General features: G+C 43.5%; 2 protein-coding genes across 3 annotated transcripts; one reads left to right on the top strand and one right to left on the bottom strand.

Annotated features, from left to right (window-relative positions):
• The first annotated feature begins 31,488 nt into the window (after nt 1-31,488).
• On the top strand, nt 31,489-111,785 carry NECAB3 (N-terminal EF-hand calcium binding protein 3). Its single transcript, XM_053393933.1, has 13 exons — nt 31,489-31,804; nt 60,384-60,408; nt 63,825-63,933; nt 76,343-76,368; nt 77,306-77,403; nt 98,822-98,958; nt 102,811-102,932; nt 104,887-104,966; nt 107,418-107,474; nt 108,508-108,620; nt 110,205-110,282; nt 110,674-110,765; nt 111,424-111,785. Exons 1-13 carry the CDS (start codon nt 31,688-31,690, stop codon nt 111,450-111,452), a joined length of 1,083 nt encoding a protein of 360 aa, XP_053249908.1. The 5' UTR covers nt 31,489-31,687; the 3' UTR covers nt 111,453-111,785.
• Nucleotides 83,557-86,671, bottom strand: ACTL10 (actin like 10). Of its 2 annotated transcripts, none has more exons than XM_053393931.1 (2): nt 86,529-86,671; nt 83,557-84,974 (listed from the first exon to the last, which is right to left on the bottom strand). In XM_053393931.1, exon 2 carries the CDS (start codon nt 84,882-84,884, stop codon nt 83,766-83,768), a length of 1,119 nt encoding a protein of 372 aa, XP_053249906.1. In that variant the 5' UTR covers nt 84,885-84,974; nt 86,529-86,671; the 3' UTR covers nt 83,557-83,765. The 2 variants fall into 2 exon arrangements, with proteins under 2 accessions (XP_053249906.1, XP_053249907.1); XM_053393932.1 differs by having other exon boundaries at nt 86,555-86,660.
• Nucleotides 111,786-112,336: the final 551 nt, after the last annotated feature.

Genomic DNA, 112,336 nt, shown 5'->3' with positions numbered 1-112,336 from the left:
AAAGCTCCTCTAGTTGTACCAGAGGTGAGAAACAGGAGTCAGGTATCTTTGGTCAAATATGAAATAGAGTAAGCAGCTGAATGAAAGAATGTCGTAGCTGTTATATTTACTGTATATAAATGCTTGCATGGTTCCCGTTATGCACGCATCTCAAGGTGATGTGCAAAAGATCATAACATACAGGTCAAATAATCAAATACAGTAAATAAAATGAAGTGGTTAAAAACAAAACACTTAAAATTCTACTGTGGCAGAGTATCCATAGCCAGCAAAAGCATTCATTCAAGTACAGTAGACTTGGAACTTGCGCCAGATTTCACTTACAGTGTAGAGTCAGAATTGCCTCCATGTGACCATCCCTACCTTTCCAAAGATAATTTCAGCTGGCCAGCCATTAAGCTACGATCCCACAAGTTTCAGGTCGGCTGTTCTTACTCGTTCTGTTCTCCTAATGTAATTAATGCACTTCTCAGGGTGGCTTGCATCTTACTCAATATAACTTCATGCAAACAACAAAAACAGTTACAAAAATACAAGAGAGTGAGATGCAGGCACATTTTCAGGCTGACCATGGATGACTAGGCAACACAAGTTTCCCCCAGGGATCAATCAGGTTCTTAAATTTAACAGTTGCCTACTCTACAAACGCAAGATACCATTCTTTGTAATGAAACGAGGGTGTGATATGTGTGCGGCTCCAGCAGATGTCAGCATTTGGAAGCAAGGGAAATCAGCAAAGGGGAGAAATGGGTTTAAAGTACTGCGGCGAGCCTAAACCACAGCATTCATTGAATGTCTTCTAATGCTTTGTGGACTCAAGGCTGTGCTTTTTGTGGGCTCTGTGCTTTTAATTTGATTCCTGAGTGCCAACTTCTGGTGGGAGTTTTCTGAACCACAGGTCAAAATACAGACTTGTAAATCGAAGCTGTAAGATTCCTAAAAGACCTGCCCTAAGCATTTTTGAAATTTAAGAAGTGCCCTTTGTCAGACCGTTTGCCCATCTAGCTCAGTATTGTCTCTTTTGACTGGCAACAACTGCTGAGGAGGTCTGGGACACTCAGAGGTCTTTCCCATTGGAAGGGCCATAGCTCAGTGGCTGAGCAGCTGTTTTAAATGCAGAAGGTTCCATGTTCAATTCCTGGCGTCTCTCCATGTAAGGCTGGGAGAGACCAAGGAGAGCAGCTGCCAATCAGTGTAGATAATACTGAGCTATATGTAGGGCTGGGCAATATCTGGTTTTCAACATTGCAATATATCACCAGCTAAACATCGCAATATATTGATATATCACAAAAGGATGGAGCTATGTAGAGACATTGGCTGGCTTCAGGGTTTTTCCCACATTGTGATTTTTGCATAGTGCACTCACACACACACACATCATGACTGACAATATATTGCTGGGTCAAAAATTATGAAACCGATATTACGATATGGACTTCAAACCGGTTTTGGATTATATATTGATACATCGCCTAGCCCTAGCTCTACGCACTACTTGTCTGAGTCAAGCTGTGTACATGCCAGAATGTTAATGTGCACATGGGTCACATTAAACAGATTGTTCCATGTTTTCTTTTGTGCACACGTGTATCTCAATGTTTCCAATCCACACTAGTGGTGGTGCTTTATGAGATGAATTTGCACTTTGTGGTGCTGTCCCCTCCTCTCAGGTACAGTTATACCTTGGAAGTCAAACGGAGTCCATTCTGGAAGTTCATTCGACGTCCAAAATGTTCAGAAACCAAAGCGCGGCTTCTGATTGGCTGCACCATGGACTGCACCAAAGCCACTTTAAACTGCCATGTGTACACAACCACTATAAGGCAGTTCCCTCTGTTCAGCACCTGCTAGTTGAGCCTTTTAACTAGAGATGCCAAAGATTAAACCTGGAACCTTCTGCAAGCAAAGTGCATGCTCTACCAGCAACCCTTCCTTTTCTACATTTGCATTCATGAATTTTCAGCTATGCACCTTTAGGTAGGAAAAAAAAGACAGAAATTCACTGGTGCATCTTTTTAGTTTAGGGGTACTGGGATGGGGAAAGCTTCATTCTACATTTTTTGGCACGGCTAGCAAGCCTTACTCTATCTGAATACAATTCAACAGGTGTTCTAACATTTTTTATTATTATTATAATTTATTGCCCACCCTTTACCTCAAGTTCTCAGGGTGGGTTACAAGAATTAAAACAGCTTAATGCAAGCATTCTCAATTGTATAGTTGACCTGCAGGATCTCCAAACCAGACCTGTGCTTAGATTTGACAGCAACGTTTGCAATAACAGTTGAATTTTTGGATTGAATATTTGCGATTCCAGAACTTCTGAATCTTGCCCTGATGCCTGTCAATCAATCTGAAAGACACTGTACTTTTAATTAATCTGCTACGCATTCATTGTGAGCCAGGATGTGTTTATTGCTGTCAAGGCTTGCGCTAATGAGCACAATTCATCTGTATTCAAGTGTTTTCATGCCAAATCATCTTCTTTAATCAGTGAGGCTTAAAGTAAAATATACATGTGCAAGATTGAGGCTGAACTTCAAAGCACGCTTCGAAGGAAGCCCTGAGCTGAGCTTGCTGCTTAGTAAATATGGTCAGTTAGGGGTCACAGTGTAAACTAGGTTAGGACTGGAACCTTAAAACTACAAATGCAAAGGTGTATGATGTCTGCAAACAAAAAAAAAAGCATGCATATGCATGAAGATGGTTGGGGCATTCAGCTGGTGTGGACAACTGATATATTGATGGCCTGGCAATGCAAACAGAACCAGCAGAAGTTGATATTAGAAGGTTAATTGCTGTGGTGGAGGAGCCCTCATATTGCTTCTGTTGAAAATATGGCAACTGCATCAATGTGCAGCAACTGAAGATAATAGAGGGGAAATCCAGTTTTATTTTCTGCCTGGAGAAAGTGGGTCACTCCAATATAGGGGGATGTGGATAATAAAACCATGGCTTTTGCAGTAAGAAGACCCCTACTGGATGAGACCAAAGGCCAATCCAATTAAGTATTCTGTTCTCACAGTGGCCAGCCAGATGCCCATGGGAAGCCAGCAAACATGACACAAGCACGGCAGCGTTTGTGCTCCCCAGCTCCAGGGTAGATCAGGCAATTCTCTCACCTGGCTGAATTTGAATATATTTTGAATTGTCCTGGCCTTTGGAAGGGAATGGGTACATTTAGGCACATTGTCATCATTGGATACGGTTTTGTTAGGTTTTATGTTGTTGGCCTCGCTGCGCACTCTTCGGGGAGAAAGGGCAGGATAGAAAATAAATAAACACTAGTCTCTGGTTTGAATCACCAGCAAAGCCAGATACTTGTGATCTCTCAAGATAGCCACACAGCACCATAGAAAGAAAAGGCCAAGCAGTAAACCCTACAGAAATCTGGAGTGGAGTCCCTAAGACGGTTGGATGGCACCCTGTATGCCTCCCAGCTGGTGCCAAATGTATTGCTCTGCTTCCCTTTGGACCACATCAGCAAGGCCAAGAGGGGTTGCGCTTGTCATCTGGGCAGCCCAGGACCTCCCTACGCACTGTTCAGGCTTGCAACACAGGGAGGTCACTTTGGTGCTGCTAATGCAGCAAAAACTAGGGAGGCAGTGGTTATGAGTGACTGGTCTCTGCAGCCACAGCAGGTGCTGTGATTCTCCAGCAGTTTGACTTCACCCATAGAGGCGCACTCCGTTGTCTCTTGAGAAGGATAGATGCCAACAATAAAAAGAACAAGCAACTGGTGTTCAGAGCCTGCAACACTGGAACCACCTAGGAAGCTGCCATTGGTCCATCTAGCTCAGTATTGTCTACAATGCAGTAGCTCTCCAAAGTTTCAAACAGAACAGCTGGAGATGTCCTGGAGAAGTTGAGGATTGATGCTCTACCACTGAACTACAGCCCCTCCCTAAAGGTAGTACATAGCCATCTTGACTCATAGTCACTGATGGCTTTATCAACCATGAATTTCAGACATGGAAGAATTCAGCACCATCCTTATCTTCAGAGATCTTTATTGTCCATGAAACTCTGTGACATGGCATGGACTTAGATTTCATAAAGAAAGTAAACAAGCTACAACGGACGCTCGGGTTGTGAACATGATCCATGCAGGAGGCACGTTCTCAACCCGCAGTGTTTGCAACCCACAGCACTGCATCTGCGCATGCGTGGGTCATGATTCAGCGCTTCTGCGCATGCACAAAGCGCCGAAACCCGGAAGTAACCTGTTCTGGTACTTCAGGGTTTGGCGCAGTGCACAACCCGAAAACGCGCAACCTGAAACGTCTGTAACCCAAAGTATGACTTATTTGATTTTCTGAAATTCATCTTCAAGACGTTGCAAGACTTTTGGTAGTCTTCTCTAACTCTTCTACTTCAGAGTTACCATTCTGGTCACTGGCAGACCATTGCAATTGGGGAGGTAGTTTTCTGTGTTCTCCGTATCCCGTGACTTTCACAGAAGGATCCTGTGGTATGTTCAAAAGGCACACTATGAAATGTGGTCATCAATAATGAAAGCTAAAAGACAGCTGAGATAATGAATAAACCACGAGTGCTTTGTGATGTACACTCCTCGCTGCACTGCTCTGTCTGATAGCCTTCCACAATTTTGCCTATGCTCCTGTGGAAAAAAAAGGATACTGCTGAAGTATCTGAGAGCATTTAGCCTTACATGAGAATAAGTGCATCTTTTGTTCTCTGTGTTATGTCAGGAAGGAATTTGTTCTATCCATAAAAGAACTGAAGGGTGAAAAGTGATTTCCTCGGGCATGTATGCAAGGTGTGTGGCAGAATAACATTTAAAGAGCTTCTACAATGGTTGGGAAACATTTTTTTAGGTCAAGGACCACAGTCCCTTCTGGGCAGTTTTCTGAGGGCCACATGCCAGTGAGCAGCAGGGCCGGAGGTAGAAGTGGGTGGAGCGACCTTTGTACAATAGGCTAATTTCTACATACACTCTCATGCATTGCTCTGTCCTCCAGACAAGCAAAAGTCATTGTCAAGGACACATTCCAGCCAGGCAAAGGCACTCAAGGATGATGAGAGGCAATGCTGGTGAGGAGTGGCCCCTTTAGGAGGATTCCATGGGTGCCTAGATCCAAGTTTGGGACAAGTACTCTTTGGTGAGACAGCCCCAGCAGAGATTTAAAATCACAAAACATGCAGCAAAGTAAAATGTGGGAAAGTAGGCTGCTAGACCTTTAAAATATCCTCTTCTAAGTTTCTTCCAAACATAGAAAGTTCGGTAAGTTTTAAAAAATGGTTTACTTACAAACTCTTCACAAGGTCAGATCCATGTGCTTTCCCATACAGCAGCAAGCAAAGGCAGGCAGTTCAACTTAGTTTCAAAAATGTTTCTAAATTATTTGTATAGGAAACCAAAGATGGCTTGCTAAGGCCACATGATCTGGGCTTGGAGCAACTAGCCCAGGCATCCTTACTGGCTGGTTCACACAGTAAAAAGGGGGGTGGGGTGGAAAGAACAAAGAGGTTGGTAATCCTACCTCCCAATGTGAGGGTATGTGGCCTAGTTAAGCCTGGCAGGACTGCTTACTCTATGGTCTTAACCTCTTCATGCCTTAGTTGTTAGTCATGTTAGTTATATGAGGCTGATTTATATCACATAGGTAGCCCCACTTGCCCCCCCAAACCTGAGGTTCCCCATCCTGGTTCTACATTGTCAAAACTTTCCACATTCTAAGAGACAAAGCTCATCCTCAGCCATGCACATGAAATCACAGAACGACTTTCATCATATGGAAATTCACCTGACATGGAGGGATGGAGATGCAATGCAGGGAATGAGCAGGTGGACTTATATTCTCTGGACTTTTGTCAGTCCCATTCACTTGTTTCTCTGTATCTGATTGCTCTATTTACCTATGTTGTCCCATGCTTCCTTAATTCATATATTCCAATGCTGGCCCTAGAAAAACTAGGTCAGATTTAGACCAGCTTTACTATGTGTGACAATATTTGTTCCCGAGTGCAATCAACCAGTCACACTAAATCAAATTATTATTCTGTTTTTCCCTAATAGAAAAAAAGGAAGGGGAGAGAAAACTACCCATAAATGTTTAGTAACTCAGCTGACTGTATCTGCAGATGGTACAATGACGCTCACAGAATTCTAATGAATTTTATATACGGTAAATGATGGAGTTTCCTCTCTCTGGTCGTTTTAAAAGCCACAATATTTAAGGTTGTGGAGGAGGAAAAGCTCTCAGCATTTGCACCCTTAGTTATGGGGGAAACTACTGGTGAGAACGCATCACCCAAAACATTCAGTGGCCAGGTAAGTTATTACATTCAGGGTAATCATATATATTTTTTAATTAATTAATAGGCATTTCACGTTTGGACTTTCATTTCTAGCGAACTAACTGCAGGTTTATAAACACATTGTCACCTGATCACCTATAGCAAGAGAAAACTGCTTCCAGGAGACCAAATAGAGGCACTTGACAAAGGTCGATCTCTTTCTTTTACTCACACAAATGAGTGTCAGGGGTATGAGCAGGCAGACAGGCTACTGCTACACTTTTGTGGTCATATTTTCAAAGCTGAACTGACCAAACAGCAGTTGCACAGAACACACGGCGAGCTCATTGGCAGTCTGGCCATTCCTCTTCTCTCATGCTGAAGAGTCGAAGGAATACCTGAGAGCTTTTAGAGTTCTGTCATCCCTTACTCAGGAGGACTTCAGTCTCTGTGGCTGAGTGCTTTCTATGCTTCTGTTAGTGCTGGGGCAGCTATCTGCTTGTTTGCATACGACTTTCCGCTTGTTATTATTTAATCAATCTGATGAATATTTCACTCCCGGCTCACTTATGTAAGATTCCTAGTGGTGCTTCAGGTTTCACATCTAACTGGGAGTCCTATTTTTTTTTATTGCAAGCTGTTATTGGGTGGCCTATAACTGTCACAAACAAACAATTTTCTCTGTGCGTGGAAAAGAGCTTAAGTGTGTCCAGTGCAGTCTCAGGAAGGAAGCTAGAGGACACTCAGCAGAGGATTTTTCTCAAGTGCCATTGTGGCAGAAATAGAAGGAAGCGTCCTCTGCATTAGCTAGAGCTAGTCTAGATGGAGCTTGTTATGTACTGAGTTGAATAGGATCCAAACTGCAGCAGTCTGATTGGTCCTTGAACAATAGGATCCAAATTGCAGTAGTCTGATTGGTCCTAGAACAATAGGATTCAGAATGCAGCAGTCTGATTGGTCCTAGAACAATGCAGCAGTATGATTGGTTGGCAGGAACCACCCAATCATGCTCCAGATATAAGTGAATCCACAACCTGATTGGCTTACAGTAGAATTCCAGAATTAGCCAATCATGTGCAGCCCATTGTGTAAATAATGTATATAAAGCAGATACTTTGAGGGGACTTTCATTCATTCCTCCTCACCACTATGAGCTGAATAAAGAGCATGAAATCACTTTGCGACTCTGAGTATATTTCAGAGCTTTTCGTGGGGGAAGGTGCTGGCTGTATGCCTGAGACCTAATTCCTGGACCCAGCATGGATCCAACTCTTGGACTAGCCAGACTAGTTTCCTGGTGAGGTAGCAGCCTAAGTATGGGTCATTAAGGTAAGAAAGGAAGTGACTCTGTGCAAGAAAAGCAATAGGTGGGAGCCCCTCCCTCAACTGTCTGGTAGTTAGAAAGACAAAGGTGAGAGTTGTGTGGAAGCAGGCAGGCTGGGCAGCTTGGAGCCAGAGCTATGTCTGATTGCTGTTGGAATTTAAGGCTGTGGCTATGGGACAAGCAAGATTAGTTGTTCATTATGGTTGCTAGTTTAACAATCTAAGGCCTTTTAAACAAAGAGGGGTATTATTTTGTTTGTTATTATGTTATGTATTTTTGAGTTTTTATATTGCAAGCTGCCCTGCGATCCTCCAATGAAGGGTAGTATAGAAATTTAATAAATAAAATCAATACATTTTTTCCATCATACCCACTGATCTGAAATAATCTCTGTGTGCATTTCCCATACCCTCAGTCTTCACACTTCTGGAAGCAGATATTCAGACTTATAAATTTTATTATTTAAAACACTGAATTTGTACAGTTCCACCCATGCATGGCCGCTAGCCTTTCCAATACATTTTATTCCAGTGTACTGAAAAACCAGGGAAACCGATTGCCGGGGATCGAGAAGTAGCCAAGGAAACAAGAGAAATATGCTACTGCCACAAATTTTGTAGGGCAGCGAAGTGTTTGAGAGATTTGATCTCTACCATCAGTTTTCCCATATTGTCCTTGACAGCTTGCGACCATGTCTAAAGAAACAGGCTACTTGCACGTGTGAATGTCTGTGAACCAGCCTGAACATTGCCCCCTTTTTTTGGTGTACACCCAATACATGTATAAATGCAGCAACCGGGTATTTGACGATGCATGCATTGTGCAAGTATGCTTGTCAGAGATTTGGGGCTGGATGTGGCTCCACGCTGAGCGTACAGTTACTGGCAAAGCTGCAATTGCTGCCTTGCATTGTGCACAGGAGTCGACAAATTTTGGCTGGCCTTGGTAGCCAACCCAAAATGTGTGGTTACCTGAATCCTGCAGAAGATCAAGGGCAATTTCCTCTCCCCAGCTCCCCGGGGGTTGGAGGCTATAAGTCAGGCTTCTTCAACCTTGGCCCTCCAGATGTTTTTGAGACTACAATTCCCATCATCCCTGACCACTGGTCCTGCTAGCTAGGGATCATGGGAGTTGTAGGCCAAAAACAGAGGGCTTCAGTAGCACAGTGCAACTGCAGGGGTGATGCCATCTCCCCGACCCCCCCCCCAGCTTCACAGTCAGGGAATAAGTCTGAGACTTGTAACAGGGACACGTGGCAAATGGAATTGCAGACCCTTGTTGATATGTAAAAGAGCCCTGAGGACCAAGTGTCTTAGACCAGCACAGTGGTAAATTACCTCTTTCTCCACCCCACCCAGAGTATCCTGCATCCTTAATGTGCTTATCCTCCTCTGTTGCAGAGGTCTGCCTGACATCTGCGATTGACTGCTGATTGTCAGTCTCCAGAGCCTACGGTCTGACACTTTTCATCAGCGGTCAATCCGCTTAATTTCAGTTTCCAAAATGTGTCTCAATTTTCTCCAGCGTGTTGGACACAGTTGACAGAAACTGCTCTGTTTGCTTGAGGCTTGGCAAGTAATTAAAACAGGGAATGTGATAAAAAGGGATTTGAGGATTCGCTCAGAATTATGAGGAAGTACTAGAGGGGGCAGCCCTGCCAGCCACAGGAAGCAGAGGAGATAGGCTCTGGGCTTTTGGTATTTGTTATGCAATAGAAGCTGGCCCAGTGCAAAATGCAGACTGAGGGTTTTATTTCCACTTCTCCTGAACTGCGTGAGCACAATTACTTTAGCCACATAAACTTTAGTCTTAAAAAGGAGTTTATCCTGCAGATAATGCAGAAACAAGACAGACTTATGAACAAACATAGGCATGGGCTGAAAATAAACTGATCCATCCAGCCCTGTCTATCACTAATATTATTAACAGTGTTTGTTTTTGCTGTTTGAACGCTATCCTTGTTTCGATTTAACAATATTTATAATGCTTTGTTCCTTAAGAGCCCTTGTAAGTGTAGTGAGCAGGAGATGCATTTCTAAATGAATAAAACAAGTTCTGCAAGTACAATTCTGCCTTGGAGGCTGATGGGTTGGTAGGTTTTGCTTACCAGCTATCTATTCTGTGCATTGCAGAGCAGTCTCTACACACCCACTTCCTCATTGTACTGAATTTGGGGGTCTAGTGCTGGTCAGAGACTGGTATAATAGCAAGGAATTAGCCATGAAGCAGCTGAAATGGGCAAACAAATAACAAGCTTTGAGCAGACTCTGAGCAATAATATTGTTCCCCTCCAGCACTCTCTATAAATCAAATATTTAAACTGTCAAGACAAATTTGGTTCGATGCTGATCTCCTAAGCCGCTAATAGAGGGATTTACAATTGAATTCCATGCTCCTGTGAGAGATGCTATAGCACAATGGATGTTGGCGATATAAAGAATCAAGGCTTCTCTTTTTGGCGAATATTTCTTTCTCTAATAATCTGCTTTTTAAAAAAATATGTAACCAGATTTGCAGATCTTTTGAACAAGACTAATGCCATTCTGCTTCCATCATGCAGGGACCACAAACTACACATAATACAGGTGCATCTGTTTTATGCATACTCATATGTTTTCTTTTGTACATGTGAAATCCTTTCCTACTATTCTCTGGCTATGCCAGCAGTGGTGATTACCGCTGTGTCTTTTGTGTAGTACAGTGTTGGTCCACTTTGCTTGTACAGTGCTTTTGTATCCAATGATCTGCTTTTTCCAGGATTCTCATGTTAGAAGCACATATTTTTCTGCATATACTTTCTTATTCTGGGGTCACGGAGGAGCCCTTAGAGAAATCTATGAAGCAGTCTTGTTGCCATTCCTCTGTCTGTGGCCTGCTCTACACATACAGCAGATTGAAGAGGTAAAATCCTGAAATGGTAGAATGCTCTCTATCACCTCAGATCATGGCTGGAGGAATGTCATTGTTTAATGTTCCCTACAAGTAAAAGGTTAGTACATCAGGGAGAGAGTTGGTCTAGACCCTTCTTTCTGGAAGTGCTAAATTTCTACTTGCAGAACTTTCGAAATGGATCCAAAAATCAACAGTTAACAATGTCCATTTTACCTGCTCAGGAAGTCACCACTGCTTGATGCGTAAATCAGACATAAGTTCTTCTCACTTCTGGTGGACAGAGCTGTACAAATGATTGGGCCAGCTGCAAAATCAACATCAATTGTATTTCCCATTATAGACATGGTCAAACTTCATCTCAAAAAACATTCAATGTTATGCAACTTACACAATGTATCGAACAGAAAAGACTGCCATATTCCTCTCTGTTTAAACCACAAGAAAATGAACAGCATGATTCAGGAGGTATTTGTCCACAATGTTCAGAAGTCCTGCTAAACCATAGTTTAGTGTGGCATTGATAGGCCACAGTGAGTCTTGGACTTGCACACACACCCTCCCCTCCTCTGGAACAGCTGTGAAGTGGTGGACAAGGGGGGAAGGGAAGGAGCTCAAGAACCCAAGGTTCACTGCAGCTTGTTCATGACGTGCTAACCCGGGGGCAGAGAACCTCGGACCCAGGGGCCAAATGTGGCTCTCTTTCTGGCTCTCAAAACTTTCCTTATGTTAAAGTTACCAGACGTCCCCATTTCCTGGGGGCAGTCCCCAGATTTACAAATCAGTCCCCTGACAAAATCCATCTATTTAGTAGGAAGTTGAAAAGTGTCCCCAGATTCAGTGGGAAAAAATATGGTAACCTTACCTTATCTCGTATCCCCTCCTCAGGCCACACTTCTCACTGGCCCAACTCCATCCCCTCCTCAAACGCTTTTGCCTGGCTGAAACATGTCCTTGAACTGTGGTAATGTGTCTTGCTTGCCTATCTGGAGGTGTGTGTGCACGTTTGAACCTCTCATTTTTGGGTGGCTGTAGCCTACTGTAATAAAGGTAAGTATGGTAGCCTTGTTGCTGAGCAACAGCATGCAAAGCTCAGTGAAGTGGAAGGCCAGCCAACTGGAAGAGTCTCTGAGGTGTACTTTGCCTGGAGGCTGAGTCAGCATCTAAAGTCAGGTCCAGTCCTAAGGTTGGGCAAACAGCAATTCCTGGGGTCAGGGAATCCAATGATCATGGGTTCAAAGGTCAAGATGAGCAGGAAGCAGCAAGGTCAGACCAGGAACTACAAATGTTGTTGCCAGCATCTGACTGCTGCTGGAAGCTTTGCTTAAGAAGGTTGCAGTCAGCTGGTTCTCATCAGTGCCTTCACCTCTGTATCCTTGAAGGCTGATCAACTGCAGGCGGAGTCAGTCTAGCTTCTCCCCCTTCAGGCTGCTGTTCAGCAGGTGAACACCCCATCACTGGCCACACCCATTGCTGTCATGTGTCCACTGGAAGGTTCCTCATGTGAGGGAGTGTGGCCCTTGGGCAGAAAAGGACTCCCCACTCCTGTGCCACCCTATCCAAAAGTGGCCAGTTTCTAAATCAACAGCAATAATTTACTACAGAAGTGAATGTGAAAACTAAACACTTTCTATCCATCTATCAGGCCCTGTTCCTACTGTACCCAAATGGAAAGTAGAGGCTGCCTATATTCTCCCACAATGAGTAAGTATTGGCATGCAGGAGATGCTGTTTTTGCAAAGAGCACTCTATCCAACCATTTCTTCTTAGGAGGACGGAGGAAGAACCAGCCCTACCATTAGGCAGAGTGTAGTGGCTGCCTCAGGCAGCTTTTTTATTATTAATTTATTTTCAATGCAGAATCATAACAAAATTTACAGACATTGAATCCAAAAAAATACTATACAAACAAGAAAGGAAAACAGAAGATACAAAAAAGGCAGCTTTCGTTGGGTGTCATGAAATGAGAGATGCTTCTGGGATTTCTGACCTCAGGTTACAAAATAATTTGGCCAGCCTTTGGCACAATGTAGCTTGACAGAAGATTTGTTTCACTGAATGCTGCAATGATTTCCAAACTGCTTACATTATACCTGTGGCCCACAAAGGAGTACTTATAATCTAGTGTTGCAAGGGACTTCACAGATGGAGTGTGCAGTTGAAAAAGTGCAGTGATGAGAGGCTCTATGAGAGCATGCCATGGTGGAAAACACAATTTAAAAATAGCTTTTGCATGGAATTGATTTGCATAGTGTGATAAGAATTTTAAGGTCTCAGATATATATTAAATGTTTATAAATGTACCAACCAAGCACGTACATAGATCAGCACAGGAAGACCAACCTGAAACCATTTTTTATTCCCAAACTGACCAAATGTTTTCTCTGCAAGGTCAAAGGAAAATGGAAAAGCCTCCCCATTGTCTTTTCCTTCACAAATCCTGTCTTAAAGGGTATGTCTGTGTTTGAATAGGGTGAGCCTGTGACCTGGCTCAGGAACTAAGTATTTATCATTACTAAGTATTTATCATTACAAAAGACTGGCCAGGCTCCCCAGGGTATCCAATCAAGTAACCTGCCAGACAGGAGATAAAGAACGCACTCAGATTTCTGCTGTAGACCGCCCTTTCTGTGATGTAGGTATGATGTGTCTGGTGGGTGGTCTTGAACTACACCCTTTCTGTGATGTACGTATGATGTTTCTGGGGGTGCTCTTGAGCTCAAAGGCAGGGAATTTAAAATGTCTATATAAGGGCTTGTGCGCATGGCTTGGGGTCCCTCCCCCCCCCGTGTGTGTGAGGGGAGCACCCTGTTGCAACAGATCAATAAAGATCAGGCTTACTAGCTGCTTTGCTTCTCAATATTCTCTGGTTGGCTTCTGTTATTTTCTCCTACCAATAGGGAACCTACGTAAGGACTCTATATGGGCTCTTGGATACCCCATAAGGGAAAAAGGGATGATTTTGTTTACAACAGTAGATGCATATGGCAAGACAGGTGTTCCATCCATGAGTAATTGCATTACAGGTATCACATTTCATGCAACAGGACATTGTATCCTTGTGAACATGCTGTGGTCTGATAAAAGTGGAATCCAAACAGAAGGTGAATTAGTTTCAGGTTCTGAATTGCATTGTTGTGGATGATGCGCAGACACCCTACATTATGGCTGGGTATAATCCATCACCTCTTTGCCATGCCACTTAATCCGCCTGCTTCTTAATCTATGAAAACTGAGTGCAGCAAATAATCTGATCAACTCCTGTAAAAGACAGTGAATTTAATGTTGCTGAAGCACAAGGAGTGCTTCCAGATGGATGTTTATTATGGCATGCATATTGCTCGTGCATGCAAACTTTTCCACAGTATGCCAGCTCATTCCCCGCTTCAAATCTGGATTTACCCTTTTTAGGGGGGGGGGGAATCTGATAATTATTTTTTGCCAATGACACATTTGTGATATCAGAATGGCCCATTTACAATATTAAGTTCCGATCTTAATATTAAGCAGCCTTCATATTAAGGCTTCTGGGTTTTTTCCCATAGCAAGATTGCCCGTCCTTTCTGTATTCATTTTGCTAATGTGGGCGCCCCCTCAAGCTTCTGGTAGGCACTGCATTTTAAAGGGCATTTTCAGCACACCCACACACCCACACACCCACACACCTAAATATGCTTTTTGCTTTAAAAAGGTAAAGGGACCCCTGACCATTAGGTCTAGTCGTGGACGACTCTGGGGTTGCGGCTCTCATCTCACTTTATTGGCCGAGGGAGCCGGCGTACAGCTTCTGGGTCATGTGGCCAGCATGACTAAGCCGCTTCTGGTGAACCAGAGCAGCGCACGGAAACACCATTTACCTTCCCGCCGGAGCGGTACCTATTGATCTACTTTCACTTTGATGTGCTTTCGAACTGTTAGGTTGGCAGGAGCAGGGACCAAGCAACAGGAGCTCACCCCGTTGCAGGGATTCGAACTGCTGACCTTTTGATCGGCAAGTCCTAGGCTCAGTAGTTTAACCCACAGCACCACCCACGTCCCACTTTTTGCTTTAGGTTGGTGCTTAATACAAATGTAAAGCCTGCATTTATTAACATGAACAGTCTCTTTTGTACACTCTCTCCTGATGCGTACAAGACACATGTGCACGAAGCACCGAAGTGTCTTCTGAATGTACTTGGCTAGGGATCAATTCCCTTTCAACTCATTTGAACTCAGTCCTGAGTAAATGTGCACACTGAACCTAGATATATCACTGAGCCCTATTTGCTGTCATGGACTGGCTGGATGCAGAGGAGGGCTGGGAGGCACCAGTTGGGGAATTCCCAAGGGAAGAAGGCTCAGAGCCAGGGGATTGGTGATGGGATGATGATGAGTGGTCAGAGGGAGAAGACGGAGCAGACTGGGAGGTTGTGGTGTCGGAAGCTGAAGAGGTAACAGGCTTTAGTGAGCAGGAAGAGGCTGTGGCAGAGAGCAGTTCAGAATCAGAGGCTGGAGAGGAGGGATGCCAAGAGGCAGCAATGAATCAGGCTGGTGAGGCAGCCATTTTTTGCCAATGACACATTTGTGATATCAGAATGGCCCATTTACAATATTAAGTTCCGATCTTAATATTAAGTAGCTTCATATTAAGGCTTCTGGGTTTTTTCCCATAGCAAGATTGCCCGTCCTTTCTGTATTCATTTTGCTAATGTGGGCTTCTGGTAGGCTCAAGCTTCTGGTTCCTCCTGCTGCTGTGACTAGCTCCCCTTCCCGCTGTTCTCCCAGAACCCAAAGAAGCATGAAGAGGGTGGAGCAAAGACAAACAAGGTGGTGGAGTCTCAGACTGCTTGGGAAGGAACCGGGGGAGGAGACTTGGGGAGTTGTGGGAAGGCAGGGACTTTCAGTCCTCACAACTTCCTCATAGGAGCAGGTACTACTAGGAAGAGTTGCTGTGCTCACCAGGCATGGCCTCTTGAGCTGTCTTGTTTCTTTGAACAGAATTAACTTCACTGAAGCTGTGTGAGTTATCACTGACCTGTCCCTGTCATTTGGTCTGGCTACACTGCAGCATATCCCTCTGAAATCTGGAAACGCAGATTAAATTTGAGCTAGTGTGGTGTAGTCAACAAATTCCTTTGGAGAAGCCGAGGTGACATCCACATTCACCCATAAAGTTCACTGGGGTGACTGTGGGCCAGTTGTTCTTTCTCCCTTAGCCAAACCTCCCACACCTGACCGTTTAGTTTATTCCTAAAACGGGGTGGGGTGGGGATTAAACCTCTCTGATTATTAAGGTAACAGTTCAGGGCATGTGTTTGCTGCATCACAGGGGAATATCAGCTAGGGAAAGAAGTTGTAGGATAACAGCAAAAAGTGGGAGAAAAATCAAAGATATTGCACGACTTCTCTGCTACAAACTGCATACCAACCCAGCTGTTTAGCTGGTGTTGAACCAGGTTCTCAGGTCCAATGCTGCTGTCGGTTCAAATGCGTAGTTATGTAGATCCTAGCTGCATGAATGAACCTTCTCTCAAATAACAGTTCAGTTCCTCTTTATTAAGGCATGAACTGCTACATCACACCTTCATCTATGGCAAAGAATTTCAGTTGAGCTCATTAGCTTTCATTCACAAAGCTCTCCACTGTGTTGGGTATCACTGTATGTCTTGCCATGCTCTGGAATCATTTCTGTGCTTTTTACTGCTAAAAACTCATCTCCCACGCTTTTGAAACTGCTGAGAATGTTAATTAATCAGCCAGGCAATGGAACACATCCCTTTCTATTTGTAGATAGAAAGGATTTATCATTCACGTGCAAAGAACCTTGAATGTAAGTCATATATAGCAACACTTCTGCTGCTAGATCACAGGTGGATGCTCATCACTTAGCGAGTGATCATCCTTATTAATCTTTTTTTTATTTATAAATTTTTTATTTTTAAACATTTCAACATGACAATTTATCATAAACATATCAACCTCATTTCCCCCCAATAAATTTCCCTCCCACCCCCTCCCGGACTTCCCTCAGCTCCGTTCTCTGGTTTTTAAACACATTTTACTCTCTGCATGTTCCCAAGTTGTAATGATCCTTAATTTATCTGTCTATATGTTGCCAATAATAAATTTGCATCTGTTTATTCAAAACCTGCCAAGGAGATCAGTTCATATTGTTGTTTCTTTAAGTACTTTGTAAAAGGTTCCCATTCTTCTTTAAAGTCACAGTTGTCCTTGTCACGTAATTTATGCGTCAGTTTCGCCAGTTCCACATAGTCCGTCAGTTTCCCTTGCCACTACTCTTTTGTTGGGATTTCTTCATTCTTCCATCCTTGTGCTATTAAGACTCTTGCCGCCGTTGTCGCATACATGAATATGTCCTTCAATTTCCTTGGCAGGTCTTTTCCCACAATCGCTAAAAGATCAGCCTTATTAATCTAACACTCTTGCCTAATCTCTTGACTTCATCCTGTGCTGAATCACTGGACATTAACTGGGGAATTCAGCCCCCTTTTTTATCGCATGGAAATGCATTAGCTGGTGTTAAGAGGCATATATTTGATTTTTTTCTTGTTCGCTTCCCTCTGTGGTCCCCTAGCCTTGTGCTATGCCCCCCCATTTACACATTTTTCACCTGTGGCCCCCTTGGAATATTCTGGGCCCCCACAAGAGGCCACATGGCCCTTGATTGGGAAACTCTGGTCAACACTGACTGGCAGACACCTCTCCCAGCCTTGCCTGGGACAGCCAGAGATTAAACCTGAGACTTCCTGTGTGCCAATCAGGTGGCCCATCCCCAAACGTAATTATTTTCGCACTGACAGCCAGGTGGACAGATAAATAGGCCACATCCACACTATACATTCAAAGCACATTTGTATCACTTTAGCAGTCATGGCTTCCCCCAAAGAATCGCAGGATCCGTAGTTCACCCATCACCGAGCTATAGCTTCCAGCATCCTTAACAAACAACAGCTCCCAGGATTCTTTTGAGGAAGCCATGCACTTCGAGTGTATAGTCATACCCAACAGAAGTTTGACTTCCATTGAAAGCCTCCAAGGAAGGAGATTCCACATTCTCCGTGTGGTTTGGAAGCTTCTTCCAACATGCAACCTGAATCTGCTTTCTAGCAGAGGAAAGGGCCTCCCTGTTTAAGAGCAAAAACAGCTGCATTAGCATCTGTTCTGGAAACAACCGTGGCTATGCTGTGTTAGCCTTCCCCAACCTAGTGCTCTCCAGAGTTTTGGGACTACAACTCCCATCATTCCCAGCCAGCACTGCTATGCCACCTTAGACAAAGCTAAGCATAACTTGATGTCTGAACATTCCATCTCCCCCACTTTCCCCCCTCCTTTTTAAAAACTTTCACTAGAAGAGGGAACACATATAAGAATTGCTCCTATGGGTACCTCTTACACCCTTCCCCCCTGAAACTGTTATATCTTCCTATGATGTTCACATTTGATGCTAGCTAGTATGCCTTTGGCAAGATGAATGCAGGCTGAATTTCAGAAGTGGTAATCTGAGTTGGGAGCTTCTTTCAGAATGTCTTGTGTCTCTGCTGTTTCACACAAGCAGCTTCCAAGCGGCAGCACTGGAGGCATCTAGCATTCTTATCATTTCCACTTATTTGCAGGTATGCATAACAGTCAAGCTGGCAAGCACAGAGATACACACTATTAGTCTTTAAAGCAAACTTAGTTCTTCCTAAAGCAAATGACCTGGATCTGCAACCCTCCCTGCACTTTCTGGTAGCTGCAAACCTCAGGGTCCGAAAGAAACACCTATATTTTGGTTTGAAATGTTGACTTAGAACAGGGTAGCTAACAGGTGACTCTCCATCTGTTGCTGGACTCCAGTTCTCACCAGCCTCAGCTAGCAAGGCCAAGAGATGATGAAGGTTGTGGTTCAGGCATGGGGGACCCTTTGCAGCCTAAGGGCCACATTCACTTCTGGGTAATGTCCAAGAAGCTGCATACTAGTGGCAGGTGGGGCCAGAGCAAAAGTACACTTCACTTTCATAAAGTATGCTAGTTTCTACACATCTCTCTCAATTCTCCATCCAGTCAAGCAATAAACATTGATCAGAGTTCCAGTGACCCGTTCCAGCCTGGTGAAAACGCTCAAGGAAAGTGCAAAGCTGCAGAGGGTGTGTAGCCTGGAGAGAGTCCCAGGGCCTGATAGAGAGATCATGAAGGCCATATATGGTCTCCTGGCATGAGGCTCCCCATCCCTCTGGTAGCCTAACAACATCTAGAAGGCCACCACAGGCTACCCACTCCTTAGAAAGTAGAGTCCTAATCCAACCCACTTGTAAATTAATGCTATTCTATTCAGCGACTTTTAATTACGGATTGTACGGCTCAAGAACACCCCATACTGAAGCTGCCTGGCCTAGCCAGTGTAAACCAATGTCCTGCTTATAATGAGAACAATTTTGGAACTCTCTGGGGGCTATTCTGAGAGTGTCTCCAGCATGCAACTCTTTGTGAAACAAGGAGAAATGGTCACTCACTTGCATTTCAAACACATCACACCTGAAGCCCTTGAGATTGATTCTGTTCAGATGAATTTGGGTAACTGTCACAGCAAGTGCTAGCATTCAGAGCAGCTTAAGCCTGTGATTGGATTTCAATGGGGAAAGAGAGCAATGTCACGCAGCACTCTTTGTCCTCTTCTGGCTAAAGAATATATACACACCACCTTTCCTAAAATAGCATTATGGTTCTATTGCTCTCTCTTTCATCACTTTGATGTTCTGGGAAGGTGGCATGAAGAAGACAGTTGAAAACTGTCAGTGCTGTGTTCCAATTCCAGCCCTCTTTCCTGAACTTGCTGTCTTTAAATGGTGGGAGTTCCTAAATGCAGATCTCCAGGGTCTTGCATGATGGGCTGCTTAGCCCTGGGACTGGGTTTCAGAGCAGCCACTGGAAGCAAATACTCCAGAGATAGCTTTCCAACTCCTTCTGCCCTAAAACTTAAATGTGTTAATGAAATGCATTGTAGGAGAAGTAGAAGGGGATTGGGCAACACTTGACTAGCACAGAGCAATTGGCTTTGAAGCTGGCAGGCTCAAGGTAAACGATTTGGATTCTGAGACTTCTAATCACCCTCCCAAAGGGAATTCTTGTCAGTGATGAGCTTTGCTTTTTCTGACATTCATCACTTAACTGTTGAAAATGAGGACATTTCATTAAAAAATGATGGCACTAAGCATATCTCCTCAGGCCTGCCCTTTCCTCCCAGGTAAGTGGTCCTGTGGGAAAACGGGCCAGCAGAGCCACGGGCAAGCCTTCAACTAAAGGTGAGAAGGATCCTGCCATTCCTTTTATTCTCAACTTTTATAGCATCAGAAATATCATGAAGCGTGACTTCTTCAGCTTTGTGTGAGAATTGTTTCCAGGACTGCTGGGGCAAACCAGTTGCCTCAGGGAGGAGATGAGACAGATTAAGACCAGCTGGACCCACAGGGGCTCGGCTAAAGTGTGTTTTGTGACAAACTGCATAGCTAGCAATGTTTCACAGATAAGAAAATGGGAATATTGGGTGATATTCAACCAACTTCTACCCACAACAGACCCGTTGAAATTAATGCACTAACTTAGTCATGCTCATTAATTTCCACAGGTCTATTCTGAGTAAAACTTAGTTGAGTACCACCCACTCGTCTAACACACAATTTCAGTACCGAAGACTGTTGCTCAAACAAGCCTGCAGTGCTCTGTTATATGAACACTTGATGTCTGCTGTATTCCTATATTCAACTATAGCCACTCTTTCCAGGAGTTATTGTCCAGAGCAGGGCTTCTTTTTGCTATACACTGGTACCTCGGGTTACATATGTTTCAGGTTACATACACTTTAGGTTACAGACTCCGCTAACCCAGAAATATTGCTTCAGGTTAAGAACTTTGCTTCAGGATAAGAACAGAAATTGTGCTCCGGCGGCGCAGCAGCAGGAGGCCCCATTAGCTAAAGTGGTGCTTCAGGTTAAGAACAGTTTCAGATTAAGTACGGACCTCCGGAATAAATTAAGTACTTAACCTGAGGTACCACTGTACTGTAAAAACATTATTGTCTTAAAACAGGTAATCCATCAGCCAAAGCAGACCTCTGCAGCTTCAGTGTGTGAAATGGGAGGATGTGCATTGCATTTTCTATGGTGTTGCACAGCATACGTTAGTGCCTGCTTACTCTTAAGTCCAACTGAGTTCAATAGAGCCTACTCCCAAGTAAGTGTGAAAAGATGGCAGCCTTTGTATTTTATGTACATGTGTCTGGCCTGTAAGTTCATTCAAGGTGGGGTGCATCCAACCCCCCCATCACCCCAAAAGACACAATGAAAAATTGGGTGAATGTTTTTTCTAATCACAGGTGGAGGCCCACCAGTTAGGACTGGGACCAGTGCCTACTGTTTGCCTTGGAAGAAAAGCTTCCGTTTCCAGAGGGGTCTCTCCAATGCAAATAGCAGGTGCTTAGACCCCTCCTGGGACGCGGGTGGCGCTGTGGGTAAAACCTCAGTGCCTAGGACTTGCTGATCGTAAGGTCGGCGCTTCGAATCCCCGTGGCGGGGTGAGCTCCTCTCGTTCGGTCCCAGCTCCTGCCAGCCTAGCAGTTCGAAAGCACCCTCAAGTGCAAGTAGCTAAATAGGGACTGCTTAATAGCGGGAAGGTAAACGGCGTTTCCATGTGCGGCGCTGGTGCTGGCTCGCCAGATGCAGCTTCGTCATGCTGGCCACGTGACCCAGAAGTGTCTTCGGACAGCGCCGGCTCCCGGCCTCTTGAGCGAGATGAGCACGCAACCCTAGAGTCGGTCACGACTGGCCCTGTCGGGCAGGGGTACCTTTACCTTTTTAGACCCCTCCTAGTCTGGATCCAGACCACAGAAAGGGATAATTGGTTAAAGACCCCTACCCCCACCATGACTGTGATCTAGATTGCCCCTCCTGCACCTAATATGCACTTTTAAAAAGTAATTAGAACCACTGTTCCTTGTGTGAATATCATCTTATCCAGATTGGGCTTGAGATGTAAGTACTAGGGACTCTGGGAAGGGTGATTCTAATGACTCATGCTAAACAAATCAACAAGGCATATTATGCCTAACGGTTGAAATTTGGAGAGGAACACAGGGAATGATTTAGCAGTGACAATACCAGAAAACAGGGATTGCCCCCTGTAAATAGAGACAGTTGGTGGTGCAGATGGCAAAAGAACAACTCTGCCTCCTGAAAAAACATCACAACCAGAGCTTTGTCTTTGAACTGAGCAATTAAGGTACCCCTCCCTGCCTCAGAAGCTGCAAAAGGTCACTAAGGCTGGATCTAGACACATCAAAAAGGCATTTCAGGAAAACGTGTTGTAAACTTTATTACAGGAAATCATGTTGGCCAAAGATGGGACTCCACAGCGCCATCTGGTGTCACTGTGTTATAACGCATATAAAACGTTTTTTCCTTACTATTGTAGCTGACTCCTAAGAGCAACATAGAAAAACTCCTGATAGACCAGACCAAAAGGCCCAACCAGTTTAGCATCTTGGACTCACAGTGGCCAGCCAGATGCCTATAGCACTCTCCCCACTTGTGATTCCCAGCAACTGGCATTCAGAGACATGCCAACATCTCCAGTACTGGGTGCAGTACACAGCAATCATGATTAGCAGCTGCTGATAGCCAAGACTTTGTCTAATTCCCTTTTAGGGTGTCCGAATGGGTGGCTATCAGTAGATCTTGTGGCAGCAAATTCCATAGTTTAAGTACACACTAGGTAAAGAAATGCTTGCTTTTGTCCACCCTGAACCTTCCAGTGCCCAGCTTCATTTGAGAAAAAAATTGGGAACCACTGGCATAAAGGAGGCCAGAGAACAAGGCCAGCTTACTATTCTGCATCAGCTGGTTCTTATACAGAAGGGACCAGTGCTTTTTTCCTAGAAAAAGAGGTGCAGGAATTCCCAGCTTTTTTGAAAGGACAACCCTACATTGTTCAGATTTTTTGGGGGTGTCAATACAGTGGTACCTCTGGTTATGAACTTAATTCGTTCTAGAGGTCCGTTCTTATCCTGAAACTGTTCTTAACATGAGGCGCCATTAGCAAAAGTGTGCCTCTCGCGCACAATTTCCGCTTGCATCCTGGTGCAAAGTTTGCATCCAGGAGCAACTACTTCTGAGTTAGTGCAGCTCGTAACCTGAAGTGTACGCAACCAGAAGTGTTCATATCCAGAGGTACCACTGTACTGCATTGATTGCCACCAACCAGCAGCTTTCCTGCCAGAATAATAATAATAATAATAATTTATTATTTGTACCCCGCCCATCTGGCTGGGTTTCCCCAGCCACTCTGCGTGGCTTCCAAAAAAGACCAAAAATACACTAAAATGTCACACATTAAAAACTTCCCTGAACAGGGCTGCCTTCAGGTGTTTTGTGAATGTCAGGTAGTTGTTTATCTCTTTGGCATCTGATGGCAGGGCATTCCACAGGGCGGGCGCCACTACCGAGAAGACCCTCTGCCTCGTTCCCTGTAGCTTTGCTTCTCACAATGAGGGAACCGCCAGAAGGTTCTTGGTGCTGGACCGCAGAATGATGGGGGTGGAGACACTCCTTCAGGTATACTGGGCCAAGGCCGTTTAGGGCTTTAAAGGTCAACACCAACACTTTGAATTGTGCTCAGAAACGTACTGGGAGCCAATGTCGGTCTTTCAAGACCGGTGTTATGTGGTCTCGGCGGCCGCCCTCAGTCACCAGTCTAGCTGCCGCATTCTGGATTAGTTGTAGTTTCCGGGTCACCTTCAAAGGTAGCCCTACGTAGAGCGCATTGCAGTAGTCCAAGCGGGAGATAACTAGAGCATGCACCACTCTGGTGAGACAGTCCGCGGACAGGTAGGGTCTCAGCCTGCGTACCAGGTGGAGCTGGTAGACAGGTGCCCTGGATACAGAATTGACCTGCGCCTCCATGGACAGCTGTGAGTCCAAAATGACTCTCAGACTGCGCACCTGGTCCTTCAGGGGCACAGTTACCCCTTTCAGGATCAGGGAGTCCTCCACACCAATCCGTCCCCTGTCCCCCAAGAACAGTACTTCTGTCTTGTCAGGATTCAACCTCAATCCATTAGCTGCCATCCATCCTCCAACCGCCTCCAGGCACTCACACAGGACCTTCACCGCCTTCACTGGTTCTGATTTGAAAGAGAGGTAGAGCTGGGTATCATCTGCATATTGATGGACACCCAGTCCAAACCCCCTGATGATCTCTCCCAGTGGCTGTATGTAGATGTTGAAAAGCATGGGGGAAGAGGACAGAACTCTGAGGCACCCCACAAGTGAGCCCAGGGGACTGAACACTCATCCCCCCCCACCACTTTCTGAACATGGCCCAGGAGGAAGAAGCAGAACCACTGTATAACAGTGCCCCCAGAGAGATTGGTGGAAAGGGGAAGAAAAGGCTCCCTCTGTGCACAGAATAGAAATCCTGAAGCAACAGCCCTCGGGAATCTTGCCTGCTCTCTCGCTCCTCCTTTCCCCAGATGATGCTTTTTCTCTCTTTTCCTGAGCTCCAGCTGCCACTTGACAAAACATTCTGAATTCTGCAAAAAGCCAAAGAAACCCCAACAACCCTTAAATATTGGCCACAGCTTGCTGGGGGAGAACCGGCTTTCACACCTTCCCCATCACAGGACATCTTCACTTTCCATGCTAGTGATAAAATGATGGTTCACTTTGCATAATGCTGAAAGCATTTGCTAAGGTTATGAAGAGGCCTCTGGCTCCTTGGGGATGGCAGAGATGAAAAGATGAGGCCGTTATTAGAGTTCTGTTGACTTACAGTAGCATGAAATAGAACAGCATCAGGCATCTAGGGTGATTTGGGCATTGGCAACATGCGCCTGACCTGAACATAAGATAAGACCAAAGGCCTATCCAATCTGGCATTCTGTTATCACAATGGACAATCATCAGATGCTCCTTAGAAAGCCCATCTACTGCTGCTCTCTTTCTCTCTGTGTGTGTAATTTACTGACAGTAGCTGAGGATCCGCATAGGCACAAAGTGCCTTATAGTCAACAACTCGCCTGGCTGCCATAGGCGACAAGAGATTGCGTGCATGTAAGTGCTGGGAATTGCATGCCCGTGAATGGGCTGGCAGACAAGAGGGGTTCCTCAGTGGTGGATGTTATGTACTGAAGTTCTCACCCTGGGCCAGCAGGGGGATACTGTAGATAGTTTTCACTCAGGTCCACATATGCAAATAAGGGATTGAAAGTGACGTTCAGTGATTGGATAGTTACAGAAAGTTGTTACAGTTGTGTGGTAGTGGAGCTCTATATAAGCAGGGTGGCTAAACCCTTCAGTTCAGTTCTGTTCAGGCCTGTGAATAAACAAGAGCTGTTTGAAGAATCGCTGTGTCGTCTGATATGTTCACCCACAACTTAACAGTGGAACATCTGCTTTGCATTCAGAAGGCCCCAGGTTCATTCCCTGGCATCTCCAGGTGGGTCTGTGATAGTGTTATCTGTTGATTGCCTCTTTATCCTGTGCTTCTTACATTTTCATCCTGCCTCACCGCGTACATGAAGTGGCGTGCAACAGCACCTTTGAATTTAAAATGCAACACTGGAAACAAGCTGATTTGCTGGGGGGCAGCTGTTCGTTTGGATTCAGAGGCAAGTTTTTATTAGCTGCACAGCAAGTGTTGGCCTTAAATGCACATACATAGTCACTAAGGCAAACAACTAAGCATTTAAGCACTATCATAATAAAAAACATTTCCAGACTATTTCATTCTTACATTCTATCTGCAGTTGGGAGAATCCTTAGACATGACTGCAAATGATAGCCCTAGAGCCAGTTGGTGCATCGCACGTCCTGGTCTGTGCTGGTTTCTCTGCATCTGTGTAACAGTAACAGTGCTCTAGTCTATCATATTTATACTGTTATAGCCAGGAAGATGGCTGACAGCTATGCTCCTGTGGTCATCCAGGGGAAGTACTGATGGTGCCATCCAATTCCCATGTAAGTCCAAGGGTTGGCAAGCTGCCCTCTTCTACTAGGTTCTCCTAGTCACCATGATGCCCATGACCTTAAAGAGTTAATCATGAAAACATGGCAATCAGCCAAGAGATGATATGTACTTGTGATGCAATGCTATGTCAATGGCTTATCACTGTAGGCCCACATTCACTCTTATGACACAGTACATTCTCATATAAAATTAAATGACGCAGCTGAAAAGGACCAAAATACTCAGCAATAGCTGAGTATTAAGCAGATTCAGTCCCCCTAACAAACCCCAAATAAGGTATCATTGAGGCAATAGTTGGATGTCACTAATCTCATGATCACAGTATTCTTCTAAACATTTCCAATACAGAAACAAAAGCTGTTTTCTTTAGTTCATGGGTAGGGAAACTAAGGCCCGGGGGCCAGATCCAGCCCAATCGCCTTCTCAGTCCGGCCCGCAGGAAAGTCCAGGAATCAGCGTGTTTTTACATGAGTAGAATGTGTCCTTTTATTTTGAATGCATCTCTGGGTTATTTGTGGGGCATAGGAATTTGTTCATTCCCCCTCCCCCCAAAAAATATAGCCCGGTCCCCCACAAGGTCTGAGGGACAGTGGACTGGCCCCCTGCTGAAAAAGTTTGCTGACCCCTGTCCTAGAAACACCCCTTCCTGATGTTGCTCAGTGTCGCTCTCCTGCAGCAGCTTCTTACAAGGCTCCCAAGGGCAAAGGGTGGGGTAGCTGAAAACACTTCTCCCATGATGTTGTTTCCCCTCTTCTTTCTCCTTTCCTTCTTTTTCCAGGCCCTTCCAAGTTCTGCAGCGCTTTGAATCCAGCATAGCCCAAGCTATCCATGCCCTGCCCTGCCCTGCCCCCAAGCACCCTGTTTTGAGGATTTTCCATAAGCTACCACTGATGGTTAAACCACAGAGCCTAGGACTTGCTGATCAGAATAATAATAATAATAATAATTTATTATTTATACCCCGCCCATCTGGCTGAGTTTCCCCAGCCACTCTGGGCGGCTCCCAATCAGTGTTAAAAACAGTACAGCGTTACATATTAAAAACTTCCCTGAACAGGGCTGCCTTAAGATGTCTTCTGAATGTCAGGTAATTATTTATCTCTTTGACATCTGATGGGAGGGCGTTCCACAGGGCGGGCGCCACTACCGAGAAGGCCCTCTGTCTGGTTCCCTGTAGCCTCACTTCTCGCAATGAGGGAACCGCCAGAAGGCCCTCGGCGCTGGATCTCAGTGTCCGGGCTGAACGATGGGGGTGGAGACGCTCCTTCAGGTATACAGGACCGAGGCCGTTTAGGGCTTTAAAGGTCAACACCAACACTTTGAATTGTGCTCGGAAACGTACTGGGAGCCAATGCAGATCTCTCAGAACTGGTGTTATGTGGTCCCGGCGGCCACTCCCAGTCACCAGTCTAGCTGCCGCATTCTGGATTAATTGCAGTTTCCGGGTCACCTTCAAAGGTAGCCCCACGTAGAGCGCGTTGCAGTAGTCCAAGCGTGAGATAACTAGAGCATGCACCACTCTGGCTAGACAGTTCGCGGGCAGGTAGGGTCTTAGCCTGCGTACCAGGTGGAGCTGGTAGACAGCTGCCCTGGACACAGAGTTAACCTGCGCCTCCATGGACAGCTGTGAGTCCAAAATGACTCCCAGGCTGCGCACCTGGTCCTTCAGGGGCACAGTTACCCCATTCAAGACCAGGGAATCCCCCACACCAACCCGCTCCCTGTCCCCCCAAAACAGTACTTCTGTCTTGTCAGGATTCAACCTCAATCTGTTAGCCGCCATCCATCCTCCAACCGCCTCCAGGCACTCACACAGGACCTTCACCGCCTTCACTGGTTCTGATTTAAAGGAGAGGTAGAGCTGGGTGTCATCTGCATACTGATGAACACCCAGTCCAAATCCCCTGATGATCTCTCCCAGCGGCTTCATATAGATATTGAAAAGCATGGGGGAGAGGACAGAACCCTGAGGCACCCCACAAGTGAGAGCCCAGGGGTCTGAACACTCATCCCCCACCACCACTTTCTGGACACGGCCCAGGAGGAAGGAGCGGAACCACTGTATGACAGTGCCCCCAGCTCCCAGCCCCTCTAGACGGTCCAGAAGGATGTTATGGTCGATGGTGTCAAAGGCTGCTGAGAGATCCAGCAGAACTAGGAAACAGCTCTCACCTTTGTCCCTAGCCCGCCGGAGATCATCAACCAGCGCGACCAAGGCAGTTTCAGTCCCATGGTGAGGCCTGAATCCCGATTGGAAGGGATCCAAATGGTCCGTTTCCTCCAGGCGTGCTTGGAGTTGTTCAGCAACCACCCGCTCAATCACCTTGCCCAAGAATGGCAGGTTTGAGACTGGGCGATAGTTGGCCAAATTGGCCGGGTCTAAAGATGTTTTTTTAAGAAGCGGTTTAATGACCGCCTCTTTCAGCGGGTCTGGGAAGGCTCCCTCACAGAGGGAAGCATTCACCACCCCGCAGAGCCCATCGCCCAGCCCTTCCCGGCTCGCTTTTATCAGCCAGGATGGGCAAGGATCAAGGAGACAGGTGGTCGGTTTCACTTGTCCAAGCAGCCTGTCCACATCCTTGGAGGTAACAGATTGGAATTGATCCCATGTAACAGGACCAGACAGAACTCTAGCACTCTCCCGCCCTGGCCCTGCTCCCACGGTGGAATCTACCTCCTTCTGAATCTGAGCGATTTTATCTGCAAAAAACTTTGCAAAAGCATTGCAGGAGATCTTGGGGTCCCTACCAGGCCCCGGTGGTACAGGTGGTTCCGATAGATTGCGAACCACCTGAAAAAGTCTCCTGCTGCTGTTTTCTGCAGATGCAATGGAGGCGGCGAAGAAGGCCCTCTTCGCCGTCGCCATTGCCACTTGGTAGGCTCGACGTTGAGCTCTAACCCGTGTCCGGTCTGATTCAGAATGAGTTTTCCGCCACCGGCGCTCTAGCCGTCTCAACGATTGTTTCATCACCCTCAGCTCCGGGAATAGCTTTATTGCTATTGCGACAGGGTTTGAACTTTGTCAGTGGTCGCTCTGTGTTGATTGTTATGCACTAATAACCACTTGGGGATTCAGTAGTCTGGAGGGAATAGCACTGGGTGCCTGAGTCCCTGTAGTTGCTGCTATTGTCATAACAAAAACAAGTGCTGTATGCCAGGTGTGTGTGGAGGGGGGAACAGCCACACACTTTGGAGAAACAGCCTCTATAGTTTCCTGTAAATAGTCCATATGGCTGTTATTGCAAGGACAGCTGGAAACAGAAGTGTGAAAAATGTTAAGTGTTTGTTAAGGCCCTGTGCTACACAGAAACAATTTGTCAAAGACTCCAGCTTTTGTCTTGCTATTCCTTTTTGTGTTGGATAACAAGAGTTAAAATGCATTTCACTCCACTTCCCTTCCAAGAGGACACAACACATGGCGAAAGGATCCCCTGCTGCTACCAAGTGCATTTGAAGGACCTCGTGGTTATTCTCTTCTCTGTTACTGATTTTGGAAACATTCCAAATTTAATTCATCTAGAGTAAAAAGGAAACATTTAACATGCCAGGTTGAGGAGTCTCCCAGGAAAAAGGGAGAAATGATTCTTGGCTCACTTGTTGTGTGCTGTTGTACATACTTTGGTTATCTCCCGCTTGGACTACTACAATGCACCCTACATGGGGCTATCTTTGACTCGGAAACTACAACTAATCCAGAATGCGGCTGCCAGACTAGTGACTGGGAGTGGTTGCCAGGACCATATAACACCAGTCCTAAAAGATCTACATTGGCTCCTATTACATTTCCAAGCACAATTCAACGTCTTGGTACTGACCTTTAATGCCCTAAATGGTTTTAGAGCATCTCCACCCCCCATCGTTCAGCCTGGACACTGAGATCCAGCACCAATGGCCTTATGGCAGTTTCCTCACAGCAAGAAGTGAAATTGCAGGGAACCAGGCAGAGCGCCTTCTTGGTAGTGGCACCCACACTGTGGAACCCAGTCAGATGGGCAGGGTATAAATAATTTGTTGTTGCAACAAAGGTCCCATCTGCACTATACATTTAAAGCAGTACCGTACCACTTTAAACAGTCGTGTCTTCTACCAAAGAATCATGGGAACTGTAGTTTGTTAACAGGGCTGAGAGTTGTTAGGAAACCCCTACTCCCTTCACAGAGCAACACTTCCCTGGGAAGAGGAACTGACTGTTAAATCACCCTGGGAACTGCAGTGACTAATTTGGGGGAAGGTTACCCTCAAGAGGGATGCGGGTGGTGCTGTGGGTTAAACCACAGAGCCTAGGACTTGCCGATCAGAAGGTCGGCAGTTCAAATCCCCATGACGGGGTGAGCTCCCGTTGCTCGGTCCCTGCTCCTGCCTACCTAGCAGTTCGAAAGCACATCAAAGTGCAAGTAGATAAATAGGTACCGCTCCAGCGGGAAGGTAAACGGCATTTCCGTGCACTGTTCTGGTTCACCAGAAGTGGCTTAGTCATGCTGGCCACATGACCTGGAAGCTGTATGCCAGCTCCCTCGGCCAGTAAAGCAAGATGAGCGCCACAACCCCAGAGTTGCTCACAACTGGACCTAATTGTCAGGGGTCCCTTTACCTTTACTTTTACCCTCAAGCATAGCTCCAATCTGTTTTGAGAAATAGCTGTCCTGTTGACGCTGCTGTGGCAATAATTTCTGTTAAAAATCTGGCTGTCTTTTTTGAGGAACAGTTCTTCTTCTACTGTGAGGCACTAGGAAATGAAGAGCTTGCTCACTCTCTGAGAACATTTTGTACAGAATACCAGAGCAAAATGAATTGCTTATCAAAGTGCCTTTATGCTCAAGATCTGAACCTGAGCAGGTTGCTGTTTGCAGTCTTGACTCAGCAGTCTACTTCTACATAAAGTACTACCCTGTCTCCAGCCAACAGCACATGGGAGTTATGGCACATAGGTGAACTAGGTGGCTACCTTGGGTGACAACATTTTAGGGGCCTCAAATGTCAAGGTTGAGAATTGTGGTAGGTGGGAAAATGATTTCCTAATGACTCTCACAGCATTTGTTTGCTCTCCCTCCCAGAGAAAAAGACTAGCACCTTTGAGTCTTGAGGTTATGCTTTACTCAGAAGTAAACCCCACTGTGTTCATGGCAAAGATGCTTTCCCTTTTCCAAAAAAAAGGTGCTTTGGTTGCAGCCTCACAGGCTCCTGATCCAACCTTTTTACAGCTTCTGTGAAGCAGGATCAGCTAACTAGAGTGGTTGCGTTGTGAAGCCTGTGGAACTCAGTGAGACTTGCTTATAGGAGCTTAGGTGAATGCAGCCAGTGGTTGCAGCCTGGCTGGCCCAGCAGTTTTTGGGGGGAGAGCCATCTCTGCAGGAAGGGATATCATTCCTCATGCCAGCTCTGTCACACTGGACCAGCTCCAGTTCCTCTCCCTTTGCTTCATTGTTCTAGGAAGGGAAAGTTGTGTGCCACTGCCAGTCAGTGTAGACAGTACTAAGCTAGACGGACCAAAGATCTGACCCAGTAGAAGACAGCTTCCTATGTAACTAACTGCTTGGGCACTTGTTATTCTAATAGCCTCCTAGGCCTTCCTTCTGACATTCTTTCCAAATGCAGAGAGCTGTCAATGCACACACACACACACACACACACACAGAGAGAGAGAGAGAGAGAGAGAGAGAGAGAGAGAGAGAGATACTTTATTCTTCTTGCCTACCCAGTTCCTTCAGCAGTTCTTTTCTGACTCCTTTCCTGCACATCAATCAATCAATCCATCCATCCATCCATCAGTCCTCTTCAGACTGACTGGTGTGACCCAGTGCACCGCCAAGAATCAAGGATCTGCACTCACTCCTGCTTACAGAAGTGCAGCCTGCAATCATCGAAGTCAATCCTCCTCTCTGAAGAGGAATCTCTTGCTGACTTTGCCGCTCTGAGGTGATGACAAGCGTCTAATAACAAATCCTGCCACTCAAAGGCCCTGACCAATCGGTGCAGCCAAGGGGAGGGCATTGACACAGATACACCTACACTGAATGTTGCCGAGTGGCTGGCAAGAGGATCTCTCAGTGCACAGTAGTTGCTGCTTCCAACAACTGCAGAGCAGGCTTGTTCGCTGACAGTCACTGATACCAGGGCATTCAGCGTGCCAAGCAATCCGGGAAGGCTAGGGTAACTGAGGGACCAGCCTCCCAGCATCTGTGAAAGAAGAACCCAGCAATCTTCAGCGAGAAGATGATGGCATGTACAGAGATGCTGACAATGTGCTTGCTCTCTGCCAAGCACGCGTACAGCCCTGAAGCCAAAGACAGCCTGCAGAACTATGGCAAGGGACTAGCAATCTTCCACGATGTAAGTAGCTGCATGGCACATGTTTTCCCTATGTTGTAAATGGAGAGTGGTTTGAAGAGAAGTACTATGAATGTTTGATTTGCCCGTTGCTTCACCTCCCATTTCAAGCTTTCTGGATTTCATAATTTCCTGCTTCCACCTCCCCTTGGTATGCTCAGAGGTCTGGTTTGAAAAACTTGCCAAGTCCCAAGGAGCATGGCAAATACAAAGCCCTCGAGTTTCTGCGCTGAAAGCCTTCATGCTACACTTTTGCAGAGAAATGTGTATGTGTGTGTCTTGGAGAGCCAGGGATGAAGTAGAGAGAAAATTGTTTCATGGTATGATTTCAAAACAAGATTAGAAAGAGTTGGGCTCTTGTCCCACCTCTGCAAAGGTATCCCATGATCTCCGGCAAATTGTGGTGGATCAGTAAGTTACCCAACTCTAGCATGGGAATAAGAGTGCACTGCATGCAGACCAGTTCTTGCAGTAATATTTCTGCTCCATTCACTTCTCAGCCCTCTTCCCATCCTCAAGCTAATTTGTATGTATTTCTTCCTGCTGGAATTGTGAGCTTAGTTTTCAAGCTTGCCAAAATTGAAATTCCACCTGTGCACCCTTAATCTCGCCAATAAATTATACGGAAGATGTAAAAAGGGAAGGATCTTATTCAGGCCATGAAGTAACCTGGTGCAGTTTATACTTAAGAAATTAGCAGTTGAAAATTAACAAAATGTCCAGGTGAATGAATGTTTTGCACATTGAGCAAAGGGTCCACTGTCGAAAGAGGAAGAGACTGCACAATGGCAAGGAAGAAAAGGAGTGTGAGATTTCTGCCTAGAGAAATTGTGGAATAGTTTCCAGAGCACCATTAGTCCGTTGCAGCAAAATGAAGGGAGAGTCTTGCAGCATGTTATTATTAATAATAATAATAATAATAATAATAATAATAATAATAATTCATTATTTATACCCATCTGGCTGAGTTTCCCCAGCCACTCTGGGTGGCTCCCAATCGAGTGTTAAAAACAATACAGCATTAAATATTAAAAACTTCCCTAAACAGGGTTTAAATACAAACTTTCCTATTTTTTAATAAACATTTAAACAGCTTTTTTTTAAAAAGTCTTTAATATAAAACATTTCAATTTTTGTAAATGTATATATAAAGAACCAGAATTGTAACACCATTTTTTAAAAAGGAACTCTTCATTGGTTTTTCCTATATTAATAAAAAGAGGCAAGGGAAGGGTGGCTGTTAAGGCAGTAAGGCCAGATCCTAAGTTTTGCTATGCTGGTGAATAAGTGTGCAAGACGGAATGTACTGACTGCTGCATCCAAACACCACTAACAATGTTTATTTTGGCATAAGGTTTTGTGGACTAGAGTCCACTTCAACCTAATAGTATTGCCTTAATGAAGGACAAGTAAATTCATGGAAAATGGAGCCCTGATCTCCCTGTGCTCACACTGTGACCAGTGGCATTTTGTGTATGGGGGGGGGAAGGTATTGTTGGTCTGGGGACACTCTAAATGGAACAAATAATATCTTACCTGATCAATGTGCAAAGTATGAAGGAGAGTTAATGCAATGCAACTTCAAGTCTGTGAAAAGCAAGGTGTATTTTCAAGTTTGCTCATTCCTGGAAGTTGCTGTCAAAAGACAGCTCATGCTGCCTCAGGAGTTCCCATCTCAGCTGCTACACTTTTCCAGCAAATTGATCGCCTGCAGAAGCAGCTGATGATAGGGTTACCTCCAACTCAGTCCTACTCAGAGTAGACCAATTGAAATTAATTGACCTAAATTAATCACGCCCATTAATTTCAATGGGTTTGATTCACGTGGGATACAATCCAAGGAATGCATCAAGGTTTAACTGGGTTTAAGCATCCAAAAAGAAGAAATGCGCAAACTTGGGGGTGGGGACAAAATATGTCAGTGCTTTCGATTAAATTTGTCTATACCAATCTATATGTATGGATACAAATTTAGAAATGATTGCTATAATTTAAATGGAATTTCACCATAGTGGGGAAGACTGTGACTGTGTGCCTGCTCAGTTTCCCGTCCGGGTGCTAGGCGTTGGTGGGCAACTTCAAGGCCCCTTCCGCTCTTCCCATCTTGTAGTTTTTTAATCTTTAAAGCAGTCTTGGATCAGACAGCCCTCCAAACAGAGGACTGTGTCTTCTGTAAAGTCAGATCCCTGGACTGTATAGCTCTAACAAAGGCCTCTTCCTCTGGGTTGCTGTAATCTTTGTTTTTAACTTTTTATGCTTTTGTTGTATTGTTTTATCTTGTTTTTACTGTTACACACCACTTTGACAGATTTTTGTGATATGGCAGTACATAAATATTTTTATAAATAAAATGCAATGGAAATTGTATGACTCTTTGAAAATGTTCAGTGCACTATGTTTGTTTGATACCATTGATATGATTAATTTATTTATAGCATTTGCATACCACCTTTCAGTAAAAAAAATAACACCCACCACCTGAAGTAATTCATAATAAATTTAAAAGAAAATTTAAATTTAAAAGAAACATAAGCCCAAGCAACTGAAAACTACTGATAAGTAATAGCAAGACAGTTCTGAAAGCATGCACTTCAAAACAGTGGCCTATGAGATACCAAAATGCATGAGTTTGGAAGCCTGGATCAGTGGTTCCCGATTAGCAACGTACCATGGACTTTCAAAAAACAAAGCAATGGTCCCCTTACTTTTGGAAAAAAATTGATATCTCTATGGTATTTTTGTTATGTTAATGGTGGCACAAACAGACCCCCTGGGTGGGTTCCGCAGACCCCCTGGGTTCCGTGGACCACCAATTGGGAACTACTGGCCTAGATGATATTAATATACACACTTAGGGGTGGGTTGGTTTGTTTTTATGTGGGGGGTGGGAAGCTGAAGTCTCCATCACCTAGACTTGGAAAAACCTTTTCCCAAAGAAAAGGAAGAATTTTATTTGTTTGATGCACTTTCTCTTTAACAATGTAGCCTGGCTATTGTGTTTTTCCATAGGTGGTTCTGACTGGCTCGTCTGAAACTAAGTGTCCTTCTGAAATGCAATCAAAAATAGATTATTTTGTTATCAATCATCGGCAATAACAGATAGGGAGGGCCTTGGGCATGTTGTATCTGCAGGAAATTATGACTGGAAAATGTTCTAGCTACTAGCCTGCGAGTTTTAAGATAACAACAAAATGAGACAGAAATGGCGGGCTTAAAATGAATTATAAAGTGCCTCTGTTTCCCTGCAGTTATATTTAAAACAGCGACTGGCAGATGGGGAATATTTGAAAACATTTGCTTTCCAAATTTATCACTGGTTTGCAGGGATTACCCAGCCATGATTGCACACACTGCATGTCTCATAAGCTTAAGAACTGGAGATGGTTCTAGATGACGACTGGAGGGCTGCGGTTTTCTGCACGCTTCTCTTGAGAGGACATCCCATTGAACGCAAAGGGATTTTCTTTCAAGCCAATGTGCACAAGGTTTCATAAGAACTGACTGATCCAGACAGCTCAGAGCATCTATTAACACTTCCTCCACTCGTGGGCACAGAGAAGAAGGCTTCTGATTTAAAGGAGTTTAAGCATTCGAAACGGTCTTTTGTGTTTGATCCTCTATTCCTACAATGCAATACAGACACTAGCTAAAAGCCCTGTAGCTTCCTGTGCAAAAGCAAAGCTTATAAAAATTTAAGCAGTCAAATATTTCAGCCTAGTTGTGTCAGTGCTGTAATGAAGCACAAATCTTATTCTACAATAGATTGCCTTTTGGAAATGCGTAGAGCTCATTATTATTACATGTCTACTCAGAAGTAAGTCCAAGTTCAGTGCAGCTTACTCCCAGGTAAGAGGGTATAGGATTCACAGCCTTAAATATAGTTGAATTAACAAATCAAGTGCCAATTGCTGCAAAGATGCGATCATAAGCATGTTGCCATGTAAACAATTGTTTGCCCCAGGGAAAATTGCTTTTTTCATAGACGCTGGATTGGTATACTCAGCATAAGCGAAAAGAGAGGATGAAATCATCCAGTAATTAACCATTTTACTTATGACAATGGCCATAAATCTTAGGAGTGTCTGTTGGAAATGACGTAGATATTTGCTCGACTGAAAGAATAATAATTCAAAGTAGGTCCAGAATTAGCACTGAAATATGGTGCATTAAAATGTGGAGAAATATAGTTCTAAGTGGGTGTTTTTAAAGAAAAGAATGGGTAACAATTTATTATTTTTAATTGTTATTATTTATTAATTTATATGCTACTTGATTCTGTCTTATTGGGATTTTTCTTTTTAAAGGGAGGTTCCTAAATAGTTTTATTTTCATAGTTCTGCAAACCTTCTGCTTCTCCATAGCCTATGAACTCTTATTTCCCGGTGACTCTGTTTCGGCTGCAATTCCATGGGCAATCATTAGCAGAGTTTCCTAGTAGAGCAAGTGATGTCTTCTCATGACATCAGGTGAAAGTGATGGAAGCTAAACCATTTTGTGATAACTTCACTATGATAAAAAGTAACACGGGGACAAGACTCCAACAAGCCTTCAGCAGTATGGCCATACAGTTGCAACTTTCCGATTGAGCCTGAAGAGACCAGATACAATTTTTGACAGCTGAGCAGGGGAAGCCTTGCTTTGTTGCACCACTTTCTTTGTTTTCTCGTAATCTGGGGAACCGGGTTCGCGTCTCCGCTCCTCCACATGCAGCTGCTGGGTGACCTTGGGCCAGTCACACTTCTTTGAAGTCTCTCAGCCTCACTCACCTCACAGAGTGTTTGTTGTGGGGGAGGAAGGGAAAGGAGATTGTTAGCCGCTTTGAGACTCCTCAAGGGGAATGAAAGGCAGGATATCAAGTCCAAACACTTCTTCTTCTTTCTTTATTGGTATGGCATTGTGTGCCAGTGGTATTGTGGGTATGGGTGGTAAATGTCACCATATGTGATTTTTTTTCCTGGCAACAATGCAAATATGGTGCATTAAAATGTGGAGAAATATAGTTCTAAGTGGGTGTTTTTAAAGAAAAGAATGGGTAACAATTTATTATTTTTAATTGTTTTATTATTATTATTATTAATATATTTTATTTCATTATTTCATTACTACTACTACTACTACTACTACCTCATTTACTGCGACATCTCCTTCTATGTAACTTTTAATGGAGCAGCTGTGCCAGCTGGGAAGTCAAGAGGGATGGCCATGCTTTGAGTTTAAAAACACTAGTCCCTGGGACTGGTACCATACAAAAGGGTAGCTGTGCCTCCTACTTTGCGCCATGCCTCCCAGCTTGAGGTGTTTGGGCATTCAATGGTGTGTTGTCCCTCCTGGTTCTAGCGTGCAACATTATTTTTATCTGCAGAAAGAATAATCTGCACACAGGGTAAGGTGGCTGTTTGCACTTAAGCAAAAAAAAGATAAACTGCATCACCAAAAAGAGGAGAAAATGTCATTTGCAGGTGCTAATGTATATGTATACATGCAAATTACTATAATTTAAATAAAAATTAGGACACGGGTGGTGCTGTGGGTAAAACCTCAGCGCCTAGGACTTGCCGATCGCATGGTCGGCGGTTTGAATCCCCGCGGCGGGGTGCGCTCCCGTCGTTTGGTCCCAGCGCCTGCCAACCTAGCAGTTCGAAAGCACCCCCGGGTGCAAGTAGATAAATAGGGACCGCTTACCAGCGGGAAGGTAAACGGCGTTTACCTCCAAGCTCCTCCTTAGAGCCCTTCATCTTTTAACTAGACTTGGACCAAACAGCCCTTCAAATAGAAAACGGTCTTCTGTAAATATAGGACAGCTGCCCACCCCCATATGGTTGCTGAAGGGATATAGGCCACTGGATTATCCTGGGTAAAATGGGATGGCCAGTCCGGATTGCAGTGCATGCTGCAGAGCTTTGGCATTCCCAGCGTGGGTGAGATATGGGATGGGAGAAGGGAAGGTTTGACAGGAAGAGTAAATACTCAGAGCCATTAGATTGCACCACAGCTCATCAGCTTGGTTCAGACATAGTTAATGAAGCTTGTACAATGAAAGCACTCTACTTTGTAGCAATTAATCAGTCTACAGAATTATCTTGCTAATTAGTGCCGAACATCTTGGATTTTGGCTAACTTCCCTGCCATAATGCAAATTATACTTGCTATTTGAGGAGTTAAGGCATTCTAGGAAAGTAAAGCCACCATTTTGGACTAAGTGTGTGTGTGTGTGTGTGTGTGTGTGTGTGTGTGTGTGTGTGTGTGTGAGAGAGAGAGAGAGAGAGAGAGAGAGAGAGAGAGAGTGAGTATGTATGTTCTGTATGGGTATATGACACATTTGCACACGTGTGCACATATGTTTGACAAGGCAGAAATGAAGATGTTGATGTGTAAAGAGCACTGTAAGTGTGACAGAAATGAGAATGTTTATTGTATAGTTCCTTTGCAAGGCTCAACACATATACCCAACAATGCATGGAAATAAGTCAGATCTCCAAGTTTAATACTACAGCCAAGGGACTAACACAAAGTCAGGCCTGCTTCTTCTTTCATAGTTTAGATGCTAACATATTTGCATATACCCTGGCCTATTTGAATGATGCAAATTATTGCTGCATTGCAGGGGGATGGACTAGATGGCTTTCGGGGTACCTTTATAGAATTTATGATTATATATATTTATGAAATTTATGAAATTGTTGTTAGAACACTGTATAACCAGGGGACTAAGAGGTGTCTATCTGTGTGTGATTTTGGTTTTTTTTTGTATTATTATCTGTTGCTTGCAAGCGGCCATGGTAAATCATTTGATTGAAAAGCAGGGTCTAAAATTCCAAAAGAAACAAACAAAAGAGAGATCACCACTTATGGTGTGTAAGCACAAAACAGGTAATGTGAGGAATGGATGCACATGAATGAAACTGACACACTGGAAGACCAGGGACAATAAGATTGCATTAGTCAATCAGGGCATTTACCAGAGTTTTATCTGAGGGGACAAAGAGGAAGCCTGTATTTTTGTAATAGAGAGCAATATGATTTGATAATGGACAAAGGGGGGAGGGTACAAAGGAGGGGAGGAAAGTCAAAGAGAAAGCCATGACTTTCTGTGTGATCAGTAGTGTTGATGGTCTTGTTGTCAATGGATAAGAAGACAGGAATGTGATCTAGATGGTTGTAGAGCATGGGGAAAATCTTGTCCAAAGCAGCAAATAGGTGAGAAAATTGAGAATTTGCAGTACCTTACTCTTCTTAACAGAACTTGACACTAGATCACACCACTGTTCACTCTTTTAACTAGGACACCATCTAAAATTAATCTACAGCTTTGGTAATATAAAGACTACCAAGTTTCTCATTATTTCCTCCCACTGCCTCACGATGGATCTGTGTGTTCTTCTTAGTCCTGGAGAAAGATCTGAGTAACTGCTACATTTTATTTTGGGGGGGAAACTAAGAAATGTGGGGAATAGCCATTATTGTTTCTTTGCTCCAGAAATCCTAGGTGCAAAGTTAAATACTTTTTGCACCTAGCTGGGTCTTATCTAAATCTGTCTGACACATCAAATGCTGTATCAAGTCGGTTACAAACTCTAGACTATCAGGTGTCAATGCCATGCCTGTCTCATCCCACCTGTACTCTACTTCTGATTGAAAAAATAATAATGATTTTATTGTAGGGTCCAAGGGGTAAACTGAAAGTAGCTGCTAATGAAATGTTAAAACAATAGATTTGGCTCAACAGGGTGCAGATGACAGCTTGGTCCATCATCTCTTAGCTCTTTTTATCATTTACTGAGCTAAGAAAAATTGCCAGCTCATAATCCTGAGGAGCCTGTTTCTTTAAGAACTGCCTAAAAGAGAGAGAGAGAGACAATCTCATCAGGTATGGATTCTTTTATCATTGCACTTCTCCATGGGGTTGTGGGGCAACACACTGCAAATTTCTCTCTTCTATGCAATAGTTAAAGGTGCAAGAGCTCATTCAAGGTTGCAGCCAACAATCCTAGGGGCAGGTGATGAAATATACTGAGTGACTCATTTTTAAGATAATGTACCTTGGACTTTTTCCTTAGTGGTTGCTACCTTCCTGATCCTACTTGACCTTGCCACTTCCATGGTAACTTCCTCTGCGCTTTCCCGTAATTGTGGACAAGATGCTCCTTATGCCCAGAAGCATCTGCCTGTCATCCCTTGATGCATCTGTGCTGCTTTGTAGAGAACATTATATATAGCAAACAAAAACAGCCTTATTGCTGGCAGCAGGTGTTACTACTAAGCAGCAGGAAGGTTTAGAAGAGGTAGCAGGGTTGCCAGGGGACAAAGGCAGAGGTGTCTGTATTATTTAAACCTGATCTACATTGTGCTTGTAGCTCCACCATTATCGGAGTGTAAAATGCATCCTGGTCTTCTTTGTGCCAGTTTTGCAATCTAGGTGGGTCAGAATGGGATGCCAGACTGAATATGGCTCAGAACCCCTGTTTTGCAGGAGGATTCCCGAACCAGACAGGTGAAATTTCTGCCATCATGGTACAATGTCAGGAAAAACCAGACCTGTCAAAGTTCCTCCCTTCTTCGTAGCTGTTAAAGTATCCTGGTAAATAGTCTACAGAAGTTACTAGGCTGCAAAACATAAAATAAAAATAAAATCAATAGCTTGCTGGAAGCTACATACCAGAGGAAGGATGGAGGACATTATTCCTCCTCTAGCAGCCCAATTGGTTTCTACTGTGGTAAGAATTTACCTCTATACCACAGGTCCTTGCCCAGGTGAGGAAATAAACTAATAATAATAATAATAATAATAATAATAATAATAATAATAATAATAATTAATAATATTGGGCGGCTTCCAGCAAAATATTTAAAAAAATAATTCATCAAATATTAAAAGCTTCACTAAACAGGGCTGCCTTCAGATGTCAGCTAGTTGTTTATTTCCTTGACATCTGCTGGGAGGGCGTTCCACAGGGCAGGCGCCACTACCGAGAAGGCCCTCTGCCTGGTTCCCTGTAACCTCACTTCTCGCAGGGAGGGAACCACCAGAAGGCCCTCGGAGCTGAACCTCAGTGTCCATGCTGAACGATGGAGGTGGAGACGCTCCTTCAGGTATTCTGGGCCGACGCTATTTAGGGCTTTAAAGGTCAGCACCAACACTTTGAATTGTGCTCGGAAACGTACTGGGAGCCAATGTAGGTCTTTAAGTACCAGTTTAAAATAAGCACGAAACCAAGCGAATAACAAGCAAAGTGTCCTGTAGGGACCCTGTTTATCCTGCATGTAGAGGAAGGATGGAGTGCTCTGCCCTTTCTCTCCTAGCCCATTTAGTCACATACAGTATTCAGAGGCAGTTCCTGGGAGTTACATATGGGCAGAGCTCTCAGGGCTCGCTTGTGTGCTTCCCACAAACATCTGGCTGGCTGTATGAGAACAGGATGGTGGACTAACGGGCCATTAGCTTTATCTAGCAGGGTCTTATGATCTTGTGCATGCAATTCCTACACATGCACCCTACCCACCCCTGCCGCGATTTCTGGAGAAGTGAGGAGATCTGGTCACTGCTGCTGCTTCTCCACACTTCTCCAGAGCTGACCCTGGAAAGCGAGGCTTTGGTGGTGGTGTCCTGGGATGGCACCTTCTCATTTTGCCCCAGGCTGCAAAATGGAACAGGTCTCCCCACCCCCCTACCTGTTACTGTTTTCACAGCCTCGCAATGCTATGCTCTCCCAAGGATTTGCCCTCAAGTCAGCCATGAACTTATCGCACAGCCTTTGGCCTCAAAGCTTCCACCCACTCTTTCTGCAATATGGGGTGGATAATAACACTGGCCTATTTTGCAGGGGTGTCAAAAGGGTTATGGAGACAATATATGGTGAGCACTTTGAGCACCTAGGAAAAAAACATTCTGTGAATGCTAAATGCCATTGTAAATGTGTTCTGCTGTTTTTGTTTTGTTTTGTTTTAACGTATTTTTTTTATTAAACATTTCTCGGTTTACAAAAATATGTGCAATGTCTCTTTTTTCAGGTTACATTTTCCACAGATCAGTTTTGTTTGTTGAGACATTAGTGTTACATTAGGAAGAAAAGGGGGAAAGAGATGGAGGGGGCCATGGTGGGTGGATGGGGAGTCGGGTGGCGATGTTTCTATTTTACTTAACGTATGTGTGGGTTTTTGTGTCAGTGTCACTTGTGCAAGTTCTCTTTACTATTCGCTTGCGTTCCTTTGATGGTGAGAGAGGTTTGGGTTGGCTTCTGCTCTTTTTGTTAACAAGAAAGCTGAATGTCTTTCTTTTATGCAACAAAATAGTTTCCAAACAGCTAGCATAATGCCATTAAAAACCTAATGCCAAAGAAATAAACAAACCCTGGGTTTCCCATGCATATCTAAGATGCTGTTGTATTTTGAAATTCTGCCACCTCATTAACCTAGCATGGTGTGAATGAGCCCTTGGGAATATCTGTCCCAATGTGCTCAGCATGAATCCTTTTGTTTCTGTCTTACTGTGTTCACTCTGCTCAGGGTGATTTTGTTAGTATACCCTGCCTCTGTGCCATAGAGGCAAAGAGAACAAATGTGCAGGTGTAAGGCTCTGTTTTTATCGAATTGCTGTTCTGATCATTGCTACATTTTAAGGTCAGCCTTTTTCGGTGGCCCCAGTGTTTGCTTTGTAGTTCTAAGAAACCTGCGCTTTTACAAGAAAAATGTGAAAGGTGCCAACAGATGGAATATTTCTGCTGCTGTCTTTGAATGCTTTCAGGGTTTTCTTTTTTTAAAAAAAGTGTTCGGTACATTTGAGCTAAAAAGACTCAAAATGATAATGCAAAGCAGGAGCTTGCAGCAACAGAGTAGGGAATGAATGTAAAATTATAGAATTTTAGAGTTAGAAGGGATGCCAAGGGTCATCTATTCCAACCCCATGCAATGCAGGAATCTCCACACATGGTCCTCCCCATCCAACTTGAAACCATACTGGACCCTGCTTAGCTTTGTAAATGTGCTGGCAGTTTTATGTGAAGGGTTGCCCTGTAGAAGCTGAGAAAGAAAATGGGGGCAGGAGAAAGGTTTCTGTATAAAGAGCTCTAATGTGCACGATGTGCGATTATGCTATGCAGGCAGAGAAATTGCACAGAATGCAGCATCCTAAAAAATATCAACTTTCCACCCGCAAAAGGATTAGAAAGTTCTGGACAATGCCTAGCTCATCAATAGCTAGTAATTTGATATAAATATATTAATTGAGACAGGTCTCATAATTCAGTTTCTCTTAGAGTATTATTTACATTCATTTGCTTCTTTTATCATAGAATGAGCATAGTCTTGCCTCTAAGGTTACAGTGACTCCTCCCAGACTAGAAATGTGGCTTTGGTTTAATCCAATGCCAGTCCTACTCAGAGAAAACCTATTGAAAATAATGAACATAATTTTGTTCCTATTGAAACAAATAGGAAACAAATTGAAAATAATGAAATAATGGGTCCATTAATTTTACTGGGTCTACACAGAGTAAAACTTAGTTGAATACCACCCACTGCTTCTCTGGATGTGTTTGACTTTCATTTAGATATCACATTAGCTTGGGAAATAAAAACTTAGCCAGGTGATAGAAAAACTGGGCAGCTTTGCTTAAAACAAGCCAAATGTCAACCCTATATGATATCTGGCTTTGGAAAATATTCCCACTTCTGCTCAGCCAGAAACTCATTAGGGTAATAGCATATTGTAGGCCAAATTCTTAAAAGGGATTCTCAAATTACTAGATGTTCTGTAGCTTGTGTCCAAGATAATTTATGACACCTGGAAAATATGCACGCAGAAACTGTAGATCCATAAGGTGTTTTGTAGAAAGAAAAATGAGATCCAGGTGCCTTGTGCCTTTCCCCGTGTATTTATGTGCGCGTTTGTTTATTTTAGCAAGACCTACTTCCAACAACGTCCCTCCTTCAGAGTTCAAAGATGGCAAAGTGAGTGCCAGGGTCATGAGGATAAATCACAGCGGCATTCCAAAAATAATGCTGGGGTGGGATGGAACTGGTGCCCCATTCCACCCCCACCCCCCAATGCACATTCATTGAACTTTTTTTTTAAAAAAAAACACTTTGAAAAGGGCTTGTGATGAGGATTTAATTTAAAAACAATTAAATAAAGATGTGCATCTTTTTGAAAAGTACGTGAATGGATGATATCCACATATGCAGTTTTTATCTTTTATACTGCAAGCCTCTGCTGTGCTGTGTCTCACACTCATAGGCCTTTTCTGTATGGTGCTGTCCCAGGGCACAGCTTAAAGATTTTCTCTTGCTGTTAACTTGGCAAACTGAGCCTAGGAACAGAGAGTCATGCTGGGTTCTCACTGACTCATCCACCATTATCTGTACCAATAATTCTGTCTTTTGAACAACTGCACTGATGATGAAGGGAGCTGAATAGAATCCAGCTCATCATCCCTGAGACGCGTTGGCTTCTTAGGAAGGGAAATAGCAGGAGGGAGCATGAGATGAGAATATTTGACCCAACCTAGACAGGGAAGCAGCACTTTTCAAATCATTTCCAAGGGCATTTTGGCAGTGCCTGCTTTCTTAACCGGTACACAAGTGAATGAACACTGTCAGAATGGAAATTCTAGGTCTTAGGGACAAATACAAAAAGCAGTAGGAGGGCAACGGGTTAATCACCTCTTCCCCCTGTTCCTTCTCAGCTCGAAATAGCCCCCTCCCGCAGCTGCTTTTCTTCACCTTGTCAGTATATTGCTACTTGTGTGAGGGGGCTATTTTGACTAGAGAAGCGAGGGGTGGATAACCCTTTCCCCTCCTCCTGTTTTTGTGCTTGAAATTGTCCCCATTCCAGAAGCACTGTTTGCTTGGAAATCCTGTAAGGGGGATTTGAATCCCAAAAAGCAGCTTTTGGGTCAACTTGGAGCAGAAATCACAACCTGAAAAAGAGACAATGCATGTACTTTTGTAAACCAAGAAAATCTTTAATAAAAACTATTTTTATAAAAAAAAATGGAGCAGATATCTAGCAGGTAGCGGAAAGATTAAGGACCCCTTGCTACTCCTATGTTCAAAACAGCCCCCTTCCATAGCTGTGTTTGAAGGCACTGAACATCATTAAACAATTTTCTGTGTGAAATGAATTTGCCTCTTCTATTAGTAAAATAAAAGTTGTCAGCATTTTAATATGAATTTCTCCAAAAAATACATTTTTGTGTGTGTGCAGCATTGCCTTAATGTACACATTTTTGCAAGCAATTTCTCCTAATATATTGCACTTTTGCATTTTCACTACTATGTCTTTTTATGCACACTTTTAACATTCACATTTTGACACATTATTTGACTGACAAGATGTGGCACAAAATATACAGAAGGGAAAAAATTGAAGGATAACTATGTTTCAGTCAGCATATTATTTTGGGAAGTGCAGATTAGGTAGGCTTACTCCGAAATATGAACCAGACTGAATTCCCAGCCCCAGCCCACCCCCAACCTGGTGATCGAACAGGAGTAGTCCAATGTTTTGATTGGCTGGCCCAGCAAACGGAAAAGCTAATTTTCAGGAAATACATTTAGCAACTTGTTGCTTTTTTAAAAGAAGCTACTGCAAAATCTTGGCTCTTATCATCACACGGAAAGCTAATACAGTATATTGCAACTATGTGCAAATATTTAATTGTGTAGCCAGGGGGCTAACATTGGCTGCTGTAGAGAGAGGATTGCAGCTGTCATTCAGTTGTCCATTCTTAGGCATCAAGATAGTACTAATTGAGATTGCTATTATTAGCATTCTTCGTTCTAAGGAATCTAGATAAGATAGGATGGCAGGTTATCATTTCACACATCGAAATTTATGCTTGCATTAACTCAAGCCATGACAGCTTCCTTCTTGTTGAACTTTTCTTTTTCTCCTTGTGTCACCCAGTCTAACACAACTGGAAATTAGTCAGAGGGGAAATGGTAAAAAATGAGAGGCAAATGAGAAGAGGAACTTTTCCCCAATAGTCTGATACATGCAGTCCTCCAAACACTTGGCACAGAATCAGATAATGTGTCTTTTCCAAAATTTGACAACGCTACAGTCCACCACGACTTCTACCACTCACAGTGGTGCACAGTGCATCTCTATTTATGAGGTTGAGCAAGTAACTAGGTGTTGATGGTTTTTTTTTTTAAATAAATTTTTATTAAGATTTTACAAAACAACAGATTCTTCATTTCAAAATGTATCATTTCCATCGATAAGGTTCATATAGAAAACAAAAACAGCATAAAAACAAAAATATATAGCAGAAAAAATAAAAAAAGATAGAAAAAAAAGAAAATAAAAATGAAAACCCTTTTTCTTAAATTTCTAAAGTTCCATACCCCTCTGTCTTGACCTCCTCACATCCCCCTTTTTTGTGTTCCTCTTTAATCCAATCCAATTCAGCAAATTCAAAACCTTATTTAAGCCATACTTAATTTTACATTCTTCTAACTATTATGTCCCGATTTTCCATTTTTTTTATCCATATCTCCTCTTATATACTATGACATAATAATGTTCTGTTCATAACCCCCTATCATTATTAGCATTCTACTTTTAATTTCACCTTTAACCAAGTCACTCAAACCCTGTTACCTTCAGTTCCCACATCATATTAGCACTCCAAGATTTTACAATATTTCTGTAAATAGTCCTTAAACTTTTTCCAGTCCTGTTCAATCAAATCTTCTCCCTGATCGCGGATTCTGCCAGTCATTTCAGCCATCTCCATGTAGTCGATCACTTGCGTCTGCCATTCCTCCACGGTGGGTAAATCTTGTGTCTTCCAGTACTTAGCAAGAAGTATTCTTGCTGCTGTTGTTGCATACATAAAAAATGTTCTATCTTTCTTTGGCACCCATTGGCCAACTATGCCCAGAAGAAAGGCCTCTGGTTTCTTAGGAAAGGTACTTTTGAATACCTTCTTGAGTTCATTATATATCATCTCCCAGTAAGCCTTAACCCTTGGGCATGTCCACCAAAGGTGAAAGAATGTTCCCTCAGCTTCTTTACATTTCCAACACTTGTTGTCAGGCAGGTGATAAATTTTTGCAAGCTTGACTGGGGTCATGTACCACCTGTAAATCATTTTCATAGGTGTTGATGGTTTGAATGGCACTGGGGAGCTTTGAGACTAAGGCTGGATCTAGACACATCAAAAAACTGTTTCAGTTAAACACATTATAAACTTTATTATGGGAAATAATGTAGGCGAAAGACAGGTGCCATCTGGTGTCACAGTGTTATAACATATATACAGTCAAACCTCAGTTCCCGAAAGCCTCTGTTTTGGAACGTTTCGGCTCCCGAACGCCAAAACCCCGGAAGTAACTGTTGTGGTTTTCAAACAATTTTCAGAAGCCAAACATGCTATGCGACTTCCATTTTGAGTTTCCCTATTGCACTGATGTTTCCGCTTTCAGTTTCTGGTTGTCGAACGTTTCAGAAGTCGAGCTGTCTTCCGGAACGGATTACGTTCGACTTCCGAGGTTTGACTGTACAACGCTTTTTCTTTACAAATGTTGTTGTTGTTTAGTCGTTTAGTTGTGTCCGACTCTTTGTGACCCCATGGACCAGAGCACGCCAGGCACTCCTGTCTTCCACTGCCTCCCGCAGTTTGGTCAAACTTATGCTGGTAGCTTCGAGAACACTGTCCAGCCATCTCGTCCTCTGTCGTCCCCTTCTCCTTGTGCCCTCCATCTTTCCCAACATCAGGGTCTTTTCCAGGGAGTCTTCTCTTCTCATGAGGTGGCCAAAGTACTGGAGCCTCAGCTTCAGGATCTGTCCTTCCAGTGAGCACTCAGGGCTGATTTCCTTAAGAATGAATAGGTTTGATCTTCTTGCAGTCCATGGGACTCTCAAGAGTCTCCTCCAGCACCATAATTCAAAAGCATCGATTCTTCGACGATCAGTTTTCTTTATGGTCCAGCTCTCACTTCCATACATGTAGCCGAGTCCTAAATCTGCAATTCATTTAGCCAAGCAGGATGGGAGAAGTGGCAGAGCAGAGTCTTTACTGGGCAATGTTTCCTGCTTCACAGCCCCTGAACCACCAAAGAGTCTGTCCTAGCTTGACAGATGGTGCTTCCTCAAGAATTTACAGTGCAAGTAGGTCAGAGGGCCTTTTCCTACAAGTTGCTCAGGCTCTTAGCACAGCAACCTTGACTAGTAGCCTTGCTATTTCAAGGATTGTGAATCAAAAGGAAGAGCAGCTGTCAGGCCAATTCATATTTAATAAGAGGATGTGTGCTGCGAATGTAAAGGACAAGTGGGAGTTTGTAAGGAAATGCCATCTCTCTGCCATGTACAGCTGTAAGTGCTTCCTTTTTTGTGTATATGTGTTGCTCTTGGACACTTCAGCCTAGCCAGACAGTGTACAATAGACAGGGGTTTTATATTAGCAAATGAGGGATAATACATCCCACCTGTGGTCTGCAACCTCCCTGTACCCACACAGGGGATATGAAATGCCAACACACTGCAAGATACTATTATTGCCCTGCCAACAGCTGCTCTTGCAGAAAAACAACTGATGAGCAGTAATTGTACACAGGAAGAAAACAAATTCAGTGCATGAAACACTCCCTTTTTTGCATTCATTATTACATATTTGGCTACCTGCAAAGGAAGTTGAATCACCATTCAGGTAATGAACTTTTGTGCTAGGAAACACATTTGTAAAGAGTTATTTGAGAGATTGAAGAGAATTGCACTAAAGTCTGGGTCACTTTTGAGCTTGTGAAAGTTCCAGAGTCAAGGGAAAGCAAATCCTCATCGGACAACGGTCCTCTTAAAAGCATTCACAGAAGCTGCAGTCCTATGCACACTTACTAGGAAGGAAGGCTGAGATCCTAACCCTCACTAACTGGCCGTAAGCCCTATTAAATAGGACTTCAGAGTATGCATGATTAAGATTGCACTGTTAAGTTCCATTGAACTCAGTAGCGGCTTATTTCTGGGTAAGCATTCATCAGATTGCACTGCAAAGGCATACTATCCATGTTATGTAACAAATTGTTTTCAGCTGGCCAGCAAATAACCCTGGGAATTCTAGTTTGGTAAAATACTGAGAATTCATATTTAGAGATTCCTCTCCCTCCAACCTCTACAACTGAACTAACATTCACAGGCTTTCATTAGATGAAATTAACTTCATAGTTAAAGACCAGTTTTTAAGTCTGTAGTGAAGATATGCTTTGCAGAAGATATTCTGTGAATACTTTAAAAAATATAAAAAATTCAATGACTATAGTGAGAAGCAAAATGCAAGACCCCCACCCCACCCCTCTGGGGATAGAAGTTTATAACTACCAGAAATAGGGTTGCCATATTCCGAAGAGCAAAAAAGAGGACATATATGTAGGTGGGCTGGAGCGGGGGGGGAGAGAGAAAACTAGTCGTAACAGTGTGTGTGCAGTAAAAGACAAAAGGTGTATTGAAATATTTAATAATGGTAATTAAAAATGAAAATGACATACCCGCCAACGTTATGTGAGAAAAATTCAGGGCGCACAAATACCCCATCCCGCATCTCAGTCATTCGCCCCCTCCCTGCTGCTGACCCCTTCCTCACCTGCCTGCTTGCCCCCTCTTCCCTCCCCTCTCTTACCTTTGCAGTATTTGGCCTTCTGCTTAAGAGATGATGCTTCTCCAGACGACATGAGGCTGAGCGGCCATTCGAAGGCCACGCCAGGCCTGGCGGCCGCTGAACACAATCCAAAACCTAACACAGCCCCTGTAAAGCCACTCCAGGCCTTGTGGTCGCTGGAGACAACACAAGGCCTAGCGCAGCCCCCTGCCAGGTGCCCAAAATACAGAGGGATGAAGAAGGGGAAGGGGTGTCATGGCTGAACTGGCATGGGGTCTGCTGGATCCTGAGCCATTCTTACTGCCATTGTGTGAAGTCATTGGACCTGATTCAAGTCTGATAGCTGTGCCAGTGATTAAACCCAGATTGGGCCCAGTCACTTTGCCTCCCTCACCTTCTGCCATGGATGCCCTGCAGATGCCACAGTTGCCCCGCCACTCCACAAAGCCTTGGTGGCAGTGGGAGGAGGTTAGGATTGTGTCCTAATAGTGCAATCTCATGCATAGCTACTCAGACATAACTTCTGTTGATTTCAGAGGGGTTTACTGTCAAGAAGTAGGCATAGGATTGCAGCCTAAATGAGTGAATGGCAGTTATAGTGACTCCCAAGGTGGTTTGGTTTGGTTTGGTTTAGTTTTGTTTGCTTGTTTGTTTTAAACCCATTTCCTATTAGAACAATGTAAGTCTTAAATCTAGAAACCGACGGGGAAAGTTCTAACCAAACAGCACTAACAGAAGGGCAATTGAAGCACAATGTCGGAGAAAGCTATACGACAATGAAAGAGCAAAAATAAATTGCTGAATCTAATGATGGCGCTAAGAAAATTGTAGACTTGTATCGTCCACTAATTTATTTAAAAGATTTGTAACCTGTCTTTCAGTATTTCTATTCCCAGGCTGGCTCACATTTTAGCACAACTGCAAATAGTTGAAACTAATTTGAAACAAATTAAAACTGCAAAAGCAATAAAAAAGTAGGATAGCAGCAGGATAAAAGCAATTTCAACAGTCCTGGGAAAATTAAAAAAGGTATTTACTTTGTGCCCCAAAGGCAACTGAGCTGGCGGCAAGCAAGCTTGCTTGGGAGGGAGGGGCAGGTATTTCAGAGGTGGGTTCTGCACAACCTTATTTCTTCTTTGGCGATCACTCATAGCTGAGTAAGCTTGTCTTCCATGAGCACGGTCTTAACAGTGAGTCCATAAGAGACTGTGGAGGCCAATTCTGGATCCACACGACCTTCCACATTGGGGACATAGGTTTCTGGGCAGGAGTTTGCCCGGAGGGTGAGGGTTTGCCAAACTGCCTTCCTCTTAGCACATTTCTCCCTTGCATCCTGAGTTCGAGTGTCTTCAAAGCCCATGACACCTTTGGTAAAGGCTGTTCTCCAACTGGAGCTCTTGCAGGCCAGTGTTTCCCAATTGTAAGTGTTTATCCTACTTTTTTTAGATTTGCCTTGAGAGAGTCTTTAAACCTCTTTTGCTGACCACCAGCATTATGCTTTCCATGTTTAAATTCGGAATAGAGTAGTTGCTTTGGAATACGATAATCAGGCATCCGAACAACATGACCAGTCCAATGAAGTTGATGTTGAAGAATCATTGCTTCGACACTGGTGATCTTTGCTTCTTCCAGTACACTGGCATTAGTTTGCCTGTCTTCCCAAGTGATATGTAGAATTTTTCAGAGACACCGTTGATGGAATATTTCGAGGAGTTGGAGATGGTGTTTATAAGTGGTCCATGTTTCACAAGCGTACAGTAAGGTTGGTAGTACAATAGCTTTGTAAACAAGCATTTTGGTTTCCCTTGAATGTTCCGGTCCTCTCCTTAAACACTCTACACTTCAATCGGGAGAAAGCTGTACTCGCAGAGCTCAGGTGATGCTGGATTTCAGCATCAATGTTGGCCCTTGTGGAAAGATAATTGCCCAGGTAGGAGAAGTGATTGACACTTTCCAACGTTACACCATTGAATTGAATTTGTGGTGCTGCAGAGGGGTTGTTTTGTGCTTGTTGGATGTTGGGCAATAGGCCAAGCTTTTCATAAGCTTCTGTGAATATATTTAGGATGGTTTGGAGGTCATCCTCTGAGTGTGCACACACTACGTTGTCATCAGCATACTGAAGCTCTATGACGGAAGTTATGATAACTTCACTGTTTGCTTTCAGCCTACTCAGATGAAAGAGCTTTCCATCTGTTCGATATATGATATCTAATTCAGTGGGGAGTTTCCCTTTGACAATGTGTAGGATCATGGCAATGAAAATAATGAATAGAGTTGGGGCGATAACACAACCCTGTTTAACACCTGATCCCACTGTGAATGGTTCACTTTGGGAGCCATTGTTATCTGCGATTGTTGCTGTCATAGTATCATGGAGGAGCTGCATTTATTTGGTCAGCCGATTTTCAGAAGGACAGTCCACAGGGCATAGCTGTCAACTTTTCCCTTTTCTTGCAAGGAATCCTATTCGGAATAAGGGAATTTCCCTTTAAAAAGGGGGAAACGTTGACAGCTATGGGTTAAGGAGATGCTGGCAATGTTCTTTCCAGCGCAATGCAATAGCTTATCTTTGGCATCACTCAGTGATATCTACCTTTGTCCACTTGTGGATGTCATGATGGGGCTAACAGGACTCACCTGACCACCTGATTGCAGTCATGCCATAATACCCCTCTTGAAGCATTCTTCTTTGGAGTTAATGCATTGCTGCTGCTTACTGGGATTGGGAGGGGAAGGAGGAAGGCAGTGGCAAGGTTAGTGCAAATGCACTAGTGGAGCCAATCCAATGCTCCCACCATTTGCTACACAATGATGTGACCACCACCTTGTCCTCTCCCTCTGCCTCCCATTAAGCAATAACATGGCTGATTGGAGGTCATGTGAGCACTGCCACACACCAATAAAAGTGTTTCCAGCTACAAATCTCTGCTTTTTAAAAAAATAAATTAGTGTATGATCCAGGAAGGGCTTTGTTAATAGTTCAGTGGCTGCACTACCTAATGAATTTAAGAGTTTTTAAATCACAGGTGCTTTAAGTGAGCAGATATATGCAACAATGAGCAGACCACGACTAAAAGCATAACAGAGCAGGGAAAGAATTAAACTAAAATGGGGAGGGGAGACTTTGATACACCAAAAAACTATAACTGAAGAATCCCCAACCAATCCATACCTCATTAAAACCTCAGAAACTGCAGTGACCCACTTATTAGCACCCCCTCCTTGCTAAGCGCGTCTTAGTAGCTGATGTCCCATGAAGTTCTTTGCGTGGTTCTTCACAAAAGGAGAAAGGGAGCTTTGAAAAGATCAAACATGGGGACAGGGCGGCTGTGTGCTGTGTTCCTGTGCCCATTCGCTTACCCCCTGTTTCCCGACCATATTTCTCAACATTAAAGCTACACTTTTGATTCACCTCAGGCTCAGGACGTTCATATCGCTTTCAGTAATGAACAGTTGTTGCCTCTCTGGGCAATTTCCTGAAACTTTGTGTTTCTCATTTAAACACCAACACACAAACGGCTGCAAAATGCACTACTTGGTAATGGAATGTGCTGAGTAATAATTACTGGTGAGAAACCAATCTTGCAGAAATCCAGAGATCAGCAGATCTGGGGCTTTGTTGAGCAGTGGAGAAGAAATGAACCTGAGAAAGAAAGGGCTTGGTGGAAAGGAGTTTGTAGGAAGCAGGGGAACAGAAGGAGACACCTTTCAGTGGGCTGCTACTAGCCTCTGCTTGTAGAGTTGTTATTTGTTCATAATGTTGCTTCTGAGCTTTGCCAGCCCAAGGTATTCTGCTGCCTGAGCCAGAGAAGAAAATGCACCCCCCCCCCAACAAGATGCATGGTATCGAAGGCCAGATAAACTTATGTCAGCAACTGAGCCAGAAAATTCCACAAGCGCATCTCCTTTTCCCTGGCTGAAACATTTAATAATAATAAATTAAACAATTAAAAGTTTGCTGCCTCTTCCTGACACTCAAAATCAGCTGCCTGAAGCAGTCACCTCACTCTGCCTAATGGCAAGGCCAGCCCTGACCATGTGCATGCGCGCACACACCACCCGGCACTTCACAGTTCCTATAATTGAGCTGCAATCTACCACCCACGCTCACTTGTCACTTGGGCACCAAAAGGTACATGCCTCCCTCTTACACTTGTCACATACCCTCTAACACTTCCCAAATGAAAATGCGACCTGCGTGTCACTCTGCTATTCTCGTACCAAGGAATGATGCTGAAGCTCCACACGCACTTCACATCGCATATGATGAAAACGGTCCATCTGCTCTTTGCTGTATAAATTTTCTCAGCAGTAACCTGACCTATGTGCTCTCTCTTTTTTAATAGTTTTTTTTCTCTTTTGTATAAAGAGATGCTGCTGGGGCTGGGTGGGAGGGATGTCATTGTCATAGGAACGGTGGAAGCTGCCTTATATTGAGTGAGACCATTGGTCTATTTAGCCCAGTATTCTTGACCCTGATTGGCAGTGGCTCTGCCAGGGGTTCAGAGAGGACACTCTCCCAGCCTTACCTGGTGAAACAGAGGATTGGTTACTGAGGATTGCAAATCAGGGTTTCTACCACTCACTGGGGTGTGCACTACATGTTATGTTAATATTGATTAATGTTCATAGCAGTGTATGTGTATTAGAGTCAAGGTACATCTTCCTCAGCCTTTGCCCCCAAATGCAAGAGATTTAACTTGTATAAGTTAGGGAAAGATGGCTGGGTACCCTGTAGAATGGTAGATATAGTAACCCACACTAACCAAACTTGGGCATCCACTCTCAAAAAGGGGGGAAAGGATAGTGACTCTACTAGGCACACCCCGACTATCATAGATCCTCACAGGGAAATTTCAATCCTGCACACATAGAGCATGTAAGTCCAGGCACTTGTATATTCCTTAGATCTTGAGAGCAAATCATTAAGAAATAAACACTCAAGGAAGCAAACCCACTGAGAAATTCATTTTGCATGGGGAATGTTTTCTTCTAAAACTTAGAAAGATCCCTAGTGGATAAAAAAGTTTCCTTATTTAGATGCAAAACTCTCTTAAATCTGGCTAATGGACTCTTTGAGAATGCAGATTGATATTTTTGTGCTAAGATAGCATTGCTGGTTGTCTCCCCCAGGAAGCCATTACCTAACACTGGCAAGATGAGAACAGATTTATTTTCCTGCAGCAGCTTCAAAGGTTGTGCTGAGTTGTTCCTTGGACTGGAAAAGTCTTTAACTCCAAATTAAATAAACCAATCAGAATGCATTTGAAATGGGGCGCTTCATGAGTGTCAAGATCCTAACAAAAGTTCGAGCATAGGAAACAAAAGCATTTTGAGGATAAAACCACTTGCATCCACCACAATTTAGATTCTCTAGTTTTGGCAGTCAGTCTGCAAAGGTGTCCTAAAGCACTGCCTGGTCCTGTGATGATGGATGAACTTCAGCTGATAGGGCCCAAGAATGTGGACAAAGTGTTTGGAAGGGTTAATTTGACTGCTTGTAAGCTTGTCCACTCTGAATCTTTTCCTTCTAGCAGGGAGGGAATAGCTGGCTAATATGTCAACTATGACTCTATCTGAATGGGGATAGCCTTACTATTCTTGTAAGGGATGGAGGCTAGATTTGATCCAGTTCACACTTAAAGCTGAACTTACCTACTTTGCACTTTCTGATAAACTGTATGAATTGGGGGGAAACATCCATCCTCTGAAATTCACACTTTTCTGAACTTTACAATGCAGTTCTCTAGCCAAATAATGTGAACAAAAATGCATATCCTACAGTAAAGTGTGTCTAAGAATGCTTATACTCCTAAAAAATAACATATTAATTCCATACGCAAATGTATATATTAGGAGAAATTTGCAATAGAATGCTGGTGAATTTCCAGGAAGACTTAAGGATACATATATCACAAACTAATGTAGAAATGTAGAGAAGTCAAGATTGGAAAGATGAGAAACTAAGAGCAACTGAAATTGACAGATTTGACTCTGGTAACCTCCTGTCTGAATTACTAAAGCATGTTGTATGTGGGGCTGCTTTTGCAGATAGCCCAGAAACATCGTTTAGTGCAGAGTATAGTGGTAAGAGTTCCAGCTGCAACTGGGCGTTACAAACATATTACACCAATACTAAAACCTTCACTGCCTCTTGATCAGTTAAATGTTATGGTTCTAACCTATAAAGCTCATGGCTTGGGACCTTGCTACAGGGCCGTCTTACCCATAGGCACTAGGGGTGGGGGGCACCCGGGCGCTGGGCTCTCAGGGGCGCCACGCCAGAGTTCGGGGCCCGAGAGTTGAGTCCATGGCAAGCTTTTCTGCCCTCCTGCGAGCCTGGGACTGGGCAACCGGGGTGTGTGTGTCAGGTGGATCTTTGCACCCCAGCGCCGCATATGCTTAAGACAGCCCTGCCTTGCTACACCTGGGATTGCCTCCCATTTCCACATAATGCAACTCTTTTGTTGCATCAAGGTCTTGCCTTGCACATCCCCACATGTAAATGGAGTTGTGATACTGATACTGTTTTTTTAAGAGCAATAAAGAAATAAAAATAATAAATGAAGGGAAGAGAAGACCATTTATCTGGTGATCTGCTACAGAACACCCCCACAGCAGCTCTTGTGAGTCATCCCTGAACAGCCATGACTCTGTAGGCTACAAGTCCGTCAGTGCAGCAAACTGAGTCTCTTGAATGCACACCAGTGAAAAAGCAACTTGGAAGCTTTGTCCATTATAATACTGCAGTGTCTGTGTCAGCTTTTTACAAATGAGCATGATACATTACTATCTTTTCAGTGTGACTGAAGAAAGCCAAGTGTGTCCTGATTATATCAGTTCATACCAGCAAGTGGAGAGATAAGGGTAGTATGGTCCATCCGCTTTGAAGATGTGAGAGTGAGGGAGAAGAGCCAGCCACCAAATTATTTTTAAATTCCTGCTTCTAATGATTCACATTCTTCTGACAGTCACAAAAGAGATCATTATAGATTGTAGCATGTATCACGCACGAAATGTAGAGCTGGATTCTTCCATGACCCTCATTTCCCCAGAAAATTGGCTTCCTGTATTGAATGCTTTTATCATTTTAAAAACAATTTCATGAAGATACTTCTGGCAACTGGGACAAATTCAAATATTAGTATGACCTTGCAAGTGGGGAATGAGAGCAGCTAATGAGAGGGAGCTTGTCTCAGCAGGATAGATTTATATGAGGTGCTGTAGAAGAGTGGATTTTAATTTACTGTCTCAGTAGCAGCCTATGCTGGTGGTCTGGGTCTTCCTACCGTCTCCCCCAGCAGAAAGTGAAACATCAGATGTGAAGTTGTGATGAAGAGGCATGGAAAGAAGAATTTGGGAAGACTCCAGAGATTCTCCCACCTCCCCGTTTTCACATTTGCAATTTAATGAGTCACCAGATATAAGGTCAGGTAAGGTAAATGACCCCTGGATGGTTAAGTCCAGTCAAAGGCAACTATGGGGTGTGGTTCTCATCTCACTCCAGGCTGAGGGAGCTGGCGTTTGTCCACAGGCAGCTTTCCGTGTCATGTGGCCAGCACGACTAAACCGCTTCTGGCGCAATGGAACACAGTGATGGAAACCAGAGCGCACAGAAATGTTGTTTACCTTCCCGCCACAGTGGTACTTATTTACCTACTTGCACTGATATGCTTTCTAACTGCTTGTTTGGCAAAAGCTAGGACAGAGCAAAGGGAGCTCACCCCTTCGCGGGGATTCGAACTGCTGACCTTCCGATCAGCAAGCCCAAGAGGCTCAGTAGAGACCACAGCGTCACCCACATCCCTTCAACAGATATAGGACCTGAAAGTGACCATACTTCACACAAAAGCTTCAGAGAAAGATTAATGCAAATGCTAATAGAAATATATAATATCTCCAGTGACTGCTGTTGTGACTTAGTTATTCTGTTCTTATATATAATTGGACCCTGCTGCATAGCTAAAACAAGTCCTTGACCAAGTGAGTGTGACTAATAGACCCCTGCAAACCTTCCTCACTGAACACGGATCATTTGGAGACTGCTCAGGGTGGGGGAGCGGCATACATTGGCTCCCAGTACATTTCTGAGCACAATTCAAAATGATGGTGCTGACCTTTAAAGCCCTAAACAGCCTTGGCCCACTATACCTGAAGGAGTGACTCCACCCCCATCGTTCAGCCTGGACACTGAGATCCAGCTCTGAGGGTCTTCTAGCGGTTCCCTCACTGCAAGATGTGAGGTTACAGGGAACCTCATCTGAAGGCAGCCCTGTTTAGGGAAGTTTTTAATGACTGATGTTTCAGTGTATTTTTAATATTTTGTTGGAAGCTGCCCAGATGGGCGGGGTATAAATAACAAATTATTATTATTATTATTATTATTATTATTATTATTATTATTATTATACATGAGGATGTTGCAGGTGGGCATCCTATGCGTGACCTCCCCCCCCCCCATCCACATTTTAAGAATTCACATGTTCGGGTAAATGCCAGAGCATGCCTTGCATTGCAGGCAAAGGTCTTTTCACTCAATCCATTCCATTTTTATTTTTTTTATTATTATTTTTTGAAATCTCTACCAGATTCAATCCTTCTTCTGCAACTTGATCGACTGCATTTACAGCTTCTCCTCTGCTTAAGTTGTATTAAAGTTATGAATAAAGTTGAAGACTGAGGAAAGGGTGAATTGGATGTGAGTTTAGAACATTCAGCCTATTCTGTGTTGAGGCCAGAAGGGTCTGAACTAAGCAAGAGTGGTGGCATCGTACAGATGTTTTAGGAGGCAGGTAAAGGTGCAAAGGGTGAGAAGGGGCAGTATTACGAGAATGTTATTTTATTGTTTAACCAACCAGATTGTTGCAATCAGTTGCGTTTGATGGTACAGGTGTTGCTTTCTGTTCTTCTCAACACTACCAGCTACTGGAAAGGAGGGGGGGAAGGCAGTGGAATGCTTGGTGTGTCACAGCTGCAGAGCCAACCCAATGTTCCTGATGCTGTGCCCGCACCATGCCAAACTACCCACCACCTTGTCCCTTTCCCAGCAGTGATGCACAGTGAAGCCAGGACAGGAACACAGTCCAATCTGTGCTGCCCCGGCAGCCATTACCGATTACAATAATATAACATGAGAAAATCATAACTGAACGAAGTGTGTGTCTATATATGTATTGATGCCTACCTACCAAATGAGGGTATCACTTTTGTTTCTGATGAAGTCAGTTGTAGTCTTTGAATCTGTATGCCAGTTAGCCTATAAGATGCTATAGGACGATTTTCCTGTTAAAGGCATTTATGTATGGGGGAATCTCGTTTCTTTCCTGCTGTCAGATTCAGAGATGTGTTCCCCTTTGACAGCAACAGGCAATGCACTTAAAAGTTTTGTTCGGGTGTATTTTAAGCTGAATCCTCTTTTGTTTAAAGCTGCTGAAAATTTAAAGACATGAGCTGTAATGTAGCAGAGATGAAGTCTAGGTTTTTCTTTTTTTGTGAGGCTCCCTTGTGCGCTCTTACTTATAAAGTGTAAAGGAACGAAAGGATGTTCCTGAATGCCTTATGTTAAAGCACAGGCAAGCCTCCGTGGGGGCCTTGAAAATTACCCGTATTTTTCGCTCTATAAGACGCACCAGACCACAAGACGCACCTAGTTTTTGGAGGAGGAAAACAAGAAAAAAAATATTCTGAATCTCAGAAGCCAGAACAGCAAGAGGGATCTCTGCGCAGTGAAAGCAGCAATCCCTCTTGCTGTTCTGGCTTCTGGGATAGCTGCCCAGCTTGCATTTGCTCCATAAGACGCACACACATTTCCCCTTACTTTTTAGGAGGGAAAAAGTGAGTCTTATAGAGCAAAAAATACGGTAAAGGCTAGAAACAGCTCTCTGAATCTGCAACTAAAAACTCTTTCCCAACCATCCCTCTAGCCACCAGGCCATATTTTTGTGGTCTTGTAAGATGAACTGTCCCATGGCAGAGCCCCCCCCCATTTAAGCAGAAACAATCAGCGTGCTATAGGAATGCCCAGCAACAAAACAGTGGATATATTAGTGCTGAAATAACACCAGTGATGATACCCCACAGCTCAGTTATTGATGCAGTAACTTGGATGAACATGTGGAACTCCGGTGCCTATAAATGTTGCCCATTAGTTCTGGCTTTGTTGCCTGTTCCTTTACTCCTGCTAATCTGCTACTTCCAATGAAATTAAATCCTCCACATGCTTCACCACAGCACACACAGTGCACTTGCCCTTCTGAGCCATGTTCCACATTTGTGCTAGTGTAACTGTCTATCATCCCAATATCTGTGGGGGAGTGGGTGGGCTCAGTCTGTACTGACAGCGGAACTCCCATCTATGGTCAAATTAGCCCAGTCCTGAACTGCAATAATACAGAAGGGAAATCATAGCATAGAATCACAGAATTGTATAATTGCAGAGCTGGAAGGGACACAAAGGGCCATCTAGTCCAGCCCCCTGAAATGCAGGAATCACAGCTAAATAACAAGTATCAAACTTAAATATTTTCAACTAAACCTAACAGGGTACGGGTGTGTAGTATAAAATCAAAGCATGCAAGTGATTGCAATAACTCTCAATATTTGCAACAATCTGGTATTGCTTTATAGTGAGAAGCCCATTATCAGTATGAGAGATTACAATATCCATTTCTCTCATCCTGTCAGCACAATGATTTTTGCTTGCACAATGGGATTTTGCCCCTCTTTGCCCCCTGTGTACACTGGTGCGAATGAACCAATGGAAGAGGAATCTGCCTCTTTCTGGGGCACTTCATTCATTTCCTGCTGTATTTTACAGTCACAAACCAAAAAAGAAGCTAATATCTGGAGATACCTGGTAACTAGAGCTTAGTTCATTAGGGCTTGGCATATGGATTGAGCTGGTTGAAGGAGCTACTAATTTTTATAGACACACATGTATGCAAAAAGAAGTTTGTGTTGCTGAATGTGATTTTTTGTCTTTTCAGGTTTTTCGACGAGCTGATAAGAACGGTGAGTGACCTGCCCATGTGATTTCCTTGCCCTTCTTTTTTATTTATTTATGTCTTGTCATTTCAATACATAACATTAGTCCATCTCAAAGACTAGGCTTAAGTAACCAAACCCTCTTATCCCACAACCACTAAGCTTACTCAGGCATCTTTGGTGGAGGACTTTATCAAAATCTTTTTAAAAGCCCTGGTACACAATATCTAGTGGATCATCCCTATCTATACGTTTGTTGACACTCCCAAAGAACTCTAAAAGATTAGTTGGAAAAGACTTACATCTGTGGAAGCCATTCTGGTTTTTCTTCAGCAAGACTTGTTCTTCTAGATGCTTTGTAATTTTATCTTTAACAAAGCTTTTCACCTGTTTTCCCAGAACAGAACTTAAGCTAATCAGCCTGTGATTTCCAAATCCTCCTGGATATATATTTTTAAAAATTGATGCTACATTGATCACTTTCCAGTCCTCAGTTATGGTGACTGATCTTAGAGACAAGTTACATTTGTTTTTGTTAGAAACTCAACAGCTTTACATTTGGATTCTTAAAGAACTCCGGGGTGGATGCTATCCAAACCCAGTAACTTGTCAGCTTTTGTTTTGTCAATAAGTCCTAGAACTGTGTCTCTTGTCACTACTCTTTGCCTTAGTTCCTCAGACTCTGTTAAGGAACAGGAAGTTAGTTAAGGAACAGGGATTTGCCCTACGTCTTCTGTGCTGAAGACAGATACAAATAATTCATTCAGCTTCTTTGCAATCTCCTTTTTTCCCTTTAGCAAACCTTTGGTTCCTTGTTGTCCAGAGGCTTAGCCAGCTTCCTAGCCAGTTTCCTGCTTCTAATGTTTGAAAGCCAACCAGGAAAACAGACGAGTGGAAGTTGGGACCTGGTTCTCCCCATTCCTAGTTCTGCATTCCACCACTCTAGCTTTCATAATTTCTGAGCAACCATGAGAGCTATAAACTTTATGATAAATGAAGGCCAAAGTTGTCTAGTTTTCAAGTTCTTCAACAGATAAGCAAACTCCAGGCCTCATGGGTGAGTGGATACATCCAGGCTCTTCTATAGCCTTGCTGACCCAGTCTGTGACCTATGGTTCAATTTAATCCCTGGATGTTTCTGACATTCCTGTGCCCCCTGCTGTCTATCACTTTGGCAATTGCTGTCTATTATTTCCCATATCCATGCATCCTTGCCCTTGTCATACAAACTTGCATGTCAATCATTCTTCCTACTTAGGCCAAATCCATCTATTAATGCTGATCTTTCATTGCTATTCTGCTATCTGGTCTGACCTTTATATCCCCCGTGGCTGCTGTGTTCACACTCCTGTCACTCCCAGGAAACAGATCTGTATTTTATTATTTATTTATATTTGTTAGTTTTATTATGCACACTTGTCCATTTGGCATTTTATTTTTGTTCCACTTTTAGAGTGTTTTGCAATTGTTTTCTCACAACACTGGCCATTTTACGTTTTCCCGTTTACAAGTGGAAAACTGAGTCCAAACTGTATTAGCTCACTCAGATTGCACCCATGGCTGGATTTTAACCCTGGTTTCATAAGTCCATTCTTTGGGCAGCTTTCTTTATTCATAAGAAACGGCAAGCTGAAAAGAAGCAGAAGGTCTGTGCATTGGCTAACCACCGCTGCCAAGATATGACTAGGGAGGAGATAATATGGATCTGACAATGATGTTCATGTAGACAGGCCCCTAGTATCCTGCACAGACTGTGGATTGGTTCATACTGTTGATTCAAGCCAACAAAGCCAGCGAAGTTCAGAGGAATTGGCCACCCTCCAGGTGCCCGGCTTGAATCCTTGTTGACCTCCTGTCTGCGACTCCCGGCAAGATCAAGACGAGGTCTTACTCAGCGATTCTTCCCAACGTGAAGAAGAACACACCACTCCTCCCCCCTCCCATTGCCAGGGAGGGGAAAGAGACAGACAGAAATATATTTACATGTCTTTATTCCTGTCTTTCCAGCAGTACAGAGAAATCATGTCTGTACTCTCTCATCCCAACTGCAGAGAGAGAATAACTCCACCCATGTACTTCCAGTACAGGGTCATGTGCCACTCTGAGCTAACATCCGGCGCTCAGTGCACTGAATAGACTGTCCCTTGTGCCCACGGTACAGTCCCTTAACATCAACATCCTGTTTTCCATTCCAGCCACCTGGAGCTCGCTTCTGCATTGCTCCTTTTCGTAACACATACCTCCATGTGCTGCTAGCCTCTGTGCAGGTTCAGAATCATAAGTCTTACTTCAGTAGAGCACCTGCACTTCCTCCAAGATGCAACTTGGCAGTGGTGGTCAGTAAACATGCAGAACTCTTTGGTTCTCAGTGTCTACATGTCCTACAGCTGCTCAATGGAGCATAAGCGCTTAAGAAATACCTGCTGGATCAGACCAGTGACCCATCTACTTCAGCAGCCTGTTCACACATTGGCTACCCAGGTTCCTGTGGGAAACCCTCTAGCAAGACCTGAATACAAGAGCACACTCCCCTCCTGTGGTTTTCAGCAGCTGGTATTCAGAATCATTACTGCCTCCAAACATGGAGGCAGAGCAGAGCTGTCATTTTATTTATTTTATTTATTTTATTTATTTTATTTCTATACCACCCTATACCCGAAGGTCTCAGGGCAGTTCACATATATTATCAAATACATAAAATCAAAACAAAAATAACAACCCAATAAACCCCCCTCCCCAAAGAGCCAGCATTTTAAAAAGGGTATAGGATGCAGATCAAGTCAGTCAAAGGCCTGGTTAAAAAGGAACGTTTTTGCCTGGCGCCTAAAGGTGTATAATGAAGGCGCCAGGCGAACGTCCCTGGGGAGAGTAATCTACAGACAGGGAGCCACCACAGAAAAGGCCCGTTCTCGTGTTGCTACCCTCCTGACCTCTCGAGGAGGAGGCACACGAAGAAGGGCCTCAGGAGATGATCTCAGATTCAGGGTAGGTTCATATGGGAGGAGGTGGTCCTAACTAATAGCCACTGATCCCCAAGTGAGTGAGAGTGATCTCCAATCATGAACAGTGTGATATGTCAGCCAGGAACCCATGGATCTCACCTGCATCAACCTCTGCCATCTCAGTGAAAACCTGTGTCTTCAGCACTGCTGATGTTGCTCAGCAGAGACCTATGAATTCCTAGAGGAGTAGCCCTGTTAGTCTGTCACACAACAGCAAAGAATCTTGTGGCCCCTTCCTAAAGATGGCCGTAGCATATTTGGTAGTCTTCAAGGCGCCACAAGATTCCTTGTTGTTTTTCTATGAATTCCTGGCTCCAGTGTTATACCATAATCTCTTCCTGTTGCACAGCTTGCTGAATTAGACAAAATAGCATACAGAGACTCGTGTTGCTCTCATCTCTGCAAAGGTATAATTATTCCTTCTCTTTCATTCAAATGTAGATGATGGGAAGTTGTCATTTGAAGAATTTAAGAACTGTTGTGCCGATGGTATCCTCAACTCTGAAGAACTGTGGGAGTTGTTCAGTGGCATTGACAGGCGTCAGTCAGGGTAAGGAGACGCCTGTTAAGTTAACAACAAGGAAATTTCAAGCAGAGTCAATTCCCCCTCCCAACACCCCAACACCCATTGCACTATGTCAGATTAGCATGCACTTAAAGCAAATGGGTGCGTTACATAGATAACAAAGATAATATTCTATGTTGGAGTTGTCAGATATACAATGCAGACATTTGCTGTAGCTCAGAGGCAGAGTATCTGCTCTGCACACAGAAAATCCCATATTCAGTCCCTGGCATCTCCAGGTAGGGCTGGGCAAGATCCTTGTTTGAGACCCTGGTTCAGTTTGTTTTCTTCTCATGAAAGTACCCTTAAGTAAACTGGACTTAACTGATGTGGAACTTAAAGCTTTCTCTTGGCAATACAGACTATGTAAGCATGCCATGAGAGGATCAAGAATATGACTAAATAGATGGTGTTGCCTATTGTGGCCTGGATTGCATGTAGTGCCAAGACAAACCATGGCTTAGTGTGAATGCACAAATTTCCAGAGAGGAAATTGTGGCTGCTTAGCTCCTTCTCTCATCCTGTTGCTGCGGCACTGCTGTGAGCTACGCTATTAATTGGCCACCCCAAGCTGAGCTCATGGCTTGTTTACAGAGGAGGAGACTAACCACGAGCCTGGGTTTGGATGACATACTAAACTATGGCTTAGCTCGCAACAGCAGCAGGACCAGAGGAGGAACAAAGTGGCCACAATCTCCTCTCCAGGCACTGGCATGCTGGCATGTTTTCACTAAAGCAGTTTGGCTTAGTGCTACATATGAGCTGAGCCACATGAGATTTCATTCTACGTATATTGGTTTAGTCCTATCCCATCTTGCTGTATTTTGAGTTTTGAAGTATACAATGACTGGTATATGTAGAAGAACCTGCCTTAAGTTTTGAGATTAGTCTGAATCAATCTTCCTCAGCCTGGTGCCCTCCAATTGACATCTGAGACTAATGAAGTTGTAGTCCTATATATATGGAGGGCACCAGGTTTGGGAAGGCTTGGCTAGATGACCTTTAGTCATCCTCCAAATCATCAAGGATTTCATCCAGTGAGAAGGCAGAATAGTTTGTCTGTGAGCTACATAAGGATGCATTATGTCAATATGGGAGCATCATTGAGCTTGAAGATGGAACTCGGTAAGCCTGGGAATTAAAAGCTGTTTTAAAAATAGTCCAGACTCTGATCATAATTAAGATAGTGTGTTAACTTCACAGCAGTATGCTTGAATTGCATGGATCAAAATCTGCTTTGCTATTTTTGTCCAAGTGCAGATTTCAATGGCATGTAAACCCTCTATGAAATATGCAGGCAATATGTTTGTTTGTTTGTTTGTTTGTTGGCTTGCTTTTAAGCCCTACAGTGCGGTTTTGTCCATCACAGCGAAACTTCAATTACACTGTAAGATAGATGGCCTTTCTGCTGCATTGTCTCAGCTTGGCCCCTTCGCTTATTTTGAATAGACAGCATCCAGACAAGAAACAAACTTCCCAAAGGAAAACAGCTAGAAATGCTTCAGTCCTCCCTTCATGTGAGCCAGTAAATAAACCAGAACATCTACAGTTAACTTTCATTTCCCATTTGGTCCAAACTAGGAAACTGTGGTCAACAGCTTTGGAAGCAACCAGGATATTAAAACAGTTTCAAACTGGATTAATATCCTGTCTTGTTCCAAAGCTGGTAATCACCCCCCTGTATGGACAAAATGGGAAGCTGTGGTTAGTTAGAAATTTCCTGGTCTTTTTGATGGCTTGGACGATTGTCTGAATGTGGTGCAATGCACATGTACATGATTATCATACCTGACCATCTCCTTGCAAATAGGATGTTATATCTAACAGGGAAATTCTCCATGCAGTATGTGGGGTTAGACTGTATGATATTCCACAGCATGCGCTTGCTGTGGCTGGTATCATTTTACTGATCTTAACACAGATCAGCTTTTGGTGCTTGATCCTTAAAAAAAAAAGCTACAGTTGTGTTTGGATGCCCAAAGCAAATCCATGTGTATTGCTTACTGTGGCTGTACTGCTAAACTGATAACTGGTTAACTGAAAAGTGCCACTGCCGCAGATAATAAAAAAAGACAAGTCATGTGAATTGACCCTGCGTGATCACCAACATGTGGCATCTGAGATGAAGGACTCATGAGCCTGAGGGTTCAACTGTCAGGAGGATTTGGGTCCTGACCACCATTGTCCACTGGCGACATAGAATTGATTTCAGCATCTGCTCTTGTTGCTCAGTTAAGTGTGTGAATACCTGGTCTCAGGTTTATCTTTGCCAGGCAAACTAATTTCATGCCCATATAAATAAAACATGTTTCAATGAGAAAGGAAGACAGATGGAGCAAATCAGGGTCAGATTTTATTTTTCTTTTGTTTCTTTTAATAAAAGTTCCAAGTGACCTTGGAGAACTGGGTCAGAACAGTGTTCAAAATCTCAAAACTATCACAAATCCTGCCAGAAACAATTCAACCTGTGGGAAAGAATGGGACTTTGTATTCCTTTTTTAAAAATTGTTACTTTTTTTTTTGTTCCTTTCCATGGTTTGTATTGTTAGTAGCAACAATTATTGGCTCTACCTTTGAGATTTTTATCTATGCTTTATTAATGACATTAAATGGTTATATTCCCTGATGAAAAAGAATTAAAATGCATTAGACTGAATGCACCCAGAGGTCCTCTTGACTCTCATCTCATCCTAAATGCCTCACCCTGATGCAAGTTGTCTTTAGTGAAATGGGTTTTTCATTTATTTATTTTTAAAGCCTACAGTTAACCAGGGGCAAAAACAGAATGAGTATATACACCGGGAGCAGCAATGCTTTTCTTTTTTCTTTTGCACTGTAATTTATTTTTTTGAAACATAAATACAACATAGAACAGATATAATCAAAACAGGTGGGCAGCTACCACCAATATATGGAGTTACATACAAGTAGACCCATCATTTATACAGCATGAGACATTATTGTACTGTAGGAGACCCCAACCCAACAGGCTGAGAGTTAACAGAAGAAATGAAAACAAACCAATTGGTCTCAAACATATGATTAGTAGATTCACCTCTAGCCACTCTACATGTTTCCATGAGCTTATCTGCTATTGCTAGGGGCCATGCCTATCGCACCAGTTTTGTATGTTACAGCCATTCCCATCTTGCAGTGATGCTTTTCTTAAACCAATTTCAGCTCCCCTCCCCACCCTTTGTTGCCTGACAAAACTACAAAGAAATGTGCATGCGGGCTTTAACCTCTGCATTCGTGTGTCCCACACCTCCCATCATCTCATCATCTGCCAAGCAGTTTCTCTCAGGCTAGTATTGCCATATTTCAAAAAGTAAAATTCCTGACACCCCCTGATTTTTACACCTGAAAACCAGGACATGTCAGGAATTTTCCTGATATATGGCAAGCCTATCCCATACTGTCGTTTGCAGCAGGCAAAACACCAGAATCTGAGTCATGCAGAGGTTAGCAGCAAAGCAACCCATCTGCAGGACAACCCGTGCTTCTCTCATCCATATGCTTCTCAATGTATGCTGTTAGCAAGCTGGTAAGCAGGAAGTCTCTGACCCTTGTGGTCTCGGGGACAAGGAGGTGCTCACATTCAGCATTAAAGCAGCCATCTGTCTTCAGCTTCTTGATCTGAGTCTCACTGGCTGCTGTAATATAACAGCAACCAGTTCTGCCTTTGGGTGTTTATTGTGGCCAGAAGCCTGAGAGGAATGAGCCTCTTGATCCTGGCCTCCTCATGTTCAAGACACATTAGGAATTAGCCCATTTGCGTCAACTGGCTTGGGGTTGAGATTGCTACTGCACAGAGCAGGAGCTTTGCTGGCTCTTTATAGATGACGGTAATGAATGCGTACAAGCTCCAATGCTTGCAGTTTAAACTGGGGAAGGAGAATCTTCTGCTTTCAGCTTAGGAAGGTTTCTGAGTAGCTTCTCTCTTAAATAAGCACTGGGAAATGAAGTGGTCCTTCGTCACGACAGCATAAGATAACCAGGGCTTTGCCTCAAAATTGATTGTAGAAAGTTGCCTTATTTTGAGTCACACCACTGATCCATCTAGATTAATACTGTCTATAGCGGCTGGCAGCAGCTCTCTACAGAGTTTCACAGAAATGTCATTTTCAATCCTAACTGGAGATCCAATGAGTGAAGCTAAGACTTTCAACTTGCAAAACTGATGCCCTACCACTGAGGTGCCCCCTCTCCCCTCTGCCAAGGGACACACTGGAATATGTGGAACAACCATAGCATACTGTAGATTATGTACTTTTCAGTGTTCTTCATTATTTCAATTGTGTTTCTGGGTTGAATTCCACTTAACACTGCTTATTGTGGCAATCTGCCCCATGACCTTCAGACACAGGGTGGGAGATAAATTTTTAAATGAATACATAAATTGCTAATTGAAGGAATATTAAGAAAACAATTAAATGCATGTGTTGTAGACTAAAACAATTAAATGCATGTATTTACATATGAGGAGAGGGGAAAGCTTTGGGGGAAGCCTATGTTGTCATTACATGATGCAAGTGTTGCAAACAAGTATCAGGGTAGAAAGTGAATTCCTTATTCTAGTCTGCATAGAGGGAAATGCCCTTTTTAAAAAGATGGCACTTGCCATCTGCAGCTTGTATAAGTTTACAGTTTGTTTGCAAGCCACTGCACAGAATTTTAAGTGGGAAAGTGGCATATGAACATTTGAAAGAAAAGCAATTTTAAAATGTTTTTAAATTTGCTGGCTGAGGGATCCAGGGCCTCTTTTTCTTCTTTCAGAATGGATTAATTCCTTAACCTAACACTGATTTATCACCTAGATGTGGCATCCCTGAATGACAGGGTGCCTGCAGCCATGCGCTGAGTGCCTATCTCACTCACAGGAATAGCACATCTTGTCTTTTGGGATTAATTCATAAAAGGTTTTCAAGCCAGAGGTCATGCAGGTGTAAAGCCTGGCCATTCCCATGTTAGAAATTCAGCATTCAACACAGAAAGCATTCTTCAAAAGTTCAATTTGACTAGGCAAAAATGAGCTCGCCGGTGGTTTCCAAAATAGAAAGGAAATTATTCCTTCCTAGACACCCCAGGTAGATAATGTACTCCGTCTTGACAGGTTTCCTACATATAACATCACTCTTCATGCCCCTTTCCAATTTTCAAGGGATGCCTGCAATAAGCTCAAGGGGACAGTGGTGGACCTACATTTTGGGGCCCATTCGCAACCAGCAATGAGGTCTGGGTAACCACTGTTATCTTCTTCAATAGGGTTGTTCCATGACAGATCACCATATCTCTATACCATCTGTGCTACTGAATCTATAACTCTGGGGTTGTTGTGATATATAGAATAAAAAAACCAACTAATTTGAGTCGTGCCACTCAAATAGGGTCTACCAGACCCTTAAAAAAAAAAAGCAATGTGGACTAAAGTTGCTTCTGGGGCCACTCCGGGATTAGGGACCCTGAAGATGAAGCTTCATCCATTTCATAGCAGATTCACCCTGCATGGGGATGTGCAGATCTCTGAACAACTTAAAGATGTATGGTTCGGTTATTCATTGTCCTTGAACAAACACCCATTGTGAAAAGAAGAGGGGAGGACAGAGGGGCAAGAGGAGAAGCGGTACAACAATATAGTCCTCATACCCTATAAAGTGGTACCTTGGCTGTTGAACTTAATCTGTTCTGGGAGTCTGTTCAACTCCCAGAACAGTTCAAAAACCAAAGTGTGGCTTCCAGTAGGCTGCAGGAGCTTCCTGCACTCAATTAGAAGCCGTGGAAGCCAGCAGGATGTTCCAAAAAACATTCACAAACCGGAACACTCACTTCTGGGTTTGCAGCGTTCGGGAGCCAAAACGTCTGAGTACCAAGGCGTTTGACAACCAAAGTACAACTGTATACTAATAGCAAACTCGGTTCTCTGAGTGTGGATCCTTATGTAGCCCAAACAGCACCATCTGCGCACAAGAGGAAGGAATCAGCAGGCTTGGGGGGAAACCCAGTTCTGTGAAAGTACAATTTTAAAAATTGGGGGATTGGGGGGGAGGGGGAGAGGAGACGACTGAGGGGCGTGGAATAGCCTAATGAGAACAAAGCCTGCTTAGTGGCTAAGGAATGCTGCCTAGGGGCCTAGGGGCACGGGCAGGATGCAAAAGTAGCAGGGAGGCAGAATGGAATGGCATATCCTGGAAGGGGGCATGGATGGGACCCTGCACATTTCGTAGACCTCTTCACTGGAGTGTCATGGTCCCAGAGAAAGCAAAAGACACCCTGTACTCAGAGAAATAGAGTGACAGAGGAACTGGTGGGAAGCAGAATGCTGCGGTAGGAGAAATACCTGTCACAATACAGATCTAAATTTAGTCAGAGTAACAGTACCTAGGACTGCTCTTTTGTAAGTGATTAGGAAGTGGAAGCAGCCGTCTCTTGCAGTACATCCTCTGAGAGCATGGAGATGGGGAGGTACAAACAGCACACAATGTTTTGTGCATATTTGAGAGCTGGGTTTTTTTTTACCCCCACCCCCTGCTGTCAATGGCACCAAGAGCCGTGGGAATAATGTGCTTTACCTTCTGAAATATCACACCTTGGGCACTAGGGGGGCTTCGTTTCCCTTAACGATGCCTCAACCGGGGCCTGAAGCAATTTCCCTGAAGTGATTAAATTAACCTAGATTAATCTCAGGCAACAAAAGGTACTCTGAGAGGTAATTGAAGGTGCCTGAAGAATATGGAGGTGGTGTGGTGAGATGGCTGGCTCCGGAGGGAGTCGCCAAAGGAAATCCAAGGAAGAAGAGAGCTTGGAATTGTATTTGGGCAATGAAGATCATTCCTAATGAGTTTCTCAAGCTGGTAGGCTGCTGATTTCCTAGAATGGAACGTTTAACATGTCTGAGTGACTTTTCACTGCCCTTGCCTGATGTGAAGAAAGGGCTGCACAAATGAGAATAAAAAGCATCTCTTCTGGATAAGTTATCTGATGCTGACACTGTAAGAGAGGCAATCTTCACAATCAGATTGGGCAAGGAAATTGATTTGGTCAGGTCCAGCATGATTTATCTCCTGTGTATGAACACAGCGGCTAGGTTGCTTGTGAGGACAAGCCAGTATATAATGCCTTGCTTGCGGGATTTACAGTGTCTGCCAATTTGCTACGGGTGCAAGTTAAAGCTGCTGGTGCAAACTTCTTCTCCTTCTTCTTCTTCTTCTTCTTCTTCTTCTTCTTCTTCTTCTTCTTCTTCTTCTTCTTCATACCCCACCTTTCCCCTTGCAGAACTCAAGGTGGCTTACAGATAAAAACAAGAATCGCTAAAAATATAGAAAAACAACCACCATTAAAACAATTAAACATTAAGGGAATCAAAACTATATACATATACAAAATTTGTTTAAAACCAGTTGGAAAGGAGAAATACAGCTGGGTGTCATCAGCATACTGGTGACACCAGATCCAAAACTCTGGACAACCTCTCCCAGCAGTTTCAAGTCACATCCCAGCAAGGCTGCCCAGAAGGATGCTCTGGTTGATGGTATCAAAAGCATGTATTTTATGTACCAGTATTTGTTTTTAACTGTTTTTAATTATCTTAAATCACCTTGAAATGGTCATTTCAAGGCAATTAGTTAATTGAAATACCAATAATAATAGGAGAGGGTATCCATTCTGCTGCTGGGAGGTGGAGATGGTCAGATTTTGTCCTATATACTTAGTACTCATTCACACCAGGGTTTTGGTGTGTGTTTGTGGCTTTTAGACTGTGATCACAAAAGCTCATAACACATACCTGCAGTTACACTCGGGGCTGCCTCTTGTGTTTGTTTACTTAAATATTCATATCCCATCTTTCGGCCTTGAAGTTTACAAGGTAGAGAAGAGCAAGAGTTTTTTAAAAAACCCATCAATTAAGGGTTTAGAACATTCCTCAGTGTGGATTGCCTGCAGCCACCGTGCTAGCAGTAAGCCAGGTTGGGCACTTCAGTGGCTGAGGTGTCCAAGGGGCTCAGAAGGACTCCTTTACTGGCCTGACTCAGCTGTGCCACTGCTCCCTGCCAGCCCTATGAAGTCTAGATCCAAAGCAGGGGTGTTGGGTTTCGGGAAAAGCAAGATGGCAGGTAGCCGCAGTGGATGGGAGGTTAGCTTTTAACAGGAGCCCTCCATTAAAATACCTCCCTGCTTCCATGGCGGCAGCAGCAGAGGTGGTGGTGGGTGGGAATACTCTGTTGGCACACTGATGGGTGTGTGCATTAGCAGGTTGGGGCATCATACTGAAGGCCTCCTGAAGGCTGGTGCTGACCCGCTTCTCAAGGAAAGTATGACTAGTATCAACACTGTATTCTTTGAGTGCATTGGTTTCATTCTTCCTTAATTTATTGCATTGCTGGTTACGCTGCATAACTGTATCTGCAGATTTTTAAAAAGTTTTCCACACTGCCCTGAAATCCATGTTTGAACAAAGGGCAGTTTGTACATTTTAAAACGAACTAAATAAAAATGAGAAACAATTAATACAAAAAGCAATAGAATGGTTATAATGAAAGGCAGTGCAGGGAACAGCAAAACCATCGTATGCAGGCAACACATCAATAAAACAAGGGTGGCAGCGGGGGAATAGCAATAAGAACACAGGTACAGCAATGTCTCTCCTTCCCCCTTCAGGTTTTGTAGAAATGAAATGCCTCTAGCAAGCCAATCTGGGCCTGGAAGAAGGTTTAAATATTTTGTTTTGCTTTATTTGTTTTACTGAATTTCTCAGATTTCACACAAGTACCATATATCAGGCGCTTTTCGCAGTGGAGTTCCCTTACACCATTTACAACAAATAGGGCCACAGGAGAAGTGTATCCACCAGTTTATATTTCTTTAATAAAAGATTATTTGAGCAATTGAGGCTGACTGATCCTTCGTGGCTTGTAAGTAGATCTCATTAAAACAGGCTGCAATCCAGAGGCGATTTTAGGGTCGCGCGACTGGTTCGGCCCCAATGCAGGAGGAGCCACAACAATGCTATAGAACAGAGCACAAGAGATGAAGGATCCTATGCATATTTACCTGGGAGTAGGCACAAATGAGCACAATGGGACTTACTCCTGAGTCAACATGCACAAGATTGAACTGTTAGTGTGACTAATTTCATAGTCTCCCACACTCTTGGCCAATCTCTAGCTATGGCATCGTCTTTCCAGTGCTTATGAAACACCAGGTGAGCTGTCATTAAAAGACTGAATATGATGTCTTGAAATTCTGCTAGTATAAGACATGTAATGGAATTCAAAAGTTGGATCCATAGATATTATAATACCCAGCATTTTGTTGATTGCTCTTACCACAGTAGACCATGAATAGGCAAATGCAGTGTTGCTGAAATCCTGTAACCTTTCTATGTCACAAAGGTTCTGGTATCTTTTTGGTCCTGCTTGCGTTGAGCTTCCAGAGGGCATAATGCAATGACATTGGCTGCACTCAAGCATGGGACTTATCACACTAGTTTTCCTGATTAAAATACTTATGTCCTGCTCACATACAGTGGTACCTCGGGTTACATACGCTTCAGGTTACATATGCTTCAGGTTACAGACTCTGCTAACCCAGAAATAGTGCTTCAGGTTAAGAACTTTGCTTCAGGATGAGAACAGAAATCGTGCTCTGGCGGCGCGGCAGCAGCGGGAGGCCCCATTAGCTAAAGTGATGCTTCAGGTTAAGAACAGTTTCGGGTTAAGAACGGACCTCCGGAATGAATTAAGTACTTAACCCGAGGTACCACTGTACTTTCAACAGGCATCTGGGTGGCCACTGTGAGAAGAGGATGCTAGACTAGATAGGACTTCCCCCCTGAGCTAGTATGAGTCTTCTGATGTTTTTATGTCCTGTGCTAGGAATGGTATCTTCTAAAAAACAAACTGTAAATCACTTTTTACATTGAACATGTTACAGAATTAGTATTAGTACTGAGAACAAAGTCAAAATGAAGTGAAAACCATCTTTCTGTTTAGATTCTGTTCTGTTTTAAAGTCCTGGGCAAAGACCTCTCTGCCTGGTTTTTCTCAAGGTTTGCCTGTGCATTGAATAATTCAGCATTTTAATTATTAATTGGTTAATGTTTGTTACAAATTCAGAAGATGAAAAGGGCTAGATAAGTGCCGAGTGCAGTTGGCTCCCTTAGGGAAGTGGGTCTTATCAGGAGTGTTCAGTTTTTATATGTGGGGATTGTTCCGGTGTTTTACTATTAACTGGATGGCAGCCATCAGACACAATTTTAAGAGGAAGCCAAAAGTCTAAGGTTAAATAATAATGTGCAACATTTTCAACAGGCATAGGATGGTCTAGGCAAAGAATGGCTCCAGCAGTGCAAATGGTGGGGGAAGTAAATAACCTGCTCCAGTAAATAGTAACAAATTATCCCTTCCTTTCCCTGCACATGCTGTGTCCTCCCCAAATCAGCACCAGAGGGTTTGGGGAACCTCAAAGAACAGATTTAGGGGAGGAAGACGGGGGGGGGGGGAGAGGAGTTCTGTTGTGCAGGCAGAAATCCTTGCACTCATTCTGATTTGTTTGCAGGGAGATTGGGTGACATTGGCTATTTCATACCCTCCAAGTGTCCCTATTTTCCAGTGACAGTCCTGGAATTACAAAAGTCACCCCAGCTTCTGATTTGATCCTGGAATGTCCCTATTTCCTTTGCTAGTGCTGCCACCACCAAGCTTGGGGAGGAGGATGAGCCGGCACTTGCCCTCAGTGATGGCAGCTGTGGCTGCTGCAGCTGCTGCGAGGGAGCATACCGTTGCCTCTCCACGGTCTCTCCATGACCACCATTGCAAGCCTCCCTCCCTCTCTTGGGCAGCTCAGAGCAGCTGCTGGAGAGCAGGTGAGGTGGGGGAGAGGCTGTTGCAGCCAAGGCCCAGACCCACGTGACTCTGAGGGGCAGGTAGAGGACAGGGCTGCCCTGGGTAGGAGGAAAGGGAGAGCAGAGCAGAGTGCAGGGAGTCTTGATTTTTTTTTTTTAATGCTTCATGCATCCACATCTATTCTTGCCACTTTCTATAATTTATTTATTGGTGTGTTTTTTTTAATCTACCAAATAATAAAATAAAATAAAATAGTCCCTATTTGCATCTGAGGAATTTTGGAGGCTATGCTATTTAATAAGCACTTACAGTGGTACCTCGGGTTAAGTACTTAATTAGTTCTGGAGGTCCGTTCTTAACCTGAAACTGTTCTTAACCTGAAGCACCACTTTAGTTAATGGGGCCTCTCGTTGCCACCGCACCACCGGAGCAAAATTTCTGTTCTCATCCTGAAGCAAAGTTCTTAATCTGAGATACTATTTCTGGGTTAGTGGAGTCTGTAACCTGAAGCGTATGTAACCTGAAGCATATGTAACCTGAGGTACCACTGTACTCTTATTGGTTTGAAGGGAGGCTACACATCTGGGAGGCTAGATTTCCCTGAGAAGATGGATTGACCATTACACCACTCTGGAAACTGTAGCTCTGTGAGAGGACTGGGGGGGGGGGTCCTCTTAACAACTCTGTGCACCCTTAACAAACTACAGTTCCCAGGATTCTTGGGGGGGGGGAGAGCCACAACTGCTTGAAGTGTTATGACGTTGCTTAAAATGTATGCTGCAGATTATTTCCAGTGGCTTTTCTTCCCAGGTGGAAGTGCTCAGAATTGCACCCTTCATCTGTGCTCAGTGTCTTTTCAGCATATATCACATAAGGGCTGCATGGAGTGGTTTTTATCATTATTGTTATTACTACTATGCCACTGGCTGTGCAATAAAATTCCTCCATAATGTACCTTTTTGCCCTTTTCCTTAAAAAAAAAAAAGCTGGCTTAAGTGAGGCATCTATTTTCATTAAAAAGAAAAGGTGGCACAATGTCATTACTGAGACAGAAGGTTGAAAGCTGCGCTGTGAAAAATGTAAAATGTATGGGTGCCAGAAGCTCAGATGGGAGAGAAAAGATTGTTCACGTTGCATTGGCATATGAGAGCGCTGGAAATCTTACCCTTTACAAAGCGGTCCTGTTGTGGTGAAGGTGGTGGAGATTCCTTTGAAGGAGTTACACAATGTCCTAAACCTTGCTGGACTGCTGTGTGACCAAAGTGGGTGGTGAGTAGGCTTTTCCCCACTTCCTCCATTTTTACCTCTGTCCTATTGCAGTCAACGACCTGCTTAGTGCAAATGTCTGAATGTGTGAGGTGCCAGCCAGAGAGGAGAGTGTGGCCTCTTTGGTCCTCCTCTGCTGCCCTGTTGTGAGCTGAGACATGGCTTCGCTTAGAGTGCTGTCTGAAAATATGGTTCCTCTTTCATCCAATTCCAGCACCTGTTTCTCATCTAAGGTTTAGACCCATCATCTCATCTGAGTTTCTTTTTCCCCCCTCGTTCTCTTGCAGCAATTTAGAGACGGAGAAGTTCTGTGGTAAGTAGGCCATTTACGGTACTTCCTTGCTATGAAAAATGTACTTCTAGGCATGTTATTCTGTAAGTGCCCACAAAGCATGTGGCTTTTGCTCCTGTGTTGAAGTTTATTCCCTGACCACCACCCCAAGATGGGGTACTAAACAAAAAGGAGGTTTCCTGGTGATAGAATACTCTGTACTTCAGGGAAGAGAAGAGATACCGTATTTTTCGCTCTAAAAGATGCACCAGACCATGAGACGCACCTAGTTTTTGGAAGAGGAAAACAAGGAAAAAAATTCTGAATCCCAGCAGTGGTCCCGCTGGCTGTCCTGGCTTCTGGCTTAGCCGTGCGCAGCCTCTCCCGGGCAGGGGATAAAGGCTCCCTTTGCCCAGGAGAGGCTGCGCACGGCTAAGGCTCCCCCAAGAGGAGGGCAGCCCTTCTCCCTCAGGGAAAAGCCCCGAAGAGCCGCACACACACTCCACGTGGCTCTTTAAAGGGAGCACTGAGCAGAGCCTCCCACCTGCATTCACTTCCAAAGACGTGCACACATTTCCCCTTACTTTTTAGGAGGGGAAAAGTGTGTCTTACAGAGCGAAAAATACGGTGCTTTGGGGGAGAGATGGAGCTCAGCAGTAGAGCATCTTCCTTGCATGCTGAGGGACCCGTGTTCAATCCACAGCATCTCCAGATATACCTGAGAGACAGCCTGCCTGAATGTGTGGGAAGCTGCTGCCAGTCCGTGTAGACAATACTGAGCTAGATGGAACAATAGTCTGACTCAGTAGAAGGCAGCTTCCTGTGTTCCTATGTACTCTATGATACTACTAGCCACTCCCCCGAGCGATGACAACACAGATGTAAATATTAGTAGAGGCAACATTTCTTTAAAAAGCAGGTGTGGGACAAAACTGGCATGCCATTTTGAAATCTTCACAAGCTGTTTCTCCTACTGCAGAGTATTTCTCGGACTACCTTGGAGAATACAGGCATGTCCTGTCTGCCTTGGAGCAACTCAACACTGCTGTCCTGTCAGCCATGGATAAAACCAAACTGGTAGGTGTGTGTTCATTCTGATATGGGCATGAATGGAGCCAGTAATATATGTTTTGACACTGACAGATTTAATTTGCCTTCAATCACTCTTTGCATCCAAGTCTTTATAATGGAACATTCATGTGTGAATATCCCAGGATCAATAAATAGGCAATAATTAGGCATCCAGTCAATGAGGCACATAGTGCAATTGTATTCCTGTGTGTATGGTTCTCATGGTTCTCAAGAGAAAAGCTGAAGTTTTTATTTCATAAACAAAAATATAGATATAATGAATTCATCTTATTTTTCTCCAAACTGGAATAAGGCTTTTAGAGACAGTCCACTTGGGTCACCGTTCTTTCCCATGCCTCTATTGTCCAAGGACTTGTGAATCACTTTGTCTCATATCCAGTAGAAAAGCTTTCTAGGCTTGATAGAGTGATAGTGTGTTTGTGAATAGGGTTGCCAGCTTACAACCCAAATGTTTTCTACACACCTTTAAAAGTTCCGCATCTGTAGCTGCAATCCTAAACACGATTACTAGGGCATAAGTTCCACCGAATAAAGTGGACTGTAGGAGAACAGGTACAGTCATACCTTCTTCTGCTCTGTTCCTCCATCTTTCCTGTCTCCCACCCACTCCCAATTTTGCTTTGCAGCATGCGGGGGGGGGGGGTGAGCTCAGTGGAGGAACAGGTCAGTTTGGGCTCTGTCATTTCCAGCAGATCTTGGAATATTTAAAGGTATGAGTGCAACATCTCTAAAGGGCATCGTTTGCGGAACCTCCAGGGGTCCAAGTTCCCCTTTCAGGTGTTGACAATGTTAGGAAAGTTCAGACACTGAAGTTGTTGTCCATCATTTTGAAACTCTGATTCCATCCTATTTTCTAGCTAATTAAGATGACATATTATGTCCATTGTTTATTATTATTTGTAAATGTATTAACATTTACATTTGCTTAAATCTATTCACAACAGTATATCATACTTAATGTGTCCACTCTAGTTATTTCATTAGTTTTATATTGATTCCAGTACAGAATAAATGGTCTATTGAATCATCTTATTTTCTTCATCACCACTATATTTCATGTCTTCTTTAGCCATTGTTTGGTTGTATCAAACTTAGTTTTAATCACAGTAAACCTACAAAAATTAGTGGACCTAAGTTAGTCGTTCATTAATTTCATTAGGTTTACTCTGAGACCCAATTGCAACATTGTCAACATCTGTGACACCGAGGCATCCGATCTTTTCTCATCCTATGTTTCACATACCCTGGAAGTATTGTAACTGGGTTCATTTGTTTGTGACATCTCATTATTTATATGATAGTATCACTAATTTTTCCCCAGTGGTTGATATTATTATGAATAACAATTTTGATTGTTCTCAGCAATGCATTCAGAAGTTGTTGCCTCCCAGGAAATGGCTGTAGTCAGACTCCACAAATCCAAAGTGATTTGCTGGGGGGGAAAGTCACTAATTCCATAAGGATAAAAAAAATGTGTTTGAGTTGAGAATCTGTTTTTCAGGGATAATCTGTGAGTGCAAGATGGGCATCTATTTAACTGAATATGCTCCTAGCAGAGAATTAATTGCTAAGCTTAACTGTACAGCATTTGTTTCTTTTTGCAAGCTCCATTTCTGTAGCTAGAAGGCAGAAAGTCTTACCAAAACCTAACATTGTGAACCCTCTTAAAACCTTCTGCCAGAGTATTATGTTTGCAGTTGAGTGCCCTCCATGTTAAACTCGATGTGTGTGAGAAAATCTTAGAGAATAATGAACGAGAAAACTTCCTGGGAATAGTTTTTTTTGTTTGTCTTAAATGTGCAAAACCATTTCATTTTTGTGCCTAAATGCTTTCTCTCATTTAGGATGAGGGGAAATCGTAGAGACTTGGCCTTTCAGGTGAAATGTCAGGTGCACCTGTGCCTATGCATGCATGTGAATATATTTCTGGGTCTTTCAAGGTCAATATTTAATGGTTGGAGAAGATTCATATGGTACTCCTTACCCTCAAGCATTATGTCAGCTGTAAAAAAAAGAAAAGAAAAAGACTGTGATTGGGTGTACACACACCTGTTTACTCTGCATCCAGTGTGCTGCCATTATGGGTTTACCAAGAAGTGTACACAAGATATTAGCCACAATCCATATCTGCCCTGAAATAATGTGCATTGATGCATTTTTTTCCAAACCAGCTTTGCTCTGAATTGAGATAATGAACAAACTAGCTGTGCTTCAAGCCAGTAATGTCAACAGAGCCTGAAACAGCAAATAATTTTTGCCATTTCTATTTTTTTTCCTGGGTGAAAATGAGGTTTTAAGTAGACCTGAAATATTTCCTAAAACCAGGGTGGATTTAACCGAGGACCGTGTTCTTTGTGAAGGGCAGAGGTGTTGCCAACTGTTCTTTTCCTCACAGGGCTTCTGCACTATTGTTTGCAATGCAGAAGTTCAGTTCACTGGACTTTTCATATCACCTCATCCCTATTCTAGAACAACGCTTTACCTGCTAAATTTTTGCCTGTTGAAAGTCTGGGACGGAGGGAGGGATTACAGGAAGAGAACTGGCAGAGTTGACCCTCCAGAGAGACTTTATGGAGAAAAGAGGCTGCAAAATTTCCTTCCATGATCTTCCTTCAGTTAACGTATGAGCCACATCAATATATGTGCTTGGCTATGGGTGTCAAAAAAATTAAATCATCTCAGAAAATTAAAAGAAAGTTCCTTAGTTGCTATAAAAAAGTCCAAATGTTTAGACCAGAAGGTTGCCAATTAAATGAAAGATTCAAAATAAGGCTGCTGACTTTTCTTCTAGAAGAGGTTGTTTAACAGCAGGATGACGGGCAAAAATTCAACAGGTGCAGCCCTCCCAGTATGGAGGTGCTTTATCTGGGAAAGTATTAATAGGCTAAGGTAGCATCAGCTTCTGCTTGCCTCAGCAGGAGTCTCAGTAGGCAGAGGAAGAGGAGAAAACGCATCTCATTATGCCAGGCTGTATGGTTGCAAAGGTTGCTCAATGTGAAAGGCTCCCAGCGCTGATGGAGAAGGAAGGAGAGACATTTGGATCCTGGAAGGATTCCATCCTGGAGAGAAAATGGCACGGGCTCAACAATGCAACAGCAGATCAATAATGTATGCTGCTAAAGGTCCCAAATGGGGAGGCATTATATTAGGCTGTCACACAGGCGTCCTTCTTCAGGTGGTCCTAGAGTCCTCTAAAGTGATGCATCTCAGATGGATTTTACCTGAGTTCCCTTCTATTTGTCAAAAGGGAGTTAATCCAAACCTTATTCGATATCCTGTGCATTCAAGGAAGGGCTCTAGCACAGTGGGTGAGCACCTGCCTTGCACCCAGAAAGTCCCCCGTTCAGTCCCTGGTGTCACCAGGTACAGCTGGGAAAGCCTCACAGCCTGAAATCTCAGAGAGCCACTGCCAGGCTGTGTAATACAGAGCTAGATGGACTATTGGTCTGGCTCTGTCCATCCCATTTCCCTTTCAATGTCTCTCTCAGATATTCACATTGTTCAAGTTTCCTCACATACTGATGCAGCCACTTGCAGATTATTCATTATAGTGGGTCTGTAGAAGGGTACATCACATTTAGCCAGGGGGGAGTTGAGCCGTAGGGTAAGTTGCATCTCATGCTGTTCAAGTGGTGTCAGAAGAACCCTGAGGATATGCTGCCTTGTTTGGAGAACCATCAAGGCTACTCTGAACTTCCACACCTCTCAGTGAAGCTTGAACAAAACAATGCTAAGACCTAACAGTTCTTTATTGATTTACATGGGGCTGCTTGTCTTCCAGCAATCCATTATGTAATACAGTGCTGAGACAGCATTGATTGCTAAGCGGGAGGTTATATTTATTACCATGTTCCCAGGATTTAGAGCAACCTAGTGACTTCTAGATGTTTTGGACTACAACTCCCATGAGTCCCTGCTAGCCATCTGGTTGGCAAAGGCTGATATGGAGCAATACCATCCAGACAAGCTTTGTTAGGGGGAAATGGAAGGCCTAACTTGATGTGAGCCATGACTGGGTCTCCCAGTATCTTTTTTCTTTTTCTTTTTTTGGAAGGTCGATCAAAACACCTAACAGAGTGTCTAAACTGGGAGACAGCCATTTCTCTGATCAAAATGACATGAAGCTAATAACCTTGCTGGAGATGGGAAAGAAAAGATATGAGGAACCTGTTTTTCGTTTTTCTTCTCCTATGGGTCTTTTGATTGGGGGAAATGGTGCAAGAAAAAGGGTTAGACCCCAAAGCATCAGGACTCAAATATCATCTGCCCACCCCCATGTCTGCTTTTAAACTTTCACAAAGTTATTGGGAGATCTGAATTTCCATTTGGCCCCAAACTAACTACTTGCTTGTTTATTGAATTTTTGCCCAATCCAGCAAGTAGAGATAAATAATTCTGTGCCAATCACCCTTCCCAGAGACTTGGACAAATGAATGTTGTATTTAGCTGTTGGTGAAAATATGCCAGTACGGGGAAGAGACACAATCCTATGAGGAGAAACTTCCACAATCGGAGGGGGAGGGGAGCTACCACATAGAGGGCCCTGAAGCCATGTACAGCTAAATCTCCATGGCAGGAGGGGAAAAAATTCACACATGAAAATGGCTCTTAGTGTCTTCTCTTTGGGGTCTTCAAAATTTAACAATCCTTTGTCTCTGCTCTCATGATTACAGTTCTTCTCCATAGGAACTGAAAGCATTCAAACTTAATAATACAAGTAGTATCACTGGATTCTATTTTGGACACAAATGTATTGGAGAGATAATTCAAAGTGCTCAGCAGGAGGGGAGCATGATAGATTTCTGCTGTTTCCTGTGATTCAATTCCCCTATAGTAATAGGCATGGCCCAAAGGTCACATCTAAGCAGGGAGCCTGGTATTTGAATGGGATACCCACTTCTCTGACTTGATTAAGGCATATGTGCACAAAGTGGGCCTATCTCTAATCTGACTTTATGACGACAGACGTTTTGGATAGACTTGAAAATAGAAGTGGGGCTGAGAGACAGAAATGACTGTAGACTAATAAGGTAGAAAAGCTGAAGTGTAATAGGACCAAACTAGATGGAATGGGCACAGAAGCCTGCTTCTTTTCAGTTGCCCAACCCATTCACATATAAAATAGATGACAGCCAGTCATCCTGGGCTTGGGGCCTGCTGGGGAAATGGTAGCAATTGGGCAAGCAAGGCAAATCAGGACCATGGTCAGTTCCCAGTGGGCACTGATGGCTGAGCTTTGGAAGGAGACAATTGAGGTGACGCTGGGACCCAGATGTAAATGACATGATACTTTTTGAAATAGGAAAAGGAAGCTATGTTCTGCAAGCAGAATTCTTTGTGTGAAATATCACATTCATTATATAATTTCTGGAGAATGCTGAAGGAAGACACACCTCCATGCCCTTGCTTTTGACACTTGAGGTGTGTGTGTGTGTGTCCCACTTTATTTCTGTGATTCTAAGTTGGTTTAAAGTGTTTTTTGATATTGTGTTTTAATGTTGCAACCCACCCTGGAACCTAAGCGTGAAGGGCAGGTAATGAATAAATAATAACAAATGCTAATCACACCAAGTATAATTTTTTTTAATTTATTTTGTTAGTTACCTAACACAGCAGACTGTCTCTAGGTGCCTTGCAGTTATGTTTGGTCCTCAGCTATCAAGTTAGGACATCTTGTGACAGACAGATACCTTATTTTTAAAGAGCCCTCTTTCTTGCAGCTGATGGGAAAGACCATGATTCTGCAATGCAATCTTCATACAAATATAAATCTAGTAGTTACATATATAAGGAGATTAATATAATATAATATAATATAATATAATATAATAATATAATATATAATTTTGACTTTCTCTGCTATTGCAGAGGAGCACTACATTTATGTTGCATTTGAGTTAATGGTTCACTGTTTCATTTTGTTTTGCTTTCATTTCTTCATTTCTCTTAGAAAATTGGCAACAGGTATGAAGTTTTAATGACCAGATAAGTAGAATGCATAATGTGTAAAGTTGGTCATGTTGTAATGAATGATAATTCCTTTTATCTCCATTTGAGTGTAGAAATGATGGGTATCCGTGCATTTTTCTCTTCTCGTATTTCCATTTCCATTTGCTAAAGAAAAACCTGTTTCCATAGAGAGTTTAGGCACACAATCAGACCTCCATTTATTTAACTCCCATTGATTTCAAGGAGAAAGAGCTGAGAGCAGAAATCAATATGACACAAAGCACCGAATTTTGGTTGGATACAAAATACAATTGCATTTGGAAAGCCACTGTGCCCTTGCTGTTTTCTCTCTTCCCCATTATGCCTTTGCCTTATCTTAGTCGTGGCATTTTCTTTGCCTACTTGAATTTCTCATGCACATAAGCTGCCCCATGCTCTTGATAGTCTTCTTTGTTCATCCAAAAGCCATTGAAAGAGCTGAGTGAGGCCACCAAAGAGCCCCCAAGCCATGCTGCCTTGCCTCTTGCTGGGGAAGCCAGAATTTTTATAGGGTGCCCCCTGCCATGAAGCAAGGCATGCAGTTCCTTGCACATCCTCTCTGGAAAGCCAGGAAACAATGAGGAGCCTCCTGATAATACAACATTATGCATGAGCTCTCCTTGAAACTCAGCTGGAAACTTCTGCAAACTTTGGAAAGCCAAGATATGAAGTCCCGGGGAGTTCTGGCTCAACAGATGTGGCCTGAAGAGTGGCTCTGGGCAGCAAATACGTTCTTTGTCTAACTTTAACAAGTGCCCATCAGGGATCTGAACACTCACAGGGTCCTGGCAAGCCTTGCCTTGAAGATCCCTTTCATAGTCCATGGACACATAGCAGTACTGCTTTGTAAACCGAGCCACCAACTTTTTATCCAAGGACCCAAGAAGCTGTGGATCATTGGAACTCTCCAGTAGCAGGGTATGCATGTGCTTGCAGAGAGCCCTCCCAGCCACGTCTAGTCGGTAGGTGCCTTCCATCCAGGTTTGCCCAGAGTAGATCGGAGTGACATGAGAAACCCCCGCCCCTGCCTCCACAGTCAGTCCAGTGACTCTACCACAGGCGCAGAGGGAGAGGAATCCTGTGTTGGCCACATGTAAAGCTGGGACACCAAAGCTCTCAAAAAACACCTCTGCCATCTTCTCTCTGTTTGTAGTAGGGCAGGAGGGAGAGTCACTCATCAGCATAGGATGGTCCTCAACAGGCACTCTCAATCCACAGTAGAAGAGATGGCTCCACAGATTCTCCATAGCCTCCCAGTCCACTATGATGCCATGCCTAACTGGATGGTCTGGAGATCTTCTGGAGCTGCCTTTGGCATGGACACCACAGGAAATAGATAGATGTTTGTCCTGAGTTATCCCCGGATCAGTGGGAGGCAAGTATGTTGTCTTCATGGAAATCCTTGGCCTTTCCTCTCCTGCAAAGCCTGATCGACTGAAGGCACTGCCATTGTCTACCACAATCGCAACTTTCCCCATAGTGTTGCACCTTTCCTCATGCCCTCTTCTGACTTTGTGGAAGTGGAATTACGTTAGCAGAATTGGAGAGGGATAAAAGCTCTTGTCACCCTGCCAAAAAACCAAAGCATAAGTAAAGAAGGAATGAGGCTGTGAATTCCCTTGGTACTCAACTGCTGAAGTGAAAGTAGGATTCCTGTTGAGCATCAGAGTCAGGATATCTGAGCAATCTCACAACACAATTGTTGCTTACAGGAGTAAGTCCCTTTGGGATCCCTTTTGGTTGCAGCACTGCAGTCCATAGCAATCAGATAAAACATGGTGCTGCAATACACCAAGGTTTTGTGTTTCTTCATGGACTCAAAATAAATAACAAGTGACGTGACCATCATGACCGCTACTGGTGTATTGCTGTTTGTGTTAGCGCCATGAACCCTTAATACTGCATAGACAAGACTGAACAGATGTTAAGGACTTACATAGTGCTGGTATGTGCACTCAGTAGTAGAAACACAACCTGGTTTGCATGTGTCACTAAGCCATGGTTTATAAACCCTGATTTAACTTAAGCACAGTTAAGTCTGATTGTCCATACCTGCACCTCAGCTTAACTTTGGTTTCTGTGTTAACCAAGGTTTGCAGCTGGTTTATAAACCTTGGTTTATGTTAACCATGGCTTAGCTTAACATGGGAAGCATTCCAAAGGACATGGTATCGTGTCTACTTCAGAATTCATGGTTTATTAAAGATCCCCAAGTGTGCTTACATAGGAAAGTGTTGTGGAAATAAAGACATTGTTATTATAAGACACTGAGATAAAGCCTGTTGCCTGTTCATTGAATATTCATCCTGATATGTTTGCATGGAGGTTAAATGTCACTAGCAACTAGTGGCTATTATCCCATGTTTTCCATTGCACTTTTTTTGTTTTGTTTTTTGGACATTATGGCTGTTAGAAAGGTGATGGGGGAAAAGTGCTAGAATGTACAGGATAAGAAACATTTTTTGTGGGTGAACAGCCCTACAAAAAGGCATAACAGACACATGTGTGCAGTTTGTAGCTGCCCAGTATGCATTTCATGCTTCCCACAGGTCTCACATCCTGATATTCCCACTTAGATAGTAGGTACCAGCACTTTTCTTGGTTGCACTTATGGTGCATCTCCATTGGTTTTGCATGGAAAGTGGGTGCCTTCTTGGCAGGGGTGCCAACTTGCCCCACACATTGAGGGGGTGTGGTCATGTGACACTGCCCAGCATGTGCTGGGTGGGGGTGGGACTTTCAGAGGACAATCTTTGCGCTTGCTAGTTCCAGCCTATGCCTGGCTCCTGGGCTGTCAGGCGGAGGCTGGGGCGAGCGAAGGCAAAGATTGCCCTCGCTTGTCCCAGCCCCCACCTGGCTCCTGGGTTCCTGGGCTGCCGGGCTGCCTTGCATCCCATAAACCCAGCTTCCTTGCTTCTTGGGAGTTTTATTTATTTAAAATAGCTATAACTTGCCCTTTATCCTAAGATCTCATGGCAGGGAACATACATAAAACACCATCCATTTACCAAAATAATGAAGATAAAATAAACTAGAATGTCCTCATGTAGTGCCACAGCGGATGATCAATAATAACCCTTCCTGACATTGACCATTGTTGGTTAGCACAATCAATTTCATACCTTGTCATATGTCTCCTCCTGTTTACCTTAGACTCATCTGAGGAGCCTCTGGATATTAGAAAACTTTGGCACGACAATGGGGAGGTCCTGAATGAGATGGCCAAAGAAGGGAAATGCCCAGCTTTGATGGGAATTCTTAGAATCTGCTGTGGTTTCTCTTCCTAACATGGATTTCCTTCTCTTGTGACTTCATTGGGTTCTGTTATGTGCAGTTCCATGGCAATGCAGCAGTGGGTGATCTGTGGCCCTCCAGACGTTGCTGAGCCCCAGCTCCCATTATGCTCAGACAACATTGCCCCATTGAAAAGCTTTTGAAGGGAGTGGGCTCTGCATTGGTGTCAAATCCCAGTAGCATTGGCTATGTTTATTCATTTGGATTGTACGCCTCCTTTTCTTCACAAAGCTCAGAGCAATGTTTGCGAGGTTTCCAGGTGGTCTCTCATCTGGAGCCAAATCTGCTTAGCTTCATTTCTGAAACATCATCATGACCTCTCAGACCATTAAAATAAACAAAAACTCCAGATGATTAGAAATAAGTATAAAGCCAATAAATCCCAGCAGAATGATACCATAAAATGAAAATCAGTTATAAAAAATGGGGGAAAAACTGGGCAATTTTACTATTATTGATTTTAAAGTCTCCGTCAGGAGCTAAAATACACACTTCCGCAAGGAGGGCATTCCATAGACTGGGCTCTGCAGCTGAAAAGGGCCCTGTTCTATTTACCACCCATCTAACCTCAAAGGGCAAAGGGACCCACAAAAGTGCCTCAAAAGAAGGAAGCATGGAGGATATTTATGTTTTGTGAAGATTACAGGCTTCTTACACATGACATTTTTGCATATGTTGTCATTCAGCAACATACCTGTCACAACAATGTGTTTTGTTTTCTGCACTTAACATTTTGAAATGATTTCCTTTTTTAAAAATCCACATAGACAATATAAGAACGTAAGAGCCTGTTGGATCAGGCCAATGGCCCGTCTAGTTCCGTGTGCTGGTCTCACAGTGGCCAACCAGATGCCTTTGGGCTCCCTGCAAGTAGGACATAAATGAAGTATCCCTCTCTTGCTCCTTGCCCCTGCCAGCTCCGGCAAATGGCGTACAGTGACTTGCCACCTACAGTAGCAAAGGTAATATGTAACAATCATGAATAGCAGCCACTGATAGCTTTATCCACCATGAATTTGTCAAATACCCTTTTAGCTTCATATAGGAAAAACGTGTGATGATTTGCAAGACCATAAGGATTGCCTAGATGGACAAAGGGTCCACCTAGTCCCCAACAAAGGCCAGCAAGATGCTTTGGGAAGCTTTCTGGGTAGCAACCATAAATTGGTGGTACAGCAAGGGATTATCGTGCATAAGGCTCCATCCCTGGCATCTCCAGTTAAAGTCATCAAATAGCAGGTGATGGGAAAGACCTCTTCTGCCTGAAACCCTGGAGAGCCACCATCAGTCAGTAGACGGTACTAGACTAGAATGTCAAATAGTCTGACCTGCTATATGGCAAATTCTGTATTTCAATCCCACAGGCCAGACATAATATAACAGGGGCATCCTGTTGTTTGTCAACAGCATCCAGAAAATAAAATATACCCTGCCTCTAACCTTGGAAGTTCTTTTTGACCTATCACAGCTAATATCCAGTAGCATAAGAATTCCCAAACTATAAAAGCCTATGGAAATGTGAATTGATGGTATCTGAGCTGAGTATGGATGTGGTTTTGGAGCACCGTGCCCCTGTAGTCCCAAGCTACATACCAATTTTTTTTCAGAATACATCGTTATTTCTCAACGAATGCTGTAATGAGTTGACTGGCCCTTCAGAGGATGAGAGGGAGGCTTGTTCTTAAAGTGTCTGCTAGGACTGGAGCTGAGAAATTCTTAATGTTTGACGTTCTTGCAGGTACTCTGTGTATATGATTCTCCCTCCAAAACACCCAATAAAGCCACAGGGTGTGTGGAAATGCCTTTCCACTTGCCACTGAATTCTCCTCAATTGTTCCGCTGTTTTCAGGCTTTGGAACCCACAACAAACAACCTGATTCCTTCATGAGGCACCAACATGAAGGTACCCAAAGGAAGCAAAATGCTCATAGCTTATAGTTAAGTGTGGGAGGTGAATTGGGGCCTCTCCCTATTACACAGCACATTCTGCAATGTTACAACTGTTAGTTCCCAATCAGCAATTGCTGGTGCAACATCTTACAGCTACTTCTCTTCTGGATTCTTTGGATGGTGTCTGCTGGATTTTCTAGGAGGACCATACCTGTTTCCTGGCTGACAGCCTCAAGGAACCTGCGTAGCTTGCCTCTTACAATGATGGGCTTGATTGCCTGAATGATTCTAGCATGCTCGTGCATTAATATTGTACAATGATAATTATCCAACCCGGGAACAGAACCTGTGTCCTTCCAGTTGTTGCTGGACTATAATTCTCATCATCCCTGACCATTGGCCATGCTGGCTGGGGCTGATGGTAGTCAGAATACAACATCTGGCAAACCCAAGGCTCCTCATCTCTGCCTTAACCCATTAAGCCTTACTTTAACCTCACATTGCCCTTGTGATCGGCACGATAGCAGCACGTGAGAACAGACCCTTGTTTTCGCCCCACTTTCAAGCACACACTAAAGGTGACCAGCCTTTTTGAGATGCTCAGGTTGGTTTATTGCCTTCCTGTGTCCTGGAGGTTTTTGTTTCCGTCCCCTTGACCTGGCAATGTCTGCTGATCACAGTCCAGGTGGTCCTCTCATGCCTACTGGATGTATGGTGTACCAATTCTTGGTTTTATTTTTGGCAACCGTGGAGTCTCCGTCTGCGTTGACCCCTGTCTTTTCAGCCTCAACCAAGAAAAACATTGTGAGAATCCTCCGCACTTGGTTGTCTCCATCTCCTCCTCCTCGTCGGGCTGCTGAAGGAAACGGCAATGAGGGGCTGCTGGGACTGTCTCCACGGTAGCCCCTTGGCTCTTGCCGGCCACAAAAATTTACCCTGCTCCCCAGGGGGAGAGTGAAGAGGGGGAGGACTTTGGAGCCATGAGACAATTTTCCAAGAGGAGGAAGCAGCACTACCTTGACCTGTAAGCAAAACAGAATCTTCCTAATAAAATGAAACTTTCCTCCCTCAAGCACAAGAATTCTCCCTAATCCATTTCTGCAGCCTGAGTCAAGCACTTGATTGGACCTCATAGTCTCAGCTATTGCCTCCTGACAGATATTTAAACACTGTTGGCTTCCTCTCATGTGATTCTTGCAGTGGCTACCTTTGAACAGAAAAGTCTCTGGGTGACCCAGAATGCAACAACTAGGTTGTTAGTGGGCACCAGAGAGGCTGTGTTTGATCTGTCCTGCGGCATCCTCATTGAGTGCCCTTTTGTTTCCTGGCACAATTTAAAGTGTTGGTGATCAACTTTAAAGCCCTAAATGTCCAGTGTACCTATGGGATTGCCACCTATGGGAAACAGATGGGTGGGGCATAAATTATCATCATCCTCATCCTCATCTTTCCATACAACCTGCCCTGCTCTGGAGGTGGAGGCACAGTTGATGACAGCAAGAGATTGGGCCTTCTAAGTGACTGCAGCAATATCACACCTTGTTCTATGAATTGTGATTTGCTAGCTAGGTGGTAAAGACATTTTTATTCTGGGACATTTTGGCCTACTAAGTACTATGAAGGTCATTTTTACCTGTTAGCACTGCCATTGTTTTTTAAACAGATCTTTAATGTTGCATTATATATATATGTGTGTGTGTGTGTGTGTGTGTGTGTGTGTGTGTGTATAAAATTGTGATTTTAAAGTTGCCCCGAGTGGGGCATGGGCCCTAGAAGGGTGGGGCAGATCTAGGGTAGGAGTGGGCAAGAGGTAGACTGGGATCTACTGGTAGATCAGTGGATGATTTGCTGTAATCAGTTGTGTTCAGTAGTACTGAAATCTAATGCACTAGTGCAGGGGTCCCCAACCTGCAGCCCATGGGCCAGAAGCAGCCCATGGAAGCCATTAAACCAGCCCACGAGCAGCCCCTGAACCGAGCTGCCCGCTGGGCAAGTCCCCACGCACTGCGCTAAACTGGTGCAGTGCGGTGCAGGGACTCTCTTCCATGGTTACGGAAATCGCTTCTGTGCATGCCCAGATGCTGGAAATTGCTTCTGTGTAGGCACAATTTCTGGTGTCTGGGCATGTGCAGAAGTGATTTCTAGCCCTGCAGACAGATGCAGATGCGATTTCCAGTGTTGCGCTGTGCCGGCCCACAGAGGATCTCTGCAGGAGTGATCTGGCCCATGCCTGGTAAGCCTTGCTGACCCCTGCACTAGTGGAACTGAGGAAGCTTAGTCTCAGCTCTTTATAGTGTTCCCTCTTAAGGTTGATTGCATTGAAAATTTGGGAAAGAAGAGAGACATGGAGTGAAATAGGGAATGTGGTGCTCCATGAAGAAATAGTTGCAGGAATAGCAAGGACAAAGCAGCAAAAGTGTGAAACTGCAAACTAAATAAATTGTGTCATTACCATCGCAGGAAATTGGCATGTTTGTGTGTGTGTTGTGCAGAAGAATCTCTAGGTCTCACTAGCAGGAAATTCCTGTAATCTCTATAACCCAGAGTTAGCTAACCTTCATTACGAGCAAAGATATGTTACCGTTCATATCAGGCCATTGGCCTGATCCAGCAGGCTCTTCTTAATGTTCTTACATTGTTAGCCACCTCCACATCTTGTTCAAATACACCATTTAATGAAATGTTGTGTGAAGCAGAATTTCCTTTTGTCTGTTGCAAATCTCTCATACTTCAACTTCATTGGCTGACCAGTCCTTTGGATGGTCAATAGATGTCTCTTCTCGGGAGCTGACTGAGAAGAATTAGGTCCTTTCCACACTTGCCATTTATCATAGCACTGTTGCTATTTGATCCAGCTTTTTTAAAGAGTTAATTTGTAGCTTGATTGCCTGCACTTTTGCTCACACATCACAGTTATTAGTGACTTTGAGGTTTTGCTTTCCAAACTAAGGGTGAGTTGTGCCCTCATGGGAAAAGTGCCACTGCTGTAGTTCTATCCCTCAAGTACCCTTGTGTCCCTCAGCAAATGTCAGAGTTATGAGCGTGAGCACTGAGGTAGCTGTTTCATAGCTTTTATCATTTTTATTTTAATGCCTGTTGTGCTGGAATATTGTGGGAGGATAGGAGATTAGAAGAAGATCTGCATGTCTGCCTGAACTATGGTGAACCTTGTTAATGTGATGGAATTTTGTCTGAAGGTAATAATTGATGTCATGGGCAGTGCATTGACTCAGTACCATTGACTCCTTTCGCTATATACAGGGTGAGTCCTTTAAAAGAGGCCCCGTGGATACAGAGGCCTCTTTTAAAAGACTTTAAAAAGACTTACCCTGTATATATCCCTCCTCTCACAGTGGTCAGACGGAAGGAAAACAGGTGTCTCTCAACCCTTCCACACAAAAACTGAGACAATGCTTACACAATGCCGCACAAATGCAAATATTGATGATCCATTCCAGATCTTTCACAAAAGTCAATTTTTTGTGGTACATAGGGGTAGGGATAGTACATCATTTCAAAATACTAGCTGAGTAATAATGAAGTTGCTCAGCAATATGCCAGAAAAGAAACCCTGATGGAAACAACAGTTATGCCACCATAAATGATAAGTGCAAAAAGGCACTCTCCTGATATCTGGAAATCTCTCCAATATTTTTGAAGATTACCATCACCACTTATAGAATGTGATACCACCAACCTACATGGAGGGATATGTGTGAAGGATCCACAGTTATACATTTGGGGCCAGAAACAAGGCTGCAGTGAAGTCTGAAAAGCCTGAAATGGTTTCTGAAATGTTTTTCTTTGGTGCTGAATGGACAGCAAAGTAGGCCCCGGGTGGCTTTGTCAGAGGAGAGCCTTCCAGTGCTGGCAGTGCTGAGAATACTCACTCCCAGATCTCTTAAGATGGTGGTGACACTGTGGTCCCTGGGTCTAGTTCATGGGTAGCCAAGATGATGCTCTCCAAGTGTTGTTGAGCAATTACTCCCATCGGTGCCAGGTAACATGGTCAAGGATGATGGGAATTGTAGTCCCGTAATATCTGGAGGGCAACACCTTCGCTACCGCTAGTCTTGTCAGCATTATGGCACAATCTCTGCATGTAGAAATAGCTTGGCAGGAGAGAAACCTTGTGTAGGGGGAGGATGTGTATTATACCCAGTTGTACAAGGCTGCAGTTGTACAAAGCTTCTGGTGTTTTTTGGGGGTGATGATATGGGGGAGCAACTAATCGACTGGTACTTACAGTGGCCTTGTCTTTTTTCAAGCAGATTAAAATTCCCCTTTTGTCCTTGTCCTGGTCTGAAGACTTATCACACTTATGCTTCTTAATTTTCCTGTGGGAGATGTTATTCCCCATCATGCCACCAGGGTAGTGGCTCTCCTCCTGGGGAAGCAGCTATGATAATGTTGCTACAAGCCCCTGTGGCTGGGAGATTGACACCAGGTGCTATTGTGATGTCATCCAAGTTCATAGGGCACTCTTACAATGGCTGAGAGATATACAGCTGAGCCCTTGCAGTCACCAGTGGCTGAGATCTTTCTTCTTCTTCTTTTGCCCTTTGTTCTCTGTCACTGAGCCACAACAACCAGGAAACAGGAATATATTTGAATTAAGCAGAACACATGGAGTTCTCCAGATGTTATTGAACTGCAACCCTATCAACCTCCATCAAGCATGGCCAGTGATAAGAGGTGATAGGAATTGTAGTTCAGTGTTTGGAGGGCACTGCATCGACTTCCTCTGGTTTAGAAGGTCTGTGTTGGGCCCTTCACCATTTCAGTGTGTGCTGGTTTTGACCCTGAAAGCCTTACACAACTTGGGATCACCATACCTAAACAACTTCCTGTCTCCACCTGAACCTCTCTGGACCCTGAGATAATCATCTGCAGTCCTTTTCTGTGTGTGCCCTTTGAGAGTGAATTGGAGGGTGGCAAGAAGAGAACGTGAATTCTCTGTAGCATTCACCCCATTTATGGAAAGCTCTCTCGTAAGCAGGTCTGTGTGGCACCAACCTTGTCATTGTTTCAGTGACAGGCAATGGCATTTTTTGTTTTCTTGGACATTTGGGAGGCACTAATGATAGCAGTATTGTGCTGTTGAATCTGTTTTTTGTTCTTTATTTAGGTTTTTGTTGTACTTTAGTGGGAAGTGATTTATAAATTGAATAAACCTAACCTGATGTGACCAGATCTGACCTAATCACTGCAGTTTTCTTGCTTTTCATCTTCTTTGTTGCTTTATCTCCATTTATGAGGGAAAGGGTCTTCCAGATGTGGTTGGCACCAAAATGCCAGCCTGCATTTCTCACCCATTTAACCTGGATGTACCCCTTCCAGCAAAAATAGGAGAAGCTTTTTTTAAAAAAACTGTTAACAATCATCCAACATCTAAATGATATCCTTGCAATATTAAGCCCCTGTCTAGAAACATCCTGAGTCAGATTCTCCACCCCACTGCATGATTGTTTCTCCAAGATAATTTTGCAAAGCAGAGATAGCTGGAAAGTAGATTCATCATGTCTCCATGAAATGGAATTTTGAAAGAAGGAGGAATGCAGAAGAAAGGGGAAATTAGCATATTTATGAAGCGAAAAGGAACAGGAGGGGGAAGCTCCTGTGGCCAAAGGATGTACACTGGAGTTTGCCTTTTGCTGGCACTTAATGAATCAAAAATCCCTCTTCCTCCCTTTCAATGGAAATGGAAGTGCATTGTTCAGAGCAGCAACCAGGCAGATGCTGTCAGCTGATGGAGTATCTCACAGAAATTGCACTGGGGTGATGCTTACCTTGGTAAAATGGCCCCTCCCTTTTTTCCCCCTATCAGCTTATTGTATGCAGTTCTGGCATCTTTCCTGTTCTTTAATTTATGAGCCCCATTTTGGTATCTAATTATTCATTGCCTCCTTACGTTACTCGGTAATTTATCTCCTACACAGAAATGGTTCTGTCTGCGTAGGACTTCATGATGGCTCCTGTAATCAAACTTCCCACCACCAGCGAACAGCTGAACTGGGGATGGCTGACACAAACAGGACAATGTTTTAGGATTGGTTTCAGACAACAGTCTTGCTTTTGGTCAACCAATCGATTGTAGAATTTTGTAGCACCTCAATTAGGCATATAGTATTTTAGGAAATCTTCGCTAAATTGTTTGCTTCAAGAGGTTTGCTGACCTGTGCGCACCTCTTAAACCTGGGCTTTGACACTTGAGATGCATAGTTTAGGACTCAGCCTATTCTAGTGATTGTGAGGTAAAGGGACCCCTGACCACTAGGTCCAGTCGTGGCCGACTCTGGGGTTGCGGCACTCATCTCGCTTTATTGGCCGAGGGAGCCGGTGTACAGCTTCTGACCAGCATGACTAAGCCACTTCTGGCGAACTAGAGCAGTGCACAGAAATGCCGTTTGCATTCCCGCCGGAGTGGTACCTATTTATCTACTTGCACTTTGACATGCTTTCGAACTGCTAGGTTGGCAGGAGCAGGGACCGAGCAACGGGAGCTCACCCCGTTGCGGGGATTTCAACCACCGACGTTCTGATCAGCAAGTCCTAGGCTCTGTGGTTTAACCCACAGCGCCACCGCATCCCTCTAGTGATGGTATTTTGTTTTAAATTGTTCTGACCCACCCTAGGACCTAAGGGGAAAAGGTGGGCCATAAATTACTATTTTTATTAGTAGTAGAATCATAGAACTGTAGAGTTGGAAGGGACCCCAACCCCCTGCAATGCAGAAATCTTTTTGCCCAATGTGGGGCTTGAACCCAAGACCCTGAGATTAAGAGTCTCATGCTCTACCAACTGAGTAGCGTTACATTTAATTTATTGAGGCCTTTAACCCAGAGATCACAAACCTGTGGCCCTCAAAATGACAACTTCCATCAGACCCAGCCAGCCTGGCCAATGGCCAGGGATGGTGGAATGTCTTTCAGCAACATTTACAGTGGTACCTCGGGTTACATACGCTTCAGGTTACATACACTTCAGGTTACATATGCTTCAGGTTACAGACTCCGCTAACCCAGAAATATTACCTTGGGGTAAGAACTTTGCTTCAGGATGAGAACAGAAATCGTGCTCCTGCAGCAGGAGGCCCCATTAGCTAAAGTGGTGCTTCAGGTTAAGAACAGTTTCAGGTTAAGTACAGACCTCCGGAACGAATTAAGTACTTAACCTGAGGTACCACTGTACAGGCTTCCATTGCATTAGGTCTTCCATCAGCCACAACAACTCTTATTCCCATTTTTACCACTGGAGAGCTCTGTAGAGGTGCATTCTGCAACTCATTCCACTCCAGCTGTTCATTAGAACAACATGTAACTAAGAACTTGAACTTGAGTTTGCTTATTTCCTCCTCCCTTCCAATCCATTTTCCTTCGGTGCCATGCATTTTTACATTGTAACCTCAGGGACAGGGGCTGTCTGGGGTTTTTTTTTGTGATTTGTAAGCTACCCAAGGAATCCTTTTAGGTTGAAGAGCCGGGTAAAAAAAATAATTCCCTAACAAAAATAAATAAATAGCTGGCACCACGACTGAGCAACAGACAAAGAAACAGGTTGAACCAAATATGTGTGGTTCAGGAAAAAACCAAAAAACTAATATGTGTGTTTCAGAGGTCTAGTTTTGTCTGTGCAAGGAAATGGCATCATCGGGATATGTCAGGAAAGTCCAGTACTGAGAGCTGGTGTAGTATTGTGGGCAAGGAAGCTCATTGAGAAGCCAGGAACTTCCTGCTTCAAATCTTGCCTCTGCCATGAACTCATTGGGTGGGATCCTTGGGCAAACCTCTCTCATATTCACCCCCCCCCCACAAACACACATCCTGCCGCAATATGGGAATAATCAATGCTGTTTTTCTAGATAAAGAGGTGTTGGAACCTCCCTCGTTCTCTTAGAATGGCAATGGTGCCTGAGAGGTACCAGAACTGAGTTCTGGTGAGTTCCGGCTGAAAAAAGCTACTTTTACAGGTAGTCATGAAAGCTTTTGACTATTCTGAAAGGCTGCCGCTGCTGTTATCGCTAGTCTTCCTCTCCATCTGCTTTGTTGGACTGGCTGTAAAAAGCACACAGCCCAGTCATTCTTCAGCTTCCATTTTGTGGTGGCAAATACAGCGCAAACTTCCACAAAGGGCTTGACTGCAATACAAGCAAGGAACTGAGCTCAAGACTTGGCCAAGACTGCACTATGGCAGGAGTGGAACTTCAGCCCAGCTCTCATGGATTAAAGACCTCTTCTTTAGCCACTGAGTCATTGCACTTGTCATCTGAGTGACCTTTCACAGAGGACAGATCCCCTTAACATCCATCTAAACCGCCATAGGAATTAATCAACTAATTGCACTAATAATGTAATGCATTTGGGTCTTCTGGAGATGGATTGACTCTCTTGTTCAAAATCCACCCTGCCATTTATGGATACTTGCCATCACCAACATCTTACACAATGTACTTCCTTTTAGAGTTTCAGAGTCAGGCGGCAAATTTCAATAAGCTAAGAAATGCAAAATAAATGTGGTGCTATATCTGTTCAGCAAGAATTGAAGGCTCATATTATATCCCCACCATCCTAATAAAATGAGATATAACAAACTTTAATCTCTCTCTTTTTTTGAGAAGTTAAAAGCCAGCAGCAGTTCCGTTTAGCTGATTGCAGCCTCTGGGAGCTTGTGACCAGGACTTGTAAAGAGGATAGAATAAGAGAACAAGAAGAACATATGTTTAAAGAAGATTGTAAAATGTTTACTGAATATATGGGGAGAAACTGTGTACACTCGAAAACGTTGGCAGCATTAAGTTAAATTCAACAGTGTAAATAAGTCTTGATGGATGTAATAATGGAATACTGAATGGCTTAGTTTATGTAAAATATGCAGAGATTTATGATATGCAAAATGAACCATGGAAGGAGAAGAAAGGAAGTAATTGATATTTTAAGGATGTTTAAATGAATATTCTAAATTGTAAAATTTAGGACCAAGAGACATGGATAGCGAGGGAGCTGCTGCAGCGACCTGCAAGACCTGTGCCATGTTTGTCTCCTTCACTGGAGGTTCTTAAGCAGACATTGGATGGCCATCTGTCATGGATGCTGTAGTTGAGATTCCTGCACTGTAGGGGGTTGGACTAGATGACCCTTGGGATCCCTTCCAACTCTATGATTCTATGAAACAGCACTATGTTTATTTTGCCATTGCTTCTCTGCTTTAAGCAGCACTTGCACTGTCCAATTTATACCTGTTCAGCACAACCTATGTTCCAATAATCCAAGGATCCTACAGCTGCTGTTACATCTAAGTACACCTACAACTGGATTAAAAGTATAGTCTCTTGACAGAAACTTTTCTGCCAGATGACTGAATCCACAATTATATAATCAGGTCAGGCCTAATAGATTTGTGCTCACAACAGCAATTTATCTGGATGGATGAAGTAGCCATTTTATGCGGCTCATCTTTAGTGTACAGAAAAATGGAGGGGAACAGAAGCTTCACAATATTGCATTATTACCTGTGCTCGGGTAGCGTGGCTAATAATATATATATATATCCCTTTGTTCCATTGTGTGTGAAAACAGAGGCTCTTCATTCGCAGCGTAGCTTGGTGGATAAAGCACTTCTTAGTTATTCATTTTCATTATCGTCGAACAAAGCCCACTGGTATATATATATATATATAATCTTAAACTTAATTGCAGCAGGGAAGGTAACACTTCAAAAGAAAGTAACAAACAAATGTGCCTGCTAATATTTCAAAGATCTATTGATTATATGCTCCTGGTTTAATTTTATGTGAGAGTGCTTTGAGCATTTTTTTATTTGTAATTATAATCCCCCCCAAAAAACCACAATAACAGTGCAGAGCTTCTGTTTGTGTGGCCCCCTCTCCTCATGTATGGAAAGTAATCCTTATCTCAATGCATTTCTTTCTCTTTGTTACTGAGGGTATTGAAAACTCCCCTTTATATTTATGCATTTGGAATTCCTTGGGTAAAAGATGTTAGAGTGCAGCAGCAGCACGATACTGACTGTGTCTACCCTGCAAGGCTCTGAACTTGCATCAGAGCTCAGGTTCCTTCTGCCGGGTGGTTTCCTTGGTGAACGCCGCTGGATGGTGGAAAGAAGAGTTTCCACCGGGCATTGAACAGAGCAAGAGCAATGGTAGCAATTCTCGGGAAAGATTGTTCAGAAGTATTTTGCTGTGTCCCCCAACCCCCTGCCCTCACTTCTCCAGGTATATGAGAGCTCCTCCAAAATGGAACAGTTTGTGACCCGCTTCTTACTTCGCGAGACAATGAACCAGCTGCAGTCCCTGCAGGTCTCACTGGAATGTGCTGCAGACACCATTGAAGAACAGGCTGGCCGAGAAAGGTACAAGAAATAGTTGGGGGAGTGGGGAAGAGATGTAACGGCGCCACCAAAATCTGAGGAGAAAGGCTCTCTGGGCAGGCCACTTCATGTGATAATGGCCTCAGAGCACTCCCTTCCCCCCTCCCTCCCTCCCTCCCTCCCTTCCTTCCTTCCTTTTCTCCTCATCTCAAACCAGAGGGATAGGCTCCATCTACACATGGAACTTTATTTTGCTACTGATATTTCATCTGCCCACAAAGTCAATAGGGACAGTGGCAGGACTGGAGTGGATTGTGCAGTCTACATCCGACATCCCATTCTGGCCCAGGGTTTCTCCCAGTCCCCACCATTTCTTTTTCTTTTTTTAAATATTTTTTATTAAGGATTTTCTTGTTTTACAGAAGTGTAGTGCCTCGTATTTTTTTTCTTCTTCCATGTAACATTTTTACAAATCCGTTTCATTTGTTGAGGCATTAGGGGGAGAAGAAAAAAGAAAGAAAAAAGAAAGGGGGGTGGAGAGAGGGAAGATGGATGGGGGTGGGGTCGGGTGGCGGTGATTCTATTATGTTTAATGTATGTAGAGTTTGGTGTCAGCGTTGCTTGTGTTGTTCACTTGTGTTCCTTTGGTGGTGAGAGAGGTTGGGGTTGGCCTAGGGTGTGATTGTTTGCTTGTGATTGGCTGTGGTGATCTTTGTTTTTGTGTGTGAGTGAGGTGTGTGTGTGTTTTGGATCAGGTTAGCCATATTGATTTGTATGCTGTTGGTGGATTATTGTCATTGTCCTGTTGGGCTGTGTATGTGATAAAGGGGAGCCATACTGGGGTGAAGGCGTCTTCTTCTGTTTGTCCCCATGTCAGTTTCAGTTTATTAGTTAATTTTTCTAGTAGGGCTGTTTCCCATACTATTTGGTACCATTGGTCCATGCTTACTCCTGACAGGTCTCTCCAGTGTCTGGTTATGGTGTTTCTGGCTTCTGAGAGCAGGTGGGTTATGAATTCTTTGTGGTGTAAATGGGCATTGTTGTCTTGGAAGATGTTTAGTAGGGCCAATTCTGGGGTGATGTCTATTACTTGCTTAGTTATTTTACATATTTCTTGTATGGCTGTTGTCCAGAATAGTTGAATTTTGGGACACTCCCACCACATGTGGAGGTATGTGCCTGTGGAGGTGCACCCTCTCCAGCATTTTGGTGAGGTTCCTGGGTGTATTAGCGCTAGTTTCCTTGGTGTTAGGTACCACCTGTAGGTGAGTTTCAGTGTGAGTTCTTTTCTTTTCGTTGATATGGATTTAAAGGGGGGTTTAGACCACATTCTGGTCCATTGAGTGGGGTTAATCTCATAGCCTATGTCATTCTCCCATTGTTTTTTGATTGTGTCTAGGGGATTTGCGGGGTTTTGGAGTAGTATTTTGTATATTGCGGATACCGTACCTTTACCGTTTCCCTTTGTTGTTAGGAGGAGGTTTTCGAAGGTTGTCAGGGGCCTAGTTGCTGCTGATTTTACTGTTGGGTTGTTTAAGAGGGCATGTAGTTGGTGTTGTGTTAACCAGGTCATTTGGGTGTCTTCTAGTTTGTCTTGTATTTCTTGTGTTGACAAGGGTTTGTTATTTTTATAAAAGTCTATTAGGCGATATAAGCCTTTGGTTCGCCAGGTTTTTATCTGGAGGTTTTGTGCTGCATGGTGGAATAATGGGTGGTACGCCAGGGGGATTAGTGGGGATGGGGTTGGGGATAGTTTGCCTATTTGTGTTTTCCATGCTTTGAGCATGGTCTGTGTGTACCTGTTAAGTGTTGTGGGAATTTTCTTTAGTTTGTTTGGGAGGCGTGGGTATGTTGTGGTGCAGGTGTTTTCAATTGTGTCCCTCTCTAGGTGTACCCATTGTTTTGTCTCATCTTCTAGTATATATAGGATTATATGGCGTATTTGGTTGGCATTGTAATATGCTTCTATGTTGGGGATTCCCCATCCTCCTTCTGAGGTGCGGAGGTGCAGGTATTTGGGGCTTATTCTTGGTTTTTTATGTGAGAAGATGAAAGAGTGTAGTTTTCTCTGCCAACTGTGAAGTTGGGTTGAGGGGATCCAGGTTGGGAGGGTTTGGAATAGGTAGGTTAGTTTTGGGAGTGTGATCATTTTGATCATGGCTATTTTGTCTGAGAGAGTGAATTTCATGTTATTCCATCTCTTTAGGTCTTTGTTAATTTGTCGCCACAGGGGCTTGTAGTTGTGGAGGTACAATTTATTGAGGTTTCTGGTTATTTGTACCCCTAGGTATCTGAACTTGGTGTGGCAAAGTTTTATTTTGGTGACCTTCGTGAGTTCTTTTTGGGTGTGAGGAGGGGTGTTGAAGCACATAGCTTCTGACTTTGTAAAATTTACCTGTAGGCCTGACACCATTGCAAATGTGTTGAGTTCTCTGATTAGGGAGGTTGCTGTGCTTATGGGGTCTGGTGTTGTGACCATTAGGTCATCTGCAAAGAGCCCTAATTTATAGGTTCTGCCTTTTATTTCCACTCCCTTGATGTCTGTGGCTGCTCGGATGCGGATTGCTAGGGGTTCCAGAGCCAGGATAAATAAGAAGGGAGACAGTGGGCATCCTTGTTTCGTGCCTCTTTGGATAGCTATAGTATTAGAATCCATATTGTTAGTTCTGCATTTTGCTGAGGCTTGGGAGTATATTTGTTTGAGGATTTGTAGGAAGTTGGGGCCAAATTTCATGTTAGTTAGTACTGCTGATATGTATTTCCACTCCAAGCAATCAAAGGCTTTGAGGATGTCTAGGGACATAATTGTCAATGGGAGTTTGGTTGCCTTTCTGTGTTCGATCAGGTTCAGTAGTTTCCTGATGGGGTCTGTTATACTGCGGCCAGGGACAAACCCAGTCTGGTCTGGGGCTATTAACTTGTGTAGGAAGATTTTTAGGCGGTTGGCCAAGATTGATGTGAATATCTTGTAGTCTTGGTTTATTAATGAGATTGGGCAGTATGATTCTACTTTGAGGCTATCTTTTAGTGGTTTTAGTCCCCACCATTTCTGGGAGCAGTTCCTGCATTTCTTGCCTGGTTGAATGCTGCAGTGATGTTCTGGAAGTCAGAGGAGCTGTCACATAGACATTCAGTTGCAGAGACAGGAATAATACGTAATTGCCACCAGGGAGAAGCAACCCACAGGAACTGAGAGGAACCAATATTTCATTCTTATTAGATCTGATCTCCCAAAGCGGATACCACTTTTCGTATCCTTGAAGTTTTCAGAATTACTAGTAAATAATACAATGCTTTAGAAAAAGCCCCTACAGATTTTAGACCAAGAGTGTGCTTAGGGTATGTCTCCTTTGTGCTCCTGCCATGAAGAATGAGGGGCCTTGTGTGCAGAAACTCACACAGCAGAAGTGACTCTTAGGCATGCATTGCTGGCTATGATTCTCTTTAGAACTCATATAACCCCTGTTTTAAAACAGCTGCTTTGGGTGACAGTTCAATTCCAGGCTCAGTTTAAGGTGTTGATACTATGTTTAAACCCCTAAATGACTTAAGCCCCTAATATCTGAAAGACTACCTCTTTCCCTACAGTCCCCCCTGGGTATTAAGAACAGCAGAGGAGGCCCTATTAGTTCCACCTCCTTTGGAGGGTTTTTTTTTGGGGGGGGGGTGTCCTGGGAGAAGACATTCTCTATGGCAGCTGTGTGTGCCTGCCACCTTCATCACACAGTTTTTGGTGAATGCTGAAGATACATCTCTTTACCCTATCTATAATTTAACTGTTTTTAATATTGAATTTTAAATTGTTGCAACCTGAACTGGGACCTGATGGTGAAGGGCAGGTAATACATTGAAAAAAATAATAAGATTGTCATCATCATATTTTGTGCTTTTCAGGAACGATGTTAGCAAATCAGAAGCTTTTGTTGGTCCACGCACTGCTAAAAGATGTGGCCGTAGAGCTCAGAAGAACATCTGCTTGTCTCCGACAGATCCTTATTCAGGGATGCTCACCACAGGTACTGGCAGGTTCCCCATCCCTCTTGTCAGACTTCACATTGGTATGAGGCTAGCTGCTTCACTGCCAGAAGAAGAGGGGTGGCTTCTGGAAAAAATAGGGTATAAAATGTCTGAATGCAGTAACAAAGTCTTGTACAAATTCCCTGGCCACCGTCAACAATGGCCTGGTGCACACAGCTGTAGACATCACCTGGTTTCTCATCACTTGAGCGTTATTGACATTATTATTATTATTATTATTATTATTATTATTATTATTATTACTATATCCCACCCATCTAGCCACTCTGGGCTGCTTACAGCACATATAAAAACATAGTAAAACATGTTTACATGTTTACTCCCATGTAGAGTGCTCACATCTAGCAGCAGAGCAGGACCATGCTTCTAGTTGCACCCCCTCCCCACCCCACCGTTGCATCATCTTCCTACCACCAGACCTTCAGCATCTTGAGCACAGAGGTCTCACGCATGTAATAGAGGCCCCTGATGCAAATGAAACATTTGACCACTCATGCATAAGGACTCCATGCATCCAGAACAGGACTTGAAGCACAGCCCCACTCCTGTTGCTACATGTTAGTGTCCTCCATGTGAACAAACACATGAACAGGGCCTTGATTACTCAGTGACCTGGCGACTTGGTGTGCGCTGTGTTTCGAAAAAAGCATGGTCATGAAAGGTTATATGGAAATTCTAGGTACAGAGTTTGATACATGGGGGCTTATTCATGCAGGTCGCCATTTGATGCTGAAGTCAGCATGCGAGGGACACGAATTATTTATTTACCTATTTTAATAATTTATACAGCACTTTCTAAGTGGTGTACACAAGGGATACAAGAGGTACACCAAAAGGTAGGCACACTTAATGCCTTCATAAGAAGAAACACTGGGCCTTTCTTTCTAATGAATTGCTGCAAATCAGGGCCTAAGTAGACCTTAGACTGTACTACAGCACTAAGATCAGAGATAAACCTCTGTTGCTGTCTTTAGCTATCCTTTTACAGGCAGAGGAGAATCTCCGATCTTAGTGCTAATCTCCACAGCACTAGGACTGGAGACAAGCCCCCTGCTTGCTCTTTGATAATAAAAAGCAGCAACGATAATGGCTTATCTCTAACCTTAGCACTGTGCAGTCAGGTGACTGACAGGTAGGTGGCCACACCCACTTATCAAAATAGCCCACGAGGCCAGGCTACTTCTAGGTCAGGCCTTCCAGCCTGATCCTTTTCCCCACCCCACCCTACAAGGAACTGTCTCCAGCCCACATCTCCCAAGTAACGTCAAGTAAAAGAAACACCTGACGTGATATCATCACTTTCTGCATTCTCCACCCTTTCAAGGGTTGGGGAATGCTGGGTGTGACAATGTCACACCATGCAAGTGGCAACCACTCAGTCCATGTAACATCTACTTAGGCCCTGAGGCATTGTTCCAACAACAAGCCTGGAAGTAGCTTGAAAGCCCATTTCTGATCTGTGAGCCAACACAGGCCAGGCCTCTCCCATGTTACATTTTTCACCACAACACCAGCAGTGTAAGAAAGTACATTCACAAAAGTGATCGTAGCTATTTTCCAGGCAGAGGTACTGTCTGTGTTGCAGCATAGAGCACATTATTCTTTAAACATTTGCAACCACAAGGAAATCATTATGGGGAGGGAGGGAGAGAGAGAGAGAGAGAGAGAGAGAGAGAGAGAGAGAGAGAGAGGGAGAGAGAGAGAATGGAATATTGCCTTCCTTTGTGGGCTGGAGTGGGCAATGCCACAGGGTCAAGGAGGAATAACAAGCAAATAGACCAGCCTTATTTGTGCTAAAATAAAGGAGTGAAGGTTTGCCATGCCATCCATCTGCCGACACTACAGAAGTACTCCCTATCCGCTGAACTACAGGCAGGAGGAGACTTTGCATGATTTCAGCTCCTTCTTCTCCCTTTTCCCCATTGCATCCAGGTGTTTGTGTGGAAACTGACAGCCAGTGGACAGCTGAGATCGACAAACTACAGCAGCTTATTGACAAACTGGAATGTAAGGTGGGCCAAAAGATGGAACTGCTAGTAATAATACATGATGGAGATTCTGTGTAGGACAGAGATGCATTTTCCCAAGATCCTGGCTGCTTCTCAGGGCATTTGGATCTGGTCCAAAATACAACTTAGTTCGCTTTAATATCATCTCCTGTTGGGGCAGTCCAGGTTTTCCCTAGACATAGCTGACTGAATTCTCCATCCTTTGACCAGAGAATCTTTGAGCATAAAACCCTATAATCAGGCATCACTTTCCCAGCCTCTCAAAGTCAACTTGCCTACTGACAAGGGTTTGGAAGATTTGATTTATTTTTATCCATTAGGCCCCACCTTTGTACCTTTTCTTAGTAGATTATGCTTTAAACCCATCTTTAAGCCAGTTTTAAACTGTCAGTTTTAAACTGCCACAATTACCAGTCAAGGGACCCTAAGATATGTAATTATAGTAAGGCGGGGGGGGGGGGGAGTACAGAAGCCAAGTGTCAATAGAAATATTGCAACCTTTCTTTTAAGGTTTATTACATTAACCAAAGCAACCGATACTAACCAACCAAGTCTGAAAGGCTTATATATGGTGGGCCCCATTTTGTGACTCTGATGTGTTTCAAATATATGTACATGCATTGCCTGCCTAATACATTATGAGTTGGAGATCCAGACATTGCTCCTGCTGGTAGAAGAGGGTAGGTGACTCCTGGCCACCCCTCTGTATCCCACAGCACCACCTCCCACACTGTTTCAGAGGGTTGGGTGACCCCTGGAGGACTGAGTGACTTGGCAAATGTTGCCTCCCTCCACCTCCTAGCAAAATCCCTCCATTGCACCCCAGCTGAAAGGAGCCTTTCTGTCTGTGGAAGGTGTAGTCTGGATCCAACCCAGAGTCTGTTCAATGTACAGCATCATATATATTTCAAAACAAAGTGGCAGTAAAATCCTAAATAAAGTTCTGTCCTTAAACAAAATGGTTTTCTTGTGCCCTTTCCGGGATATTACCAGGGCGAAGACAAAGGAATAAAAGTTTTTATAGAATTGCTTATGGTGCCAGGAGTCCTTTGTCTCCAGTCATGTATAAAGAATGCTTTATACTTCAGAGGGAGGTGACGCATTCTCACAGCTTATATTAAGGTCCATATTCTTTCTGCTGAAATTGAACCTAGCCAAAACCCTAGAATGAAACAGAGAACTAAGGAGCATCTCTAGAGGGTGTTTACTGTGAAATATTCCAGTACAGTAGCTGTGTTAGCCTGTTGCAAAAGGAAAAAAGAGGGGGGAAGGGGAAAGAAGGCCTTGTGGTATCTTAAAGACTAACAAATTCATTATGGCATAAGCTCAGTGAAGTCAACCGTTGTCCACAAAAGCTTATGCCACACAATACATAAATGCATATATTAACACGTCAGAAAATTTTGTTCTTTCCACTTTCCAATCTTTCTGGGGAAGGACCATATCTTAGTAGCAGAACATCTGCTTTGCATGCAGAAGGTGCCAGGTACAATCCCCAGCATCCACAGGTATGGCTGGGAATGTCTCCAGCCTGAAATCCCAGACAGCTGCTGCCAGTCAGTGTATACTCAGTGCATACTGAGTGAGATGGGCCAGTGATCTGACTCAGTATAAGGCAGGCTTCCTAGGCTCCTATGACATAGGTTCCTATATACCATTTGACTCACTTCCTCGGGTTTTTTACTGTTCCGCCTATGAAAGAAGATGGGACTTCTGCTGATGAGATAATGAAATATCCTCCTCATTACCTTGGAGCTGATTCATATATGCAGGCTCATCATTTGCAGCTGAAAATGTGAACTGCCTCTGTTGAAAATCATTGTGTCCGGAGATAGGAGAGTTCTGCCTATGGTGTGTGGTCTCTTAAGCGTGTTCCATACGTATGAAATACCATCTGATGTTACCCTGATTCCTACACATTACACTCACCCATAACACATTCTGTGAGACATCAAATAACCAACTGCTAAAACTCCCACTGGTTTATGTCTGGATACCAATAAAAATGGCTGGTTTTGCTTCTGGGAAGAGCTCAAAAGCACAAAGGCTAGACCCTAAAGGGAGTGGGGTTCCAATTCTTCTCATATATATTGCATCAGGCCAACTTACCAGGTTTTTTGCTCTGACATACTTCTATGCAGTGCTTTTTTCTTTTAAAAAAATGTTTAGGGGTACTCTCATTTTGACTCAAGAAAATAACCATTTTATAGTCAAATCGGAAAAAAATAAATACAGTAATTGGACAAAAGTACAAAGATTCACAAAATGTTTAGGGGTATGCGTATCCCTGAGTACCCCCAGAAAGAAAGCACTACTTCTATGGCAGCCAAGTCGTGGTTTGTAGCAACTGTGAATGCTGGCAAAAAAAAGGCAGTCATTAAGTCAATTATACATTTCACACTTTCACATTCATTGTTCTCCTTTTGCAATAATTGTGCATTTCTGTCTACTCAGAGTCCAAGGCTGGAACCTCTGAAAGATGATGTGGTCTGCAAAGAAAGAGATTCTTCTGTAAGTTTAATTGTGACCGCTCCGTTTATTTGATAATCAAAATGAGCAAATCCCTCAGCCAATGTGCTTGGGATACTATTAATATACTGGTGGATACAAAAGAAGATGATTTAATGACCAGATGGAGTAAAGGACAGGGCTCCTATGCCTTTGAGAGCTGCATAGAGGAAGGGATTTTAGAAAGAGCAGCTTTTTATATCACAGGGCTACAAGGGTGAGAAAAGTTGCCTCCACCAGATCTTTCTCTTCTGCCCAGGGCTGTCAGTGGTGTTGCAGTCTAGTTCTCTAGTACTTGTGATCACTCAGCAAGGGAAGCTGCTAGTTCCAGCTTGTGATGACATATTTATATGGCAGCCTCTGCAGAAGTTTGATCAAAACTGACATTTCTAAAGCTGTCAACCTTTGAGAAAATATGTGCCATTACAAAAGGGGACTCCAGACTGTATTTTGCTGGAAGGACTCAAGCACATTCCAGGAAATGTAGGTTGGCACAATTACAGTGGATTAAAGCATTCTGTTGCTTCAGTACAACAAATTCACTTTAAGAAATAAATAAATGGGCTTTTTGCCTTTAGGATAGCGATGGTGAAATGCATTGGAAAGCATGGGAATGAACAAATGAGTAATGGGGAGACACCTAAATGCCCCACAAACACATCAGGATGGATGCAGGGTGAATACTCATTGTACTATAACCTCTCTGCAACCAAACCAGAACAAATGTGTAATAAAGACCAAAAACGATTCAGCCTCCATGTAAGTTGCATGCAAATCAGGATGAATGCTCAATAAATGGGTTGTCTGGAGGAACCCAACAAAAATTGCAGTCACTGGCTTCTTCTATAAAGTTGCCAAATCAATATAAGTGGGTGTTGCAGAACCTGTTTGGGTGTGTGTGTTTCTAAGTGGAATGCAGTCCTTAGATACAAAGGGCTGCCTTTGATCATAGGGATATTGCATGTAGCATACTGGAACTGGGTCTATCACCCCTCACCATCTCTCTTCCCCCTCCTGCCTCTGCCACTTTCTGCAGCACATCCTGGTGGCACAGAGACAGATCTCAGTGGCAGACAATGGATTAGAGGCGTTCCGCCAAGCTCTCCAATCCTACACAGAAATCACAGCCGGACAGAGCAGCTGCCTACAGTAAGTCTTCCAGAGTTTGACTTTCATAGGCTGTTTGGATGAGAAATGTTGTTAAGAACAGCAATTGTGGCTTTTGTCGAACTCTCCATCTTCAGGCTATTAATTTTAACTCACTCTCCCAAACAGCTTAGTGGTATTATTTAGAACAAAGATACAGGGTTGCTTTAGAGTTATTCCTGAAAAAAATATATCTATGAACTAAATTGCCCACCTAACATCCCCCATAAAGTAGATGAATGCTGCACTACAAGATACAGACTCATTACAGGGAAATATTATTACTCTTTTTCTGTACAGATGGCAAAACAAACAGAAGCACAGAAAGAAAATTGCACACTCAGATGATTGTGAATGCAGACTCTCCCCCCTTTCCTAGTTCTGTAATTATTTTTGCTGTTGGAAAATGCATTAAGTAATTGGAAATGTATTAGTAACTGCCTGTATTTTACTTCCAAATACTGGGGGAAAACAAAAGCATTCATCATTGAAACAGTGGGAAAGGAAGAGTCAGCAGATTAAGTTACTGAATTAATGAACATACAGTAATAATAATAAAAAAAACTTTGGGAAGGTATTAGCATTAATCAATTATCTTCGTGGGAAAGTTGGCACAATTTCATTGTTTGCTGGAATTGGCTGTGTGGTGGCAGTTCTTCAAGGCAGGATATGGTCTGAAGGAGCATGAGACTATGACCTTGCTGGGTCTTAAACTATAGGAGAACCAAAACACAGCCATTTTTCAGAAGTTACATTTATACAAAATTTTCTCTGTAGTTCTCCAACCAAATAATGTCTGGAGAAATGCATATATTTGGGGGAAAGCATGCATAGAAATGAATATGTTAGTGAAAATAACAGGTAGTTGCTAGGAAAAATGTGTACATTAGCCAAAACTGCACACACAAAAATGTTTATTAGGAGGAAGGCACACCTAAAATGCTGAAGCATTTTAATGAGGATATTCAAAAAATGAAATTTGCAAAAAGCTGCAGAAATGTGGATAACCGAATCTAAGATTGGAAAAATGAGAAACTGGGAGATCTGAAATCAACAAATCCTTTGATCCCCAATCACCAGCATCCTCCAAAACATTAAACCAATTTATGTGTGCCATAACCTCATCACAGTCACCCACCCACATTCCACATTCTTGGTAGCTCCCAATGTTTGGAAGGAAACTTGACACAGGGCTACTATTTTTGACAGCAAGTATAACACCCAGTTCCACTCAGAAGTGGTTCTGTGAACAGGTCCTATTTAGTAGAGTTTGAGGCTAGTATCAATTCTTGTGAGTGAAGAATATCGGCATGTCCAGCAATTTCATTAAAGTCAAGGTGACGTGGAAGGTCACAGCATCAGATAAAAAATTCAATGTCTGCTAGTCTGCCGAATGCAGGCTGTGCAAAAAATGGGGCTGTCACAACACGCCAAATGATCCTTTGAATAGCACTGGCAGTTCTTAAACATCCTTGTGAAGATGGTTCAAGAGCTAGGCTGGCTGTGAATCCTGGGGTCAGAGACTATACACTGTCTGACATGTAGCGATAACATTTTTCCCTCATGGCCTGTCTTCTTTTCCTGTAGTGTGTCTGCCCACAAACTGTCGAGCGATGCCTGCTTCATCCTCTATGAGTTTTGGCAAGATGTGGCTTCATGGAGAAGGTTGGTGGCTCCTGACAATTCATGCAGTATTTGTGGGGAGACGGAATGGCGGGGGGAGGCCTCAAAGCGGATGTCCAGTTAGCATGGGCCAGTACTCAGGGATGATGGGAGTTGTAGTTCAGCAACATCTGAAAGGCACCACATTGGCTACTCCTAATCTCAGAAGTCACCCATAGAAGAAGAGGTTCCATAAGACTTGCCTCTTGTTACCACCTGATATAGATATAGCTATAGATATAGCTATAGATATAGCTATAGATATAGATATAGATATAGATATAGATATAGATATAGATATAGATATAGATATAGATATAGATATAGATATAGATGATATAGATATAGATATAGATATATAGATACCGTCCCAACTCTCCCCATTTCTTTGCAGCCACCTGCAATCAAACTACAGTAAGAAGTTTCAGCGTGCCATCATTGACTTATTGGACTCTCCAGAACTTTTGACCACCATGCTCTTTCCAGGTTGAGTACTGATCGATGTAGATTTGCAATTTTGCTTCCAATTTTGCTTTTATTGCTTTTTTTTTTTTAAGTGCATCAGACCTAGAGATGAGAAGGCCTGGAAAAAACTGGAAAAATGGGGAGGGGACCAGTTTTCCCCCTTTTCCTCCAAACTTAAAAAACGGCTTTGGAAAAGGGAGAAAAACTGGTTATTTCCCCAATTTTTCCGGGGTTTTTTTTCCAGGCCTTCCCATCTCTAATCAGACCTCTTAACATTACATCAGAATCAGGTCACATAGTGTGTCTCGATTCTGATCTAAATTTTATTTGGCATTTCAGAGCTGTGTTCCATACTTCATGTTCCTTAGAATAAGTTGTAGCTATTCTTGCAAAAGAAATACTTAAAAATTATTAGACTAAATTGTAGCCCAGTCTGTCCATTTGAGCAGGGCTGGTCCAAGCCAATTTGGCACCATAATAGTGCCTTGCCCTCTGCACCAGGGAAGAAGGGGTGGGGGGAGATCTATATCAGGAACAAATGAGGATGGGAAAGAAAGATGGACATCGGGTTCTCCTGCCCCAGTGGACCCTGCTGCCTAAGGTGGTCACCTCACCATGCCTCATGGGTGGGCCGCTCCTGCATTTGAGTTTTGTGAACCCCTTGTTTTTGTTTCCTCAGCTTGCTGGTGGATCATGAACAATAACTGATCTCCCCATGGCATTCCCTCAAGGCAGCCAGCATGTGGATGGAGCAAGCATTCTCTTCGAAAGACAGCCTTCCTTCCAGGGTTGTCCTCCCACCCTCTTCAGTGTTGCTTTTCTCATCTATCTTAATGTGGAATGCTTTTACCTTCTTTCCTTCTGCAGCTTTGGGAATGGGGCAGCACTTTGGAATGCACCCTGCAATCCTTCCTGAACATCGTCTTCCTGCCACCTCCTACCATTTTGACATTAGGAGTTTCACCCAGAATAATGCCATAGCCTTGCTAGCCTCTTTGACGATAAGAACAGCCTATTATTTTGGATTGTTGGTGCTACAACATCCGGCATAGCATGATGTACCTCCACTGTCGGAGGCAGCACGGCTATGAATTCCAGGTGCTGGGAATGACAGGTAGGAAGAGTGCTGTTGCGCTCAGGTCCTACTTGTGGGGCTTCCCATAGGCATCTGCCTTTGGCCCAATCTAGCACGCTCTTCCTGCATTCTTAGGATGGTGCCACAAAGGGAGCACAATTCATACAGATTGTTGTGGAGATGTGAGACCATAACTCTGAGGTGCAAGGCCAATATTGGAGCTGTATATTGTCATCCCACAAAGCTTTGGGGATAAATTAATGAGAAGACAGAACGATTTTTAGGTCAGCTGTAACCAGCTCTTTCCTCCTCTGTGCCTGAGGTCATTGCAGAGTGCTTAGGAAACTTTGATCAAGGAGGGTAAAATAAGAAGATTCTCCAGTAAGGATCAATGTTTTGCATTAGGGGCTGTGTGCATTTTGTGATCCTGCAGAAGTGAAACAACAACAACAACAACAACAACAACAACAACAACAACAACAACAACAACAACAACACATACATACATACATACATA

The sequence above is a fragment of the Podarcis raffonei genome, chromosome 6 (genome assembly GCF_027172205.1).
Source record: "Podarcis raffonei isolate rPodRaf1 chromosome 6, rPodRaf1.pri, whole genome shotgun sequence".
Lineage (NCBI taxonomy): Eukaryota > Metazoa > Chordata > Lepidosauria > Squamata > Lacertidae > Podarcis > Podarcis raffonei.
This window is presented reverse-complemented; position numbering and strand designations above follow the sequence as displayed.

Bases quoted from the DNA above. Each gene is read 5' to 3' on its own strand.
- NECAB3 (XM_053393933.1), top strand. From the start codon at position 31,688: ATGATGGCATGTACAGAGATGCTGACAATGTGCTTGCTCTCTGCCAAG. The intron at 31,805-60,383 runs GTAAGTAGCTGC...TTGTCTTTTCAG, and splicing joins GACTAGCAATCTTCCACGAT to GTTTTTCGACGAGCTGATAA. The intron at 110,283-110,673 runs GTTGGTGGCTCC...ATTTCTTTGCAG, and splicing joins GATGTGGCTTCATGGAGAAG to CCACCTGCAATCAAACTACA.
- ACTL10 (XM_053393931.1), bottom strand. From the start codon at position 84,884: ATGGGGAAAGTTGCGATTGTGGTAGACAATGGCAGTGCCTTCAGTCGA.